Source organism: Bos indicus x Bos taurus, chromosome 6, assembly GCF_003369695.1.
Source record: "Bos indicus x Bos taurus breed Angus x Brahman F1 hybrid chromosome 6, Bos_hybrid_MaternalHap_v2.0, whole genome shotgun sequence".
Lineage (NCBI taxonomy): Eukaryota > Metazoa > Chordata > Mammalia > Artiodactyla > Bovidae > Bos > Bos indicus x Bos taurus.
The window spans coordinates 4,401,516-4,525,168 of NC_040081.1; the positions used below are offsets into that span (position 1 = coordinate 4,401,516).

Below are 123,653 nucleotides of genomic sequence, written 5' to 3' on the forward strand. Positions count from 1 at the left end.
GTAGCACACCAGGCCTCGCTGTCCATCACCAACTCCTGGAGCCTACTCAAACTCATGTCCCTCGAGTAAGTGATGCCATCCAACCATCTCATCCTCTATCGTTCCCTTCTCCTCCTTCTGCCTTCAATCTTTCCCAGCATCAGGGTCTTTTCTAGTGAGTCAGTTCTTCGCATCAGGTGGCCAAAGTATTGGAGTTTCAGCTTCAACATCAGTCCTTCAAGTGAATATTCAGGACTGATTTCCTTTAGGATAGATTGGTTGGATCTCCTTGCAGTCCAAGGGACTCTCAAGAGTCTTCTCCAACACCACAGTTCAAAAGCATCAGTTCTTCGGTGCTCAGCTTTCTTTATAGTCCAACTCAGGGGCTTAGTACAAGAAAAAAATCCAGATCATATCCAAGTCTAACATTTCAAACCTTTAAGTAAATTTGTATCTAAACACTCAGAACACTAAGTAATGTATGATATAGTGCCTCTGACAAAAATGAATAATTTGTAGACTTCTCATTTCTCAAACTACCCAAATTTGCTTCTCTGTCAGTCTTCTGTCTCAGTAAAGAGGAACTGCTAATACCATCTCTGCTAGATTGCTGACTAGCTTTCTTAGTCTCCATGCATTTATCCTTGCCTCCCTGCAGGCAACTCTAAACCCAGCAACCAATGATCTTTCCAAAATATAAGTCACATCCTATTACTCCTTTGCTCAAAATCCTCATATCCTCGGACTAAAAGTCGAGGTTTTGTTCATACCCACAGACCTCCACGAGCTGGCTGTCTTTTACTGCTAGTATTATTGACTGCCACTCCCCCTTCAAGCTCCCTCTACTCCAGGCATGCCTTCCTCCTTGGTGTTCATTGTACACCCAGGCAAGCTCTAGCCTCAGAGTTTTGGCACTAGTTACCTCAATAGAGAATGAAATATTGCTTTCCAAGCAAACCACATCATGGCTCACTCTTGTACTTCCTGCAAGGCTTGCTCAAATGTCGCCTTCTCAATAACTCCTGCCTTTGATCACTCTATATAAAGCTGCAATTCCTACCTCCCCAGGCCAACACTCCATAGTTCTGACCCCACTTACCTTGATTTGTATTATTTTCTATAAGACCTCTTGCTGTTAAAATGATGACTAGACAAAGAAATACTGCAAATGGGAAAGTGAAAAGATACCCACAAAGAAAAGTCAGTCAAGAACCAAAACTAACAATTAAGAAGAGAACAAGCAAATAAAAAGAAATATATTGAAATACGATCAACATCATTGGTAGTTAGGAAAATACAAATTAAAATAACAATGGAACACTCATTGTTGGCAAAGATATTAATATATCTAGAGCCAACGTCAGTAGTAGGAAAATAAGAGTTCTTATATGTAGCTCATAGAAATGAAAATTGCTGCAACCAATTTGGAAGTAATCTAGAAGCATTATTAGAAGTTTATACTTTTATACCCTTTGACTCATCAACCTAACTTTGATAAGTCTATCCTGTGTAAATAAAGTACCAGTGTGTAAGAATATATCTAGACAAGTATTTCTTTTACTGCACTGATTATTGTGACACTTAAAAGAAAAAATCATTAGAAACAACTTGATATTCCAACATAGAGAAACAAATAAATTTGGCCCATTTATAATTTTCAATATTATTTGGCTATAAAAATATGTATGAACCTGGAGAAATGTTCAGAAAAATACAAAATAACCAAATAATCGACAGAGTGATGTCTGACTATATTTTTATTTTTTTTTAAAGGGAAAGAAATATCATTATGTATAATTATAATTAGCAAATAATTAAACTAATCAAATATAATTAAATAAAGGTCATACTAGCATACACATATTTACATGAGCATAGAGAAAAATGTGAAATATTGGTGCTAATACTAATTATCACAGTAAAGTGGAACTGAGGGAAGAGTAAGATTATTATTTTTAAATCTTCTCTTTAACAAGTTGTTGGCTTGTTAAAGTGAATAAACTTTTACAGTGTGAAAATATCCAATAAAGAAAAAATAAAATGGGCTATTATTTGAAAATACATAGGCTAATACTTTGATAAATGCAGAATAAGTGTATGTACCATATCAGAGAACCTAGATTTTTATCACAGTTCACCAAAAAAGTGACATTTAAAATTAACTCTATGATCCCAATGCTGAATTGATCTAGGGTAGTTCCTTTAATTTACATATGAAGAAAATTAGATTATCATGCACAAGGTAGGTTCACAGTATAAGGCCACTGAATAAATGAATAGATGCATTAATCACTAGACAAAGCTAAAAGTACTTGCCTAAATCCCAGCTAGTTAAGGGCAGAGGTGCATCTAGAATACAGATCTTCAGATTCCAGTTGCAGGGCTCTTTCCCTTGGGACATAGACTTGGGAAAGCATCTTGAGAAAGCTGTGTGTGTATTGCCTAGGGCAGTGATAAACTCTGGCTTTAAGTTTGCCTAAGGCAAAAATCATAGTAATAGTAAAGATCCATGACTATCTTTTCCTCTTAGAAAGCTTATTACTCTTTGTTTAAGGCTTTTTGTTTCTACTTTTGTGTTTTGCTCTTTGAAGCATATGAACAATGCTTTAGAAACTCATTTTAAACACAGGAGACACGAAACAACGCCTGTCAGCCAGATGCCCTGCTCTGGGGCCTGCCGCTCTGTGAGGAGCAGGCCAGCAGAACGGCCTCGTGGTTTCTGTGCTGAGTCCTCCTTGATTCCCTCCAAGCACTAAATAAAGCATCAGTGTGGCTACCCAGTTGTTCCCTTTTGTGGAACATTTGATTAGCGTGTTTTCTGGACTTTCCTCCCACCCCAAAACTTCCTCTCTTGCCCTCTATTCATTCAAGCTCATCAGAAGTGTCCACTGACGTGGCTTAGAGTCCATTCATAAATTAACCCTAGTTATTGCAGCCACCAAATTTCCCCCTTGACCTTCAACTCCTACTCTTTTCCCCAACACATAGTTCTGCTTTTACTAACATTCAGAGCCTCTTACCAAAAAGTGACCTTTACTTTCACTCTCACCTAGCAGATCCAAAGAACCAGTTTCACTTTGTATTACTTCCCTCTGGGTTTAGTTCCACCTAAAGGTACGTTATTTTCCAGCAGTTTTGTTTTGTTTTGTTTTGTTTCTCTAAATGGAATCTGAGCAGAGGTCTTAAAATGGCCAGCTGGGCAGGGCGTTCCAGAAATTTTCTGGATGAAAAGGAACAAAAGGCTCTCCGAGGGAATAGAAGCAGAAACAAACAAATGCAAATCTGTTGAGAGAAAAAAAGATAGACAACAGGCTTGTTCACTGGCAGTAATTCCCTGATCATTAAATCAACCACACAGTCAGTGTCAGCCACAGCTCTCTTTGAACTGGATTGTTCAGTCATAGGAAAAGGATGTTTTTTAATCAGCAGTTGGTGGTGGTTACTACAGCACCACAGGAGCTGGGAGCTTGCTGGTCAGGGCATGTGTGTTCAGGGATCCCCTCTGGCATCCAGAGACTGCCAGTGATCCAATAGCTGCCAACTGCCAGAACTTTGTGTAAAGATGAAAAACGTTGCTCAGAAGTCTGGAAACCCCCCTGAGCCTAGCAAGTTCTAACTAGGTACAGTTTTGAGAAATTGGGTCTAAATAAAGACAGTTGAGGCCCCTACTGTGAAGTTTTTGAGAAATCTTGGACTCTAAAGTGTCCTCTTCTTAATTTGAGATTATGCAAAGGGAATTCATAATTTGTATAGTGTCCCCTTCATCAAAACCCTTTTCTGCTGTTGTCCCAGTAAACCAATTGTTTAATACTCTCAGGTGTGGTTCTTGTTGCTGTTGTTTAGTCGCTCAGCTGTGTTCAATTCTTTGCCACCCCGTGGACTGCAGCACGCCAGGCCTCCCTGTCCTTCACTATCTCCCAGAGCTTGCTCAAACCCATCTCCATTGAATCGGTGATGACATCCAACCATCTCATCCTCTGTCGTCCCCTTTTCCCGCCTTCAATCTTTCCCAGCGTCACGGCCTTTTCCAATGAGTCGGCTCTTCACATCAGGAGGCCAAAGGACTGGAGCTTCAGCTTCAGCATCAGTCCTTCCAATGAATATTCAGGGTTGATTTCCTTTAGGATGGGCTGGTGTGATCTCCTTGTTGTCCAAGGTGTCACCTATTTGGGTGAGAACAAAGGCAAGAGGAGTCTCCTTTAGTGTGCCTGTCCATTTGGGGGCAGTAAAGGAACTGATTCCAAGTGGTTGCCATGTCTCAACACACAGACAGAAGAAATGCCAAATGCCACCCCAACTGCCAGGTTAAGAGATTGGCCTGTGACGATGGTTTAAGAGGAGACAGGGTTAGCAGGGCACCGCTAGCCCAGAGACTGCCTCTGTGTGACTGAGAAACAGGGGTTCGTTCTTCTGGGTATGTGCAGCCCCACACAGGGGTGCCCAGCTTGGCAGGAGGAGGACGGGTCCTCACCCCAGCCCTCCCAGGGCCTGCCAGGTGCCCTGACACAGCCACCCACGCAGCTTCTGTCACTGAGCTGCTCTGCAAGGTACCCGCTCTATCACCTCAAAAGAATGAAGCAAGCTTCCTGTCTCATCTGAGGGTGGCACGCTGTGACTTGGGTTAACATGATCCGTTCCTCTTCCCCAGCCACTGCAGCTTGGTACACACAAGGAGTTCCAGTTCAGCGTAGGGGAATTTGGAAGATAAAAATCAGTTCAGTTATTAGTTTAGTCTCACATCTCTCAGCTTGTCATGGTTGAAATCTTCAATCAGTGGTTCCCAGTTGCCACTTCCTTTTCTAATCCATTGACCTTGACTTGTGGCCAGGGCACCTGGAGTCCTTGTTTTCCTTGCCCACTTACTTCTACCAGGCAGGGGTATTTCCAAGCTACACAAATATCACCACTCCTTTCTTGTAGGCCCCATGCCTGACTTCTTTTACTTTTCAGTGGAAACTGCTGTCAAAGTAACAGTGAGCTTTATCTATGTATCTTTGAGCTCAGTATCCTACCAATGTTACAAATATTTTATTAAACTTTTCCTGGCTTTTGTATTCATCACTTACTGGGTCCTTAAGTTTGTGCCATGTCCATCTCCCTGATTGTGTCTCGGGTTTCCTTTTCTCTGGATTGCCTCTAGATTTTCTTCTCCTTTTTTTGTTGTTTTGAGTTTGAACTCTCTCCTCTCCCTGTTCCTTGCACAGTGCTCTCAACTGGGCCTGTTGTGTGGCATCTGGATTCCCTCAAGATTTTGTTTTCCAATTTCACTGAACTTTCTAATTTTCTTCCAACTTTGTATCTCCAGCCATCATCGAAGATCTACACCCTTTTCAAAAGACCTCTTTAAAAATGTTACATGTTAAAGATAATCTCTTTCTTAGTATACTCCATAATTCTTTTTTTTTTTTATTTCAATACCTCAGATGTGTAAGAGTTCTTTTACAAGGAAAAACTCTAGGATCACAGCTGATGTCACTTTTGAGAGGATGGGTTCTTCTCATAACATATTCCACGATTTTGTTAACACTCTTTCTGGACCTGCTCATGTTTTTTAAGCAGATATAGTGGTAGTGGTTTAGTCACTAGGTTGTGTCTGACTCTTGCGGGCCCATGGACTGTAGCCCACCAGATTCCTTTGTCCATGGGATTTTCTAGGCAAGAATACTGGAGTGGGTTGCCATTTCCTTCTCCAGGAGATCCTCCCAATCCAGGGATCTAACCTCAGTCTCCTTCACTGCAGGCAGATTCTTTACCAACTGAGGTACCAGCTGCTGCTGCTGCTGCTAAGTCGCTTCAGTCGTGTCCGACTCTGTGTAACCCCATAGACGGCAGCCCACCAGGCTCCCCCGTCCCTGGGATTCTCCAGGCAAGAACACTGAAGCGGGTTGCCATTTCCTTCTCCAATGCTTGAAAGTGAAAAGTGAAAGTGAAGGCGCTCAGTCGTGTCCGACTCTTAGCGACCCCATGGACTGCAGCCCACCAGGCTCCTCCGTCCATGGGATTTTCCAGGCAAGAGTACTGGAGTGGGGTGCCATTGCCTTCTTCACTGAGGTACCAGGGAAGCCCCCCAAACTCATGTTTTTTAAGCAGGTATACTGGACTCTTGATAATCTTAAGGCAATTAATCTTCTTGATCAGCATATTTGGCCCTCACTGGGTCTTCTAAGCCATGTTTATTAATGAACTTAACAGCAAATTCTCTACAGTTTGTTTGGAGGCAGGAAAAGTTGCTGTTTTAAAGAAATCCTAGAATGTAAGCTCCACACATGTGGGCTTTTTTTTTTTTTTTTCTCTTCTGCTCCTTTATATCCTGTGCCAACCACTAGAAAGAATGTCTGGCATATAACAGATGTTCAATAGTTATTTGTTGAATGGATAAATGATAAAATCGGGTCATTTTTTAGTTCACTATTTTACCTCTGTAGCACTGTAAGGATGATTTCATAGGCAAAAAATCTTCAATGCTCTTGATGCCATGTAAACCTCTTTGTAACTAAAAATTTAGGCCCCTGATATCAAATTCTCAGGGCTTCCCTGGTGGCTCAGATGGTAAAGAATCTTTCTGTAATGCAGGAGACCAAGGTTCTATCCCTGGGTTGGGAATCCCTAGAGAAGGGAATGGTTACCCACTCCAGTATTCTCGCCTGGAAAATTCCATGGACAGAGGAGCCTGGTGGCCTACAGTCCATGGGGTCACGAAGAGTCGGACATGACTGAGCAATTAACATATACACAGATCAAATTCCTATGTTTTGGGTTATAGTTTCTCTGATTGTGATTCTCTACAATGTAGGTGATATACTACTTTTCAGCCTATTCCCTTAAATTTATGTATCTTTCCCATAGTCCATTCCTTTTGTTTTAGCTTTTTGGTTTGAAAAGGCTCCTGTACTATCATTGTTATTGTTTATCTTTTCTTTCCTGTAGTTTACAAGAAAACCAAAATGAAATCTTTCCTAGCCCAGATCCTAAGAGAAACCAGATCCCTATGCTTACCCAGAATGTCTATAATCTTACATCCTTTAGTTCTTTTCTAGAATCTATTTTTTAAAACATGACAAAAAATTTTTACATGTACTCAATTTTTAAAATTGCCTTTGCATATAATCTTAGTGAAGAGATTTTATGTGTGTATTTAATCAATCAAGCAAGATCTGTCCTTACAGAAACTTTTCTTTCCACAGCTTGTTACTTTCATGTTATTAAAACTATATTATAAATTATACTACTCACTGACAAGGTCTTTGAAATTCTTATATGGCTATTATTAATTAAAATAGTATTAGCAATCCTTGTGTCTCTGGTGGCTAACATATATTGAGGAAAAGCCCTAAATTTGTCCCATATTCTGTCAGAATTCTTGGGTGAGTCCCACTATCATAGCTAGGCTTAAAATAGACCCTCTGTGTACTTAAGCTTGGACCTAGATGTTAAGGAAGACTCAAAACCTTTAACAGTTAAGCCAAAAATCAAGTTTCTTAACTCTGAACAGCCATCCACTTGATGAGGACAACTTTTACTTTTATCACACATCAGGACAATGTCCTGATAGCCTCACTGCTTTCTGTTTTTTTCCAGTCTTTGATGTCCTTTAAATGCATAGTATTTTATTAAAGTTCATTAAACCTAATACTTTGAGCCAAGTCCGTTCATGTTTGTTCTTGAATGTTTTACACTGAATTTCTATTCTACTCATGGATCTCTTACTAAAGGAAAGGTCTTTAATATTCTGACTAGAAAAAATAAAGTACTTTATATACCCCTAGTCCCAATTTACAAAAATATACATGTGCATATAAAGGAAAAGGGTAAATTTACTGAGATTTTATCCTAAATTTTCTATATTAAAGCTGTGTTAGTATTATAACAATTATAAAAACACTTATTACAGAAAATTTTCCTAGATATGCATACTTATATTTGATATGAATGAATATTTAAGCAATTATTAATGACTAATTTTAATACTATTATTAATTTTTCCATCTTCAGAACTAAATACTGCCTATTTATAATCCCATTTTTAAAAAATAAGTCTGACCAATGCTTTAGTTTTTCAAATTTCACTGGCATTCTGAACTTAATTGTGTTATGATCTCCATTACACTGGCAAGCACACACAATTACTTCCTGAACTCATTCCTAATTTTTAGCTTTTAAAAACTGAACATTGTTCATGGTACTTTTTCTCTTACTTTTTTAAAAGTCCTTATTAAAGAAAAAAGAAGTGAAGTGAAGTCATTCAGTCGTATCCGACTCTTTGCGGCCCCATGGACTGTAGCCCACCATGTTCCTCGGTCCATGGGATTTTCCAGGCAAGAGTACTGCAGTGGGTTGCCATTTCCTTTTCCAGAGGATCTTCCCAACCCAGGGATCAAACCTGGGTCTCCCGCATTATAGGCAGACGCTTTACCATCTGAGCCACCAGGGAAGTCTTAAAGAAAAAAGAACTACTTATTAAAAAGATCTGTCTCTTCCAGGATTAGAACAGTTGATATGTTCTAATTCTTTACTTTTGGCCATCTACACAAAAGCTCTGCTCAAAGAAGTGCAATGAGAAGAACTTGCCTTGAGCAAGTTACCTCATCTCTGTGAACCTCAGTTTTCTCACCTGAAAGACAGCAGAGGCACTTCCTAACTCAAGGAGGCTTTCTATGAGGTGAATGGAATCACGCATCTGCCGCACTTAGTCCAGTGCTGGGCTCAGTAGATACTGCCATCACTCTCAGGGGACTGCGTGCTTGTACAGATTTCAGCAAGTCAGCCGAGCAAGGGTGAATGTCATTTTTTAGTAGCATGCCACTGTTTCCATCTACTCTGTCATCACGCCTAAGAACAATGTCACCTCACCCACCTGCTGGTCTTATTTTCACTGAAGAATGCTACCTGGCCTTTAGAGATGATTTTTTTGTTTTTCACTTGATCCTGGAAATGCCAGTTAAATGTGAGATTTGCTTCTTCTGTCAGATATTCCAACTTACCCAGTTTTTAGAATTCCTCCTCTAGTTTTTGTATGGTTGCATTTATACAAGCACCTGAGTTATTTTTATGTCAACCCTGTAAAGACTTTTGAAGAACAAAAAACAATTTTATACCAAATAACTGTTTCACTTTACTGGTTTCTCACATTATCATGACCCTTGATAATTTCCACTGAATACAGTGGTTTGATGTTTTGTAACAAAGAGAACCAGTGTTTCTTTTTCCCATTTCACTCAAGGATAAAGGATCCATTCTCTATAATCAGAAATAGACAAGGTCAACAGTAGCATTATTTTATAGGTTTTGTATCTAAAAATAATGCTGTGATAAAAGTCCATTTTAAATCCCTGTGATATTCTTCAATGCTCAGAGTCATATCATTGTGTTTTAAAAATGTAGTTAATAAAAGAATAAAAATCTTTTATGCACATTTCTTTCTTTTGGAATCTCATTCAAAATCATGAGGACATAGGCTTTTGAAAGTTAATGGACTTTACTACATAAAGAAATTTTAAAGAAATAATTGTTGACTTAAATGAGAAAAAAGCCTTTCTGAGTTTGAGTTTTTGTTCTATTGTGCATAGTATGCGTGCATGTTCAGTCATGTTCAACTCTTTGCAGCCCTATGAACTGTAGCCCACCAGGCTCCTCTGTCCATGGGATTTCCCAGGCAAGAATACTGGAGGAGGTTGGCATTTCCTCCTCTAGGGGATCTCCCCGACCCAGGGACTGAACTGCATCTCCTGCATTGGCAGGCGAATTCTTTATCACTGGTAATCAATTTTGGTACTAACCTACGTCTCCAAAAGCAGTCTTCTACAATCTGAGTATTTGAACAATTTTCAATAAATTTACTATGAGAAGTCCACAGGGATATGAAATGTCAGATATTACAGAGTAAAGATGAAGACATTCAAGACTTGGGGATTCTGTTAGCTTATGCTGTGTATTTTCCTATCTGGGCTTTAAATATTATAATGAAAATAGCTCATTTAATTTTTGGAATCCTTGGGCTAGAAGAGAATATCAAAATCATTTGATTCACACAAACTCTCTTCCACATTCTTTTAGAAAAGCAAAGCAAAACACTAAATCATCTTTGCTCTGTTCTGGTTCGCACTAATTTTGCAAATCTCAGAGAAGATTTATTGGCCTGTGTCTTGGTTTCTGTACCATAATGAAATGCTAATTTCATTTTCATAAGATGATTTCTGTATTGAATATAAGATAACTTGTGTCAAATCAGATTTTTTAGGTTTAATGTTTATGTATTTTTACTTTAATTTCAAACTCTCAAAAATTTCTAAATATAACAACATTTTATATTTTTAGTGAATTACTCAGAAATAAATTACTACTAGATTGTTAAGTGTGCATCTCCTACAACCAAGGACATTCTCCCATGTAAGCGCAAGAAAGAAAAAACTGTCTTTACCCTCTCAGGGTCACTGTCAGGGGGCCTGCTGATTTAGCTGACAAAGACTAACAGAAGAAAAGGAATACACACATTAATATTTTTATTTGCATGAGAGTTCACAGAAAAGAAATGAAATTCAAAGAAACAGACTCAGGAAGTTCTGTACCCTTCTTAGCAAATAACGTAAGGTTTGGCTTCAGGGGGCAGTAAATTGTAGGCCAGTAACTAGGAGATGAATGGAGTATTTTATATAAGGTTTATTTACGCAGACTCATTGTGCCTGCTAATGCTTCATCTCCAGAGACGAGTTGTTCTTCTCATCCTGGTACAGAAAAAAGACCAAATTTATGCTACCTTCACAAAAGGAAATTGATACCCTGCTTTCAGGGAGATCATAACAATCCTCGTATCAAAGTAGTGTGTTTTTAGGGTGGTGTATTCTGATCCCCTTCACATCAAAATCAGAAAATGAACACTGCTAAAATACTACCATATAATACTAAATTCAATGTTTTGCCAATTATTCTGTTCGTGTCCTTCCTAGAAAAAAGAAGGATAGAACCCAGGATCAGAGACTGCATGTAGTCTTTCATGAGTTTTAGCCTCTTTCAATCTGGAACAGCTCCCCAGTCTTTGCTTAATTTTCTTGACCTGACAGTTTACACATTTTCAGCAGGAATACCACAATGTGAAGTTGTGTTCCTGAAGGCATCTTATCAGATGTCTGGATTCTTCTCACTACAGGTGATTTTAATCTTAATCATTTCATTCAGGTGGAATCTGCCAAGATTCTCCAATGTAAAGTTATTCTTCAGTATTTCTTTTAGTATTCACTAAGCACTGGGGGAGGGAGATCCTGTGAAATTATGTAAAGATCCCATTCCTCATCAAAATTTCAGGCACGAGTTTTAGCATCCATTGAGATTTCTATTTAAATTATACTGTGCTGGCTGCCAAATAGTGATTTTTTAATACCATAATTTCTTCTACATTTATTAGTCACTATTCTAATGTAAAGAAAAGATTTCTTCTGTCCCTATTTATGTCTATTTCTAAATTTTTATCAGTATATGTTAACCAATCCTATTTTATTTAATGAGTTACAGTGCATTTTATTATTACTTACTTTGATGCTGAAATTGTCCCAAATCTAACCAGTTCTTTAATATTTCCTAATTCTGACACAAAAAGAAATTCTAGGCTCATCATTTTCACCTGCATATGAACATTGTGAAAGAAAGAAAGAAATACAGGAAGGAAGGAAGGAATATAGATCATTGCAATCTTTAACAAAACTTATGTACCACTATAGGAGGAAAGCTACTTGGTGTAAGTCTATTATATAAATGTTAAACAATGACTGCAAAGTTTAAAAACATATTAAAAAATAATTAAAAATTATTTTTAAGTTTTAAATTCAGTAAAAAAAAAAAAAAAGGAAGCAAACTACAATTGGTACAAATGTGCACACCACACATTTCTCTCTCCTGAACTCAAAATTCAAAGTCAATATCAACAGAAAATGTGGGCAACGTCAGAAAACTATAGTTTCTACCTGAACTGAATGCAGACTGCCCTCTAGAGGCACCATTTAATCAATACAATCCAATGTTTCCAGCTGCAAGTGAACCTATCTGTATCTCCGTGTAAAGTTTTCAGAAGCAGTTCTCTTTAAATATGTAGGCTTTACTCTGCACATGAGCTTCCCTGGTGGCTCAGTGGTTAAAGAACTCACCTGTCAATACAGGTGAGTTCCATGAGTTCTGTGGGTCGGGTTCAATCTGTGGGTCGGGAAGATCCCCTGGAGAAGGAAATGGCAACCCACTCCAGTAATCTTGCCTGGGAAATCTCATGGACAGAGGACCCCGGCAGACTGGAATTCATAGAGTCAGAAAGGAATCAGACACAACTTAGCCACTAAACAACTGTACACATACTAATAACTCATCATGATTTCCATGTATTGTGTGCCACCTCTAACAAAACTAATGCAAGCAATCCAACAAAAAAAGTGGCTTCCATTTTATCAGCTAAACAAAAGAATTGGGACATGTGATCACAAGACAAAACATCAAATTATCATATGTTAGTTTGTGACTTTTGGTAAAGCTGTTAGCAAATTCAAAATCTCCCCAAAATTTCATGCAGAAGAAATGCCTCCATAATTTATCCCATTATTTCCTCACCATCTATAGATGAATCCATTGTGGATTCAGCTTGGAAGCTGCCTCACTGGGAGGTCTCCACTTGGCTCTGAACCTTCATATGTGCTGCCGCAAACTTCAAAACTGCTGGTGGATTAAAATCAAGAACTGTAGTCACGTCTTGAAACTCCAACACAGGTGTAAAAAATCCACATTTAAACTGATAGAGTTTAAATAAATATTACTTAATGAGCAATCAAATAGAAAGGTAAACTATTTCTCTTATCATAAAAATTTTATATAGCTCTCAATAATATGGTGTCTAAAGTATTCAATACTTCAGATATAGTTATTAGAAGTATCACTTTCTCACCTCCTTTGCAATAATTTAAAATAATTTGAATAAAGTCTTTTTTGCCAATGGCTGTTCCTTAAGAAAAAAGTCCTTTCAAATATTTGTCCCAATGAAATTCAACTTTAACAATATAGATTTTAGAGAATAATTTTAAGATCATATTGTTTTATTTGATGATATTTTTACCTAAATCCACACAGTCAATATTAAATAGCAATGTGATACTGAGGAAACTATTATAATTATTGGACATGACCTAAAATTTAGTCTTCCAATCCTCCTAGCTGCTAAGTTGCTTCAGTTGTGTCCGACTCTGTGCGACCCCATAGACGGCAGCCCACCAGGCTCCCCCGTCCCTGGGATTCTCCAGGCAAGAACACTGGAGTGGGTTGCCATTTCCTTCTCCAATGCATGAAAGTGAAAAGTGAAAGGGAAGTCGCTCAGTCGTGTCCGACTCTTAGTGACCCCATGTACTACAGCCTACCAGGCTCCCCCATCCATGGGATTTTCCAGGCAAGAGTACTGGAGTGGGGTGCCATTGCCTTCTCCGAATCTTCCTAGAGAATGTCATAACTTGGTATTATGTACAGATCTGAGCAATACATTTTGATAAATTAAAGGAAAATTATAGTTGACACCAAAATGTGGTTATATTCATATGAATATAACCTGCTCTAATTTTCTACTTTGCTTTTTTGATATAGACACAATTATAAAATATATAATGTTCCTGCTGAAATGCTTATTTCCAAGAACAGTGTAGAGGAGGAAAATTTTTGTCTGGGCTCTGTAAGAAAAAACAGCTTAATAGGAGACAAGCTCACAAATTTTCTGTGACATGGGAGCCCTCTTGGGAAATGAAGACCTGAAGAAGTGGCAAAATCTAAATACTTTTGTACTAAACTGATCAGAGAAAGACAATTGTGGAAAAGTAACTGTAACTTATGAAGAGGCTAAAGGAAGATAAGAATTATTTTAATGAAGTCTGTTCATATGGATTCCTCTTCTTAATTTCCCATCCTTGATCATAAACATGCTTCTTTCTTCCTAGTATAGGGAGGGCATCTTTCACAAGCTAATTTTATCTCCTGTTTGCAGGAAGAAAGGGGGGAGATCAGAATGATTTTTTGTATCTGCTGTTTTTCAAGTATCTTTTGTTCAAAATAATCGTTATGCTGAAGTGACATATTTTGGGGTGGCATATTCTGCCATTGTTCCACATTCACAATAAAATTTATAATTTTGCTCTGCATGTTCAATTTTGTTTTCAATAAATCAATATGAGCATATTTCCTCTGCAGACAGTGTACCAAAGCATTAACCACATGATACAAATGTTAGAGTAAGTGCCAAGGTTTTCTTGACATAAAAACAGAGGTTTAACTTATTTACAATGCTGGTTGAGAATTATGTTTCCTATCACCTGAATCTTTAATAAGAGTATTCACTTTTTATACTCTCTGCTTCTTCAAAAGAATGGAATTTTATATAAATAAAAAACAATCTTGATGGTAATATGCCATATTGAAACAACAATAATAACAAAACACCACAGAATCTACTCCTATTGACCCATAAAATTCTCAAGCTACCTCCTTCCTGTAGCCCGGTTAGAGGGTGTTATTTTGTGTATTTTCAACCCTGTAATAAATGGTAGCATAGCAATATTTGGATGACTTCTTTGCTCTTCTGCTGTCCCTATAGAGAAAGTCACATCGTAACAAACTCTGGTATTCCAATGTCAGCCTATCCAGCAGATCTAATGTCTAAAAACGGGGTCATTTTTCTCTTAAAAACTCAGAGCTTGTTAGGAGAGGAGAGAATCATGCTTACTACTTGCTCTTGGGCAAGATTTTATCCTTATTTATACTTCTCAAGCATCTACCTGACTACAGCTTGATTCCAGGGAACGGACCCCTCAGCTCTGAAGTCCCTCCAGGACCCTGTTTGCTGGGGCTTCCCAGGTGGCACTGTGTATGTGTTAGTCGTGCCCCACTCTGTGCAACCCCACAGACTGTAGCCCTCCAGACTCCGCTGTCCATGGGATTCTCCAGGCAAGAATGCTGGAGTGGGTTGCCATTCCCTTCTCCAGGGGATCTTCTCAACCCAGGGATTAAGCCAGAGTCTCCCTTTTTTCAGGTGGCTTTACCGTCTGAGCCACCAGGGAAGCCAAAAAGAACCCATCTGCCAGTGCAGGAGATGTAAGACATGGGTTTGATCCCTGGGTTGGAAAGATCCCCTGGAGGAGGGCATGGCAACCACTCCAGTATTCTTGCCTGGAGCATCCCATGGACAGAGGAGCCTGGCAGGCTACAGTCCCTAGGGTGGCAAAGAGTTGAACACGACTGAAGCATGTTAGCACGCATGCACCCTGCTTGCTGATGCCTAAAGCTCTATGGCTTGCAGCAGAAAGGTCTCCTCTTACAGTCTTCATAGCTGTTAGGACTTCCTCAGCTCCTTCTCCCACAGGCAGAAGTACTGAGATGAGGAGGGAAGAAATCACATGGACTCCATGGAGAGAAGGCATCTAGAGAGAACTGATGAGCAACCTACCCATGACGTTGTACTCCAACCTACTCCATGACGTTGTACCCTGCCTTCAGGATTCCTTGGTATCCTTGTTGACCTCAGTCCTAGTTGTTCCTGACTACTTGTTCTCTTGTCAAACATTTAATGATCATTGTGAGGCTCTGGAGGCACAGTGATATCAGCAAGCTAAACGCATGCCTGCCTTCAGGGTTTCTAATCTAAAAGAGCAAACGCGCAATTACAATCAAGTATAATTAGCAGCCTAATGTAGCAAATGCAGGTTGCTATGGAAATACATAGTTAGAACATTTTATGTCACCCTCCCATACTTAAGGTGAGAACTGCACCATGGCTAACATTTAGCCAGAAAAAAAAATGCCAAGGCTTGCATGTATCACAGTATCTCTTATCGAAACAGTGTATAGTCATCGATGCTGTATCCTGTCTCCAGGCAAGAATGCTGGAGTGGGTTGCCATTCCCTTCTCCAGGGGATCTTCTCAACCCAGGGATTAAGCCAGAGTCTCCCTTTTTTCAGGTGGCTTTACCGTCTGAGCCACCAGGGAAGCCAAAAAGAACCCATCTGCCAGTGCAGGAGATGTAAGACATGGGTTTGATCCCTGGGTTGGAAAGATCCCCTGGAGGAGGGCATGGCAACCACTCCAGTATTCTTGCCTGGAGCATCCCATGGACAGAGGAGCCTGGCAGGCTACAGTCCCTAGGGTGGCAAAGAGTTGAACACGACTGAAGCATGTTAGCACGCATGCACCCTGCTTGCTGATGCCTAAAGCTCTATGGCTTGCAGCAGAAAGGTCTCCTCTTACAGTCTTCATAGCTGTTAGGACTTCCTCAGCTCCTTCTCCCACAGGCAGAAGTACTGAGATGAGGAGGGAAGAAATCACATGGACTCCATGGAGAGAAGGCATCTAGAGAGAACTGATGAGCAACCTACCCATGACGTTGTACTCCAACCTACTCCATGACGTTGTACCCTGCCTTCAGGATTCCTTGGTATCCTTGTTGACCTCAGTCCTAGTTGTTCCTGACTACTTGTTCTCTTGTCAAACATTTAATGATCATTGTGAGGCTCTGGAGGCACAGTGATATCAGCAAGCTAAACGCATGCCTGCCTTCAGGGTTTCTAATCTAAAAGAGCAAACGCGCAATTACAATCAAGTATAATTAGCAGCCTAATGTAGCAAATGCAGGTTGCTATGGAAATACATAGTTAGAACATTTTATGTCACCCTCCCATACTTAAGGTGAGAACTGCACCATGGCTAACATTTAGCCAGAAAAAAAAATGCCAAGGCTTGCATGTATCACAGTATCTCTTATCGAAACAGTGTATAGTCATCGATGCTGTATCCTGTCTCAACCTGTCATTCTGCCCTTGTGAACGAGAATGTTTCACTTGCTCAGAGCAGTCCCAGTAAGAAGGCCAAACCTCATCGCCGCAGGATAGTTGAAAGAGGATGTGGTTTCTCCAGAACTGTGCTCACCTGTAACCTTTCGTGGTCTGAACAGCACCTGCAGCCGCACTTTATCTTGGTCCAATCTGGCTCCCCTGCCCGCGCGCTCCCCCAGAGCACCGCCGCAAGAGTTTTGGCAGAGGGCTGTGGCATCAGCTCAGCGACTTGGCACATCACAAAAGCAGCGGTGCAATAGACAGGTATGCAGGCTGAGGGCAGTCACAGAGTTCATGTGTAAGCAATATCGCCATTCTCTAGGCTCTCTTTTCAGACATGCGAAAACCACATTTAGACACTTTTAAAAATTATTAAGCTACATAACCTTGGGTTAAACTCTTGAAATATTCATTCTTGCCTAAGGCCAATGCTACTTTGAAAATTTTGTGAGCAAACCTTTTCTCTTCTATTACCTCCTTAAGCCACACAACTGTTAGAGCTCCCAATTACTAAAATAATTCAGATACCATGCCTTCTGGATCTAAAACACATTTATACCGAGTAATTTCTTTATTGAGTAATTTCTTCCTCCCACCAATAGCCAGGAGCATGCTCAGACTACTAATCACAGTAACAAAAAGTAAAACCTAAAAGTCATGGCTTGATTGTAGTATTTCAGACAACACTGCTCATTCTGTGTCTCTAGAGGTTGCAGTCCCGGTTTTTGAACATATGGAAACTTTTCCATGATAGAAGAACATGCTATTGATTGATCCTTGTCTTATATTTGAAAATATGCTTTGTTCTTCAGAATCTTCCTTAAAAAGACTTGGCTTATGATTTAACATCAAAGCATAACATGCGACCTTGGTGGCAGGCTGGGAGGAAATGTGGACATTTGAGGAAAAAGAAACACTAGTCTCCTTAATTCTTGCCTTGGCGTTGCTATCTGCCACTTAACCCCTCTGAGTCTCATTTCTCTGTCTTCCAAATGCAAGAGAGAAATTAAATAATCTTCAGGTTATTCCCAAGATTGTGGCTTCTGTTTTCTCTGCTGAGTGTACTTGTTTTCCTTAGGAGTTTATACTTCTTGCATGTACTAATGAGGCAACTATAGCATGTAACCATAAAAACCAAGTCTGGGGCTTTGGGGCTGTGTGCTCCCCAGCAGTCACTTTCAGTGACTGGACATTCCATGGTTTAAAGTATAGATATCCAGCGTTGCTAATATACAGGCACAAAGAGTTAAAACCACGACTGTTCTACAATATAAAATGAACATATGTCCACAGTTTTAATTCAGCTCATTAATGAGGTTTCCATTCAAAGAACATTTGAAGAGTTGGGGATTTACAGGCAATTTAATAAAGGAATGTTAGAATAAGATGCTAGACTAGATACAAAAATGGTAATGCCCTAAGAGGCAGTAAGCCATAAACTTGAGATTCTTTTCTATCAGAGAGGATTCTACAAATTAACAATGTCTTGGCTCTAATCAAATAGTAGAATTTAAATAATTAAATTATCCTTAAATGAGCCTATTAAACAATGGCATAAAAAGACTTCACTTTATCGGATAATTTTTTGGGGAGGCGTTTGCACTGAAGACCCTTGAATGTGTAATAAAAGTCTGAGGGCTCCAAATATACTTTCTCTGATACACCTCTTTCTCTGATTCCTCCAATTGCTGGGTTACTGGGCAGATTGTTACCTCTCAGTGGTAGTCTAGGGGAAAAAGAGTTCAGAAATCATACGTAAATTAGGGAAAACTATTTGTAAAATAAGCTTCATAGTCACATTGGCCTAACCTACTATCCTATAGGTAAAAAATAATTCATATTAATATCATTTCTATTAGCTTTCTAGGCTGATTTATTCTTTGAGTGATGGGTAAGAAGGAACAACAGTAACACAGGAAGTTTATATCCATGTAAGTTTAAAGCAAGCAATGAGTAAGCAAAGGGTCTAACAGGGACTTACTAGACTTCTTTGTCACAATCAACTTGGAAAACTCTTAGTCCAAGAATACTGCCTCTATAATTCTCTGTTCACTTGAAATGTCACAAGGAGGCCACCTCAAATAAAGATTTACTTAATAGTATTTAATTCAAGGGGTCATTTTTTAAAATTTTCATAGTTTTTCCATGGTAAAAAAAAAAAATACATTTTTTTAAATCAAAGTGTACTCTTAGACAAAGAAAGCCACAGTAAGATTTGAATTTAAACTGGCCGCTCATGGCGATAACTTAAGATGGGTCAGTGATTATTACCTTTTTCAGTTCAATTCAGTTCAGTCACTCAGTCGTGTCCGACTCTGCGACCCCATGAACCGCAGAATGCCAGGCCTCCCTGTCCATCAAAAACTCCCTGAGTTTACCCAAACCCATGTCCGTTGAGTTGGTGATGCCATCCAACCATCTCATCCTCTGTTGTCCCCTTCTCCCCCTGCCCTCAATCTTTCCCAGCATCAAGGTCTTTTCAAATGAGTCAGCTCTTTGCATCAGGTGGCCAAAGTACTGGAGTTTCAGCTTCAACATCAGTCCCTCCAATGAACACCCAGGGCTTATCTCCTTTAGGATGGACTGGTTGGATCTCCTGGCAGTCCAAGGGACTCTCAAGAGTCTTCTTCAACAGCACAGTTCAAAAGCATCAGTTCTTCAGTGCTCATCTTTCTTTATAGTTCAACTCTTATAACCTATACATGACTACTGGAAAAACCTTAGCCTTGACTAGATGGACCTTTGTTGACAAAGTGATGTCTCTGCTTTTTAATATACTGTCTAGGTTGGTCATAGTTTTTCTTTCAAGGAGCAAGTGTCTTTTAATTTCATGGCTGTAGTCACCATCTGTAGTGATTTTGGAGCCCAAAAAAGTAAAGTCTCTCCCTGTTTCCATTGTTTCCCCATCTATTTGCCATGAAGTGATGAGACCGGATGCCATTATCTTAGTTTTATGAATGTTGAGTTTTAAGCCAACTTTTTCACTCTCCTCTTTCACGTTCATCAAGAGGTTCTTTAGTTCTTCTTCACTTTCTGCCATAAGAGTGGTGTCATCTGCATATATAAAGTTATTGATATTTCTCCCGGCAATCTTGATTCCAGCTTGTGCTTCCTCCAGCCCATCATTTATCATGATGTACTCTGCATATAAGTTAAATAAGCAGGGTGACAATATACAGCTTTGATGTACTCCTTTTCCTATTTGGAACCAGTCTGTTGTTCCATGTCCAGTTCTAACTGTTGCTTCTTGACCTACATACAGATTTCTCAGGAAGCAAGTCAAGTGGTCTGGTATCCACATTTCTTGAAGAATTTTCCACAATTTGTTGTGATCTACACAGTCAAAGGCTTCGGCATAGTCAATAAAGCAGAAATATGTTTTTCTGGAACTCTCTTGCTTTTTCCATGATCCAGCGGATGTTGGCAATTTGATCTCTGGTTCCTCTGCCTTTTCTAAAACCAGCTTGAACCTCAGGAAGTTCACGGTTTACATATTGCTGAAGCCTGGCTTGGAGAATTTTGAGCATTACTTTACTAGGGTGTGAGATGAGTGCAATTGTGCAGTAGTTTGAGCATTCTTTGACATTTTTAGGAAGGTCAAAAAGATTTTGACCCTCTCTTCAGAAAGAGACATTGAACATATAACAGATATAATATAGTTTTGTACTTAATTTGACTTGGGGTAACTCATGGACCCCTGCCTCTCATCCTGGCTCCTGATCTATAGTTCCCAACTGAGAAAAACAAGGAGCCACCTAAAAGGCCATTGGTGAAGCACGTGGTCCTCATAGCTTGTCTCCCAAGCCTCTCCTGATATCTGACTCTGTAACTCAGCTGACTTTCAGTGTGGACAATGATAGGTTGTTTTCTTTGGAACTAAAGCAGAAATGCCCCTCACAGTGGAAAACCTGAGCCCAGTTATTTGGGAATAAAATAGTCCTCTATAGTCCTGCTGTAGTGACAATTCACTAGCAACTCAAAAGTAGATTAAAAAGTCATGGGTCTCAGAACACATTCTTATCCTGCCCCTTATAAGTCAAGTGACCTTAAGAAAAGGTATTTAACTTCACTAAGGCTCAAGTTTAATTGAAAAATCAGGATGATTAAGGGGTAGGGCCCTGAGCAAAGACATCTGGAGCCATACTCCTGACCTAATCAGCTAAGTATTACAGAATCAGTGAACAGATCCCGGGTGAGGATAATACATACCCAGTGAAACTAATGCAAAGTTTCGAAGGCTTTGTTCTGTTTGTGTTTAAACGTTTGGTAGTGATGGCCTTTTAGGTGGCTTCTTCTTTTTACTCTACTCCAAACCTTGGGTCATAATGTCATATTAGACTATAACTTTGTTGCATGCAATTATTTAGTGAACTAGAGAGGAAAGCAGAGTTTTAGAGCCTCTGTTAATGCTTCCTTTGTGTCCCAACTTTATCAGTTCTTTGAGGTTATTTGCATACATTTTAAATAAGCATCTAATTTACTGTTAGATTTGAGTTAATGTTTTGAATTAAACTTCATCACACAGTCATATTTATTCAACAACAAATATTTATGGAGAGAGGTCATACTATGTGCCAAGAAACAGGGCAACAAATAAAAGCAGACAAATGCCCTTCTTTCATGGGACATATATGAAGCCTGTATGGGGTCTGGGGAGAACAGTAAACAAATAAGAAATCAAGATCATAAAAAATTATAAGGAGAAAATTAGAATTAAAGGCCAGTAGTAATGGGTATGAAAAGCCATTTTAAATAAGTTCATCAGCAGAGGTTTTCTTAATAAAGTAACATTTGAGACAGACTCTGAAGGGCGTGGGGGAAGCAAGACGCATGGAGGAAAGTGCAGACACTGAGCTCCTGTGTGGGAAGCACACTGGCGTGTTCTGTGATGGGCTAAGTGCGCCTGGAAAGGCAAGGCGGAGGGGAGTGGATGATACGAGCTCAGAAACAGAGCACAGGAGCTGGTCATTTGGGGTTTTGGAGGTCACAGAGGGTCGTATCAAAATGATCCCCTCTGGGGTTTGGGCTCAATAACATGTTTGTCACAACGGAATGTAACACCAGAAAGAGTTGTGACCTCTTGGCAGGCAAGTCTGGTTCAGAATAGGTCAGGAAAGCTGCCTCAGAGGCTTAACAATCAGTCTAGTCCAATTCCATTGGACTAATTAATTAATTGGTAATGTAATTAGCCTGAAGGATTTGGGGCACTTATTAAAGGAATTTTGAGACTCAGAGGATTGCAGGAAACGCTGGGCATAGGCTAACAAACTTGATACTACATGTATATAAGCTTTGGGGCCATGAAGGGTTACACCCAGTAGTTCTATATGGTGACATCGCATGTGGGCCATGAGGCACAGATATACCACAGCCTGAGGAAAGTATAAATAGAAATATGAGGGTTCAGGTGTATTATTCAGAGGGTTTTTTCCTAGTACCAATAACAGACACCAAAAAGCTAGCTTAAGAAAAGACAAATAATTCATTATAAAAGATATGGGGTAATTAGCAGAATATAGGGTAGGAAGGTAGTCATGGCTTAGGGTTGATTCAAGACTAGAAAATTGCGAAGACTTTCCATCTCACAGCTCTGCATTTCCCTACCCAGCTGCTTCGTTCTTAGCTCCCTCTGCACACAGAAGAGAATCTCACTGGCCAGGCTGGAATTGGTTATTTACTCTTGGTCCAATCAGCTATAACCAAGGAAATGAGGTCAAGTAGTATCAACAAGCATGGCTGTCAAAGCCTCTGCCTGGGACCCACTCTCAAAGAAGGTAGAGGGTTGGACAGACAGCCCAAGTAACCTCTGCCACATCATGTGATTAGATCATCCACCTATTTATTTTACTTGGAAACAACTTTGAGAAGTATTCCTGAAAAAAATCCCTACCCCAATTCAAGGGGTTGTTTTCAGGGGATGAAAAATGATGAGGAAGACAAAACAAATGTAAAGAAAAATAACATAACGAATACATTTTTCTCTTGAATTCTGTTTTTAATGAGACGATTTCTCCATCATGTCAGCATGATACAACCGAAAGAAAAATGGACTAGAGTCAGAAAATCTGATTTAAATTTTTACATTATCAGTTAATAGTCATGGGAATGTAAGCAATTCATTCTGGTTCTCAGATAAATGTTGCAGGTTGGACTAGCTTCTTTTTAAGGTAACTTCCAGATACCCTTTGACTCTGATATGATATTTCTATTTGGTGGCAAATAATCCTAGGGATTTGTTGTCAGTTCATTGAAGACATAGAGCAAAAATGGCCAAGAGACAAGCTATAGAATCCTACACATCTGAGTGTGATCTTGGCCCTGCCACTGTTTTGGAGTTTGACTTCGCATAAATCAGTAAGTTAGTTACTAAATCCAAGTTTGCTCATCCGTAAAATGCAGGTAAATGCTGACTACTGTAATGAATTGTACCCACTGAATAAGAAAATGAATGTAAAGCACCTGCCTTCCTGGGAGTGTTTAGTTCTGGTCATTGTTATCAGCCTGTGAAAAATCCCTCAACTTGTTTGTATCTTACTAGATTACTTAGAATAAATGTGCGGGTAAGTGAAACTTAAACTCCAATACTCTTTAAAGTTCTCTAACAGCAGCAACTAATGAATATGAGATTAGAGACCTGGAAATTCTAGGGGTGGGGGGCATCATACATAAATAACACCTCCATGTCACTCACGAACATAATAATTTTTAATTACCTTTGTAAAATGTGGCTTTCCCATGTCCCCCGGGGGCAGGTGTGAAAGCATGGAGCTGGATAATAAAATCCTCAGTCTGATTGAGAGGAATACTTCTGATCCCAGAGGGGTCAGCCTGGGGGCCACGTCGAGTCATAGAAGTCCCTGTTCTGTGAAGGTAAGGAAAACCTTCTGCTTTTTCTCAATATACCCTTCAGCAGTGTGGTCACTGAGAAGAACGCACGGGGAGAGTCCCTGAATCATTTCCAGTAAGGCACTTCCTTGATGACTGAGAGGACAAAGTGAGCCCGTGCAAACTTCTCTTACACAGTCACTTCCTGTTACTAAAAAAACCCTCCACAGAAGCTCCTTCCAGTTTAAAGTGTGATATCAAGGGACCGTCATTACAGGAAAGGGAGGTGGAGCTCACGCTATTAGAAAGAGTGCTTAATGCAGCAACAACTCTTTTATTGGGAGGAGCTAACCTAATGTATGCAAACTCACTTACATTGGGTTACTAAAATCCACACAATTCATGCCCATTTTTTAAAGGAAAAAAAACAAGATTTTCCTGATTAGATAAGTTCTTTGAATTTTCTCTTGTTTCAGGATATTTATCTATGGTGCTTTATGTAACAAATAGAATTCAAGGGTAAGCTCAAGCTAGGAATTTTGCAGATACCTTTCTAGAAATACATCATGAATGACATCACAAACTCTTAAGCTCTGCAGTCCTTCCAATTAGAAACTGTCTCTAATGATCACTTCAAAATAAATCTAAATTAAGTAAATTAGAGAATGTGGCTGACCTTAAAAATATTTACATAACTTCTGCTTTGGTTTCTTAGTTCTAAAATGATCCAGGCTCGTTGTGGAAAAGCTACACTAAGCATAGAGAAAACTATAGAAATCATGTATAGAGAAATTTATTGTGGAGCTAATGGAGTTTGCAGTCCCCTAAACAAACATTGTCTTTCATAATTAATTTGTGAGGTTGCCTCAGGCCTCACCAAACGTGGATCAGCCTCTGAAATCCCCTCCATGCCCACTGCTCCTAGAGAGCCTTGCTTAGCATTGAGATCTGTGTGTCTCCTTCTGGCCCTCTCTCTCTCTCTGACACACACACACACACACTCACATTCACACTGATACACATACTCTGTCTCACACATACACACTTACATTCACACTCTCTCTCTGACACACACACACACTCACATTCACACTCTCTCTCTGACACACATACACACTCACATTCACACTCTTTCTGACACACATACTCACACACACACTCACATTCACACTGACACACATACCCTCTCACACACACACACTCACATTCACACTCTTTCTGACACACATACTCACACACACACTCACATTCACACTGACACACATACTCTCTCACACACACACTCACATTCATACTGACACACATACTCTCTGACACATGAACATTCACACTCTCTGACACACATACTCTCACACACACACACTCACATTCTCTCTGACACAGATACACACACACTCACATTCACACTGACACACATACTCTCTCACACACACACTCACATTCTCTCTGACACAGATACACACACACACTCACATTCACACTGACACACATACTCTCTAACACACGAACATTCACACTCTCTCTGACACACATACTCTCACACACACACTCACATTCACACTGACACACATACTCTCACACACACACACACTCACATTCATACTCTCTCTCTCTGACACACATACTCACACACACTCACATTCACACTGACACACATACGCACACACACACATTCATACTCTCTCTGACACACATACTCACACATGCACACTGTTCTGTCAAACACTTTTCTCACTTAGTAATTCGTTATGGATCCTCCTATACCTCTTTCATTCACTTAATGAACAAATAGTATTGTGTACGTTCTTTCCACTTCTCCCTGAAAAAGAAGCATTTGTTTTCAAAGTGAGAAATGCCTTTCTGCTAATGATGAGGGGCCAAAAAGGCTTTTCTCTCCGCTTCCTTCCTTCTCTTTTCATCCCCACCCCCACTCTCATACACATGCCTCTAACTCCCAGTTAAGACTTCCTTCCTTCATGGAAATGCTTTTTTGTAGTGGCCATCTACTTTAGCACCAAAAAGAAATTTAATGATGAGAATTTGAATCCCCTCCAGAAGCCTGATCCTCTTATTCTCTATTTATCAACCCCTAAGACTCTTTCGCTCATGACTGGCTTCCCTGCACGTTCTGCTCACTTGTTCTCTGGATCCCTCCTTGTATGGCAAAAACCTCACAGCCCTATTGCCACCCTCTTGGCAACTAGTTCCCTGTCTTCTGGGGACTTGACTGGAACTTCTCTGTCTCTTTAAGATACTGTTTCCCCTATCTCTTCCTTGATGAAACTTGCTCATCATCCTATACATTTCCAGGCAAAGGAGAGCAGGCATCTGGCTGGTTCTTGTTTTGTCTTGTTTGCTTTGTGAAATGTAAGGTGAAGTCATCTACAGAGAAAGAGAGAGTAAAGGTGAAGTCCAGTGGTTAAAACAGGGAAGATACCCACGTGGCTCTAGCGGTAGAGAATCTGCCTGCAATTCAAGAGATGGGGGTTTGATCCATCGGGCGGGAAGATCCATTGGAGAAGGAAACGGCAACCCACTCCAGTATTCTTGCCTGGAAAAATTCTATGAGCAGAGGAGCCTGCCAGGCTACAGTCTGTGGGGTGACAGAGAGTCAGACACAACTGAGTGCCTGAGCACACACACACATGAAATGGCCACTGAGAGACAGAGACAGGAGAGAGGGGCAAAGCTAAAAAGAGTTCCTGGGGCACAGTGAGGACCACTGTATAAGACCAGTCACTAACGAGCATTTGGGCTCCTAAATCTTCAGTCTCCCCATCACTTCTTACCGGCTTAATTCTCCTCAACTTTTAAATATTGAGACTTCATACTATTTTATGGGTAATGTTCTTTGTTCACCATTAAGTATGATTTTATTTTATTTATTAACTTTTATTGAAGTGTACTTGTTGTGTTAGTTCCAGGTGTACAGCAGAGTTATATGTCTATATTCTTTTCAGGTTCTTTTCCATTATAGGTAATTACAAGATATTGAATATAGTTCCAAGTGCTGTATTGTAGGTCCTTCTTGTTTATCCATTTTATATATAGCATTGTGTATCTATAAATCCCAAAGTCTTAATTAATCCCTCCCTCCCTCCTCGCACATTATAAGCAATGTTCTAATTCACTCTTTCACATCCTAGCCAACGTTGATCATGACATCCAAGTTTTTCCAACCACTTGTCATACCACTCACAAGCTCTACCTTGATAAACCCATGGATTCACAAGCTCCACCTTGATAAATCCATGGCCATTTTGCATCTGGTTTTTCACTTGTCCTTTCATTTGCATTTGATACTATTCACTAACTTTCTTAAAATGTCTCTCTCCGTTGACATCTATAAAAGTGTCCTTCAACACCCTCCCTTTCCCTCCGCTCTTTCCGTCTCGCTTGCCGTCACCAGTCTCTCTTGTATCACCTGTCTGTGTGACAGTAGTGTCACCCAGGGATCGGTACGTCGTGGTTGGTTCACTAAACTTCAAAACACGTGCCGATGGCTTCTGACACATACACTTACTAAACATGTAGTTCTTTTCTAGATTCATATCGACTTCACTCAGCATATTCAAAGATGCGCTCAGTATCTTTCCTGTTACGACTGTTGTTGCTCCGCTCTCCATTTCCCACTTCCCAAGACGCACCCTGTCCCGCCACCCCACCGTCCTTTACCAGACCGTGCAGTTCCATGTGCTGTGCTTTCTCACATGCTGTTTATTCTTCATGGAAACCTTGCCTCCATGCCCCTTGGATGCACTGTGTTTCCAACTGTGTTTTCATGTGAATTGTGAAATCATAGTATCTCCCTCTTTAGTCTCACAGAGTTCTCTGGTCCCCTTTTGCTCTGTCCTAAACTATGAGAAAAGTAGACTTATAATCACCTTATCTCTAAGAATCCTTCACAAATAATCTCAAAGTCTACAGGAGGGATATTGAATATACACTTAAAAGCTCAGTTTCTCATCCTAAAGCTTTTGACTGTCAGTGATTGTCAGATGCCCACCTATCACTGCTGCTCCCAGATGTTAGCTATACCACTCCCGGGGCACTTTGTGGTACCACTCATGGTGACAAGTAAGCCTATTATGCGGCTATGCTCTCCAGAGCCCAAACAGAGCTAAACACTATGGTTCTCTCCATTTCAATGGAGAGACCTTTCTTTCTCAACTTTAGCTACACAGGCCCCCAGTACTACTTTACACATCCAGTGTTTGCCAAAAATACGTGTGGCCGTCTTTTTGATTTTCATGCTTCTGCAAATGGGGAAACTGAGGTTCAGTGAAGCTAAGTACATTTCTCGTGGATTCTACTATAGCTGTAGGAATTGCATTCTGGACCTAAACCCAAATCTGTCTGGGTTGCTCTATACATCCTGCTTTTAATGACCTCTTCCTCAAATAAGAATCATTTGAAGTGACTGGGCCTGAACTCAAGCCGTTACCAGGAACGACGCTGGTGTCAGAGCAACCCCTGCTTTCCTGTGTGTGGCATCACCCTTGCATCAAGCTGCAGCTCCTCTACTCTCTCTCTCTCTGAGGATAAGGTCTCCCAGGAAAAATCCCCAGAAGTGTCTCTTCATCTCCCAGACTTCTGGCATCTCCTTCTCAATTGTCATCTGAAGTATCTTCAAATATTTGATTCCTTAAGTACACACAATTTCCAGCTGAAATCTCTGCCGAATTACTATTTACAATAGCACTCGCGAAAGGAAATCCTACATTCAAAACAAAAATTTTTTCCATTCTCACTGATATATTGATGAAACTGAAAAAAAGGATAAGAAAAATTCTTTTGGAGTAAGACGAGGGTGGGTCAATGACAAACTTTGGAAGGCATCTCTCATTTTCCCACTGGATGGAGCAAGCGTAAGAACAGTCAGGGAGATTCCCTTTCCAGGAAGAAACATATTTCATTACGGCTTTAGGAGATGGGTAAAATGCTTCAAATGGTTCAGAGAGTATAATCTTTTAAAAGATTAAGTAAGTTTCCAATCATAAAGAAATATGATTTAATGAAAAGTCCTGAGACATAAGTCGTGTTCCCTTTATTGTCTGCCTTTGCCAAAAGTAAGAGGGAGAATTACTATAGAGAAAATGGGAAGAAGTGAAATGAAGCTGCTCAGTCGTGTCCGACTCTTTAGGACCCCATGGACCGTAGCCTACCAGGCTCCTCCATCCATGGGATTTTCCAGGCAAGAGTACTGGCGTGGTTTGCCATTTCCTTCTCCAGGGGATCTTCCTGACCCAGGGATAGAACCCAGGTCTCCCACATTGTAGGCAGGCGCTTTACCGTCTGAGCCACCAGGGAAGCCCATAGAAATGAGAAAACTAACTCATTGCTTTGAGGAAACAGAAAAACATTATTGATGAATATGAGGAATATTAATATGAAGTGGGTTTTAATATTCTGTTAACACTGAAAAACATTGTTGATGAATATGATGCATATTAATATGAAAGCGGGTTTTAATATTCTGAGACAGTTGAAAGTAGAAAGTTGGTGAACAGAAGACATTGAAAGTCTTGCAGGCAAAGAACAAATCATTTTCTAAGTGAGAATAATACTCAATTCCAAAGTGGACATTAAATGGAACTTACATTAAACTAATACAGTGACAAAATTAATATATGAATCTTAATTTATTACCCTGTAATTGTGTGTCTTCAAATATGAAAGGAAATGATAGAAGACTTGAGATGTTTTCTTGAACAAACAAATATATCCCAGTAATGCCTAAAAACAAGGGTTCAACCTGGGATGGGAAGGAAAAGTGTTTGAATTTTAAGATCTACCAAAACCGAATTTGCTTAAGAGTGTTGTCATGTGTTTAGATTCTATTTTGCTTTTCTTATTTTAACTAAGACACAGCACTAAGAATTGACTTTTAATAACTTTGGTACCAGTTGAGGAGCGATTTCCCAGTAATTGGAGACAAATTCTAGCTCTGGACATTCTTCCTAAGGCTAAAAGTCTTGGTAAAATGCTTTGAATGGCTCAGAGAGTATAATCTTTTAAAGTATCCCAGTATGAACTTGGGGCTTCCCTGGTTAAAGCATCTCGGTTAAAGCATCTCCCTGCAATGTGGGAGACCTGGGTTCGATCCCTGGGTTGGGAAGATCCCCTGGAGGAGGAAATGGTAACCCACTCCAGTATTCTTGCCTGGAGAATCCCATGGAGGGAGGAGTCTGGTAGGCTACGGTCCACGGGGTTGCAAAGAGTCGGACATGACTGAGCTACTTCACTTTCACTTTCAATATGAACTTATGACACTTTAAAAGATTATAAGAGAAAAACTTCTTGGAAACTACAGTAAGTTGACAAACGTTTTCTGTAACCACATTTGTTAGGAAAAAACATTAATTTCCCTTTCCTTGTTTCCTTTTTTCAAAAGTTAAGCTATTTCATTATCAAAATCTTTTTTTCTCATCTCTAAACTGGGATGTGATAAGAATAAACTGAGTGAAAATGTGAAAGCATTTTCTAAATATAGAGGGCTAAATTGCTTGCATACATACGTGCCTAGTGGTGTCCAGCTGTTTGTGACCTCAAGGATTGTGGTCCACCAAGCTCCTCTGTCCATGGAATTTTATAGGCAAGAATACTGGAGTGGGTTGCCATTTCCTCCTCTAGGGCATCTTCCTGACTCAGGGATCAAACCCACATCTCCTGCATCTCCTATATTTGCAGGCAGATTCTTTACCACTGAGCTTCCTGGGAAGCCCAAAAGGGTAAAACACAATTCTTATGATCATGATGGTAGTGAGATTAGCTTGAGCCTCAAAGCCTTCTTATTTTTTCTCATACAATTACTAGCTTACTCTTTGAATCCCATTATTTAATTTTGAGTCGTGGTAACTGTGGAATGTTTTGATCTTTTTTTTTTTTTTTCCTGTTAGGAAAAATAAGCAGCATTGTTGTATGAGCAGCTGTTTACTATTCCCTGGGAAATGTCTGAATAGCTGGCTAGGAAAACAGCAAGTTCTTAGGCAACAAGAAGTTGAGAAGAAGCTGTCTCAACTCAGCTGCTGTACTTTGTGGTGTTTGAAGCTCATAGTAGGCAACCTGGGTGAAGTCATTTAAATGAGCTAGGTATCTTTCTCTTAGCTCTAAGTTCAGCTAGTAGTTTTTAGCTTTATAATTCTAAAAGTATAATCAAATCTCGAAACTAAACAGGTTAGGTCGACAGACAGACCAAGCTGTGTTTCCCAAGCTATTACCATGCCTAATATATGACATATGACTCCTTCCATTCATTTTGAAGGTTTTAAAAGCTTCCACTATACATAAATATCAGGTATATGTCCAGACAAGAAGATCTTGCTGTGTATGTTCACCTTGAACTCTATTTTTGTAATAAGATATAATACCAGAAACTGCAGGAAAACAAGATCAAATTTTAAGACACAAGAATTAAAACTCTTATACAAGAAGAGGGACGAAAATTTCCTCCCATTTGAGAGGCATCCATTTGTTGCAAAGATGGCTATCTATAGGAAAGGAGAAATGGGGCAGTAAACTCAGGCTCCTCTTGTTTGATAAGTAAGAGATACTTTTGAATAGGACACTTTCTTTCTTTTTTTTTTTTAATTTAATTTTATTTTTAAACTTTACATAATTGTATTAGTTTTGCCAAATATCAAAATGAATCTGCCACAGGTATACATGTGTTCCCCATCCTGAACCCTCCTCCCTCCTCCCTCCCCATACCATCCCTCTGGGTCGTCCCAGTGCACTAGCCCCAAGCATCCAGTATCGTGCATCGAACCTGGACTGGCAACTCGTTTCTTACATGATATTTTACATGTTTCAATGTCATTCTCCCAAATCTTCCCACCCTCTCCCTCTCCCACAGAGTCCATAAGACTGTTCTATACATCAGTGTCTCTTTTGCTGTCTCGTATACCGGGTTATTGTTACCATCTTTCTAAATTCCATATATATGCGTTAGTATACTGTATTTATGTTTTTCCTTCTGGCTTACTTCACTCTGTATAATAGGCTTCAGTTTCATCCACCTCATTAGAACTGATTCAAATGTATTCTTTTTAATGGCTGAGTAATACTCCATTGTGTATATGTACCATAGCTTTCTTATCCATTCATCTGCTGATGGACATCTAGGTTGCTTCCATGTCCTGGCTATTATAAACAGTGCTGTGATGAACATTGGGGTACACGTGTCTCTTTCCCTTCTGCCTTCCTCAGTGTGTATGCCCAGCAGTGGGATTGCTGCTCAAAAGTTTTCTCTTCCATCGCTGGGAGGATTTGCCCAAGGTTCCACAAGAGATGGGGTTAGAGAACACTGGAAGATGCAGGGTGTCCTTTGGAAAATATGAGTGATAGGTGCAAAAGGATTCCTTCTGCCTCCGTGAAAGTAATAATCCTAGAAGCTCCAATCCAGGCCACTTTGGCGGCCCCAGGAGGAGTGCAACAACCCCAGAGGGTGTTGGTAAAGGAGGGCACCAAGCCTGGAAGGGAAGGGCGACATCTGGATGGAAATTAGAATAGATTTTATCACTTTAACATTAAAAAAACATAAGGCATCCAGGAGCCTGCAAAGAGAAGAAAAAGAATTCAGAGTCTCAGGGTTTCCACTGAACAGACTTCTGGAGCTAAAGGTATTATCTTCACCTTTGGAATCATTGTCTTCTCCTAGATTTAAATGACTTCAGCAATCACATTTGAAAAAAAAAAAAAAGAAGATGTCTCTCTTGTTATGCAAAAGGAAGAATAACATCAGCCTCCTGATTCAGAAATTTGTAACTTTGTGACACTACTAAAGGAAGCAAAATTCTTGGCTTGGAAGATTACCATGAATAAACACATTAATTTAAGAGTTGTTTAGCAGATTATGTATTCTTTATGTTCTAGATCTGTTCATTGGGTTGGCCAAAAAGGTTGTGCAGGGGGTTTTTTTGTGTGTGTTTTTTTTTGTTTTTTTTTTTTTAACAAGATCTTATGGAAACTCACATTTTGGCCAACCCAACAGCTTTCTGACGGAATTTGGGTCTCTCTTAGGGACTTCCAAACCTAACCTGGGTTTGGGAATCCAATGCCTCAAAAGTCCTTTTTTTTTTTAAATTTTATTTCACTTTTAAACTTTACAACATTGCATTGGTTCTGCCATACACCGAAATGATCACTAAAGATCAGTTAGCAAATATCTGCAATTTTTTCAGGCTATCATATTGAAAGACTGTCTTTGAGTCAAGCTCATTTTCAGACAAAACAGTCCTGATATACACTATTTGATCACTTATGTTTCCAGAAGTCATCACCATAGTCTCCCATTATTCCTACATCATCTTCATATGTACATCCCCTTTCTTAATTATTATATGTAACTATGGTTTTTGCTATTTAAAAGCAGTATCAAAATCTATGACTTATTGAAATGTATTGTCTCAGGAAGAAAGTGATATCTTTCACCTGAGGTCTCCAGGCTAATCACTTGGTGATTATCAAGTGATGCAGAAAGGATTTCATCATTAATGGAATGGTCCCTCTAATCTTCAGATTTTATGTTCAAAAACCAGAAAATACATGAAAGACATGTCTGTTTTGATTTTCTAGTACTTAACATATACCCAGTTCACAGTCTATAACCTGTAAATATTTAAGAATGAGTACATGAATGAAGGTGAAGTCAACACATGTATGTTAAGTACAAGAAAAAAGTGATTTGCAAGCAGAGTACATCATGAGAAACGCTGGACTGGAAGAAACACAAGCTGAAATCAACATTGCCGGGAGAAATATCAATAACCTCAGATATGCAGATGACACCACCCTTATGGCAGAAAGTGAAGAGGAACTAAAAAGCCTCTTGATGAAAGTGAAAGTGGAGAGTGAAAAGGTTGGCTTAAAGCTCAACATTCAGAAAACGAAGATCATGGCATCTGGTCCCATCACTTCATGGCAAATAGATGGGGAAACAGTGGAAACAGTGGCAGACTTTATTTTTCTGGGCTCCAGAGTCACAGCAGATGGTGACTGCAGCCATGAAATTAAAAGACGCTTACTCCTTGGAAGGAAAGTTATGACCAACCTAGATAGCATATTCAAAAGCAGAGACATCACTTTGCCAACAAAGGTTCATCTAGTCAAGGCTATGGTTTTTCCTGTGGTCATGTATGGATGTGAGAGTTGGACTGTGAAGAATGCTGAGAGCTGAAGAATTGATGCTTTTGAACTGTGGTGTTGGAGAAGACTCTTGAGAGTCCCTTGGACTCCAAGGAGATCCAACCAGTTCATTCTGAAGGAGATCAGCCCTGGGATTTCTTTGGAAGGAATGATGCTAAAGCTGAAACTCCAGTACTTTGGCCACCTCATGCGAAGAGTTGACTCATTGGAAAAGACTCTGATGCTGGGAGGGATTGGGGGCAGGAAGAGAAGGTTCGACAGAGGACGAGATGGCTGGATGACATCACTGACTCGATGGACGTGAGTCTCAGTGAACTCCAGGAGTTGGTGATGGACAGGGAGGCCTGGTGTGCTGCGATTCATGGGGTTGCAAAGAGTCAGACATGACTGAGCGACTGATCTGATCTGAGTGATCATGGATTAAAGTCCTTGCAGAACAGAGAACATTTTTTAAAAATTCAATTGCAGGCTTACAATATTCTAAGGCTAAAATTCTCTTTTCTGACTACCATTCATTGGCAATAGAAATTACTTTCTAAGCAAGTAGTGATAGAAAGTAGTAAGACTTTGTTTGGATATGATCTTAAAGGTCAATCTGGTTTGTATATACCCCACAAGAAAGTTCAATTCCCTCAAAAGTTTTCTGAATTATATTTCTTAATGGCTCAGGCTCCTGCATCAAACAAAGTAAATTATGTTTTGTCCAGTGATTTTTTAGCCATGTTATTCATGTCTCCTCACATAGGTAAAATGCTCTTTGTTGGGATTAAGCCAGCAGGGCTGAGTTTTGGTATGGGTTCAGCCACCCTCTCATCATATCTCTGAACTTCAATTTAATCCTTCTTAACTTCAAAGAAGCTCAGGCTTCCCTGGTGGCTCAGATAGTAAAGAATCTGCCTGCAGTGCAGAAGACCCAAGTTCAATCCCTGGGTCAGGAAGATCCCCTGGAGAAGGGAAGGGCAACCCACTCCAGTATTCTTGCCTGGAGAATTCCATGGAAGTAGAGCTAGACGAGCTTTAGTCCATGGTATCGCAAAGAGTCGGACATGACTGAGCAACTAGTACTTCATTTCACTAATATCAAAGATGCCTCTTCTGACAGCCTTATAGAACTATTATGAAGTTCAAATTGAAGCAGATAAAATACTGCAATCCACAGAACTCACATGTGCAAAATTGTAATTTTCTTTATTTTTTAAACTGTTTTGTTTCAATCTGGGACCCCCATCCCACCTTTTGGAGAATAATTTTAGTTGACTGCAGAAAATCTCAGCCACTTTGGTATTTGCTCAGACAGTTTCTATTTTCAGTGTAGTCTTACGAAGGAATTCTCTCCTCTGTCTTCTTGCCATAGCAGCACCTACAATCTGTGAAGCAGATTTGTGAAGAAATCCAGCTGGAGTAGAGTTGCCAGATGTGGTAAATAAAAATACAGAATGTCTGCATGCATGCTAAACCGTTTCAGTCACGTCCAACTCTCTGTGACCCCATGGACTGTAGCCCACCTGGGATTCTCCTCTGTCCCTGGGATTCTCTAGACAAGAACACTGGAGTGGGTTACCATGCCCTCCTCCAGGGGATCTTCCCAACCCAGGCATCAAACCCAGGTCTCTTACGTCTCCTTCATTGACAGGTGGGTTCTTTATCACTAGCGCCACCTGGGATGCCTGTAGGATGTCTGCTGCTGCTGCTGCTAAGTCGCTTCAGTCGTGTCCGACCCTGTGCCACCCCATAGATGGCACCCCACCAGGCTCCACTATCCCTGGGATTCTCCAGGCAAAGAACACTGGAGTGGGTTGCCATTTCCTTCTCCAATGCATGAAAGTGAAAAGTGAAAGTGAAGTCACTCAGTCGTGTCTGACTCTTCACGACACCATAGACTGCAGCCCACCAGGCTCCTCCATCCATGGGATTTTCCAGGCAACAGTACCAGAGTGGGGTGCCATTGCCTTCTCCACATAGGATGTCTAGTTAATTTAAATTTCATAAAAACAACAAAACATTTCATGGGAAAAACTTTTTTAAAAACTACTCTGCATCTAAAACTCCTTTATCTGGATGTCTTATGCTGTTTTGGCAACTTTAGGAGGAAAGCATCAAGTTGCAATAATCCATCATCTTACACTGCCATTAACAGCAGTATAATCTAATCCTTCTGGTCTTTTCATTGGCTTACATCTTCACTGGCAATCACTGAAGCTGCTAGGTCCCTCTTCTCATCTCTTGTCCCCAGATTCATGTGATAAATACTGTGTTTTCCTCAATCTGACAGCCAAGCATTCTTAAATCCACAGAACCCAAGTTAACCATTTTTATATCATTCTCAGGAATGCAGGAAATTTCTGACTGTGCTTTCACAACACTCTGGGGTTGAGGTGTCTGTCCAAGGACCCCCCTACCTAGACAAAGTCCCAGCTGTGTGCCTTGAGGCTCTGCAGAAATTCTCTTCAAGACTTGCCCCTTCCCCAGGTTTAACTCAGGGGGTAAGGCCTCTCGGCCCTATGATGTTCAGTCTGGGCAGTTTGATAGATGAGGGGTGAGTTCCTAGAAGAGTTGGGCTCAGTTTCCCCAAGAGAAGGCACAACATTCAGGTTTTCCCTGATCCCTTCCCCATTCTTCCTCAGGGCCTTTATCTATTATGACCTACTTTTATCTACCATTCCCTGGGTGGGGGTGGGAGTGGGGAGTGTGGAAGAGGTAAAGGAATAGGTTTATATCATCTTTTCATCTTCCCTCTTTATCATTTATGGTATAAGATTTTATGCCCTGATTCTGTTTTTTTTCTCAAACATTTTGTTATGAAAACTTCAAATATATAGCCAAGTTGAAAAGATTTTGTGATGTACACCCATAGATTTCACCATTAAAAATCTCACTCTACTTGTATATCATGTATCTATCCATCTACCTACTGCTCATTTCATCCATCAATCCATGTTGCTTTTTGAGACATTTCAAAATAAATTACACAAAAGGAATTAATCTTAAATTTTTAAAAATATATTGCTAGAAATACTAGCCTTGCAATTCAAAGCTTCAGTTTCCAGGATGGCCTCTATTGAAGAGTCTGTTTTGAAATCCAAAGGCTGAACAGGGACTGTTTTTCCTTTTGCATTCAATGACAAACTTGTTCAGCCCTGAGACAAAAGGTTATTTCTCACTGAGCAAAAAAGGATTAGTTACATGAAACAAAGAACCATGTATGTTTGGGGGAATCACCAGTTAATATTTCAGGACATTAACTTATATAATAAAGCACTATACAAATGTAGGAAATATTATTGAAAACCACACTTATACCTTTAAAAAATCCCTCATAGCATGTATAATCATTGATACTTTGTATTTATTAAATATTAACTATGATTAGGAGAAAAAAATTTAAGGGGTTTGTATGGAGAAAGTTAATGTTGATCATTTAAACAAAATAAAGGTGAAATATTTACCTATAAAATAAACAAAAAAAAAATACATTCAAACAGAACAGCTTTTTAAAAATGGGTAGATACTCCTCCTTGATCCTTTATTTGGAGACAAAATATATATCTTTGTTTATTTCTGTGGTATTTCTCCTCTGGACTGTGTTTTAAGAAGTAGCAGTGTACTATGATTTCCTACTAAATAAAGATTTATACATAAACAGATTTTTTTAAAATGTATATATCACTAGCCTGTGCTCTAAAGATACTATGTTAGTTCCCAAGGCTAAAATGATATTGACTCTACCTTCAAGAAGGTTACAGCCTTGAGAGAGAAAGGTACATAAAATAACGGTTTTATGATAAGTGCAGAAATTTGATGCCTCACACAGCAACCTGGGATCACAAAGGAGGAGGTAACTAACTCCTCTGGCAAACCAGAGAAGGCTTCAAAGGGGCTGGTGGTCAGACTGGATCAGATGGGTTACTGCTTTGGGCAGTGTTGAGAAACCTTTAGACTGGAAGTTTCACAAAGTCTTCAGTTTCATAAAGACTAGAGAATAGTTGGCAAAGTCCAGTTTGCCCTAGGATGTAACTGAGATGCACTAAAATCTAGACGTGTGCAGTGGAAATAGACATATATGTACTGCATGGAAGAAGAGCTTTAAACTCCAAGCTGGAGGAAAACAAGCCTGTCTCCCCCAAGAGGATGTGGAATTTGGGACATGCCTCTCAGGGGACTCATCTAGTCCAAGCCCAGATCTGGGGGATGAAACCAAGGTCATATATTAGTTTGGACTCCAAGAAGTTGACGTTCCTGATCCTGAGATCTTTTTTAAACTCTTGAGTAGGTACCCACTTCATCAGCATTGCAGATTTAATTGGGATGGGGAGAAGGCTTTACATGTGTCTGAGCACTGCTTGGACTTGCACGGGTACTGAAATAGTTGGCACCATTTTAGGTTTAAGAAACACGGAATAAACACAGCAGAAGACAATAAAAACATATAATGTTTGACATACAGTGCTATGGGAAAAATAAAGCAGGAAAGGGCTGAGATGGGGAGCAATTTTCAATAGGAGGCCAGGTAAGATCTCAATGAAGAGATGACATTGAAGTAATTACCCACTGGAGGGGAGGGGATGAGCCATGGGGTTATCTAGGAGAAAGATGGTTCTGAGCAGACAGAACAGGATGTGTACATGACAGGTTCATGGACCAGTGGTGTAGCCAGGGCAGGGTGGAGTAAACAAACAGGAGGATACTGAGAAAGAGGTCAAGGGAGCACAGGCAAGAGCAGGGAGGACCTTGCGGGCCACTGTAACCATAAAGTGTTCTGCTTTCACTCTGAGTGAAACAGGAAGCCACTGAGAGGTTCTGAGCAGAGGAGCGACATGAAATGACATATTGTAAAGACTTGCAGTGGCTACTGGACTGAGAAAAGATGTGAAAGGAGCAAGAGTGGAAGCAAGGAAGCTGTTACATTACAGCAGTGATGCAGGTCAGGTAGCTAGTACAGGGTGGACTCGGATTTGATGCAGGGACAGGCATCAGTCACTACTTGATGCTCTTTTAAGAGTTTTCATGTGAACAAAATCAGGAAGCAATTACTGACATTTCCATCTTGGAAATTTATAAAAAGGCATGTTTATTTCATTCTTTCCTTAAACTGGGAAAACTCTTGGCTTTTGTGGCAACGTGTTGCTTTCCTTTCTGGATGTATTTTCAGAGACCCTAAAAAATATCCAGATGAATTGGGTAAAGCTGTGAGGAAAAAGATAACTCAAGGATGACTCCAAGATTCTTAGTCAAGGGCATGAAAGTTGTCACTGATTGTGATGGGGAAGACAAGTTTTGTCGGAGAAGATAAGGAAATAGCTTTCATACAAGTGGTGAAGGAGGTATCTATTAAGCATCCAAACAAGGATGATGAGCAGGCAATTAATATAGGTGTTTGGAGTTCAGAGTTGCGGTTAATTCTACATGCCCCAGATGAACTGATTATTAAGTACTTTGATTACCATGAATTGTTAAATATTTTGGATATTATTTTTGATAATATTTATTAAGTGGTATTAGAGTTGTCAATCTAATCCATTTGATACATAATGTGCCTATCCAGGTTTATTTTTACTAAAAAGCCACTTTGATTATGTAATTCCTTTGCTCAGAGGTCTTCAGTAGTGCCCCATGGTCTATGTAATAAAGTTAAAATTTCTTAGTCTAAAATTAAAAGCTTTTTCCAATTTGATACAAATCAACTTTAGGCAGAGCACATGAGCCCCTCTCTAGTTACACTGGGCCTGTAAGAATCCTTCATACTTAGGCTTGTCCATCTCTGTTTCCTTTAAATTGCTCCCCTTAACGGTAATAAAGCTCAGTTCTTACCATCTATGAACATTCGATCCATCCTTCAAGGCCCAGCAAAAATTCCAACTCCTGCAATAACTATGAAAGCTCAGAATGAGCTCTCACTGAATTTTTACAAGCATGCTCATATATATATATGTTTCATTGAAAGTAGGAACTTTTATTTTTCCTTTTGAACCCACTTAGTGCCATGTGCATAGTAAGTGATATGTAAATGGCTGATGGGCCCTATTCTTAAGGCCATATTATTATTAATATCTAAGCTCTTATATGTGTTATTATGAACAGCAACCCTAGGAAGAGGACACCTTTACTATCCCTAGTTTAGTGAGATTTGAGACTTAAGGGCCTTAAGCATCATTCCCAAATTTATAAGCAGTGAATGGTAGAGCTTAAATATGAATCCAGATGACTGCTTTCTAAGGGCAGATGTTTTAGTCACCACCAGATACTCTGTCTCCTACTTAGACAGCTTAGAGTAGGTAAGTACTCCTGCTTAGAGTGGGTGGCCTATCCCTTCTCCAGTGGATCTTCCCAACCCAGGAATAGAACTGGGGTCTCTTGCATTGCAGGTGGATTCTTTACCAACTGTGCTATCCAGGAAGCCCACTTAGATAGCACATTCACTTAAAATCCATGCAAATAGATCCAGAAAGCAAAGGAAGTTTTACAACGCCCATTCTAAAACGATATTGAAAAAAAATCCATGTTTATTTCACCTACCAAAGAATCTCTCCAAGCATGTATAGAAATGTGATGATTTCTCTCAGACTAATTTTGAGGGAGTTATCATCAACTGGAATACTGTTCCTGACCACTGACTGGTAGCTCCTTGGTCCTTCACTTCACTGTATTTCCGTATGTTTGTTATTTTCCTCTAGATATTAATATTATTTTAGTCACTTGAGAAGTGAGAAATCCTCAAGCTTGCTTTAGAAACATGGAGTGACATGTCCATTTCTCTGAAAGTTATTGCAGATACTAAGGCTTCTCACAGAGAAGGCAATGGCACCCCACTCCAGTACTCTTGCCTGGAAAATCCCATGGATGGAGGAACCTGGTAGACCGAAGTCCATGGGGTCGCTAGGAGTCGGACACGACTATATAACTTTCAAGTGGACAACCTGAGCGACTTCACTTTCACTTTTCACTTTCATGCATTGGAGAAGGAAATGGCAAGCCACTCCAGTGTTCTTGCCTGGAGAATCCCAGGGACGGGGGAGCCTGGTGGGCTGCTGTCTCTGGGGTCACACAGAGTCGGACACAACTGAAGCGACTTAGCAAGGCTTCTCAGGGAACAGAGTTTGGCTAAAAGTCAGACGCTGAAAGTATACAGCATACGTGAGGCAGTGGAGGTGAGGCAAAGAGAGCAGGTATAACAGAAAATATCCAGTGTATTCCTAGGACTGTACTAATGCACATTCCTTTTTTTCTCCCACTAAACTTGGGGCACTCCAGAAGAGTTATTAATTTATTCATAAATCACCACATGGCTCTCTGAATCTAATAGAAAATCCATTTGTTGTTAAACTGCCATGGCAGGAGAGGCAAAAAATAATATAGTGAAAATGCAAAAATACTGAATTTCCATTCAATAGAATCACTCACACCCTGATGGGCTACAAACAACGAATGTTCAACAGGATACCCATACAGACAGGGCCTACAGACAGCAATGCCTGGCAAGCAAGTGTTTTTTCTAACCACTTCTTTAGGTCAGTGCCACCAGATCCACTGGGTTATTCTTACTAAAAATGCAGATAAGGCTGAAGGGAACTTTGACCGTATATAGCTATGCTTTGAGTATGTGTGTATTTGGGAGGAGGGGTTGGGAGAGAAAAGAATACATTTTTATGTTATTGCCTTTTTTTTCCTGATGAGCGGATTTGACAGTTAATGAAGTGTCAGTCTCCAGGAAACCCCTGCTTATATTCCCTAAAATCAAATCACACGTGACTCGTTTTACCTTAAGAACTCTGAACAATTTGTTTCCCACTTGTACTTTTGGATATTGCCTTAAGGAAATATTATTCTATTTCACTCAAGTGTACCCCCTAAACAGACCAAGAAACCAACAGAAAGCACACACACACACACACACACACACACACATTCCAGATGGAGAGAGCCACAGATATCAGGGGCGTGGCCAGTTCAGGAAGCAGAGGGAATTTAGTGTGGCAGGAACACAAGAAGCAGAGATGGAGAGCTAAAGATGAAGAGCTAAAACAGACAAAGGAAAGTCAAATCCTAGCCACCCATTCATTCCCTTTTAAAGAGTTTGAATTTCAGGAGTTTTAGGATTTATCCTACATATATGTTGATATTAAATAGAGAGGTCTAAAGAAAAATGTAAACTAAGTAACTAACTTCTTTTCTCCTTTCAGCCACACATTCTTTCCTTTCTATATTCTTGCCTCTCCCGTTGTTCCTTTTCATCCAAGTCAAGAATGAGGTCTTCTGCTCCATCACGGCCCCTGTGTGTAGCTCAGAGCACCTGCTTTCCTTGCTTTTAACTGCCCTACCTATCAAGTGCTCCATTATCTCAGTGCCCCATAAAACTACAAGCCAACTCATTAAAGCTGAATGTCAGTGAAAAAAAAAAAAGATTTTACTTCCCTAGAGTTATGGAGAAAATGTGGACCAACTACAGAAAAAACAGTCTTGAGACTTTACACTTGAGAACCAAGTTTAAACTTCCTGCCAATATAGATGATGAATTTTACAAACAATACCCAGTAACTTTGTAATGAATTATTTTCTTTTGTAGTTCCATAAGAATTAGTAGCACTTACAGAATTATGCATGACATTAAATTTCACACAGTTAAGCTGATACACATAAGACATTGCCAGAAAATCCGGCCCTTAGGGAAGCAAGTACCCCGAGTTGTCAAAAAGTCATCAGTTACTTAATTGATCTGGGAAATACAGTGAAGTTATGGCTACTGAGGAAAGACTTGGTGTGCCTAGGCTAGTCTGTGGTAACTTCCTCCTCCAGTGAGAGAAACTGCCAGTAAAGGAAGAAAGGAAATTTACATACCATAGCAAGCCTATCTGCCTCGTGTGTTACTCACAGCCTGCCAGCTTGAGACATCCTGGGAAGCCCCTAGCTGGAAGAGAAGAAAAGTTATCGTCACAGTTGCTTTTAGCCTTATTCTGTGTAATTCACATACAAAGTCACTTCTGTACATTTTCAGTGAAATATTGCTACTGTTGTTTTCTGTCACGAGTTAACTATTTTTTAAATTACATATATTTTGCTCTCACTTTAAAACACAACATTTTCTTCTTTTTATCTTTCTGCTCTCCAAGCCTCCAGGAAAAACAGCTTCTGTGGCACATTTCTTACAGAGCACAGCTAGAATGAGTGGTGCAGAAAGTTCTACGGATCATGCAGAGGTAAGAACACATTTCTGGGAGATGTATTGACCATATGTAGCATCAACAGCATCGCTAATGGCTAATTATGCAATGACTAATAAGAACAGAAATGGCTAGTTTGCTTTATCTTTAGCTAAGATAGGCTCTACATATTTCAACAATGTTATTCAATAAAGAAAAAATATCTAGGTGACTGGTTGCATTTTCTTTGGCACCTCTGAGCTACATTTCTTCATTTCTTTCTTCTTTTTTTTTTTTTTTACAAAGTGAGAAATAAAAGCCTGCCCTTTCAGCTTTTCAGTTCTATGTTTCACATTTCGCTCTTGACTTAAAAAGGAATTTGGTTTAATGTAAATTTTAAGAGAATATTATATTGGTATGCTTAGAAATAAAATCTATTATAGCAATAGAGTACCTGTGGTAAAATACTTATATACATGCAATTAATATCACATTCTTTGATCTGTTACTGTTTACTGCAACAGATACTAATTGAAAGTGTTTTCTTAAAGTATTTTTTAATGATAACTAAGATATAATAGGAAACAGACTCTTTTGTCCATTCAGGTATTTAATTTAGCAGTCCCAGAACTTGAATCTCTTAAAAGCTGATCTGGGCATTAGGGTAAATGAGAAAGCAAGGTCTGAATAATTTGCACATAGATGTACATTTTACTGGGAGTAATTTTTCTTTAAATGAGCCCTTAGAAGGACCAGTGACCTAAAAATCTTTCTATGCCTTTATTAGCAAATAAGAAGCACAGCAAAAACAAGTGAAAAGTTTCTCCAAAACTTTGTATTTGACTGTTTTGTTTCATTTTAATACACATCTATGTCATATGAATGGTGGTAAAATGTTGATTAATCTCCACAGAAATTCTTAATGATATATCTATGACTTGTAAATTATACCTATTGCTATGCTTTATCTGTCTTGCAGATTTAATATATTTACTAAATCATTTTATAAAAATTTTATAAAAGTGAAGTGAAGTCGCTCAGTCGTATCCGACTCTTTGCGACCCCATGGACTGTAGCCTATCAGGCTCCTCCGTCCATGGGATTTTCCAGGCAAGAGTGCTGGAGTGGGGTGCCATTTCCTTCTCCAGGGGATCTTCCCGACCCAGGAATCGAACCTGGGTCTCCTGCATTGCGGGCAGACGCTTTACCATTTGAGCTACCAGGGAAGCCCTCCAAAATAAAATTTATAGAGATAAATTTAAATAAATTTAAATTTATTTAAATTAATTTTATTTATTAATTAAATTTATTTAAATTAAATAAAAAAATAAAATTTAAATAACTTTTAAAAGAAAATCAAGGGTCAAAATACTTCACAATTTTTCAGAGAAAATTGTATATGGAAAAAATGCAAACTATCTGATTACTCTCAATCTAAATTCCCAGAAGGCAGGGTCATACAAATGTCTGTTGGTCACAGAATTTTTTTGTCTTTGTCATAAATAGAAAAAAGACTTTTTGAGAACCCCAAATTCAAATTCTGAACCATGATGTGGAATGGAGGAACCTTGAACTTTAATATGAATCATGAAAATCAGTGGTATTTATTAAAAATAGAGGTGGAATGAATAGGTGGAGCAGAGAGAATTTTAAGACAGTTCTATAAGACATTCTACAGGATCTTATAATGATAGATACATGTCATTATCTATTCATCTACAGCCACAGAATGCACAACAGCAAGAAGGGATCGTAATGTAAACTGTGGATTTGGGTGATAATGCTGTGTCAATGCAGGCTCATCTATTAACAAACATACCACTCTGGTAGAGGATGCTGTTTGGAGAAGGCAGTGGCACCCCACTCCAGTACTCTTGCCTGGAAAATCCCATGGACGGAGGAGCCTGGTAGACTGCAGTCCATGGGGTCGCGAAGAGTCAGACATGACTGAGCGACTTCACTTTCACTTTTCACCTTCATGCATTGGAGAAGGAAATGGCAACCCACTCCAGTGTTCTTGCCTGGAGAATCCCAGGGACGGGGGAGCCTGGTGGGCTGCCGTCTATGGGGTCTCACAGAGTCGGACACGACTGAAGCGACTTAGCAGCAGCAGCAGCAGCAGCAGCAGAGGATGCTGACAGTGGGGAAATCTACCCATGTGTTGGGGCAATAGCTATATGGGAAATCCCTATACTCCCCACTCAGTTTTGCTGTGAACCTAAACTGCTCTAAAAAGTAAAGTCTATTAAAAAGAAGATAGAGTGCTATAGCTACCTTTCAGAAATTCTGATCAGTGTTCTGGGTGCCCTATGTTTATCAAGCCCCCAGGTGAACGCACCCTAGTGGTGAGAGAAACGCTAGTCTAGAATCCAGTCTTTCTGCATCTCTGCTTCGCCAAGCCCAGCACACATTAAGTAGGGTTGCTTCGCAGCATTTTCCAAATCAGCTATGACTAATTTTTAGTCTGCTCTGATCCAGAATAAGTTCTGTCCCTTAGAAGTCTTCCTAAAAACCAGAAATCTCAATTGCAGGACCCAACATACTTCTCCCCTGGAAACCGATATCACTTCTGGCACTGGGTCAAACCAGTTTGAGGTCAAGAAGCAGGTATAGTCATCCTGATTTTTGTTGACCTGCAGAAGAATGCCTCTTTTTAAACGCAGTCTTAGTTACACCTGTGTCTGAACAGGAAGTAACTAAGAAAACTAAGAACAGCGTCTATAGAGGTGTAAAACACCATGGAACCCGAAACACTGAGACAAGAGTTAGCAAAGATAGAAAAATAATTGTATAAATCACTTCTAATGAAAAAAGTCCTTGAAATTCCATGAAGATTACAAAACAGCATTTCTTGTAACATTTCTGGCAAAGGCCAACATGTTTTGAAAATATTTCTTATTGTTGATGAATACCCTTAAGCAATTTCTCAGTCCACAATAATTATTGAGCCTGAGACTAAATGGCAGATTTCCAGACTACCCTCACCATCCAATTCATTTCATTACTTTATGATTCAGCCATGCAATGGTTTTAAGACTATTGAGTTAGAACGAGAAAACAGTACTTTAGGGAACTTTGCTGGTGATCACTTTAGACAGATGGTAGGCAGTTTCCAGAATTTTTGTGCTTTCTTTAAATGAATAATATTTTCTTAAAATTAAAAAAGTGATTAATTTTTCACCATGCCAATGATTTATTATTAATCTAAGTTTGTCACCTAGCAGCTTTATACATAGGGCTGGTTAAAATTACACAACACGAGATAACCTAGGCCCACCTCTCTAAGATAATCATATGATGGTCACTGAAGTAGTTAATGTATTATTATTGCTTCAGAATCAGTTTGTCTCCATGTAACATACTGTGTTAGTCTCCTTTTCTTGGTTCTATCATTCCTCTGACTTTTAGGGCCACTCCAAATCATGGGCATGTCTATGTAAATTTTTTAAAATTTTACCAAGTACATACCTAACATTTATCTATGAAACTTACCTGATTTCTATATACATTATATTCTGTATTTTCATTTTAGGGGGAAAATGATTGAAATCCAAATTCATAAAATTCTAATTTCTTGCTTACCTCTTATATAGATACATTTGTAATTTATTCAATAATTATCTAGGTAGTTAATTCATATAAAAGAGTTTCTAAAATATAAAGCTTTTTCATCAACAGCTCTCTATGAAGGAGATAATATTTTAGCAAAATTTTTATAAAGTACAACATGAGAGCTTGTGAAAGGCAGCATTTCTCCTGTTTACTTGATAGACTATTCTGCTTTGCTCTTTTTTTTTAAAGTGTGCTCAATCGTCAAGAAGAAAGAACTTAAATTCTCTTGAACAAAAGATAAGATGTCTGGAAAAGCAGAGAAAAGAGGTAATTTTGCAATATGAATTGGAGCCACATGGGCCATGAATGAATGCTGAGAATAAGAGGCACCTAGTGCCTTTTGTTTTTGTTGTTGGCTGCAGTATGTGTCTTCAGGGTAACAGACTGCACTGTACTGAGGGCAAATGCTTCTTTCTTACTCACCTACACGTCTCTTACTCGGTCTCTCAGTGCTTGTGCAAATGAATAAAAATGACAAACCCATAAATTCAATAATTATAATTTAATTTTTTTAATTAGATGTTTCTTCCACATGGGCCAGATGAGTTTATCATCTGGGCTGTTAATGCTCTGCAACTTGACACACCTTGAAACTCAAACTGTCTAAGGCTTTATTGTATAGCTGACTTGGGTACCATGACATTATGAGTTGGCATCTGACCAACAGGGATTAAGGAGCATTATCACAAAAGAAGTTTGTTTTAAAACGTCATTGGGTATGTAATGGATATTATTTTGAGTCCTGTTTTTCTGAGTTTAATGAATATTAGAACTTCTTTATTCTCCTTGACAGAGGAAGAGGTACAAAACTAACAATTCTGGCACCGCGTTGTCAATCTGGTACTTCCTTTTCTAAGTCATTTTCTATATTACAGCCTTTCTGTCTTCTTCTTCGGTGTCCTCCACCCTTCTTTGATACTGCGTAAAATAGTGTGCTCTTCTGAGGAAGTACTGAACTTCAGCAAAGTAATATTGCCAGAGCACAGAAATGTTAGTCCCTAAAATGACAGCAGCTCGGGGATCTTTATAAAATAGTATTATATAGTCTTATACTAAATATAAGAAATAAATAGAAATAAATATGACTTTAAAAAGTGAATGTATTATATAGTCTTATACTAAAAAGTCATATTTATTTCTAGCATCAGAGTTACCTAGCTACCTAGCTATTTCTATATTTATTTATAGAAATAAATATGACTTTTTAGTATTATATAGTCTTATACTAAAAAGTCATATTTATTTCTAGCATCAGAGTTACCTAGCTATTGCCACTCTGGATGAGATATTTTGTTTTGTAACTAAGAGAAAGTTTTGTTACCTTTTTAGTCATTATATCTATCTTCTCCATGTCTCTCCTATATTTATAGTTGTTGGAATTTTAAAGTAGAAAGCTGTAGACTTCCCTGACTAGAAAACAAAAAAGAGGTCATAGTGTTTTTCCTTTCATCTATTTAGCACATAGTTTTGAAGTTTGAAACAAAGTTTCAAATTGTTTGCAGCCTAAGTTGCTTTTAAAATTGTCTTATGACAAAACTATTATTCCTCGAATAATCTAAGCTTTCAAAAAAGTGATATTATCTATTAGTTGAGTATATTATACAAATCATGTACTGATTTTTTAAAAAAATAAACACATTATTGCAAGCAAATGATTATCAGTTAATGAGACTTGGAATTTTTAATGTAAATTCTGCCTTTAAAAGCTATAAGAAATATTACATTATAATAGTCAAGGTAAGCACATAGAAAAATATGGAAAGATTTGAAAAAAGACTTCAAAGATGAATAAATATTACAGAAAACCATTAATGCAATTTGTATCAAGTTCTAGTTGGATTGAACAAAGAAGATGAAAATTCAAATAAGTATGCAAAGTTAAAAGTTTCTAATAAATTGATTGGCTGACTAGTCAAGATGTACTAGTTTTTCATATGTGAGCCAATTATGAAAAGTGAATGTGTTAACTCATCCCAGATCTACCAGAATTTGGTGGAAAGAATACTGTCTTCACCAATGACTTCCAAAATCTTACCTCAAAAAGTGATTTCATTTTGACTAAATTTCCAACTGGGTAGAATCCTTTGTTAATTTACCAAATTCTAATAATTTCAGCTCCTGGAAGTTAACCAGCAATGGGATCAGCAATTTAGAAGCATGAAAGAGTTATATGAAAGAAAGGTAAACACCTCTCTTTTTGGTATTTGCTTTAAATCAATAATCTGAGTGAGCCAAGTATGTGAAGATTTTCATTGATTTCAACTACAGGAGATTTGTGAATAGCCAGCCATCTGTTGAAAAATGATAAGGGGGAGGGTGCTGAGTGTATTACTGGCCTCTTGGTACTGAAGATTAATGAAGGAAGCAAAGGTGTCAGTGAATTGTCTGGAGAATGTAAAAATAAAGATACTAAAAATAGCCTCCAGCAATATCTCGAAGTTCTTACGCACATTTATCATAGCTCACAGAGCATCCTGGCTCTGTTACTAGCAGCCATAAAAGCACAAAGTTATATGTGAGGTGAGAGATGGCTTAAAGTTCATACTGTTTTATACAAGGCTGGTTCTCTAATTCTTTATAGCATAAGCTGTTTCCCACAGATAAGGAAAGAATGCCAACAGTGAGTGAGGGAAAATGGGGCAAAACCCTCTTCTCTCTAAAGCATGTTCTCAGACAAGAAACTTTTGTTTTGGTGAGAAATAATCTTTTTTTTTTTTTTTTGGAAAAAAATATATTTAAAGAGGAAAAGTCAATTTATTATTTAAAATCATTTCATGTTTCAAAAAGAGAGAGAAGAGAAAGTAAATTCCCTAAATAATTCAAAATTAAGAAATTTGACCACACGTGAGAAATACAGCAGAATTGCTCTTTTCTTCCCCATTTTGATACTCAAAGTATTACATTTAGAAAAAGCAGGATAGTTTTCACTACACCAGGCCATGGCCAAGCCACCTTATATAATAATATTCAGAGGGGCAGCTTTTGAGTCTCCAAATTTTAAATCACATGATCCCAGAGAAAACATTTAGTTACCTTCCCAAAGGGCTTGCAGCTGCGTGAAGACCCAGGGTTAAAAATGGTCACACTCCCCATCTTTGATGAAGTGCTTGATCCTAAGGCTTCTCTCGCTGGACCCCTGTCACCCAGACACCTCATTTGGAATTTAATAGCAGGTCAAGAGGCTTAGCACGCACCGCACAGCAGGTCAAGTGCTGTAGGTTACTGAGGAGCAAAGGCCATATCTGTTGTTCTGCAATGTAAGCACGTTCACTGATCTCCATCCTTCACTGCCCTCTTCAGATCAGGCAAGGCACACCTTGCCAGTTGAAAATAGAATGACAAGGCTCGATGGCTCCCGTAAGGTCTAAGGGGTTATTCCCTCCAAAGGGGTGTAGTCTGGAGAAAGGGGCCTACAATTTGTTTTGGTGTTTGCTTTTTCCTCTTGTAGAGGAAGCATTTTTTAAAACAGCAAAAGACCTGATCTTGGTTTGGGACAGTGGGAAGAAGAGCCCCTCCCTAGGGGATGCCCAGGAGTGAGCCAGTTCTGTCCCCGGGTGTTAGGTTGGGGAAAAATACAGGGGTTGGTGGGCTTCGGACTAGGTGTCTGCAGCTGTCTGTGAACCACTCCTGCAGGTCGCAGAGCTGAAATCGAAACTGGATTCCGCAGAAAGATTCCTGAGAACACTGGAGAAGGAGCGGCTGCAGAGCCCGAGGGAGAGCTTCCCGCCGCACTGCAGGACCAGTGAGCCGCTGCGGCGTGCGGAGGTGGGCAGGGCTCGGGAGCGAATCCCCGCCCCCAGGAGGGCGGGGCCCCTGCCACCGACTGGCCAGGGTGTACTGGTTTCGCAAGGGCCCAAACCAGGGGCCAGGTCTCTAGAATCAGAAGGATTCGCTTCCTCCTTTGCCGTTCAGCAGGCTCCATCCGCAGGGAGAACCAAGCCACAGATTTGGGGGTGTTTTTCTAGGGTATTGCAGCCTAGGAAAAAATTCATTTTGCTTTTTTGCTTTTACTCATACTGATTTATTTTTACTGCTATTGTTGATAATTTGACAAATCTTTGTACAGCTGCTTTTCACCTTACAAGAAGCTTTACAAATAAGTATGACTTTTGTCACCCTAAAAAGATAACATTTTTGAAAAATGCCTCATCCTCCTCATCTCATTTAACATTCTTTGCCCATCTGTGAGCAAAATATTACCTTTGTCATTTTAGAGATGAGAAGGCTGAGGTGTAGAGTTTAGACGGCTTGTCAATGTCTATAAGTAACACATGGGAAAATGGGACTTGACCCCAGTCTCCAGATTGGAACGGTCCTTTAGTCCTCCTGAGAACTAGAAAGTGGCATTGAGATGATGCCTTTTCTTAATGTGGACTGCTGGTTTTACTTTTAGTTATGGGACTTTATAGTTATGGGACTATGAACAAAGCTAGTAAAGATGATGGAATTCCAGTTAAGCTGTTTCAAATCCTAAAAGATGATGATGTGAAAGTGCTGCACTCAATATACCAGCAAATTTGGAAAATGCAGCAGTGGCCACAGGACTGGAAAAGGTCAATTTTCATTCCAATTCCAAAGAGGCAATGCCAAAGAATGCTCAAACTACCACACAATTGCACTCATCTCACACGCTACTAAAGTAATGCTCAGAATTCTCCAAGCCAGGCTTCAGCAATACGTAAACTGTGAACTTCCAGATGTTCAAGCTGGTTTTAGAAAAGGCAGAGGAACCAGAGATCAAATTGCCAACATCCACTGGGTCATCAAAAAAGCAAGAGAGTCCCAGAAAAACATCTATTTCTGCTTTATTGACTATGCCGAAGCCTTTGACTGTGTGGATCACAACAAACTGTGGAAAATTCTTCAAGAGATGGGAGCACCAGATCACCTGATCTGCCCCCTGAGAGACCCATATGCAGGTCAAGAAGCATCAGTTAGAACTGGACATGGAACAACAGACTGGTTCCAAATTGGGTAAAGGAGTATTTCAAGGCTGTCAGGCTGCTTATTTAACTTACACGCAGAGTACATCATGCAAAATGCCAGGCTGGATGAAGCACAAGCTGGAATCAAGATAACTTCAGATACACAGATGACACCATCCTTATGGCAGAACGCAAAGAAAAACTAAAGAGTCTCTTGATGAAAGTGAAAGAGGAGAGTGAAAATTTTGGATTTAAACTCAACATTCGGAAAACTAAGATCATGGCATCCAGTCTATCACTTCATGGCAAATAGATGGGGAAACAATGGAAACAGTGACAGACTTTATTTTGGGGGACTCCAAAATCACTGCAGATGGTGACTGCAGCCATGAAATTAAAACACACTTGCTCCTTGGAAGAAAAGCTATGACCAACCTAGACAGCATATTAAAGAGCAGACATATATCCTCCCCTTTGAAGCTCCCTCCCATCTCCCTCCCCATCCCACCCCTCTGATTAATGTTGAGGTTTGACAGAAAACAGCAAAATTCTGTAAAGAATTATCCTTCAATAAAAAAATAAATTAAATTAAAAAAAAAAAAAAAAGCAGAGACATTACTTTGCTGACAAAGGTCAGTCTAGTCAAAGTTTTTCCAGTAGTCATGTATGGATGTAAGAGTAGGACTTTAAAGAAAGCTGAACATCAAAGAATTGAAGCCTTTGAACTGTAGTGTTGGAGAAGACTCTTGAGAGTCCCTTGGACTGCAAGGAGATCCAACCAGTCAATCCTAAAGAAAATTAGTCCTGAATATTCATTGGAAGGACTGATGCTGAAGCTGAAGCTCCAATACTTTGGCCACCTGATGCGAAGAACTGACTCATTTGAAAAGACCCTGATGCTGGGGAAAACTGAAGGCAGAAGGAGAGGGGGACCACAGAGGATAAGATGGTTGGATGGCATCACCGACTCAATGGACATGAGTTTGAGCAAGCTCCGGGAGATGATGATGGACAGGGAGGCCTGACGTGCTGCAGTCCATGGGGTCGCAAAGAGTCAGACACGACTGAGCAACTGAATTTCACTGAACTGATGGGACTTCATGGATATTGTAGGAACAGGGCAGAGGCCTTTGAGCTCTAACGGCCTCTCATTTTTTCAGACAGGAAAAAGAAGAATAAGGCTAATTTTCTCAGGTGAAGTCTTGTGACTGATATTGTGATGAAGTGGTTGTGTTTTACAACATGTACCAGTCTTAAGGCAGTTTCACAAATTAGTACATGACAACGTTTTTTCAGATTTCCCACCTTGCTAAGAATATCTTTGACAGTGTCCAAAAAAAGCGAAGTTTAGCAATTCCCTTTCTGCCATGTAAAAGTTCCTTTCTGTTCCATCTATACCCAGCACAGGAATCATGGTTATTTTCTTCCCTATGCCATTTGGATCATTTTCTAGTTGAAATAATTTTCTCTTAAGCTATGCTAAATTAGAAAAAGATTGGTGAATTTTCTAGGTGTACATATAGATCTAGTCTGGTTAAACAAAGGCAAATAGAAATGTTTTCACTTTTAAAGAAAACAACTCACCTAAAGTTGATTTCTTAAATCATTGTTTTGGGAAATAATAGCTATTAAAACAATATATTTCAACATATAGATTTACCTAAATTCTGGAATATTTATTTTATTAGGTTAAAATTTTCTTCTCATTAAGAATCCAATTCACTCAACAAAAAGTTTACTGCCCAGAATATAAAATTAAGAGATAGGAGACAGCTGTTGTCTGAATCCAGAACCTGTGTCTAAGCCACCAGCCTTGCTTCAGGTACTTAAAACACTGGATTGCTTGAAGGTGTTCTGAGAAGTGGAGGAGTGATGGCAGTTGGACCAGCCCATTTGTACATTTTAAAAGTAATCATCACAAAAATACAGCACTCTGAGTAATTATCTGTGGTGTAGGGTCTTATTGTCTGAGGTTTTATCCTTTATCCTCTTCTGTCTCTCTCCAGGCCAGAATGAAACAGGGCTTTGAGATATTGGTATTTTTTGTTCCAATAACACTTTTTGCATTTTAAAACTTTCAATTATTTTTCAGTGAATCAGTCTTTCATCGCATAGGGAATAGCTTATTCTGCAGACTTATTTGATCCTTAGAAGTGAGGAGTGGGGATTTTGACATATTGTTCTGGGGCCACAAAACTTAGTAGCAGTAAGGATAATACAAAGATTTTTTCTATCCTCATCCTGACTTCCACCCAGAGTTGTTGTTGTTTAGTTGCTAACTCACATCCGACCGTTTTAAGATCCCACAGACTGTATCCTGCTAGGCTCCTCTGTCCATGGGATTTTCCAGGCAAGAATACTGAAGTAGGTTGCCATTTCCTTCTTTGGTGATCAAACCCACATCACCTGAACATCCAGGGATCAAACCCACATCACCTGCATTCACAGGCAGGTTCTTTACAGATGAACCATGAGGGAAGCCCACCCAGAGAATATTACTCAAGTGGGATGTTAAGTGAAAATCTAGTAGGTCTTGTTTTGTTGTTTTAATTTCAGTAGTAGTCCTACAAAATCATCTCATCTGAATGTTATTGATTTGGAATTTGTTTTCTTGCTTTCTATTTCAGAAGGAAAAGGAGAGCCTAAATGGAGAATTACATGAATTGAAGATAGAGAATAACCTTTTGAAGGAAAAAAATGCCCTCATGAACCACAAGAAGCAACATTATGAATGTGAAATAAAACGCCTCAATAAGGTATCAAGCCAGGTGAAGTTGGAGAGGTCAAATGTGAGGTTTCTGTATAAAGAGTACATTCTGGGTTGAAACTCACAGCAAAATCCACTCACGCTGCAATGCAGCTCACAGGCTTTGGGGGCTTGCACAAAAGGTCTCTGTAATTTTATAAATCTCTCCTATATTCCTCGTTCAGCTATACTTGGCTAAGGATTTTTTGGTGAATTCGTGTCCCTGCAAAGACTGTCATGAAAAAGATAAGGAGATATTATAAAAGAGAGTAAGAATTTCTTTTTTGGTAGTTCAAAGAACCGAATAAAACAAGTGGGTGGTTGCGAAGAGTAGTGTATGTCTTGGTCAACCACAAAGTTTCCTGAGGAAACAGACTGCACTTTAAAGTCATCACTGTGGAGCTGCTAGGTGTGAAGCAGACTATATGGAAGCAGGCTAAATGCCAAATCCAAGAATGACGGCCTTTCCGAGAAAAAGCCTTTTAGGGGGGAGAGTGGGGATAGCTCGATTAAGAAAATGCCGGTGATTTTAATGCCTTCGCTCCAACTTAACTATTCAAAGGAGCCACCTTTGAATTGCTGCAAAAGAATGACTTGTGAGTGTGTGTGTCTGTGTGTTGTTTCATGGACTAAACCTTAATTTTCTGTGGAAAGGGACTGCTGACTTGTTCAGAGGAAAAAAACTAAACCCTTTGCTGTTGACTTTTTCATACATGGACATAGAAATACCTGTAGGAGTTGAAATGTTCATCTCTCAAGCTAGGTATTTCTTGGCCAAAGTAACAGAAATTGTCTGCTAAAGTGAGCAGGTGATTGGCCTTAAACACGTGCTCAGGGCTTGCATTTTGGACTGTGTGACATCTTGTAGTTGAGGAGTTTCCAGAGGTGTAACTTAAAGATTCCCAGAGTGTTAACGATGTGCCTGTACAGCTAATGGGATGCTTTACAAATGTGATGCTGTATTTGATCTGTTTATGAGGCAAGCTAATATTCAGGATAAAGTGAGAAATTGGAGGTTGACTTCATAAACAGTGTACTTCTCTATCCTTTAAGAGAGAAAATCAATGTTCAGAGATACAGATTCAGGGCAAGTGGATTTTCTCTCTTATTCTCTGCTGGAAATTCTCTGCAAATGAATGAGAGGAACTGACATTAATTGAGATTATACTTGAAATTTCTCCCACTTTTGGTATGTCATCGCTTATTAGTTCTCTTCTCTGTTTCTCTAAATGTGGACATAAGGATATAAAGCCTGTATAAATTATAACAGTCAAGAACTCTGTTTTTAACTCAAGAAGCTCATATATAACCTTAATTTCTGTGTATCTGCTTTTATAGTCAACAAAATAAAAACTTTTAATACGTAAACACTTAATAGCTCATGATTATAATCCTGAAATCTCAATAAGAAAAATTAATTTGAGTAAAATTCAGAGTTTGATACAAATGTCATCTTCTCAAAGAGGATTTTTCTGGTTATCCTAACTAAAATTATATACTACACCTCTAAAATTTCCTGTTTTAGTTTTTCCTTGGAATTCATTGCTATTTAATACATGCAAAATATCTCATGTTTATTATCATATTTGCTTGCTATCTCCCAGTCTTGATTGTAAGCGCCATGTGGGCAGGATTTTTGCAGGGCAGACATCTCTGCTAGGCATGGTAGACCCAATGTTGAGTACTCACAATACTTTTAGTGGCCCATTGAGATGCTTACTTTCTCTTAAGGTCAGAGGGGAAAAAACTGAAAGTTTTAGGTCGAAAAAACATTTCGTATTAATATTAACATATTCATCTTTGTAAGAATGCAATTATATAACTTTACTATCAATACCTATTGTTTGAAGGAGGAGACACACAAGGACAGTAGTCATAAGGGGGCCCTGAGTGTCTCTCTTTTGTTCACTGCTGTATTCAAAGTGCCTAGAACAGGGCCTGGCTCATAATATGTTCTTAAATATTTGTTGAGTGGATGAATTAACTAACTAATGTAATTTACTGATAACGTAATATGTTCAATAGCCAATTGTGATCCTGACATTTATGCTTTAATAGGCATAATGCTTTACTCTTATTTATGAGTAGTAAGAAAACATAAAAGTGTACTTCAAACAAGAAGAGATTTCATCTCCCACATCTATACCTTCAACTGTCACTTTTAAACACAGATAAAAAGTGATGAGCCATAAAAAGAATTTTTTCTCTTTTTTTTCATTTAGTACAAAGAGATTTTTTTCTCATTTAGTGTCTAATGAAATGTAAGAAATTATTCTGTTTTATACTGTAGATTTTTCTTTTCTCTTTTACCACTGTAATAAATAGAAGTTACTCAAAAATGATGATTTGGGTAGCTAATTGTGCACACCATTCATCACAGGATGGAATTTGGGGCCCACCCTGCTTGCTCAAACTTACTGCCTGCTAACCCAGTCTCTCAGCAGAAATGCATAGCATGTCAGCTTAGCAATTAGCAGATGGTTTTCAGAAGTTCACACAGCTACATGTACTCAGTTCTACTTTTTTGCTTTGAAGGAGATACCTAAAGGTATTGTTTTCATGAAGTCTGGACAAGAGAATCCAAATGTTTAATCTAAGTGAGAAAAATTACCTGGGGCTAGTCAACCAGTCAGAGAAGGCAATGGCACCCCACTCTAGTACTCTTGCCTGGAAAATCCCATGGACGGAGGAGCCTGGTAGGCTGCAGTCCGTGGGGTAGCTAAGAGTGAGACACGACTGAGCAACTTCACTTTCACTTTTCACTTTCATTCATTGGAGAAGGAAATGGCAACCCACTCCGATGTTCTTGCCTGGAGAATCCCAGGGATGGGGGAGCCTGGTGGACTGCCGTCTATGGGGTCACACAGAGTCGGACACGACTGAAGCGACTTAGCAGCAGCAGTAGCAGTCAACCAGTGCCACCCATGGGCAGAAGTGACGTGTCTGCCATCTCACCATCAATGTGTTTAGTATATCTTATCTGTACTGATGGTAAACTGCTGTTCTAGAATAAGTTACAGGTATTTGTTCAGGGAAGTTGGAAAACCCCAAGATGAAATAAATATCTGCTAAACTCACCTTTCATTTATGATTCATTTGCAAAATTTCTAGAAGTCTGAATAGGTAGATCAGGAAATTCAAATATTACAAGACCCACAAAAAGTCTATTTATAGCTGTAGAATAAGGAGCCAGCATACTTGATTACCTTGACTCACTTCATTCACCCCACCTAGACTCTGATGCTACTAACACTTTTTTTTTTTAAATATAGCTATCATGATAATTCCTAGAACTATGTAGATTAGCAATACATTCTAACAAAACACAAATTATTACACAACTTCTGTTGTTTTAAGAATTCCTGGAGGAAGAAAAAAGTTCTTGTTTTTCTTACAACCTCCTGAAAAATGGTATTTAATCAGAAGTATAGCTATCATGATAATTCCTAGAACTATGTAGATTAGCAATACATTCTAACAAAACACAAATTATTAAACAACTTCCGTTGTTTTAAGAATTCCTGGAGGAAGAAAAAAGTTCTTGTTTTTCTTTCAACCTCCTGAAAAATGGTATTTATATCAGTCTAGACAGCATCCATCACCCCACTCCAGTCCTCTTGCCTGGAAAATCCCATGGACAGAGGAGCCTGGAAGGCTGCAGTCCATGGGATTGCTAAGAGTCGGGTACGACAGAGCGACTTCACTTTCACTTTTCACTTTCATTCATTGGAGAAAGAAATGGCAACCCACTCCAGTGTTCTTGCCTGGAGAATCCCAGGGACGGGGGGAATCTGGTGGGCTGCCATCTATGGGGTTGCACAGAGTCGGATACGACTGAAGCAACTTAGCAGCAGCAGCAGCAGACAGCATCCATAGACTAGATGACATCCTATTAGGAAGTTTCTAGTCTTAATTATATACACATTTAACACCATAAACTTACTTTACTTTTCTAACCTTACAACCATATTACATAGTAATGCAGGGAAGTGAGTTACTAGTAGAATCATCAAATGAACATCACTGAAGCAACGAACGAGATACAGAGGAAGTACAGTCTTGTAGCGTTGGAAGTGAACTTGTCCTATCTGTATAGAGGACTCATTCGATAAGGAGCAAGCAGTCGTATTGTGTGTGGGCTTTGATATCACAACAAGATGAGATATGTTCTGTCACCATTTTTGGCAGCCATTTTATTTAACTCATCACAAGGCAAAGGTCTTCAGAATAGAGAGAGTATCTTTTATATAATCTGACAAAGTGTAGTATATGTAAGAGTACCATGGATTTATGAGTAAGGATGATGATCTGGTTGGCAAATCTAAGAGTCTCTTATTTCTTCCACTTCCTCACGCCATGGTGAAAGCACCAAATTGTACTGAATGTCAAGAAAGCAGAGCACTCTCTCCACCTTGTGGACTTCCCTGGTGGCTCAGTGGTAAAGAATCCACCTGGCCAGTGCAGGAGACGTGGGTTTGATCCCTGGTTCAGGGAGATCCTCTGGAGAAGCAAATGGCAACCAACCCCAGTATTCTTGCCCAGGAAATCCCGTGGGTGAGAAACTTGGCAGGCTACAGTGCATGGAGTCACAAAGAGTCAGACATGTCTTAGCGACTAAACAACAACACTCTACCCTGTGGTGGGTTAATGGATGTTTTATTGGAGAATAAATGTAACTGTAGCTAGGCCAGGGCATGGTATGCTGAACAAGTACAGAGCAGAACAGTACCACAGATCTAATGGTAACGAATCTGCATGGATTCCCACCTCTCCTGTAAGGGACATGGTTATATAGCAGAAATATATTACTCAGAATGTCATCCAAGATCATCAGCTGCAGCTTTTGAAAAATGCAGATTTTCAGTTCCAACCCCCACATATACTGATTCAGGATCCTTGGAACAATGCCCAGAGATGGGCATATATGCTGCCTCTCCAGGTGATTCTGACACTTCCTAAAGTTTGAGCTTTATTGATGGAGCATATATTTGACTGAAGCAGAGCCATGATTAGTCAGGTGGGAGGGAGGGTCTGTAATATCAAAAACCTTCTTAGGTAACAATGAGAATTGAATAACATAAACACCATCATGGAAAAAAGACAGAGATTCTGGAAAAAATGCATATATGCTAGAAAATCAGAATAATGTTATTTAGTGAGGCCTTTAAAAATGAACTTCTACCTTGTGAGTGCATTTGAAATGATTGTAATAATTGCAGAGAAATACATATGTGGCAACTCTTAGGTCAACAGTGTGCTTATCTTATAACACAGGCTCTGCAGGATGCCTTGAAAGTGGATTGTTCTTCATCTCCTGAGGACCGTTTGGGGAAGTCTGAAATGGAGTGCAGCCGTGAGGAGATGCGAACAGAAATGGAAGTTCTCAAACAGCAGGTGAGAAGTTGAAAGTGGAGCAATCTTGAGGAGAACTTAGGGCCTGTTGTTCATGTGCTGCTTTAGACATTTCTAGAAATCCTGCTTTTCACATTGTGTCAAAGGTTTTTGCATGTATTTAATTATAATTACCTAATTTTAAAGCTTTATGGGAAAATTTAGATCAACTAGTCCAACTCTCACACTTTATAAAAGACAAAATTGAATTTCAGATGGGTTGAGTGGCTTGCCCAAGAGCACACAACTTAAAAGAAGGGCATGCTAATTAACCTTTCACTGAAATTCTATTAGTGCTGGTTTCAGAGATTTTCACGCAGACACAATTTATTTCGAAGACACTATTAACCCAAACTCTGGACCTTTTCAGAAAATGGTAGCAGCTGGGGTGCTCCTCCATAGCCGCAGACCTTCCAGGCTTTGGAACAATGAGGGCAGTTTTAAAGGGAATACTCTGCACTGATCACAGAGGAGGCACATCTGTTTATCTACTCCCACATATGGATGGCACTGCCTGGGAATTTACTGACGAGTTATGGCTTCCTCCTTTCCACCCACCCTGCTTCACTCACTGTTGCCAAGTACACAGCAAGAGTCAAGGATGCTCTAATAAGCTCCTGCATGCATCAGGGGCACAGGGCTATGGCACATAGCACTGCCTAAACTACCGGAGCCTAGATTCAGTTCATCTAGCTGGAACTGGGGAGGAGGCAATGGCACCCCACTCCAGTACTCTCGCCTGGAAAATCCCATGGACGGAGGAGCCTGGTAGGCTGGAGTCCATGGGGTCGCTGAGGGTCGGACATGACTGAGCAACTTCACTTTCACTTTTCACTTTCCTACATTGAAGAAGGAAATGGCAACCCACTCCAGTGTTCCTGCCTGGAGAATCCCAGGGACGGGGGAGCCTGGTGGGCTGCTGTCTATGGGGTCGCACAGAGTCAGACACAACTGAAGCGACTTAGCAGCAGCAGCTGGAACTGGCTTAGCCACGGGGCCACTCAAGCATATCACATCTCTTTTCCTATGAGAGGTAAAATGAACTAATATAGGTAAAAGGCTGGAACAGTTCAAGGTGATATTGATAAATACAGGAATTCCAATCCTCGAAGCACACATTGTTGGTGATATATTAACAATGGCAGGTTGCAGGGCAGGATGTCATAGAATGAAGAGTGGATATGTATGATTTTCTGCTGTCCCTGGGAGTAACTTTTTGGCTGTTTTTCTCTGAGCAAGTGCCAATTACAAGGAAATCTTGATGCAATACATAGAGAAATTGAGCAACTGTGATATTGTTATTCACGTTACTCTTATTACTTCACAGAATGTAACCTATTTATAAATCTAAACTATCCAGAGCATTTGACGTAAAACTGGATCTTTTTCTTCTATCAACTCCATTTGAATAATCTGCTTCATTACATTCAGGATCAAATACACAGCTTAAAAATAAACCCATGGAGAGAATAAGGGTACAGTCAGAGTGTTAAACTCTGCTAGATTCTCAACCCCTGAAGTATCATTGGCACAAGCCAGGATTCCTCTGAATAAAGGACTGCTTATGTTCAGACACTCGAGTCATCTTCATTGCTCTCACATAATGTAAATTTCACGCAGGAGAGTTGCTCTTACGTGCAGTGTTTACAGCAATGGTTTAGTTTGTATTTGATAGAGACAGTGGCAAGTATTCTTTTTTCATAACCCCCAAGAGTAGACCAGAATTAATCTCCTTCATTTTTGGCCCTTTTGATAGCTTTCTGCGTTCATATTTTAACTGTGCACATTTCTAACTGGATACCTACCATCATTATACCACCAAGTGCTGCATGAAACTCCAGAGGATTTAAATTCACAAAGAAACTGAGCTTGAATTGGCCACCTAAGTGATGACATCACTATAAGTGTGTTCTGGTCTAATCAATGGGCTTCTCCCACTTTAGTTGCCTCTGGTAATTGTTTATTAATTATACATTGATTAAACTGTATCTGTGCCTAAGACTGCTACTCTCAACAAAAAAAAGCCAACACCAGAAAACAAAATGTCAGCTTGACTGCGTGTAGTTCTTTTGCAATGCTTCTGATGAAAAAAGGCTTGAAATTAAATATGTATATCTGCATATAGAGCTATATAAAATGTTTCATTTTTTCCTCTCTTGCCTATTACTCTTTGTTCTATTATTATTAACATAAAATTGATAACACTCTAGTTAAAATTTGTTGCACTGTTGGTGATGATGGTGCAATGTGGTTTAACGTTAATAGACAAACATCTAACTGGTAGGTTCTCATGTAAGTTATAATTTAAATCTAGTTTTAGAGGAATTCCTTTGCTTCACTCCTTAAGCTTCATTTGTTTTCATAACTCCACATTCTAGTCTTCAAGCCACCAATCAACACCATGCCAATTAAAACAAACAATAATTAAATCTGTTCTGGGGCAGGGTTGTTTTGATTACTTTTCTACAATATTTGGAGTACCTCTCAAGAGGCATTCCACTAAAATATTCCTCTTTTTTTATGATATGTGCCCACAGTTACTTATAAAGGGCAACTCTGGTGAATGTCCTTTAACAAACATCCCTTGCTTTCCCACATACATGAGCCTTTCATTTTTAACTTGTGCTCAACTTATAATTTCTGTTTAGAAACTTTGACATGTCAGTATTCAGTGGCTTCGCTTAGCTATTGTCAGTAAACTGACTGAAGAACTTCAAGCAATATTTATATGTCAAAGCCTTGTTTTAGAGATGAATGATTTGTTCCAAAACAGTGACACTTAACATTGATGGAGTCGGGGCGGGGGGGGGGGGGGGGGGGTCAAGGTTTCCTCACAGTCACGTAATATGCAATAGAAATATTGGTGAAAGGATTTTTTTCAAAATATCCATGAATTTACTTATGAATTACTGCTCAATGAGAAAAAAGTTGAGGAAGTGCCATTCTAAACAAACTAAAAGACAAAATTATAGTCACAGGTATCAAGATGGAGTCCCACCATAAAGAAATATTCATGAAAAGAGGACATCCATGTCAGATTGGACAAACCCAGACAGCATCTCTTCTGAACTCATTTAAATGGCTTAAGAGAAAAGGAAGCTAGCAGTAACAGCATGTTAATATTTCCTAGGTGCAAATATATGAAGAAGACTTCAAAAAGGAGCGATCAGACCGAGAAAGACTTAAGCAAGAAAAAGAGGAGCTACAGCAAATTATTCAGACTTCTCAATCCCAGTTGAACAGGCTGAATTCTCAGGTATAAGTTCAAATAACCTTTGCCAGCATATATGTATTTTATATTTATTTTCTCATTAAAAAATCAAGATATTTCGGCTTCTGTTAATGGCCATTTTTTTTTTTTTTTTGAGAAATTAGCATCTGGGATGAAATCATTTGTAAACAATTTTGTAAAGAGATGAAAATGACTGGCGATTCCTTTGAACTTAAGTATATTAAAGAGTTATCCAAGAAATTGGATTCCAAAGTCTTTTACAAAATCCAATTCTTTTGATCTTTTTTCTCATAATATTTATCTTGGTAGAATGAGAGTTGGAACTAAATAACACTTAAATTCAAAGACGAAATACTCCAATACATTAAAGTTGTTTCTAAATTCTTACCATTTTTCTTTGAAGGACTACATTGGAATGTTCCTATCTTCCAAAAACATGCATAATGAATGTCGTTTATATATCTAGTGAGACCAAGAATTTTGTTCAGTGGGTTCCCAGATTTAATGTAACTGGAGCGCTCTCAAGGAAGCCAGATAATATAAGCCACTTTATTAGAACAGAATATTAACTGTAAGCATGCTAAAATTAAGTGCAATAGAATTTATTAAACACAGACTCAAGAAGTTGCCATAATGGGTAAATATTGATGTTAATGAGGGAAATATAGCTAACACAATTTAGGCTTAAGATAAGAAAAGAGAAGTCGCTCAGTCGTGTCCGACTCCTAGCAACCGCATGGACTGCAGCCTACCAGGCTCCTCCATCCATGGGATTCTCCAGGCAAGAGTACTGGAGTGGGGTGCCATTGCCTTCTCCGTAAGATAATAAAAGGAACCACTAAATTTTTAATTTGCAAAATTGTGTAATGTGTTTCAATAGATAGGAAATTGTTGTGAGACATGCTGTGACAGCTCTGTAAGTTCAAAATTCTTAGTCTCAGAGGAGATTTTAAACTTTTTGTCATACTCTTCTTCCTAATACAAAATAGATTGTGAATTAAATTCTTTGTTTCTTCTTTGACATCTTTTTTAAGGATTAACTTTAAATTCCTAATTTCACATGGAAAATTATTTGGAACAACCATTTCCTTTCTAAGAAATTGGAAGGAATAAAATAATGGTAAAAACATAATAAAATGCTTTTTCTAAAAGTAATTCATGCAACCTACTTTTATAACAGTGGGTGAGAAATGTTCTGATTATTCTTAGAAAATTGCTCTCAATTTTTATGTCTTACATGCAGTACTGTCTTAATTTCTTTGAACTTGTCACTGCACAAATCATTTTACTACCTGACATATTTTAATTTTATTCATTCTACTACATTAAATCAGATTGATGATAAGTATTTACCTAGATTGGCAATGTTCTTCCCATTATAGAAACTCTAGTACAGCTAGAAACACACAATCATCTATTTGTGTTATAGACTATAATCCACAGTAACTTTCTGTGTCATCTGTAATTTTTGTTTGATATCAACAAAATGAATGTGTTGTTTAATCACAGTGCTGTATAACTGTGCTTATGAACTAAAGGAGGATGTTAGTAATATGTTAAAACTATCAAAATTTTCTTTATAATGATAGTACAAGCATTTATTCTTCAAAAGTCTCATTTACTGAGGTAAAAGTATGATAGAATTCACAAAATGTAATAGATGATGTAACAATCTGTGTTAAATGTATTAACAGCAGATTAAATGCCATTATGGCATTATATTATATAATAGAGTACTTATTTGAGTAGTATATTACCTGTGGTCCAAATGGACCACTTGACCAAAGGAATTTTTAGGTCAAATCCATCTGTTTTGACCTAGTTGCTTACATACCAGAGTGTATTCCTCCTATCTCTGAGGATGGTGATTCCTCCTATCAACTCCTATTGAAAGGTTGTTGTTGAATCACACAAAGACACAGGGATTCTTGGCCCCCGGAGGAGAAGAATTCAATCTGGGACCAGAGATGAGGCTTGATCGCTCAGAGCTTTTGTATAATAAAGTTTTATTAAAGTATAAAGGAGATAGAGAAAGCTTCTGACATAGGCATCAGAAGGGGGCAGAAAGAGTACCTGCTTGCTAGTGTTAACAATGAAGTTATATAATCCAAAGAATGTCTGGAGGTTGTAAAGACCTCATCAGACCTACTCCCATAATTTACATTTTAAGATAACAGAATTAGCCAGAAGGTTTAATCCAGAGACTGTCCTCAGGCAGGATACATTATTGTTATATAATCCTAGGGAATGTGGAGAAAGAAAAAAAGTTTGTCCTTTCTTCCTCCTTGAGAATTCCAGACCCCTCTCTCCTTGGGAACCCCTAGACTCCTTATCAACCTACCTAGGAACTGACTCTCTCACTATCACTGCCTCCTATCATTTAAGGCAATGACTGGTAAAAATAGTGTGGCAAAGTGAAAGATGCTTAGGAGAAATCTAAGGATAAAAAAGTCTGATGTTCATGCCTGCTTTAACAGTTGGTGAGGACCTTGAGTAAATATTGAACTTTTTCCTGTACTTCCTTTTCTTCATCTGTAAAATGACAAAATTGAATTAGATGATCTCTAAAGTGTTTCATGTAATTCCAAAACTTCTGTCTCTAAAATAAGTTGGTTAACTTCTCTCACCATATGCGTGCTAAGTCGCTTCACTTGTGTCCAATTTTTTGTGCCCCTCTGGACTGTAGCCCTCCAGGCTCCTCTGTCCATGTCTTCTCGAGGCAAGAATACTAGAGTGGATTGCCACGATTTCCTCCAGGGAATCTTCCCAACCCAAAGATCAAACCCGAGTCTCTTAAGCCTCCTGCATACGCAGGCAGGTTCTTTACCACCACCATGCTGCTGCTGCTGCTAAGTCACTTCAGTCGTGTCCGACTCTGTATGACCCCATAGATGGCAGCCCACCAGGCCCCGCCGTCCCTGGGATTCTCCAGGCAAGAACACTGAAATGGATTGCCATTTCCTCCTCCAATGCCTGAAAGTGAAAAGTGAAAGTGAAGTCGCTCACCACCACCATACTCACCTGTAAAATATAATGATACTTGCCTCATGACTTCACAAGGTTATTCTCAGGATTAAGTGAAAAAAACAAAATCTATTCAAAAACATCCAGCCCAAGTCATGGCTCACAGGTATTTCATAAATAGTTTATTGGAAGGGAGAATTTATAATAGTTTCATTTAGTTTTATAATTAGCCTGCCACATTCAGCACCTCGTGATATCTAATTTTGATGCTTTCTTTCTGCAAGACATTTTGCTATATGCTTTGAAGGAACTAAAAAATAATCCACGCTACGAAAAGGCCCACAGTATAGTGAGGGGAACCTGTATAATCTATCCTCGTTGTTTGCAGGTTCCAATTTTGTGAATTCACCTACTCGCTAAAATATATTTGTCACCCCCAAAATCAATTCTTGGACCACATTTAAGTTCATTTGTGAACTTGCGCAGAGCAGCAAAATACTTGACCTCCTAACACACTTATTCCCAGTGGAAGTCCAAAAGGTGACGCTGCCTTCTTCTTTCAGCTCTCGTTCTATAAAAAGTATTCTTTTCATGGTCTATTTAGTGCCACATTTTTCACATTTTTGAGCTTTTTGTTGGGGATCTCATTTTTTAATGGCCCTCAAGCTAGTGCTGAAGTGCTATCCAGTGTTCCTAAGGGCAGGAAGGCTGCAAACTGCCTACTGGAGAAAAGATATGTGTCAGATAAGCTTCATTCAGGGATGAATATAGCGCTATTGTTTACGGATCTATAGTACTTACTAAACTTCATGGCAAATAGATGGGGAAACAATGGAAACAGTGACAGACTTTATTTTCTTCACCTCCAAAATCACTCTGGATGGTGACTGCAGCCATGAAATTCAAAGACACTTGCTCCTTGGAAGAAAAGCAATGACAAACCTAGACAGCATATTAAAAAGCAGAGACATTATTTTGCCTACAAAGGTCCATATAGTCAAAGCCATGGTTTTTCCAGTAGTCATGTACAGATGTGAGAGCTGGACAATAAAAAAGTCTGAGTGCCAAAGAACTGATGCCTTTGAACTGTGATGCTGGGAAGACTCTTGAGAATCCCTTGGACAGCAAGTATTGACAGTGGTCAATACTGAAGGAAATCAACCCTGAATATTCATTGGAAGGACTGATGCCGAAGCTGAAGCCCCAATACTTCAGCCACCTGATGTGAAGAGTTGGCTCATTGGAAAAGGGCTCTGATGCTGGGAAAGATAGAAGGCAGAAGGAAAAGGGGATGACAGAGGATGATATGGTTGGATGGCATCACTGACTCAATGATATGAGTTTGAGCAAGCTCCAGGAGATGGTGAAGGGCAGGGAAGCCTGGTGTGCTGCAGTCCATGAGGTCACAAAGAGTCAGACACTACTGAGTGACTGAACACCAAATAAGGTATCTTTAACAGAAACACACATAAAACAAGATTATGTATTGATTGATTAACAAAAATGGCATGACCAGTGGCTGGTAGGAACCTAAGCCTGCATTTCCCTGGGAGCAGTGATTCAGTATTTGCTACTTCAGTGTTCATGCTTACTTTATAGAATATAACTACTGTGAATCAGGAGAATTGACTGAACATAGTGCACACTGGAGTACAAAAAGTACATGTAATAAATGTGAGACCCTATATGGGAGGACCAAAGGAGAGAATCCTTAATTCAGTTTTCTGTTGATGAGCAGGGCTGTGGATTAAAGATTTACTGAGCATGGCCCTGCCCATCAGAACAAGACCCAGGTTCCCCCTCAGTCAGTCTCTCCCATCAGGAAGCTTCCATAAGCCTCTTATCCTTCTCCATCAGAGGGCAGACAGACTTAAAACCACAATCACAGAAAACTAACCAATCTGATCACATGGACCACAGCCTTGTCTAACTCAATGAAACTATGAGCCATGCCATGTAGGGCCACCCAAGACGGGCGGGTCATGGTGGAGAGGGCTGACAAAATGTGGTCCACTGGAGAAGGGAATGGCAAACCACTTCAGTATTCTTGCCTTGAGAACCCCATGAACAGTATGAAAAGGCAAAGAGATAGGACACTGAAAGATGAACTCCCCAGGTTGGTAGATGCCCAATATGCTACTGGAGATCAGTGGAGAAATAACTCCAGAAAGAATGAAGGGATGGAGCCAAAGCAAAAACAACACCCAGTTGTGGACATGACTGGTGATGGAAGTAAAGTCCGACGCTGTAGAAAGCAATATTGCATAGGAACCTGGAATGTTAGGTCCATAAATTAAGGCAAATTAGAAGTGGTCAAACAGGAGATGACAAGAGTGAACATCAACATTTTAGAAATCAGCAAACTAAAATGGAATGGAATGAGTAAATTTAACTCAGATGACCATTATATCTACTACTGTGGGCAAGAATCCCTTAGAAGAAATGGAGTATCCATCATAGTCAACAAAAGAGTCCAAAATGCAGTACTTGGATGCAATCTCAAAAATGACAGAATGATCTCTGTTCATTTTCAAGGCAAATTATTCAATATCACAGTAATCCAAGTCTATGCCCTGACCAGTAATGCTGAAGAAGCTGAAGTTGAATGGTTCTATGATGACCTACAAGACCTTCTAGAATTAATACCCCCCCAAAAATGTCCTTTTCATTATAGGGGACTGGAATGCAAAGGTAGGAAGTCAAGAAACACCTGGAGTAACAGGCAAATTTGGCCTTGGAGTAGAGAATGAAGCAGGGCAAAGGCTAATAGAGTTTTGCCAAGAGAACACACTGGTCATAGCAAACACCCTCTTCCAACAACACAAGAGAAGACTCTACACATGGGCATCACCAGATTGTCAATACTGAAATCGGATTGATTATATTCTTTGCAGCTAAAGATGGAGAAGCTCAATACAGTCAGCAAAAACAAGACTGGGAGCTGACTGTGGTTCAGATCATGTACTCCTTATTGCCAAATTCAGACTTGAAGAAAGTAGGGAAAACCACTAGACCATTCAGGTATGACCTAAATCAAATCCCTTACGATTATACAGTGGAAGTGAGAAATAGAATCAAGGGACTAGATCTGATAGAGTGCCTGATGAACTATGGACGGAGGTTCGTGACATTGTACAGGAGCCAGGGATCAAGACCATCCCCAAGAAAAAGAAATGCAAAAAGGCAAAATGGTTGTCTGAGGAGGCCTTACAAATAGCTGAGAAAAGAGAAGTGAAAGGCAAAGGAGAAGAGGAAAGATATGCCCATTTGAATGCAGAGTTCCAAAGAAAAACAAGAGTGAAGAAAGCCTTCCTCAGTGATCAATGCAAAGAAAGAGAGGAAAACAATAGAATGGGGAAAACTAGAGATCTCTTCAAGAAAATTAGAGATACAAAGGGAACATTTCATGCAAAATGGGGACAATAAAGGGCAGAAATGTTATGGATCTAACAGAAGCAGAAGATATTAAGAGGTGGCAAGAATATACAGAAGAACTATACAAAAAAGATCTTCACAACCCAGATAATCACAATGGTGTGATCACTCACCTAGAGCCAGACATCCTGGAATGCAAAGTCAAGTGGGCCTTAGAAACCATCACTATGAACAAAGCTAGCAGAGGTGATGGAATCCAGTTGAGCTATTTCAAATCCTAAAAGATGATGTTGTGAAAGTGCTGCACTCAATATGCCAGCAAATTTGGAAAACACAACAGTGGCCACAGGACTGGAAAAGGGCAGCTTCCATTCCAATCCCCAAAAAAGGCAATACCAAAGAAATTCAAACTACCAAACAACTGCACAGATCTCACACGCTAGCAAAGTAATACTCAAAATTCTCCAAGCCAGGCTTCAACAGTACATGAACCAAGAACTTCCAGATGTTCAAGCTGGATTTAGAAGAGGCAGAGGAACCAGAGATCAAATTGCCAACATCCACTGGATCATAGACAAAGCAAGAGAGTTCCAGAAAAACATCTATTTCTGCTTTATTGACTATGCCAAAGCCTTTGACTATGTGGATCACAATAAACTGTGGAAAATTCTGAAAAACGTGGGAATACCAGGCCACCTGACCTGCTTCCTGAGAAATCTGTATGCACGTCAAGAAGCAACAATTAGACCTGGACATGGAACAACAGACTGGTTCCAAATAGGAAAAGGAGTACATCAAGGCTGTATATTGTCACCCTGCTTATTTAACTGATATGCAGAGTACATCATGAGAAACACTGGGCTGGATGAAGCACAAGCTGGAATGAAGATTGCTGGGAGAAATATCAATATCCTCAGATATGCAGATGACACCACCCTTATGGCAGAAAGCAAAGAAGAACTAAAGAGTCTCTTGATGAAAGTGAAAGAGGAGAGTGAAAAATTTGGATTTAAACTCAACATTCAGAAAAATAAGATCATGGCATCTGGTCCCATCACTTCATGGCAAACAGATGGGGAAACAATGGAAACGGTGACAGACTTTATTTTGGGGGGATCCAAAATCATTGTGGATGGTGACTGCAGCCATGAAATTTAAAGACGCTTGATCCTTGGAAGAAAAGCTATGACCAACCTAGAGAGCATATTAAAAAGCAGAGACGTTACTTTGCCGACAAAGTCCACCTAGTCAAAGCTATGGTTTTTCCAGTAGTCATGTATGGATGTGAGAGTTGGACTATAAAGAAAGCTGAGCACCAACGTATAGATGCTTTTGTACTATGGTGTTGGAGAAGACTCTTGAGAGTCCCTTGGACTGCAAAGAGATCCAACCAGTCCATCCTAAAGATCAGTCCTGGGTATTCATTGGAAGGACTGATGTTGAAGCTGAAACCAATACTTTGGCCACCTGATATGAAGAACTGACTCATTTGAAAAGACCCTGATGTTGGGAAAGATTGAAGGTGGGAGGAGAAGGGGATGACAGAGGATGAGATGGTTGGATGGCATCATTGACTCAACGGACATGAGTTTGAGTAAACTCCAGGAGTTGGTGATGGACAGGGAGGCCTGGAATGCTGCAGTCCATGGGATTGCAAAGAGTCGGACATGACTGAGAGACTGAACTGAACTGAAAGGAGAGAATAATTCCATAGGTGGGACTTGGAAAGGATTCATATGGCTCAGATGGTGAAGAATCCATCTGCAATGCAGGAGACCTGGGTTCAGTCCCTGGGTTTGGAAGATCCTCTCAAGAAGGGAATGGCTACCCATTCCAGTATTCTTTCCTGGAAAATTCCAGGGATAGAGGAGCCTGGTGGGCTTTAGTCCATGAAATCACAAAGAATTGGACATAACTGAGTGGCTAACACTTTCACTTTCACTTCAGGGATGACAACAGCATGACTAAAGAGTGCAAGAAAAACCAGCTTTCCTTAGATGCGTCAGATGTTGGGGGAACTCAGGGGAGATGACTCCGCCAGATGAAGTATACCAGTGTGACTTTGAACAAGTTACTCAGCATCTCATACCTCAGTGACCTCTTCTGCAAAATAGGAATATAAATTTTAAGTACCATTTAGAGGTATTGGAGGCTTGAATGTGAGTTATTAAGTATAAAGCACTTAGATCAGTGTCTGGCATGTATTAAGTGCATGTGCAACTTCTAAAATTTATTGTGGAAACTTTTGACTATACAATTGACTGTACAATTACATTCAATAAGCAGTAGAAGCTATTTATATACCCACATCTATGTCTATATCTACATTCACACCTAGATCCAAATACATCAACCTAAAACAGAATTGCAGTGGTCACAATAATTTGGAATAACAATTTTAAAATACCCAACTTTGCAAACTTCATTTGAAAATTTCACAATAGAACCAATTTATGCCTGGAAAATCCAAAACTCAACTATTTTTATTGGTATTATTGTTAGGGCTTCACCCCTTGGATTTCTGAGCAGATCCCTGCCAACTGGGCCAGGAGTTGCTGTTTCTGATACACAAATGCTTTTGTCTTGTCCACAGATAAAAGCCTGTCAGATGGAGAAAGAAAAACTAGAGAGGCAATTAAAACAGGTATGTTGATCCTTACTCACAACTTCTTGTCATGTTAGAAGGGCCGACTCTGAGTTTTACTCACATTTATTCCCAAATGCAGCAGTTTCTCGTGGTCCCAATTAAAGGCAAATTCAAGTTCTGCTACAGAGGGCCTAGGACAACTCATGCTTTTCATTATCAATTAAAATGTCAGTGGAGAGATAATACTTAGGTACCAAGGCCTCTCGACCCCAACACTCAAGAAAAGCACGTGCTTTACAGAATAGGTTTCAACAGGAGCACACGTCTTAGTGTGTGTTCATGCAGGTAGAAATTTCTTCATAGAGTACAAATACCTGAGAAATATATTTCCTTGATAGTTCATACAGTTGCTTACAAAACAGTTGAAAACAACATCAAAGATGTCTTCTGCCTTCTTTTGAGAAAGAATATCTTCTTGGGCATTAGAGCATTCCATTCCATTGGTTCTCTAGTAGACTTAGGAATGAATATTATTTCTCTTAATTCCTCATTTCCTCTCTGGACATTAGTTATATTGGAGTCTCTGGCTGCAGTTTAAGAAAATTTGTTTTATGACTTAAAGATTGGTTCTTCTTAAGTGAGGACTCTGTGAAGATAACTCAGAAACATAAAGTTAACTCTATATACGTTTTCAGGTATTTTTAGTATCTTCAACATGGAAAAACAACTATAGTTTCACTTTGAATAAAATTTGGCCTATGGCTTCATCTGTCTCAGTATCTGCATTGACAGACCTCCTATCTTGAATTTAGATTATGCCAGATTTAGGCTAAACCTTAAGATTTCAACCAAACCTCGGGGTTTTATAAAGCAAGGGTCAGTGTGACTCCCCAGTTGCACCTGCTTTCGGTAAACTAACAGCATTCTTCTCCTCAGATGTGTTTCCCAACCTGTAACTGCGGCTGGAATTTCCACCTGAGGGATCCATACCTACTGATGGACCCTGGGGCTGTGCAGAACCTACAGAAGCACCCAGTAAGTAAAAGCCTCCATTCCAACCATCAAGTTCTATGTCTCTGCTGCTAAGTTGCTGCTAAGTCGCTTCAGTCGTGTCCAACTCTGTGCGACCCCATAGACGGCAGCCCACCAGGCTCCCCCGTCCCTGGGATTCTCCAGGCAAGAACACTGGCGTGGGTTGCCATTTCCTCCAATGCATGAAAGTGAAAGTGAAGTCACTCAGTCACGTCCAACTCTTCGCGACCCCATGGACTGCAGCCCACCAGGCTCCTCCGTCCAAGGGACTTTCCAGGCAAAAGCACTGGAGTGGGGCGCCATTGCCTTCTCCGACTAATACTCTCTTTTGATAGAAATGATGTCTGTCTCTGGGATACTGGCACATATTATTTTCTACAAAAAGAGCCTCTATTTATCTTAGCCTCTGATTTGCAGAGTTACAGTGGTCAATGTACACTCTAAGTATCTTTGAAACTCTGCATATACAGGACATATAGATATGAATACATTCACTGAAAGGTATCAAATTGAGCTAAAATTCCATGAACAAACATACCATTTGATATGGGTCATTTTTAATGACACACCTGACTCTACCAAAGAAGACATTTCTGTGTATAAAGAAAAGCAAAGTGAACACAATAAAACAGTCTGGGAGATGCCTTTTTCAGTTGTAAATTTATATTCAACTACTGTGAATATGGTTACATCTGTGCAAAATAGTCTTTGACATTTTCCAATTGAAAGGGTATTCTTAAAGGATTCAAGAAAAAGTGACCCACTTAAGTTGCTTTCTATGGCTGTGTCTACCCAGGCAAAATGAAGTGAACAGTGAAGCAATTATTTGTGAGTGGAATTGATTTGAACAGTCAACCTGAATAAGTCAGACCCAAAACACCCTCCCTTTCCTTCTCAATGGCAGTATTCCACCCACCCTCCCCCATGGTCTGGAAATTTGTCTCTATTCTCTATTTCGCCTACATAGACAGAATCATTATGCAGGAAATAAATCATGCGTTTTTCTTCATTTTGGATTAGCTCAGACAATCTCTTTTCCCTTAATTATTATTAACCATATTTCTGATTATGCAAAGAATCTGAAATTTTAACTGGGCTTTTCCTAGGAGAACAGTAAAGGAGTTCAGAGTTGCCTGAAACTTCTCACACTTTTTGTATTTGAGGCTTTTGACTCAAAAGCCCTTTTCCAAATCAGGAGATAATTACTGTTTGGGTGGTGGAAGGATGTCAGAATTTAATGAGCATCTCTTATTTGACCCTGGTGTGACACAGTGCACAGATGAGAATTTGGTTCTTTTTGTGTTGCTGATGATCGCTGCTTCTGTCTGCTCTCCCCCCTCCATTTTTTTTTTTCTTTACCTGTTTACTTACTTTTTTCTTTTCATTAGAAACATTTCTGGGAATCTCCAAACACAACTATCATTCTAATTTTTTTTTTCAGAATATAGAAGGAAATTAATATTGTGGGAAACATAAAGAGATAAAAATTTACTAAGGAGTTTAGTTGTCTACAGGTTAGGGAATTGGGGGGAAATGCTCTTGTGGAAGGTTAACTAGAAAACCAATGAGTCATTCAAATTTTCCTGGAAGTAAAAATGACTGTATACTTCAAATCTTCAAGAAGACAGAAATTCACCTACTACAAAAGCACATGAGTCTTTTCCTATCAATTACAAGCAATAAGGCAGTCCAGATCACATAAAATCATCACAAAATAAAGGTCTGTATTTGAAACCAGATTCCAAGTCATGTAATGGCTACATTTTCAAGCAGTATTCAGTTAAACAAAATCTCAGTATAAGGATAAAAATTACAGAAACTCATAGAGTTCATTTAAAAATAATATTTCATGTTTCATGCTTATTTCTAAGCCTGAATTAAAGCCCATGCAATAGTGTTTGTAAAATTATGATATATTCACCTTCTTTTGGCAGCTGCCCTGGAATATAAAACTGAGGCTCACGTCACTTATCCAGTGTTATTTGAGACATTTAAAAATAAATGAGGAGATGAAAAACAGAGATGATCTCATATCCTCTCTTAGTTTTTTCATGGACCAAGAGGAGCCAAGAGCCTAGGTGTCTGAGTGAGGGTAAAGTGGAGTCAGACTGCACCAGATCCAGTATTTCTTAGCATCTTGTCAGGGTGCTTGTCAGGAACTGAAATTTTAGGCTACTTTCAGTGGTCTGGCAGCCCTGTAAAATACTCCCTATTGGCTGGTTGTTAGAGAAAATGTTCCTGAGTTATTTTCAGGTGGTAATTGAATAATAGAACAAAAGCTTTGTGTTCACTGTGTCTTGGGGAGAGAGGTAGAGGAAGCAGGGACCAGCATCTGGAGCAGGAAGACAGACCAACCTCCTGGGTAAAGCTGAGACTACTCTTTTCTAAGTGGGTAAATACAATATTCTGGCCTTGGACCTATATTTTGAAATTCAGGTCTATCGTTTATATTTTGTTTGTCTGTGTTCAGTCGTGTCCGACCTTTGCAACCCCATGGGTTGTAGCCACCAGGTTCCTCTGTCCATGGAATTTTCCCAGCAAGAACACTGGAGTGGGCTGTCATGTCCTCCTCCAGGGGATCTTCCCAACCCAGGGATCAAACCCACATCCTGAACTGGCAGGCAGATTCTTTACTACTTGATCCACCTGGAAAGCCCATCAGTTCAGTTCAGTTGCTCAGTCGTGTCCGACTCTTTGCGACCCCATGAATCGCAGCACGCCAGGCCTCCCTGTCCATCACCAACTCCCGGAGTTCACTCAGAGTCACGTCCATCGAGTCAGTGATGCCATCCAGCCATCTCATCCTCTGCGTCCCCTTCTCCTCCTGCCTTCAATCTTTCCCAGCATCAGGGTCTTTTCAAATGAATCAGGTCTTCACATCAGGTGGCCAAAGTATTGGAGCTTCAGCTTCAACATCAGGCCTTCCAATGAACACCCAGGACTGCCCATAGTTTATATTTATTTCACTGCAATTCATTTGACAGGTTTCCTGAGGTTCAATATCTAGCTGTTCTTAATTGGCGTACATCTAGGAGAAATTCCAAGAGAAGAATCCCAGTGCGCCCTGTCTTCTCACTGCCTCTCTAGTCTAAACTATGTAAGCAATTTAGAACAGTTTCTGCAGAGGAACATACCAAAGGAAAGTTTTTCCCTGCTTTCCCATCCTGAGCCTCCATAAGCCATGCCCTCATGGCTGAGATTTCTTCCTTGAACCAGTGGAAAACATTCAACTTGGACATTTTTGTCTTTTGGTCTTCCTGTTACCTCCTGTGTGAGGGTTTTAAAAAAGAGCATTTGTTGATGATAAATTCTTTTATTTATGGGCTATAGTACGTTTTTACAAATGTGTTTATACTTCTGCACATATTCAAAACACATCTGTTTCAAAAAAAAAAAGTCAGAATCCCAAATTCTGACCAAACACTTAGTGGATGTAGGAGGGGGGTGGGTCAGGAGATGATAACAGTGATCAGGGAGATAAGGGAGCAACAGGTTTGGGTAGCAACTACTTTTGTGTTGCCTGGGTAATAAAGCCACATAGAACAGCTATATTTTTAACAGGCCACCGTGTTTGCCTTGCAGCGCATATTGCTATAATAATGGTTTATTGTTCCACACAGCCAGACGACCAGTGGTATGCTCCTGACCAGTTTCCGCCAGATGTGCAGCACAAGGCAAGTGGTAAGACCACAGCTGGATTGAGAATTCTTTCATGTTTACATTTCAATAGGATCTTTGGGGGGGATGTTTACTCGACATGCATTCACTTGGACTTGGGGAGGACCCACTATAAAGTTGTGTTGCATACGCAACTCTAACATGATGCGCCTGGAGTTAAATCAAACTCCTTTAGAAAAAGAAAATGCTTGAGTGCAGAAATGCATGGATCTCAGTTCTGACTTCTATTCCTATTCCGTCTCAGAGTCAGTATTCCAGCTGGGGTTAGAGATTCCAGCAGAGCTCTGTTATACCAATAACAGCACAAAGTTCTGTGATTCTACTACAAAGTGCAGATGCGCATCACTCTTTCAGGCTGAGGTTGCTAGACACATACTTCAAATGTCACTGGCAGACAGACAGACAGACGAAACCAAAAGCTTAGGGCCGTGTTCCCTAATGACTAAATGTCAGACTCCAAGTTTAGGCCAGAGTTGCCCACAACACCCACTCTTAAGTGTGCTTGAAAACAGTAAAAAGTCACTTACAAAGTACTCACAAATAAGAATACTCTTTTGTCTTATTTTTCTCTGGTTTATCACGCTCCTCTTTCTTTTCAGAACCTGCTAGACATTCTGCTTCTTGCTTCTCTGCTCTCAGGAGGCCACCCAGAAGTGGGCTGAATAAACTGGGCTATAATCATAATCCCATTTCTGTTCTCATCACACGCAATCAAAACTCAGCAATGTCTGCTACATGCTTAAAAATTGCAACGTGACCCACACCTGGAACTCTTTAAGTAGTTAGTATCCAGATACTGGAATCCATCTAGAAAAGCTGAAAACGAGCCATAGTCCAGTTTCAGGCCATGCTTGAAATGTTTTCTCCTTTAGTTCATATCTGAGGGCACAGAATTCTAGTTTCCAGTACAAGGAGTCCAGTAGGGAGTGGAAGTACGGGCCAGGGATACCATATGTAGTTTCTCCGGTTGGGAACTTCACAAGTCCAGGGGCTTTTCATGGTAGTCTGCATAAACAGAGCTCCCTACAGTTGTGCAGTACACAACCTTGACAGCTGCACACAGAAGCAGTGGGAGTGGCAAAGGCCATAACTAACAGTAGCATTATGTAGAAGAAAGGTAAAGAGTGAGAACTCTGTAATAAAATGTCTATATATTTATCAGAAAACTGTAGTACTTTCTTTTTTCTTTTCTACTACTAATATAACCATTGTCTTTAATGAGGTTCTTGGGTTCAAGTCTTAATAGAGAACTTTTAATTGAAAAGCATGCTATTAACCATAATGGTCGTTGCATAATGTCTATGTTTTTGAAATCCATTATTATACAATAGCTGAGTTGCCACCCAATTATAATTTCCCATTTTATATGATATTGATCTGGAATGAATATTAAACATGTTTTCTCCTGCTGCTGCTGCTGCTGCTAAGTCGCTTCAGCTGTGTCCGACCCTGTGTGACCCCATAGACGGCAGCCCACCAGGCTCCCCTGTCCCTGGGATTCTCCAGGCAAGAACACTGGAGTGGGTTGCCATTTCCTTCTCCAATACATGAAAGTGAAAAGTGAAAGTGAAGTCGCTCAGTCGTGCCCAACTCTTCGCAACTCCATGGATTGCAGCCCACCAGGCTCCTCCATCCATGGGATTTTCCAGGCAAGAGTACTGGAATGGGGTGCCATTGCCTTCTCCATTTTCTCCTGAGTTGGAGTTTAATCACTAGACAAAAAATTATACAGTAGAAAATTCAATAATATCATGAAGCCATTTATATATCACTATTATATTCATCTTGGACAAATATCCTAGAACCTAATAACTATATAAAACAGGAATGAATTGTGATGACCTTCAGAAACTAAATAATATGCAAATATATAATTTTATAGTCAGTGTGTGAGACCAACTGATTTTTGTCTATTTGGTAAGAAATATAGAGCTTTGTGATGTAAAACATGTTGTGTGACATGGTCTACAGATGTAAAATTACAATGAAAAATTAGCCTTTATTATGTAGCAACCTGAGTACTTTTAAAACATTGTTTTAATCTTCACAACAATGCTATAAAGTGACCATTTTACAGATGAGGAAACTGATTAGGAAGATTTAGCCCTGGAATTAGATTTCAGGTACATTAAGACTTCCAAACCTGTGTTTTGAATCACATCCTATAGTGCCCTTGAAAACCTACCTCTCTCGCTATATTAAGCATTTTCTAAAATGATAGATATAAAAATGACAATTGGGGTCTTATCGTGGATAGTTATGGGACTAGTACCTAACCCTCAATAATTTCCTCTTCCTAGGAAGTCATAGCGTGCATTATCTGTGCTTCTCATTCGACATTTAGACTCTCACAGGTAAAAGACACAGTGCTATGTAAGAATGTGCTTAGTCGCTCAGTTGTGTTCAACTCTTTGCAATCCCATGGACTTTAGCCCACCAGGCTTCTCTGCCCATGGGATTCTCCAGGCAAGAATACTGGAGTGGGTTGCCGTGCCCTCCTCCAGGGGATCCTCGAAGCCCAGGGATCAAACCCAGGTCTCTCACATTGTAGGCGGATTCTTTCCTGACTGAGCCACCAGGGAAGCCCACTTAAGAATAAGTGCATAATAAATGTGTCATAAGATAAAAATCTTGCTTGAGCAGTCCTGGCAGAAACTGAAGGGATATTACCATTTGAAACCTGACCTCCATACCAACACAGCTCTGCAGCTATCTGTGGCTTGTCTATAGCAGGGAAAGGGTTGATCATGACCAGAGGACCATCATAGAGAGAAACTCCTTACTTAAAAATCTACCTGCTCCTCTTCTAGTTTCCAAAGCTGATGCTATTTCCAAGGTCAAGCCAGGTCTTGAGACTTGGCAGAAGCTCTGAAATCACCCTGTCACAGACATTGCATGTACCATTAATTAATTTCAGTAATGATTCTTGTTAGTTTTTGTTTCATTTAATTGGAAAGCTCCTTTTGCTTTGTAGAACCAATGCAGTTGCTCAGAATGCTTGAAAATAATTTTGTGGTATTGTTTAAAATATATAGGTTTTAAAATCTTTTTATTATAAAGATATTTCTATTGTCTCATTATATGACTAATATATTTATTCTCCACTATTCAAGAATATAGTGCTAGTCAATATGGCCTGTGTTTGGGGCCAGAAATACCAAAATTCAAGCTGTAGGAAGAAAATTGAGTAGAAAAATGAGACTCTTTTTGATAATCTATAAACAGAAACTATTTCTGAAAATTGCTCTAAGTTTTACTCATATAATAAATACTTTAAATATTTTGTTTAAATAAAAAGGATCCTTTTAAAAATATGGATATTTAAATTAATGTTAATTAGTACATGTGCTTTATAGATTGTCCTAGTTCTTGGTTTTTATTAATTTCTTATGCTCATGACAGATCTATTTTTCTGACCCCAATATATTTAGGATATTTTTATCTTAGCATCTTCCTTTGTGATTCCTCTTATTATAATTTAACCTTAAATAGTGACTCTGATTTTTACACATGGAGCCTTCTGATTTTTCAAAGGTATAGTGGGTGCAAAAGAAAGTGAAATTGAAGTCACTCAGTCATGTCCAACTCTTTGTGACCCATGGACTGTAGTCGGCCAGTCTCCTCCATCCTTGGGATTTTCCAGGCTAGAATACTGGAGTGGGTTGCCATGCCCTCCTCCAGGGGATCTTCCTGACCCAGGGGTCGAACCCAGGTCGCCCACATTACAGGCAGACTCTACCATCTGAGCCACCAAGGAATCCCAAAATATGTCGATCTTCCTATTAATAAATGAAGCTGGAAGGCCAGTATCAACTTTAGAACCCTGAGATTTCAGTCAGCTCTGTGCCAGAACACAGTGGCATGGAATGATCTGGGCAGTGCCCCCACCCGTGCCCTTTCACCCTCCCCCTGGGAGGGGTCTGGAGTGTGACTTTGAGAACAGCCCAGCGGGCATATCCCAACTTCATCCATATACCCCTCACTTAACAGAAGAGGACCACATGGAGCCTGGAAGCAGACCCAGGGTCGCCTGGCAGAGAACCTGTGGGTCTGCCTGCAGGTGCTGGGGCTTGTTCTAAAGGGAGGCAGGCTCCCTTAGTGAAGGGGAGTCTGGCTGGAGGAGGGCCAGAGCTGGGTCCTCTGAAGACGGGAGGAGACACAGGAAAGGGCTCCCTGGCTGAGCAGTAAGGTCAGCAGGTATTTAGTATACATGGGACAGTCGTCGGCTCAGCCTTGCTCTCAGTTACAGCCGTGGTTATTTTAGAGTGCTTTGGGGACACACTGAAAAGCAAATCTTTTAGAGCTAAAGATTTAAATAAAGGTTTCAAATCTTTGAGAGTTTCCTGGCTTTTTCTCTGCATAGGATTAAGTAATGGCATTTTTCTACTTTGAAGTCCACAGATGTTAATGGGTTACAGTTTCTGTTTAAATGTGTGATTTTACAAAGAATATTTCAATCTCATTTTATCCATTATCAGAATGGAATGCAAAATGATTTCCATGTTTCCAAAACAATTATGGCACAGTAGAGTTACTATAGCCTTGAAAACACATTGCTGCCTCCTTTCTGAAATGTTAGAAGGCTATGGTTTTTGACTGTATTTTATGCTGATCACTTCTGTACCTTCCAAAATTCTCATATGGTGTAGAGTTAAAGTTTGTCTAATAAGCTGTTCAGTCCTTACATATTTGGAACGCGTGAACATAGGCATGCAAGATTGTGTTGTAAGCAAACATCATTATTTCTTTATAATACAGAAGATCAAAGCCCAACCATTCTAACTGGCCTTTACCAATGTCAAGTAATAAGTAATTAATAGAATAATGGCTGAATTCGTTTCCTAGGACGACCACAACAAAATACCACAAACTAGGTGTCTTATTGCATCAAAAATTTGTGCTCTCACATAATTTATTCTCAGAAGTAGAAGTCCGAAATTTACGTGTTGACAAGAGTCAAGCTCCCTTTAGAGCCTGCAGGGAGGGGAGGGTCCTTCCTTGCGTCTTTCAGCTTTTAGTCATCCCAGATGTTCCCTGGTTGGGACAGCATAATCTGAATCTGTGTCTATTTTCTTCATGTGGCTATCTTCCCTTTGTGTCTGTGTCTCGATTTTCCCCTTCTTATATATATAAGGACACCAGTCATATTGGATTAGGCTAATCCAGTATAGCCTTATGTTAATCTGCAAAGCCCCTATTCCCAAATAAGGACATGTTTACAGGGTAAGGACTTAAACATATCTTTTAAAGAGGGCACAGTTCACCCTATAACACTGACTATACGCCAGAAACTATTTTAGGTGCTTTATGTTTATTATCTCATCAAAACCTTATAGCAACTGTGTGAAATGAGGACTGTCGTTGTCCTGTTTTGCAAACGTGGAGACTGAGGAGCAGAAAGATCATGTAACTTGTCGAACCCCACTTGGCTGGAACGCAGACACGCCCGCACAGTCGAGCTCCAAAGCCCACATTGTAACCGCTAAGCCATATCAAGTAAAATGTAGTAGTACCATACTTTGCACTATTGTATTTAAATAAATTCTGATGGTCTGTCCTGAAAGTCAGAATCTATATTTCTCAGTTTGTGTCTTTAATAGCTGTTTTTATATTTAAAAGTTACAGGTGATTTTACATTGGTAAATGGATTGGATTAGTTGGACTTTTACAGTTCCCAGTTGTATAAAGAGATAACAGACCAGTGTAAATAGCAAAAACTACTCAAGAAATGTAAGAAACAGCAGAAACTTAGAGACTATGCATTGTACAATTTTCAATACCAATGGACAAAACAATATTTTTCTTTTATAAAATATTTTACTTTCTTAGTGAATAGAGAAGAATTAATTGAAATTTAGAGACGGATAACTTTATGCCTGTTTCTAGAGTGTTAGAAAAGAGTTATAGGAGAAATGCCACCTCATCTTTAATACTCCAAAGGTCAACCTATCAGTAAACTAAGTGATTTTGCTACAAGAATACTAAATAGAATGCAAAGGTACATTTACATGTGCAGGAACATATGAAAATGCAAGTAGTAAATACATTCCTGCTGCTGCTGCTGCTAAGTCGCTTCAGTCATGTCCAACTCTGTGTGACTCAATAGACAGCCGCCCACCAGGCTCCCCCACCCCTGGGATTCTCCAGGCAAGAACACTGGAGTGGGTTGCCATTTCCTTCTCCAATGCATGAAAGTGAAAAATGAAAGGGAAGTCGCTCAGTCACATCCAAATCTTCGCGACCCCACAGACTGCAGCCCACCAGGCTCCTCCGTCCATGGGATTTTCCAGGCAAGAGTACTGGAGTGGGATGCCATCGCCTTCTCCGAAATACATTCCTAGACAAACACTAATCTTTATAAGCAATGGACTTTGGGATACATATATTGCTTTGAATTAGTGCTTTTGTTTTCTTTGGCTATACACCCAGGAGTAGAATTGCTAGATCATATGGTAGTTCAATTTTTCATTTTTTTGAGGAGTTTCTATGTCATTTTCCGGAGAAGACAATGGCACCCCACTCCAGTACTCTTGCCTGGAAAATCTCATGGACGGAGGAGCCTGGTAGGCTGCAGTCCATGGGGTCACACAGAGTCGGACACGACTGAACGACTTGACTTTCACTTTTCACTGTCATGCATTGGAGAAGGAAATGGCAACCCACTCCAGTGTTCTTTCCTGGAGAATCCCAGGGACGGGGGAGCCTGGTGGGCTGCCATCTATGGGGTTGCACAGAGTCAGACACGACTGAAGCGACTTAGCAGCTGTGTCATTTTCCACGGTGGCTATACCAACTAACATTCCCACCAACAGTGCCCAAGGTTTACCATTTCTCCACTTCCTTGCCAACACTGGTTATCTGTGGTCTTTTTGATGACAGTCATTTGGGCGGGTGTGAGCTGATTTCTCATTGTGGTTTTGATTTTCATTTCTTTGATGATTAATGATGTGAGCATCTTTTCATGTGCCTATGGGTCAAATGTCTATCTTCTTTGGAAAAATGTCTATTCAGGTCTTGTGTCCATTTTCAATTGTTTTTTGTTAATATTGAGTTATATGAGCTATTTATATATGTTAGCTTTAAACCCATGTTATTCAAATCATTTGCAAGTATTTTCCTCCCATTCAGTAGCTTGTCTTTTCATTTTGTTGATGGTTTCCTTTGCTGCGCAAATGCTTTCCAGTTTAATTATGTCCCATTTGTTTAGTTTTGCTTTTGTTCCTTTGCCTTAGACAGATCAAAAAAAAATATTGCTATGATTTATGTCAAAGAAGTTCTGCCTATGTTTTCTTCTATAAGATTTGTGGTTTCCAGTGGATATTTTTTTATATAATGACCACAGTTCTCAGAAAAATATTTCTTAAACATGGAAAAAGTAACTTTTCATCTTCCTGTTACTAAAATGTTAGTTTAGCATATATTTGAAATGCCAAATGCAGGGCAGCAAATATAAAACATTTAGCATACTAAATCGTTATCATCAATCAAGAAAACTCCATTTCTTGGCATTCATATGATTTTTTAATTCTGTTGCCATGAGTAAACTTCTTTATCTTCCCTATGGCAATCGTTTGTGGCATTTTTTCCTGCTCCTACTAAAATTCCAAATTTTTCATATTGGTTTTCATGATACGCATTTACATCTTACCAACTCTGATCTTTTCTATGGCCTTGGCAATAATGCACCCAGTATCATATTTTTAAAGTAGTATATTTGGCAATTATCTCTCTGTGGATTGAGTACTGAACCTAATAGTAACATATATAACTCACTTTCATAAGCAAATGCCAGAGCCACAAAAATGCTAGCAAGAATGAGGAGTAGTCCAGAGCATTCCTCCTCAGGCATGATCAGAACTAGGCCACAAGTGATTTCAGGAAATAGTACGCATATGTCAATGTTGAAAATAATAACCCTCCATTTGCCACCTCTTGATTTCGCAGTGTAAACTTGTGAGGGCTCATGAATAAAGTATTTCTTTTCTTGCCAGCCTCAAAGTTTATGTTAGCCCTAAGCCAGAAGAAAAGAAATGAATCTTTAATTTTCAATCTGAAGCATTTTCCCTTTGGTTTCCATAGGTCTCCCCTCAGAAAAGAAAGCCAGTCAGTAGACGCACACACCGGCGGAGGAGCACACGGGCCGGGGACAGCTTCGGGGAGGGCCCTCCGCCCGGTGCTTGCTGGGGCTCGTGACTGCCACCGCTGCACACCCCGCCTTCACTACGGATGCCCAGGAATGGCTCCCCTTGGCAGGAATGGAGGACGAGGCTGAGACAGCTGAGATCCTGATCGAGTCCAAGGAGCCAGAATTTACAGCCTATCACAGCTTCCAGTTTGCTGGAAATGAGATTTGGCTGATGAATTATGGGTGATGCCTCGAAACTCTCTTCAGCATATTGCTGTTGGACTTTCAGGAATGATTTCATGATTTTTCAGCTCCATTTGTGATGCAGTGATATTGTGTGTTGATTTAAATGTGTTCCCTGGGGGAAAAGTTTCTGCAGATATAAAATTTTAACATTGTTCCCATTATTTTTGTAGAGGCTTAGGTCTTTAGCCAGTTTATCTAGATGCTATGTTCATGACTGTTCACCTCAGTGAACCTAGAAACAGAATTGAAGAGGTGTATATACTTTCTTAAATGGATTCAACCTAAAGAAAATAGTAAACTTGAAACTATAAACAAATCATTTAAGATGAGAAATTGTGAGCCTACTTCAGTTTTAGGTGGACTAGATTATGAAGGATAAAATCCTAATGTGATGGTGATGGCTTTGCTGTGTACATATGTATTTAGAGAAGTAGTTCAAAAATACATGAATTTGCAGTTAAATCTGTTTTCTTCCTGTGTATTTACATAATTACTAACAAAAAGCATAACTCTGTCTTCTCAAACTAATTAAAATGGAAAACAGATGTATCCAAATTTTATTGCAGTTAAATTATACAGTTACATGACAGATGTCTAAAGATTGTGCTAAGTCTGATAGCCTGCCAGACTCATCTGTCCATGGGATTCTCCAGGCAAGAATACTGGAGTAGGTTGCCATTTCCTCCTCCAGGGGATCTTTCCAACCCAGGGATTGAACCAGCATCTCTTACATCTCCTGCATTGGCAGGTGGGTTCTTTACCTCTAATGCCACCTGGGAAGCCCCGAATTCAATCCTTTGAGAACTTTTCAGCAAACACAGATCAACAATATTTACAGGTATGCTGTGCTGTGCTGTGCTCTGCTTAGTGATTCAGTCATGTCTGACTCTTTGCGACCCCAAGGACTGTAGCCCACCAGGCTTCTCTGTCCATGGAGATTCTCCAACAAGAAAACTGGAGTGGGCTGCCATGCCCTCCTCCAGGAGATCTTCTCAACCTAGGAATTGAAACCAGGTCTCCTGCATTTCAAGAGGATTCTTTACCATCTGAACCACCAGGGAAGCCTCCCTAAAGATTAAAGAGATTTAAAAATACTAAGTTCATCCATTTAATAATGATTCTGTTAGGACCAACTGGAGATCCTCTTTGTGAGGAGGTGTAAAGCAAGAGTGTGAGATTCATGAATATCTGTATTTCTCTAAATATCTAAAGAACACCAGGAGCATCAGTTGAAGCTGCAGTCAAATAAATAATCCAGAGATACACGTGGGAGTATCTAGCTCCAACTTCCAGATGTTATTCTGCTTAATTCCAGCTCAATGTTTTCTACTTAAACTTCTGAAAATACTTGAAGCTTTGTATAATAGGAAGATTAAAGGGTCTTATGAAGTAAAATACTTTCAACCTCAGTCTTTGGTTGCTTAATTCTTAATGATTCTTGAGAAAGAATTATCCTTTCCTTACTAAAGCTTTGTTTTACTAAAGCTTTGTTTTTTCTACTACTTGTTAAAGAGACAAATCATTCCTGGCCAATACTTGAGTGTAAGTGAATCAGAAAAACAACAGTTGCTTCCTAACATTTTGCTATATTTTTGTAAATTCCCATTTCCTTGAATTAGTTAAAAAGTCATTGTAATCCAACTTCTAGTACTGGATTATGTTTGCTAACTGAGGTGTTCCGACCAGAATAAAAATTGAACCTATATACAAGAAGTACTCCTTGATTGGCTTGTTATAGGTCAATTCAGCAGCAATAATACATGATTAAATTTAGTGAAGATATCCTATTACTAATTAGCAAGTGGCCAAACATTGGCAAGATTTTACAAATGCTAATGTACATGGAGAAAATCCAGTTTAGGTGAGACCTAATTTCTTTTGAACTCCCAGTGGGTGACGGCAAAAGTACAAAGAGGACCCTTGCTCAGAGTACTACTGCAAATCCGAGACGGACTTCCACACCCCTCATCTGCAAGCCAGCCAGCCCCTCCTGTCCCTCTCCCTGAATCATGAGGGGACTGCTTGTGAGGGTCATACCCCTAGGCTATGCACTTGCCTCTTTATCACACACAACGTTAGAAACTCTATGGGGAATAGCCTTGTTCCTTCGAAAGCAGAGGAAGTCACAGCTCACAGTCTCAATCTCCCTTGCTTTGGAAAAGTAAAACCAGGCATATTTTAGATTTTCAGTGATCACAGAGAATTTGATCTTTGACTTGAAGGTATCACATTAAAAGAAAAGCATATTCACTTTGTCATGGTTGTAGGGTGATGTCAGAAGACCTTCCTTGGAGCCTAGTTGGGTCTGGGAGTGGGGCCAGCTTCTAATGCTCACTCACGGGCTCAGAGGTTTTTAACTTCACTTTCCTTATCTGCAGAAAAGACTATTTCAGACTAAATTTCTAATATTATTAAGCATGGGCTAGCTTCCAGATGATTTTCCTTAGTTCATTTACTGAGCTCCATCACCAAGCAGAAGAGGCATAATGATCCTCTTGCTACAGGTGATTGATCAAAATGTGGCAAGAAAATGACAGAGCCAGGATTCAAATCTTCTCCAGGGCTGCCCGGTTCTGTGCATGCTCTAATCCTGCTTCTAAATTATTCCAGCAAGTTCCACTTGTTTTACAGTTCTTTTGGTCTTCATCAAGTTGCAGTACGAGAGCATATTTCTTAGGAGAAAATATTTTTATAAAAATGCTACATATTGTATAGAATTTATGCTACCCCCTGAGTAAAGAGAATTATCTCATTTAAGCTCCTACATAGAAAAAAAAAATAAACGTTTAATGTTAAAATGCATTAAAGGTACAAGTATGGGCCTTGTAGGTTGCTTTCACACACTGACACTTTTTCACATACCTCAGTCACTGGTAGAATTGAATCTAAAAGACATATATCTCCCAATTCCACCATTAAATTTAACGATTATTCTTTAAATACCCACTTGTTTTAAGCAATGTCCAGGCAGCTCAACATATCTCACGCTTCTTTCTCTCTGCACTAATTTTGATTGAGTCCATATCTGAAGGGAGGACAGACTCATTTAGCAGCCATTATTCTCCCCAGTGTAAGATCTCTTTGTCTTGTCTCATCTCTCACTTTTGTATTGATCTTCCTGATCACCTGCATGATATTACATCCTGGGAAGATATAAAATCAGTTGCATTGCTGCTGCAACTCTACTGTGATCTGGCTTAAGCTTCAAGTACAAGCTCAAAAGAAAAGAAAAATACTTGCTATAATCCTAACTTTTACTTTTCAATAATTTTAGAAATGATTTCTCTTGCCTACTTTCTTTTTTGTATATATACCTCTTCACTTTCGTCAGTCTCCTCTCCAAGGGAGAATGGTATTATGAGGAAACAGTTACACCTCCAGCCTTTGTGGTTCCATAAAAAAAGGAAAGTTCTGCTAATACACACATGCCATACACACACCCACAGACACTACAGGCACGTGTGCACGTGTGCACACACACACACACACACACACACACACACACACACACACACCCCACCTCTGCCTCCCCATCCTTCCAGGCAACACTGTGGGCCTCCGGTTTCTCTGTCTGTGGTTGGGTAGATAGATTCAAATGGAAAATTTTCCATAATAAAGCTATTTATTTCCCTTTGCCTCAAATGCTTGCATGTGTATAATATATTTCCAGGACTATTGACAAACTCTATCTTATGCTTCCTACAGGAAGTGATAACATTGAGGTCTAAAACCAATTAACTTGCCAGTAATTGCAAGTTATATGAGGGGAATTTAATGTTTGTGGAAAGGTGTGAGTCTCACTAATTTGTGTCCTGAACTCAGAAGTTAAAATAATTTCTCTCTGCTCTTCTTCCACTTTATTCCATTCCAATATCCAAAAGAAGAGCCCAATTTATGAGGTTCACGAAGTAACGACTTGGGTAAACTAAACCCAACCCATAGGGCTTCCCAATGCCCTTAATTTATTACTGAGAATTAATTGGCTGGGAGAATCCCTCCTGTGAACCGACTTTCTGGAATCTGCCCTTGACTGGGGGGGGAGTGTGCTGGGGTGGCCTGGTGAGCCTGTTTGCACATCTGCAGGGAAGCCTCTCAGCTCCCTTCTTGCTCCTCTGCAGCCCCTGGATGACAGCCCACATCGGCCAACACAGACGCACAGGCAGCTGGCAAGCATGAGGCCCCCTCCGCTGAGACACCCCTCTGCAGGCAGGAGGGTGGGCTTCCTGCTGGTGAAGCTACTCAGTGGGTCCCTTCACATGCCTTTGCCATGCTCAGTCCTTATCGTCCACCTGCCCTGGAAGGGGGGCTGAGAACACGTGTGCGAGTTCTCAGGGTCCACCTACGCTGAGACTGCATTTCTAGCAAGGGGATACGGCATTAAACAGGTTCAGGATGGGGAACACATGTATACCTGTGATGGATTCATTTTGATATTTGGCAAAACTAATACAATTATGTAAAGTTTAAAAATAAAATAAAAAAAAAAGAATCTAGCATGTAAAGGAGGAGAAGGTGATGGCACCCCACTCCAGTACTCTTGCCTGGAAAATCCCATGGACGGAGGAGCCTGGTGGGCTGCAGTCCATGGGGTCGCGAAGAGTCAGACACGACTGAGCGACTTCACTTTCACTTTTCACTTTCATGTATTGGAGAAGGAAATGGCAACCCACTCCAGTGTTCTTGCCTGGAGAATCCCAGGGACGGGGGAGCCTGGTGGGCTGCTGTCTATGGGATCGCACAGAGTCAGACACAACTGAAGCGACTTAGCAGAAGCAGCAGCAGCAGCATGTAAAGGTTGAGACTTATGCCTTCTCTCCTCCTTTGATTCTGTTTAACTTCCATGGGTTCTTTCTCTCTGTCCTGGGTGGAGGCTCTAATGTCTTCCTGTTTTCTGACTGCTTCTGAATGACTTAAATCAAAAACATGTCTTTCCCTTCAGTGTCCTCTACTTCTTTTTTCATACTCATTTCACGTTCCTTTTAAGTAACTGAAGTTTGAAAGAGGCAAGATGGATGCTAGCCTGCATGTCAACAGTATGATCTCAAGTTCTCTCTTATATGGGGGGTCTCTAGATTCCTATTTCTCAATCCAGATCCCTCTCCTGGTTCCTAATTAAGAGCCTAACACTTTGCAAACTGTGAGGAATGACATCTTCCCTTCTAAACCCACTCTGTCTTCTATACCTGATTTTCATCTACAGAATTGCCATTCATCTGGTCCCACAAACCAGAGGCCTCTGAAATAGCAGCGCTTCTCCCCTCTGCCTCCTCTAGCTGCCCATTTCACTGCCCCCATGTCTCTCAAATCTCTCTGCTCCTCTCCAGATCCTTCACTCTCAACATCTGTTCATACTTGCATCAGCTCTCACCTACGCTACCCCTGTAGTTCAAATGTCAGCCGGAGACCTAACCCTGCATCCCTCCTAACCTCTCCAGGAGCAGCTTACTTTTTTTTCTTTTGGCAACACTGGGCCCTGAGCTTCTGCTTCTGATAAATGAGATAGATCAGTCTTGTGGATCATCCCAATCCTGCTCCAACTGAGCTACCCTCCCCGTCCAGCCGGGGTACCTGACTTCTTTTCTCTGACATCCCTCACATGCACATGAGTGCACAATAAGAGACTTGGGGAGATCAGTGAAGACACTATTAGATAAGGGGGTCTTCTAGACCTAGGGATCGAACCCGCGTCTCTTACATCTCCTACATTGGCTTGAGGGTTCTTTACCACTAGTGCCACTGGGGAAGCCCATTATGTACTAAAGATTATTTTTTGTCACCATTTTCTGAAATTGCTTCGGGAATAGAATTCATGTTGGTGAAAAATAAATCTGTATGCAACTCACGTACACTCACAGAGAACAGAAGGGGAGGGAAAAAGTGGAAATAATAGATTTCAAATAATGAATCAGATAGCTTGTATTTCACTCTTTGCTACTGCTGCTGCTAAGTCACTTCAGTCGTGTCCGACTCTGTACAACCCCATAGATGGCGGCCCACCAGGCTCCCATGTCCCTGGGACTGGCAGCCCAGTAAAAGTGGTAGGGCTCTGGTATTTTGAAATTGTGGTCATGAAGTCCCCTGGCACAATCCTAAGAGCCACCACTAGGAACAATAGAAAGACTAGTTAGTACTCAGGGCCAGGGACCCTCTACCTGATCCAGAGAGAAGTTCCAAAGCCTTCTGATAGACATGGAAACAGAGCCTTCTTTAAGAGCTCGGTTGTCGTTCAGTCACTCAGTCGTGTCTGACTGTTTGTGACCCCATAAAGTGCAACACACCAGGGCTTCCCTGTCCTTCACCATCTCCTGGAGCTTGCTCAAACTCATGTCCATTGAGTCAGTGATGCAATCCAACTATTTCATCCCCTGTAATCCCCTTCTCCTCCTGTCTTCAATCTTTCCTAGCATTAGGGTCTTTTCAAATGAGCCAGTTCTTCACATCAGGGGGCCAAAGTATTGGGGTTTCAGCTTCAGCATCAGTCCTCCAATGAATATTCAGGACTGAATTCCTTTAGGATTAACTGGTTTGATCTCCTTGCAGTCCAAGGGACTCTCAAGAGTCTTCTACAACACCACAGTTCAAAAGCATCAATTCTTCTGTGCTCAGCCTTCTTTACAGTCCAAATCTCACATCCATACATGGCTACTGGAAAAACCATAGCTTTGACTACAGGGACCTTTGTTGGCAAAGTAATGTCTCTACTTTTTAACACTCTATCCAGGTTTTTCTTAACTGTTCTTCCAAGGAGCAAGGGTCTTTTAATGCTTGCCTAATTAAAAGATGCTTACTCCTTGGAAGCAAAGTTATGACCAACCTAGATAGCATATTAAAACGCAGAGACATTACTTTGTCCACAAAGGTCCCTCTAGTCAAGGCTTTGGTTTTTCCAGTAGTCATGTATGGATGTGAGAGTTGGACTGTGAAGAAGGCTGAGCACCGAAGAATTGATGCTTTTGAACTGTGGTGTTGGAGAAGACTCTTGAGAGTCCCTTGGACTGCAAGGAGATCCAACCAGTCCATCCTAAAGGAGATCAGCCCTGGGATTTCTTTGGAAGGAATGATGCTAAAGCTGAAACTCCAGTACTTTGGCCACCTCATGCGAGGACTTGACCCATTGGAAAAGACCCTGATGCTAGGAAAGATTGAAGACAGGAGGAGAAGGGGATTACAGGGAATGAAATAGTTGGATTGCATCACTGACTCAATGGACATGAGTTTGAGCAAGCTCCAGGAGATGGTGAAGGACAGGGAAGCCCTGGTGTGTTGCACTTTATGGGGTCACAAACAGTCAGACACGACTGAGTGACTGAACGACAACCGAGCTCTTAAAGAAGGCTCTGTTTCCATGTCTATCAGAAGGCTTTGGAACTTCTCTCTGGATCAGGTAGAGGGTCCCTGGCCCTGAGCACTAACTAGTCTTTCTATTGTTCCTAGTGGTGGCTCTTAGGATTGTGCCAGGGGACTTCATGACCACAATTTCAAAATACCAGAGCTACTGACACACACATCTTTTAATTAAGAGCTCTATCTTTTGTTATTTGATTAAAGGTGTGCACTATTTGCTGTGAAAGTGCTGCACTCAGTATGCCAGCAAATTTGGAAAACTCAGCAGTGGCCACAAGACTGGAAAAGGTCAGTTTTCATTCCAATCCCAAAGAAAGGCAATGCCAAAGAATGCTCAAACTACCACACTGCTGCTGCTGCTGCTGCTGCTAAGTCGCTTCAGTCATATCCCACTCTGTGTGACCCTATGGACAGCAGCCCACCAGGCTCCTCTGTCCCAGGGATTCTCCAGGCAAGAATACTGGAGTGGGTTGCCATTTCCTTCTCCAACACAATTGCACTCATTTCACACTCTAGTAAAGTAATGCGCAAAATTCTCCAAGCCAGGCTTCAGTAATACATGAACCGTGAACTTCCAGATGTTCAAGCTGGATTTAGAAAAAGCAGAGGAACCAGAGATCAAATTGCCAACATCTGCTGGATCATCAAAAAAGCAAGAGAGTTCCATAAAAACATCTATTTCTGCTTTATTGACTATGCCAAAACCTTTGACTGTGTGGATCACAATAAACTGTGGAAAATTCTGAAAGAAGGGAATACCAGACCACCTGACCTGCCTCTTGAGAAATATATATGCAGGTCATGAAGCAACAGTTAGAACTGGACATGGAACAACATGGAATAAAAACTGACCTTTTCCAGTCCTGTGGCCACAGCTAAGTTTTCCAAATAGGAAAAGGAGTATGTCAAGGCTGTATATTGTCACCCTGCTTATTTAACTTGTATGTAGAGTACATCATGAGAAATGCTGGGCTGGATGAAGCACAAGCTGGAATCAAGATTGCCGGGAGAAATACCAATAACCTCAGATGTGCAGATGACACGACCCTTATGGCAGAAAGTGAAGAGGAACTAAAAATCCTCTTGATGAAAGTGAAAGAGGAGAGTGAAAAAGCTGGCTTAAAGCTCAACATTCAAAAGACTAAGATCATGGCATCTGGTCCCATCACTTCATGGCAAATAGATGGGGAAACAGTGGAAACAGTGTCAGACTTTATTTTTGGGGGCTTCAAAATCACTGCAGATGGTGACTGCAGCCATGAAATTAAAAGACACTTGGTCCTTGGAAGAAAAGTTATGACCAGCCGAGACAACAGAGACATTACTTTGCCGATAAAGGTCCATCTGGTCAAGGCTATGGTTTTTCCAGTAGTCATGTATGGATGTGAGAGTTGGACTATAAAGAAAGCTGAGCACCGAAGACTTGATGCTTTTGAACTGTGGTGTTGGAGAAGACTCTTGAGAGTCCCTTGGACTGCAAGGAGATCCAACCAGTCCATCCTAAAGGAGATCAGTCCTGGGTGTTCATTGGAAGGACTGATGCTGAAGCTGAAACTCCAATACTTTGGACACCTGATGGGAAGAGCTGACTCATTTGAAAAGACCCTGATGCTGGGAAAGATTGAAGATGGGAAGAGAAGGGGACAACAGAGGATGAGATGGCCAGATGGCATCACCAACTCAATGGACGTGGTTTTGGGTAAACTCCAGGAGTTGGTAGTGAACAGGGAGGCCCGGCGTGCTGCAGTCCATGGGGTCGCAAAGAGGTAAACATGACTGAGTGACTGAACTGAATTGATTTTAAAATGCTTAAAAAAAAAAAAAAAATGGCCTGTAGTATAGCACAGAAATCCTCATTATGGCTTCCAAGACAATTCACACCCAAACAATTCTTCTTGGAGCATCCTCCCACTGCCAACCATCAGTGGCCCCCTTCCTGCTCTCACAGAGCCTCCCTTAGAGAAGTCTGCCACTGGTCTTGCTCATTTCCTCTTCTATGACCCCACCCACACCTGCTTCATGCATTAGACTAGTAACAGTCTTTTATAAACTACTGTTTATGTGTCTGTCTCCCTTGCTCCTAGAGAGAGGTATCATGGTTATTTTTAAACCTCTGACGCACAGCATAGTAACTCTGAGTTTGACCAAAACACTCAGCTTCTGTGAACTTCATAACCCTCTGTGATGACTCTATTTTGCCGTCTCTGTTTTACCAGCTCACAGTGACCTCCAAGCCTCATGTCACTCTGTATGTAAGCCTGGATATGAAATTTCGAACCTCTCGCAGGATCCACAAGTAATCTGATCCCTGCCATGAGTTTCCCATGGTTTGCACAGTCTGTTCTGAACATTTGTTGGGTCACAGGGATTGAGTTCATAGCATCCCACTACAGGTTCCTATCCAGTACTTAGGTACCCTGCCTTGCCCTCTACTATAGCTTTTTGCCTTATTATTTTTATTTTACTTTCTCTTCTGCCTTTTTGCACTTAGTATTCAGTCTCTGTCCTTGATTTCCAAACAAATTTTCCATTTTGTTTTTGGAATACTGCATTAATATCATTTAGGAAAATTTTTTTTTTCTCCACTAGACCCAGTTTGATCGAAAGTGTCCTGTCCTGTCCTAGACAAGGAACAACCTTGTGATCCAAACCAGGCCAGTTGCACTCTCCTTTGCTGGAATTTGATCTTCAAGCCAGCAGAGTGCCTTGAGGAGGCAGTAGCTGCTCTATTGGCCCCTTAAGATTGACCACGCTCTACAACTTCCCTGTTATTCATGTCAGCAACCCATATCTCTCCAATCAGTTCTTTAAGTCAGCCAGAGTTAGTTTCTCTGGTTTGAAACAAAAGAATCTTAACCACAGATGCGGAAGATAAAGCTCAGAGTTTAAGTCCATGGTCCTGTGAAGAATATATGTACATATCCAATTGCTTTTTCTTTATTATATTTTAGAAAATCAAAAGTAGCATTGGTGGTAGCCTTAATATAATGAGATGAGTTAATTCAAATGTTATGCTTCCAAGTCTGACAAAATATTACCTAGGACGATTGCACAGTACATTTTAATATATTTTAAAGTGGAAAACACTGTAATACAAATAAAATACAATTATTCATTTGAATTTCCTCCAAAATCTGACAAAGTCCCTTAAGAAAATACTTTAATGAAGCAACTTTGGGAAAAGTTCCAATGAAAGAAAACCACCAAAGCCCATTCTAATTTCCTTATTTCTTTCAATGAAGTACCTGCTTGTATATAACTGATAATTACATTTTAATAGGTTGTTAATAAATAAATTATAGGAAATAGTATTCCTTTGTGAAAGCACTATACTGAATGGGTTCTGCTTTAAAAATCAGTGACATGATGGTGCTACATTCCAGCAAAGTTAAACTCTAGCATTGTAAGCTTTGAGTTATTCTGTAGCAAAACATTAATTCAAATACAGTGCAGCTCCTCAATGAGAAAGTAAGGTAAAATTCCCGATGGTTTCAAAATTTTCTGTCATCAACACATTTTTTGACATTTGGCCAGTTCTACACATACCCTAACTCACATCTTGATAATTATCTATTTTGAATGCTATTATTTATCAGTGTCATTTTACTGAAAATTTCTTTTGTTTGCATAAAACTGTACTGTGTGTGGCATGATGGGAGGGTAATATCAACCCGAGGCAGTTCCTGTTGTTTCTGAGGTCTAAGGAAAAATATTCTAGCAGCTGTGGGGAGAATACATTGAAGCCAGGGGAGACTAAATCTCCTTTTAATTTCCAACCTATTCCTTGGCCCTTCAATGTCTCTAGAAGGTATAAATATTCTCTTCCTTCCGTAAATCACAGGAGACAGTCAAAATTTGGCAAATTAAATTGAGCAAACTATAATGATGTTCAAATATGCTAGTAAAATTTTGTAAGATTTTTGTCAAAATGTATTATTTCAATAATTAGCAATGTAGACCTGTTTTCCCCAAAAGGATAACTAGGTTTTAATTTATTTTTATAGTATTCTTAGTTTAATAGGGCTCTAACAAACAGTATGGTGTGTGTATATTTCTCATAAAACATTAAAGTTGACCCCAGGATATGGATTAGTCACTAAGATAATTTACAAAGTTAAAATGAATTTTTATCTATGAGGAAGTGACAGTTCAATGTTTCTGATATAAATTTTATTTATATTCATACATTTAATTTTTCCAGGTTTATCATATGTTTTTCAAAAGAAATTATCACTAACATTATTTAGCAAATTTTTAATTTACCTTTAGACACTAATTCTTGCTTTGTTACCAAATAATTCAGCATCTATTTCCTTCGCCCTCCACCGATTGCTTTCCAGTAAAATGAAAAAAAAATCAGGTAAAAATAAGTTTTCTTCCCAATAGGAATAGTTGAGATAGTTTACAAGCTTTTATCTGAGGTCTTGTAAGAGATTCACTTTTATCAAGTAAGAATGTAACGAGTGAGCAGATTTTGTAGAAAGAGCACTGAACTTGGTGGGCTTTTTTTTCTCCTGATAACTTTCTGAAAGTTCTTTTGCACCAATAAACATGCCACCTGAGTGTACTGCAAATTCTTTATAAGCAATGATTGTAAGGATGTTACACGGCAGCTTGTAAAAGTTAGCGACAGCCATGCCAGTGTGGCATTTACACATCCTGGGACTGAGAATTGCTGGACTAAGAAGCAGAACTCAGAGTGTGCTAAGCCTTAAAACACTGTTCTCCCATTCTGATCTAAACTGACCTCTTCACAATCTTCTGATTTTACTAGACTTCGACAAGGGGAAGGAGGCAGTTAGCAGAAAGAGGGTTTATTAGTGAAATGGAGAAAGGATGACCTCAAAGAACATCCATCCTCTGACACTGCAGGAGCAAAACCAATCACCTTCCCTTCACCGGGAACTCCAGGAACATTACAGCCAGAAGTTCCTTATTCTCAAGTGTCACTGTCTGAAGCATTCAGGTCCTCTTTGTAAATTAGCAGCCCATACATAACTATGTCATAATCATCAACCAAGCCAGCAGGGAACGCTTTTCTGAGAAAGGTCATCTGGGATGGCTCTTTATGGGATAACGGTCATCAAGTACTTTTTCAAAGTTTCTGTCTTAGCGCACATTTCACGGCCTAAGATGCTTCTCTGTGCTCCTTACTAGCATTTTATTAGCCCTGAAAGTCCACACAGAAAGGGGCTCCCTCTGCTCTGATTCTTCACTTGAAATCACTGGGCTTTCTTTTTCCACTCTTTTCAAGCTTTCTTAAGAAAAAAAGCTTCTCTTCTTTCTTCAATTTTTCATCCACTTGAAATTACTGTCTTTGGTGTTTTGAAGATATTTCTTGGCTAAGAACCTGCCTCAACCGACCCAGCAACCGCAGTGTTGGACCACGTGGTCTTCCCTGACAGGGTCAGGCCTCTAATCCTAAACCTTCCACACGGCTGAGAGCAGCTCTCTGAGCCAGACTGGCTCCCAGCAGTCAAAAAGGATCCTCACGTTGTGAAGAGACAATGGTGAGAACCGATGTAGCTGCTGAAATCTTATACCACTGCAGATGCTCATGTGTGTACAGCTACAGCATCTATATAATATCCATATAGCTACGGCATATCTTTAAAACATGTTTTGCAAGTTACATTGTAGCTGAAGAATATATTCTAGATGAATTGAGAGGTAAAAACCTTAAAAGTGATATTGAACATAATAGAAGAAAGGAACAACTAAAAACATCCATAGATTTGGTCTACAAATGCAATCATAATCATGTGGACACCACAATATCATATGTGGTATTAACATGTAATATATTTAAATGTTTTTAAATAGCATAAATATGTAAACTTAAACTAGGAAAACACATACACATCAAATATGGTGAACAACTGGCTCATATGTTTAATATTTATTTAATAAATTTTTAATTTGTAAGCTATTTTGTCACTATCAAAAAGGTTTACAAAACTTTAACATGATAAGAAAATATAATAATAATATAACTTTTTAATTTTTTATAATATAACGTAAGTAAAGAAAAAAGTGCCTTTTCAGCAATATGGTAGCAGCTAATTTGCACATTTCTGAGCCTGGCTTGGCTATTTGCTATCGTAATGATCCTTACATATTTTCAGTTCTTATTTTTGCCAACCTCAGTCTATGATTTCATTTTAAAGGATCATTTGGAAATTTTGAAGTGATCTATTGTTAGGCCATATCTAAGTTCTTTTGCTTTCTGATAGCGAAGTAGAACACATCTATGATCCCCCAAATCTGGATTAGTCAGTCAGTTCACTCACTCAGTCGTGTTCGACTCTTTGCGACCCCATGAATCTCAGCACAACAGGCCTCCCTGTCCATCACCAACTCCCAGCGTTTACTCGAACTCATGTGTATCGAGTCGGTGATGCCATCCAGCCATCTCATCCTCCGTTGTCCCCTTCTCCTGCCCCCAATCCCTCCCAGCATCAGGGTCTTTTCCAGTGAGTCAACTCGTCGCATGAGGTAGTCAAAGTATTGGAGTTTCAGCTTCAGCATCAGCCCTTCCAATGAATATTCAGGACTGATTTCCTTTAACATGGACTGGTTGGATCTCCTTGCAGTCCAAGGGACTCTCAAGAGTCTTCTCCAACACCACAGTTCAAAAGCATCAATTCTTCGGTGCTCAGCTTTCTTCACAGTCCAACACTCACATCTATACATGACCACTGGAAAAACCAAAGCCTTGACTAAACAGACCTTTGTTGGCCAAGTAATGTCTCTGCTTTTTAATATGCTATCTAGGTTGGTCATAACTTTCCTTCCAAGGAATAAGCGTCTTTTAATTTCATGGCTGTAATCACCATCTGCAGTGATTTTGGAGCTCAAAAAAATAAAGTCTGACACTGTTTCCACTGTTTCCCCATCCATTTCCCATGAAGTGCTGGGACCAGATGCCATGATCTTAAGTTTTCTGAATGTTGAGCTTTAAGCCAAGTTTTTCACTCTCCTCTTTCACTTTCATCAAGAGGATTTTTAGTTCCTCTTCACTTTCTGCCATAAGGGTGGTGTCATCTGCACATCTGAGGTTATTGGTATTTCTCCCGGCAATCTTGATTCCAGCTTGTGTTTCTTCCAGCCCAGCATTTCTCATGATGTATTCTGCATGTAAGTTAAATAAACAGGGTGACAACATATAGCCTTGACATACTTCTTTTCCTATTTGGAACCAGTCTGTTGTTTCATGTCCAGTTCTAACTGTTGCTTCCTGACCTGCATATAGGTTTCTCAAGAGGCAGGTCGGGTGGTCTGGTATCTCCATCTCTTTCAGAATTTTCCACAGTTTGTTGTGATCCACACAGTCAAAGGCTTTAGCATAGTCAATAAAGCAGAAATAGATGTTTTTCTGGAGCTCTCTTGCTTTTTCCATGATCCAGCAGATGTTGGCAATTTGATCTCTGCTTCCTCTGCCTTTTCTAAAACCAGCTTGAACATCTGGAAGTTCACAGTTCATATATTGCTGAAGCCTGGCTTGGAGAATTTTGAGCATTACTTTACTAGCATGTGAGATGAGTGCAATTGTGCAGTAGTTTGAGCATTCTTTGGCATTGCCTTTCTTTGGGACTAAAATGAAAACTGACCTTTTTCAGTCCTGTGGCCACTGCCGAGTTTTCCAAATTTGCTGGCATATTGAGTGAAGCACTTTCACAGCATCATCTTTCAGGATTTGAAATAGGTCAACTGCAATTCCATCACCTCCACTAGCTTTGTTCGTAGTGATGCTTTCGAAGGCCCACTTGACTTCATATTCAAGGATGTCTGGCTCTAGGTGAGTGATCACACCATCGTGATTTGCAAATCAAGTAATATAGTTATTGGTAGTCTTATTTTAAAACTATTTTTTGAACTTAAAAATTTGGCCTAAATTTGAGCGTCCTTCATTTTATGGATTAGATGTATTTCATAATGCAGACTGTGCTATAATGTTAATGTTGGTGATTTATTAACTGTCTTACATAGTAAAATTAAAGATATATGCATAACCAAAAATTCCTCCAGGAAGAATTGAAGTTTAAATCTTCCAGCAAAAAGAAGACATGCTTGGTATTGGAATCACTAATGTCATTCAGAGCCCTTTAAGGACTTGAAAATTTTCTCCTATGAAAGATTTCTATTCTAGCACTGCTACCAATTTTCAGTGATTCTAAGGTTATAGAAATTCTCATACTTCCCAGATTCTTTGGACCCAAAATCACAAGTTTGTGATTCCCCAAATTGAATTTTTTTTGCTACTTTGATTGGGTATATGCAATACAAATGGGGATCCTGTGGTAAGTTCAGATGGAAAGAATGAAAAATAAGAGTCTGGAACTCTTTCTTTCATGAACTTGTCTAGACCCAGAGCTACAACATGGTTTTCTCATGTTTCATACAAAGGGAATGAGCTAGATCCAATATTTCTAAAAGTTTTCCACTGAAGAACCTCTAGTTGCAAATGAGAATGAACGTGTTTGGAACAGAAACACTGTTAGAAAATTTCCATCATAGATTTTTTTTTTTAAATAGGCTTACTGTGCATCCTATGTCACAATATGTATTTATTTTCATATAAAAATGTTGAATAAAATTGAGATGTCGGAAAGCTGTTCCATGCATATTATGTAACTACTTATACTCCAGACATACTCTATTTCTCCAGGAAGATGCATTCTGTAATTCAAAGAACCTGACAAAACGATTCTTCCTGTACTAAAGTCTTCAGAATTTCTGAGGCCAGACGGCAATATCGTATGTTGTCAGTAGGTGCCGCCACTTCCCATAATTTACTAGAAGGTGAGAATACCTTCGTTCACTGTCCATCAGCTAATTAGTACATTTTAAAATTAGTGCCATTAATGTAGAAGATACAGAAAGCAGCTTTGCTTAAAATTGGGATATTTTCCACTAGAAGTCTAGGAAAAAATTTCTATAGATGAATGCCGTGCAGAGTCAACGGAGGAGAACGGTGGCATCCTTCGGAAAGGCGTCCATTGTTTTCCTAGAGTTTGGGGTACCGAACATACTTTTATGATAGATTATGTTCCTTTTCTGACTTGCAAAACTTTAAAATAAAAAAAATTTTGTCAAATATATTAAAATAATTTTCCTTCATTTTAAAGAAAAACTCCAAAATAACAACACAGTGTTGTGGAAACTCATGGAATTTGGAGTCAGACAGATCTCAGTTTGAACCCATCTCTTCTGCTTACTACCTGGACAGTTGGAAGGAATTAACTTGGGCTGTTTTTGTTTTCTGGGTTTTTTTGCCAGTCCCTATTTCTTAATTCCAAGGTTTACACACTTAATAGAGCTTTTAGATGATTAAAAATGTATGTAAATCCCCTGGCATATAGTAGGCATTAAAAAAGTAGTAGTTATTAGCAGTAGTCAGTCATGTTTCAGCAAAGCCTCAGAAACTGTATTACTTCCATTGCATTAAATGTGGTAATATTGACCATTAGTATTAATAGTAGAATATTAAAGTTAACTTTCATTTGTTCGAATGCACTGTAACCACTGATGTTCTTGCCTGGGAAATCCCAGGGACAGAGAAGCCTGGTGGGATACGGTCCATGGGGTTGCAAGACAGCTGGACACGACTTAGCAACTAAACAACAAACACACGACAGAGCTAACATTTAAGAAGTAAATATATTTCCTTACCAAATCAGATTCCATTTAACCTTGAGTCTGATCTGAAATCCGGCCTCTGAGTTGAACTCAGTTGTAATAAGCACACTGTCTGCAGGCCACACAGTAGGAACACACTGGAGGGACCAGCTCATTCTCCACGTGCTGCTGCTGCTGCTAAGTCACTTCAGTCATGTCCGACTCTGTGCGACCCCATAGACCGCAGCCCACCAGGCTCCCCATCCCTGGGATTCTCCAGGCAAGAACACTGGAGTGGGTTGCCATTTCCTCCTCCAATGTATGAACGTGAAAAGTGAAAGTGAAGTCGCTCAGTCATGTCCGACTCTTAGCGACCCCGTGGACTGCAGCCCACCAGGCTCCTCCATCCATGGGATTTTCCAGGCAAGAGCACTGGAGTGGGGTGCCATTGCCTTCTCCGATTCTCCATGTGGGGGAAGTCCAAATACTCAAAAGCACTGAGGACAGAAGCGTGGTAAGCGCTTCGTAAGTGCTTTAAAGAACAGGAGATGCTTGACTGAAGTGGGTTAGAGTGAATTTTTGCTGATCAGCCCATCTGGGATTTACTGTTACCTAGTGGCAGGAGAAGTAGGAGGCAACAGAGGCTGAGATAGTTGGATGGCATCATCGACCCAATGGACATAAGTTTGAGCGAGTTCTGGGAGACAGTGAAGGACAGGGAAGCCTGGTATGCTGCTGCCATGGGGTCACAAAGAGTCAGACACAACTGAGTGACTGAACAACCAGCTCTACCCCACGGGCAGAGTAGAGAATGGCAACCATCATATTACTTAAATCATGGGGAGAGGTCTAATTAGAAGCCTCTGTGTGCACAAGTTAAAACAACACTCTTTATTGGTCTTGACATTTTGCATATACAGGGACACATTCAAGACACTCACACAACACAAGCAAAGTGTGTAACTAGGAAGGGAACTCATGTTTTCCCAGAATAACAGCCATAACTAAAGGCACGGGGAGGGCTCTGTCACACTGATCTCAGCTAGTCTTTATTTCACCATCTGGCTTCCTCTCCAGGGCTCCCTCCAAAGGGATGTCCTTAACAAACCCACCAGGGCCTTCTCTCCTATACATCAGTCCATGTAGAAGAAACAAAGGAAGCCGATTGTGATGATTTTCTCTGTAAGGCTTCACACCAGGCTTGTTAGCAGAAGCGTCCTCCTTCACCCAGTCTGGCTGGCCTCCCCTTCACAGTCAGGAGTCTTCATTCAAGTCTCCTTTAATGAGAGAAGCTGAGAGCGAACTCCGTAGTCCCAACCTTCCTCTTAAAGGAACGGAACTCCACCCTCTCGTCACAGCTACTTCCAGCAGCATTCCTAATAAGGCCCGGGCATGTTTTCCTGCAATAGTTATTCAGTGCCCACACAGTTTTATTTTGGAGTCACCATTGCTGTTGGTTCACCAGTTTGAGCTTACTCCATCCTAGTTCTGAACCATTTATCATTATGTTGGGTGGAATCTGTTTACTGAAGAGATGAGTCCTGAATCAAATAAAGGACAGTGTGCAAAAGCTCTTCCTGCTTCCAATTATTTCAGTGATTCCTTTGGGGCCAAATAAGGCACTTAATCTAGGCATGCTTAAATAATGCATAGGTGAGCTATAACCCATCTCAGTGGTGGCTCTTTTGATTTCCAGGCTCCCAGACCTTCTTGTGGACGTCACCACAGTCCATAGCGTCACACAGAGTCAGACACGACTGAAGCGACTTAACATGGCACAAAATTGTTTCTGTTTTATGTCCTGGTTTTTTTGGCTGCAAGGCATGTGGGATCTTGGCTCCCCAACTGGGGATCAAGCCCACACCCCCTGCACTGGAAGTCAGAGTCAACCGCTGGACTGCCAGGGAAGTCCCCGAGATGCTGTCTTAAAACTTCAGGCATTTAGGCATTGATTTGTTGCTTGTAAGAAGTGATATTATTACTGTTTCCAAACAGTGGCTCTCAAAATGTGGCCCCCAGACTAGCTACATCAGCATCAGCTGGGACCTTGTTAGAAATGCAAGCTTTCAGGGCATACCCAGGAAGGTGAATCAGATGCTCCAGAGGGTGTCAGAACAATCATCCCAGGGCCTTGATGCCTGCTGAGCTTTCACGTGTGGGATCCTGGGCAGACAGCAGATTCTACCTTCACAGTAACTAGATAACACAGAGCAGAATCTCTCTCGTGCTGAGAGAAGTCTGAACAAAGCAGGCTGTGGAGGACCTTAAATACATCTTTCTGAAGCCTTTTGCCTCTACTACAGAAAGGTTGACATTTCAATATTTTCTTGTTCTCACCCCAATCTATTGTATCACATGAATCTTATTCCCTGAAACCAAGTCCTGTTGAAAAGAAGCAGGTGAATAATTCCAGGCAGTGGAAGCGCTCTAGATACGTAAGTGAGTGTGGTTCCCACACAGTAACCAGCAGGCTGTGCTTCTTTTAAGTATTTAAAAAGCCCTCCTCTGTAGGTTATTTGGGCTTCTCGGTGTCTGTTCTCTCTCTTCTTTACTAAGCTAGATCTCTTAAGATGTTGTTTTGTCCAAGGACTCTAGCCTTGTCTTAATAGGCTTTCTTCTCAGGCAGCATTTTGCTAATCCTCTCAGGTCAGTTCCAAATGCAGCCACTCTGATCATCTTTTCTGTTGCTGTTTCTTGACTTGACATGTGAGTAATCTCCTTCCTCTTTTCTCATTAGTCACCAGGCTCATACCTTGAGCCCTGATGTTCTCGGTAATCGTCAGGCTTCTTGTTCCTGTGCAGTCCATCCATTCACCCTCTTCAGCCCAAACCATTATTTTGTTAGTTTCCTTTGATCAGTCCTTTGAGTCCCTCATCTCTGCCTTTCTCTGGCATCTATTTAGCATCTGATAGCGTCACCTGGCGGAGAAGACAATGGCACCCACTCCAGTACTCTTGCCTGGGAAATCCCATGGATGGAGGAGCCTGGTGGGCTGCAGTCCATGGGGTCGCTAAGAGTCGGACACGACTGAGCGACTTCACTTTCACTTTTCACTTTCACGCATTGGAGGAGGAAATGGCAACCCACTCCAGTGTTCTTGCCTGAAGAATCCCAGGGACAGGGGGAGCCTGGTGGGCTGCCATCTCTGGGGTCGCACAGAGTCGGACACGACTGAAGTGACTAAGCAGCAGCAGCAGCAGCGTCACCTGGCCTAAATGTAGGCAAGCTGAGGGGCTGTCCACAGTGACAGGATGGACCCAAGAAAGGCTGAGAGGCAGACAATCTCCTTGTGGGTGGAATAGCTGACCCCAGAATCCATCTGTGTGTGGAAAAGGATGGAGACGTTTGCATGACATAGACCACAGCGGAAGTCAGGAGCCATGGCCTCGTCTCGCTGCTCCGTTCTGGGCGCGCTGAGCCGCGTCCACTTCCCTCTCACATGCCCTGCTTTGCGTGTTGCTTCCAGCCTTTGATTTACCCCTGCCTTTGTGTAAGTTGCAAAAAAAGTGGTCCCTCTGAGCAGACACACCCACAGGGCAGACATTTAACAAAGGGCCCTTCTGGGAGGACAAAATACAGACAGGTGGCCCTTCCCTTATGTCTACATGGCCCTAGGGGCTTAACCAGTGCGATTGGGGCTGGATTTCAAGCTCACTGCCACCCCACGACCCATGCTGCTGCCTTTGTTTCATGCTAACGTTGCAAAACCCGAGAGTTGGCACTGCTTATCTTTTCCCCATTTCTTATTGCTCTGCCTAAATCAGTGGTTCTCAAAGTACAATTCTTGGATCAATAGCATCATCACCTAGAAATGTACGCTGCAGACCTGCCTTAGCAAGCAGCCATCTGCGTTTAACCAAGCCCTCCGGATGATTCTAATGTACACTAAGGTTTGGAAACACTGCAAAAATACCTGACACATAACAGGTAAATGTTTGTTGGCTGAATGAGTGAAAGAATGTCTCTCTCAAAATCAAACTCAAGCATCATTCTCCTGAGCCTCGCTGAGCCTCCATCTCCTCTGGCTACCCCCACTCTCTGCTCTCAGCCAAGCCTGCATCCCTGCATTGCAGGGAGATTAAACACCCTGCAGGAAACCACTGGACCACTTGGCTCTTCACATGACTTAACTCCTTCAAAAGGAGGATTGGGTAGGAACTGTGTTTACTGAACTCCAATTTTGTAGCAACTCAACATAGTACTTTGTCTGCAGTAGGGACTCATTTCACATAGAACGAAGCAAAGGAGGAAGATTCAAACAAACCAGCAGGCAGAGAATAAAGTAGTCACCAGGCTAGGAACTGGTAACTCCCCAAAGGACCAGGGGCTAGAAGCTTTCTTTCTATGAAATTCCAGTCATGACTTCCCTGGGGGTCCAGGGGCTAAAACGTCCCCTTCCAATGCAGGGGGTACAGGTTCAATCCCTGGTGGGGGGCCAAGATCCCACATGCCTTAGACCAAAAAGCCAAAACATAAAAGACAAAAGGAGTATTGTAACAAATTCAATAAAGACTTTTAAAATGGTCCACATCAAAAATGTCTTTAAAAAAATTCCAATCAATTAAAAACCCGTTCAAAAAGATCTTTGAATCTTTGAAAAACTAATATGCTGTTTTTCCTTGTTCAGTTGTTTTGCATACTTTTAGTTTAATAATAAAATTGGTTTTGTCAGGTATTTAAGCCGCTTGTGGCTAGGGCAGCGTTTGCTTCCGTTTCTGGGTATGCATGGGAACAGGGTCAGAGGATGAAGATGGCTGGGTCCTGAGGATGCTCACCCCGTCAGCCGCAGGAGCACAGGGACACGGGGAGCTGGCCTCACAGGGGTGGATCTCTGGCTGAGAGAATGTGTGACAACTGTAGAAGATGCTCCTCACAACTTCCTGTCTAGACAACTGCTCCTCAAGTCACCCCAAAGGCAATGTTTATCAGGGTTGTTCCCCTTCACTTCCCCTTTAGTCTTCTTCAGCACAGCCTGTGAAGGGTGAGGGGCTTCCCACGTGGCGCTAGAGGTAAAGAACCCACCTGCCAGTACAGGAGACATAAGAGATGCAAGTTCGATCCCTGGGCGGAAGGTTCAATCCCTGGGCTGGGAAGATGCCCTGGAGAAGGAAATGCAACCCACTCCACTATTCTTACCTGGAGAATCCCATGGACAGAGGAGACTGGTGGGTTTCAGTCCAGAGGGTCACAAAGGGTCAAACATGACTGAAGCAACTTAGCACACATGCGTGAAAAATTAGTGCCTATAAAACTATTCTACCATAGAAAAGAATACCTCGAGAAACACATTTTGTACTTGTTTTAGTTTGCTAGGGCTGCCACTGCAAAACCCCACAGACTGGGGGGCTTAACCATCAGAGAGCTGCTTTCTCACAGTTCCAGAGGCTGGAAGCCCAGCAGAATGTGTCAGCAAACTTGATTTCTGGGCTTGCAGATGGCAAGCTGTCCTCACGTGGTCTTTCCCCGAAAGGCGAGCATCCTGGAGTCTCTTGTGTGTCCAAATTTCCTCTTATTAGAAAGACACCAGTCAGATTGGATTAGAGCCCACTAGAATGGCCTCAATGGCAACCCTTTCCAGTACTCTTGCCTGGAAAATCCCGTGGGCAGAGGAGCCTGGTAGGCTGCCGTCTATGGGGTCGCTATGAGTCGGACATGACTGAGTGACTTCACTTTCACTTTTCATTTCATGCATTGGAGAAGGAAATGGCAACCCACTCCAGTGTTCTTGCCTGGAGAATCCCAGGGATAGGGGAGCCTGGTGGGCTGCCGTCTATGGGGTCGCACAGAGTCGGACACAACTGAAGAGACTTAGCAGCAGCAGCAGCAGCAGAATGGCCTCATTTTAACTTAATAAGCTCTTTAAAGGTCTTAACTTTAAATATAGACACATTCTAAGGTACTGGGCATTACTGACTTAATATATAATTTGGGGGGAGGATATAATTGAGCCTATAACATATGGGAAAGCAAAACATGTCTCCTGTTCCCGGCTCGATTTGGGAGCAAGTCCATCCTTCACCAGGCTTTTGGGCAAATAAATGCACTTTCTCAGGTAGGTTATGTGCAGTTTGTCTGTCCTCTTTCCCTTGATGATCTGTACCCAGACTGGGCTGAACCCCTGAATCCCAAATGTGTCCCGAAATGTTCAGGATCTGTCCTCTGACTTTTCTGGATGTACCAGCTAGCATTTTAACCATTTCTAAGTGTTCAACTCAGTACCATTAAATACATTCATGGTGTTGTATAACAACCATCACTATCTATTTCCAGAATTTTTCCTCACCCCACACTGTACTCACTGAATAGTCAACCATTTTAGTCTTTTGAAATAAGAAATCCACTGACACCGAGCAATCTGTAGGCTAGGTTTCAAGTTCTTGAGAACAGGATAACAGGAACAAGAACTGTGACTTCAGACCTCCTTTATTCCAAGTGGTTAGAGGTATACTCTGTAGGCCTCCAATCTTATAGACATACTGTGATTAGAAGTAAGACTCTGCCAAATCAGTAAAAAAAAAAAAAAAGAAAGAAAGAAAGAATCCAGCCACATTAATGTCTTAGAATCATCCAGATGATTAATATTTAAACGAAATATCTGACTAGACTGGCCTTCTTACTACTGTATTGCAAATGAGAGCCATTGTCAGAGGTTACCTTTGCACATTGCCTATCGATCACTTCAGATGGGCTCCGATATTGCTAGGAAGCCCCTTCTGTGCTATGGGACAAAAGCAATTGTCAGTATCAGAAATGCCAGGAACTGAACAGCAAACATTTGACCTTGAAGGCCAATAAATATTGTTGTTGAAATGAATGCATGCGTGCTAAGTCGCTTCAGTCACGTCCAACTTTGTGGGACACCATGGCCAGGCTCCTCTGTCCATGAGCTTCTCCAGGCAAGAATACTGGAGTGGGTTGCCATGCCCTCCTCCAGGGGATCTTCCCAACCCAGGGAATGAACCGGCATCTCTTACTCTCCTGCATTGGAAGGCGGATTCTTTACCACTAGCCACCTGGAAAACCACTTTGAAAATGAATAAATGAATGATTTCTATTACTCTGTATTTTTGGAAACACGTACCAGATTTTTAAAAATTCAAGTTTGTAGTTTGTTTCTTATCATAGTCATTCCAGTGTTACCTAGTTTGGCTCTCTGCACTGATTAAATTATCTTTCTTTTTCTTTTTTTTTTTCCAAACTTCTAGTGTGTCAAGCATAGGAAAAGTGTTTTATTTAAAAGCAGATATTTTTGTTTTCTAGCTTAATTATTTGGTTTCTACTTTGTTACTCTTGAATTTAGTATTTTAAACAAATTATTTCTGCTATTATCCTTATTATTTTCCTTTAACGCTGATTTCATTCAAGAAAAAAAAACCTAATTTTTGGAATTGAAGCTTTGTTTCTAAGTTAATGTCCACTAGATGGAACTATTGCTTCAAAAGAAGAGCCTGATGTCTTGTAAAGGATCCATTTCTAGAGCTTTCCCACTGAACTCCTAAAAACTGGTAGATGATAGACAATGCCATTTCTTTCTTTCTTTTTTAACTAACTCTTCTCTTTTTTTTTTAAATAAATGACATTATCATTTAAAGCACATGCCACTTGAAGACATATTTTGAAGCTTTGCATCTCTAAGACTTTATTTATTTAAGCTGTCTTGATGCAGAGTTCTCTTTTTAAAACTTTTTTTTTCTATATATTTCACCAAGTTTAATGCAACAAATAAAAGTATCTTAGCTGTAAATGTGCCTTAAAAACAGAGGGAACTTGCTTAATGGGTCAAAAATTTTAAAATAAAATTCATAAAGGTGTAAATACAGTGCTTAACAAAAAGATAATAAAGCCTCAAGTGTGAAAACACATACAAAAAGATTAAATGTAAGTGATTATTCTATGTTTCTCAAGTTTCCAAAAAAAGATATGACTGTATTCACACGTATTTTAATATTTGCTAATGCAAATAGCATAGTAAAATTGTAGATTACTTTCCTTTCCTTTTTGCATTTGCTGACATGAATATAAAAATTCTCTTTGTAAACTGAAATTTGTCATGATTTACCCTTAGTTTAGCTTAAGCTTATAAAGCAGTTTATTCATTTTCCTACTATAATGTTTATCAGTAATATTTTAAAAGTATTTACTTAATGTTTTATGGCATATTACGTTTTATAATTAAACATGGCTTTGGAATTAACTATTAACTTATTACTTGTAGGAGCTACAGTTCTAAGAAAGAGAAGTTATGATCCAATTTAAAAGCATTTTAGTTCAAACCTTCAACATGATGATAAGTTTCCTCTCATGTTATCCCACAAGTATAAGTTTTAAACAATTGATAAAGAGAAATCAATCAACTCCTTGGCAAATTCTTTGAGGAAGTGATTGGAGATATCAAAGTGCATATTTCATAAAGCAAATCTGAGTCACCATGATGTCATTGAAAATACTATGATTCCTTTTTTTTTCTCTATTACAACTTAGGGGGAATTTTTATCATTATTATGTAAGTTTCAGGTGTACAGCATCACAATTCAACATCTGCATATGCTACAAAGGGATCATTACCATAAGTCCAGTTACCATGCATCCCCATACAGGTGATCCTAAGGGGACTTTTTAAAATTGAAATAGTCATACTTTATTACTTGTTCAAATCTCTCACGATTAAAAAATGCTTTTAAAGTTTTGAGAGTAAATGCTCTTCCCTACATAACTTACTTAATTGTAAAATTTAGCAAATAAATCGAGGTACACACTGGCAGCGGTTACATAGCAAGGAGCGCGTGTGCTCAGTTGCCACCGACTCTTTGCAACTCCATGGACTGCAACCTGCCAGCCTCCTCTGTCCATGGAATTCTCTAGGCAAGGATACAGGAGCGAGTTGCCATTTCCTGCTCCAGGGGATCTTCCCAACCCAGGGATGGAACCCACGACTCCTGCATTGGCAGGCGGATTCTCTACCTCAGAGTCAACCTGAGAAGTGGTTTTATAGACTTCTCCTTAATCATTTGTCAAAATAAAATTTTAAATATTAGGGCTTTTCCAGTTTATAGAGAAATAATTGACATAGATCACTGCATAAGTTTAAGGCATACAGCGCGATGGCTTGATTTACATATATTGTGAAATGACCACTATATATTCAGCTAACGTCCGTTTTCTCATATAGATACGATAAACAGAAAAGAAGAAATGAAAAAAAATTCTCCTTGTGATGAAAACTCTTAAGATTTACTCTCTTAACAGCCTTCCTGTATATCACACATCAGCATTAGCTATGGTTATCATATAGTACATTGCATCCTTAGTATTTATATCTCTAATAACTGGAGGTTTGTATCTTTTGATTTCCTTCCTCCAACTCCTCCTCACCCTGACCTCCCACCTCTGGGTAATCACAAGTCAGATCTGTTTTTCTATGATTTTTTAAAAATATATTCCACAGATAAGTAAGATCATATAGTATTTGTCTTTGTTTGTTGATTTATTTCACTTAGCATAATGCCTGCAAAGTCAATCCATGTTGTTAGACATGGTAGGATTTCTTTGTATTTTACAGCTGAATAATATTCCATTATATATATAAATATCCCATTATATATGTGAGTATATATACATATATATGTATATAATATAACTTCTTTATCCATTCTTCCATCAGTGAACACTTAGGGTGTGGGTCGTTTCCATGTCATGGCTCTTGTAAATAACGTGGCTATGAACACTGGAGTGCAGATATCTTTTCAAGTTAGTGTTTTGTTCCTTTGGATATATTCTCTGAAATGGAATTGCTGGATCATATGGTGGCTCTATTTTTACTTTTTCAGGGAACATCTGCACTCCCAGCAACGGTGCCCAAGGGTTCCTTTTCCTCCACATCCACACCAGCATTTATTATCTCTTATCTTTTTGATAATGGCATTCTAATAGGTAAGATCTCACTGTGGTTTTAATTTGCATTTCTCTAATTAGTGATATTGAGCATCTTTCCAAGTTCTGTTGGCCTTTCATATATATTCTTTGAAGAAATGTCTATTTGGGCCTTTGCCCATTTTTAAATTGCATTATTTGTTTTTTTGCTATTGAATTCTTTATCTATTTTGAATAGTAACCCCTTATCAGATACATGGTTTGCAAACATTTCTTCTCATTCTTAATGTTGTCTTTTCACTTTGCTGATGGTTTCTTTTTCTCTGCAGAAGATTTTTAGTTTGATATAATCCCACTTGTTTACTTTTTTACATTTTATTACCTGTGCTTTAGGTGTTATATCCAGAAAACCATTACCAAGGACCGTGTTAAGGAACTTTATGTCTTTATTGTCCAAGAGTTTTATGGTTTCAAGTCTTAGATTTAAATCAACACATTTTGAGTTAATTTTTTTGAGTATAAGATATGGGTCTAGTTTCATTCTTTTTCATGTGAATATACAATTATCCCAGCACTACTTATTATATTCTTGGCTCCCTTGTCAACTATTGCCCCTCTATGCATGGATTTATTTCTGGGCTTTTGATTTTGTTCCATTAAAATATTTGTCTGTTTTTACTCCAATAATATTGTTTTCATGACTATAGCTTTATATCATGAATGGTGTTGAATTTTGTCAAAAGGCTTTTTCTGTATCTATTGAAGTTATTGTATGATTCTTATCATTCATTATATTAATGTGCTATATTGATTTGTATATATTGAACCATCCTTATAGCCCAGGGATATCATACATTAGGTTTTGATTTAATCTTATATGTACAAAAGCAGTTCACATACTATGTATTTCACTTATAAAATAGAAACTCATTTTCCAGTTCTAAAACTAGACTAAAATTAATTAATCTAAATTAAATTAAACTAAATTAATCTACTGTGAGATGGTGGGCCAGTGTGTCATATATTGATAAGTGACAACACTGTTGATGTTTGGCATAAACGGGAGAGATCAAACCAAAGTCAGCCCCTACACATAACTTCAGTGGGAAATTCAAGACAGTGTGAGCCCTTGACTCCAATGTTTGAATGGTTACATGGTCTTTATTTGTTCAGCCATGCAATTGCCCCTCTACTCGTTAATCAATATTTATCAAATTCCTAATATACCTTTTTTAGTACCTGATGTTTCCCAAGTCTTTATTTTCATACACTGTCATGCCTTTCTAATTTGATTCCCAAATGTTCCACTTTTTAAACAGAAAGAAATTCCATAATTTCCCACTGCCTACAGACAACAAATTCAATTCCAAACTCCTTGGTCTGACGTGGTAGCTTTCCTCAATGCAGCTCCACCTTTTGAGGTTTATCACCTATCATTCCACCTATTTGACATTTCACTCAGATCTTCTGTGGTCTCCATTCCCTAAATATCACCTTCACTTCCCTTGCTTAAACTACTCTCCTGTAATGTAATGGCCTATGCCTCTGAGTTCCCACATACTTCCAGGTTTATCTCAGATTTTAACTCTTTTATGAGAGTCCACTCCATCCCAAGTCAGAAATAGCCTTTCCATTCAGTAAGCTACCATTTTTTGCCTTTTATTTCTAACTCTCTCGTGTCATCTATCACTTTCTACTTAATAGCAGAATTACTAGCATATGTTTTATCTCCCTCTTTCAAACCAAGGGAGGGCTGAGGTCCTGACATGTTCGTCTTGGGGTCTTGAAGGCTCCTATCACACTGCCTCTCAGTACCCAGCCTGAGACAGGCTGGGCCAGCACCCCTGCATGCCCCTGATCTTCAGAGGGCCTGCCTCTCCCTGGTGAAGGCCAATGCTTCCACCAGAATCTGATACCTCACCCCCTCCTTCCCACCCACTCACTAGTCTCTTTTCCTTCTTTACTGAATTCTTCCCATCTGCATATAAACATGCTTAAGTCTCTTGCAAAACCTGTTCAACCCAATTCAGTTTCAACTAGCATCCTATTCCTCTTCTTGCTCACCAGTCACACTTCGCGAAGCTCGCTCTTCACATGCTGTCACCATGTCCACAATTTCCACTCATTTCTGAGCCCAGTGTGATCTGACTTTCAACCCCTTCACTCAAGTGAGACTGTTATCACAAGGCACACTGATGACCTTCTGGTTGCTAAATCCAATGGGTACATCTCAGAACTTCTGGGAGGGGAGTATTCTCCACATCACCTAATACTATGGACCATTCAGTACTCTTTCGAGTGCCTCTTCCCTTGAGTTTCTGTAACCTGGATTTCTTCCTGAGTTTCAGCCATCTCTTAATATGTGGATTTTGATCCGTGCTCTGGCCTTGGCCTTCCTCTCAGATTCTAAGTCTATACACTTCCCTGAATGGCCATCTAATCCACAGCTTCAGATGCCTTTAGACTAGTGACTTTTGTATTTCTCTTTTATCTCCAGCCTAGACTTCTCTTCTAAACTTCTAAACTTCTCTTCTAAACTACCTACATAAAGCCTTCTATTTGGCAGCAGGAGTTCTGGGTTCTGCCATTCTCCTTGGACTTGGAGAGAGTTGGTTGATATCGCAAAGCATTACTTTAGCATTCTGTGTGTTTCAGTAGTGTTTATTTTTTTAACCACAATCAAGCATTGAATAATTACTACAACAAGATAATATTGTAATTCAGAGCTCATCCAAAATGATAGAAAATTGAGAGTAAGAGGGTCTCATGCTTTCTTGCCTTGTCATCATACATGCATTCATTCAACAATTTAAAAATTGTTTATTTATTTATTTTTGGTACTATTTTCCCTCGAGGGGCTTTGGTCACCAGCATCTCAGTTAGTGATCCTGCAACTTACAAACCTGTCCTAGCGGAGCCAACAGACAGATTTTCTATTAATATAATTTATGTTACAAACACCAGCTAATCCTTACAACATTCGCACATTCCAGTTGCCTTGTTTTGCTTTCTTCCCATTCATAACTCCTGCTGCTGCTGCTAAGTCATTTCAGTCATGTCCGACTCTGTGCGGCCCCATAGACGGCAGCCCACCGGGCTCCCCCGTCCCTGGGATTCTCCAGGCAAGAACACTGGAGTGGGTTGCCATTTCCTCCTCCAATGCATGAACGTGAAAAGTGAAAGTGAAGTCGCTCAGTCGTGTCTGACTCTTAGCGACCCCATGGACTGCAGCCTACCAGGCTCCTCCGTCCATGGGATTTTCCAGGCAAGAGTACTGGAGTGGGGTGCCATTTCATAACTCCTAGCCTACTCCATATTTCAGCTCCTAGTAATTGCTCAATGTTTATTTCACCCTTGCTCTCTCATGAATGAAGACATGTCTAACTCACCTGAAGATTAAGTTTGCTTGTTCCTTTAAACCCTTATGGCATTGGCTCAGGCCTCTTATGATACTTAGATACTTACGATACTTAGATTCATCACTTTTGTCCTTTTCACAGTACTGGTCTCCTCTCTGCCCCATCATCCACTCCTCTCCACACCCCACAGAAAGCTGTTTCTGAGACACCAGCTTTCTTACTTACCTATGTGTCCATCGGACAAACTAGCCCAATGCTTTTAAAAATTGAACAGGCTTTGGGAAAGATAAACTGAAGACAAATCCTTGCCTTTTAATTTTTTAAATTAATGTGTTGGTTAGGTAACTTCTATGCATCTCAATTTCCCCATCTGCAAAATGGGGAGAATACCTGTTTATAATCTTTTGGTTAAGATTGCATATAATACCTGAGAAGGAAATGGCAACCTACTCCAGTATTCTTGCCTGGAGAATCCCGTGGACAGAGGAGCCTGGTGGGCTGCCATCTATGGGGTCGCACAGAGTCGGATATGACTGAAGCGACTTGGCAGCAAAAGTAGCATATAATGCCATATGGGTCCTCAGCCCTGGGCTAGTCGAGGAATATGTGAATTAATTCATATGGCATAGCTTTGGTCCACAGGTCTCTGAGGCTGCAATGAAAGTCTTTCCACCAAGTGTACAAACGTTACAGGTGTAGATACCCAGGCCAGTACTTGACCTGTAAACTCTGTCTTGTTTAGGCCCATTGTCTTTCTACCTAATCTGTTTTGCAGTCCTGAGCACACATAAGGCAAGAATACTGGAGTGGGTAGCCATTCCCTTTTCCACAAGATCGCCCCAACTCAGGGATCAAATCTGGGTCTCAGGCATTGCAGGCAAAGTCTTTATCATCTGAGCCACCAGAGAAGCCCACATATAAGGCAGTGCAACATAATGGAAAAAACTACTTGGAGCAAGAAAACCTTGTTTTTAGCCTAAGCTTTAATTGTTTATATGATACTGAGGAAATCAGACATTTATATCCTCAGGTTTTCAGGCATAAAATGAGAAAAACCCTGCCATTTTGCCTCACAGGCTTTCAGTGAGAAGTATAGAGAATTTCAGAAGTGAGAGCTCTTTGAAAACTGTAAAGGGAAATACAAATATAAATTAAACATTTAATTGGCTTCTTAAAACTTTTGGATAGTTATTATATAAACTTTGTACACCATTTTAAAAATACGAGTGGGTAGACAGTGAAAGGCAAGTCTTTCTCCCCCTCCTGTCCCCCAGCCATGCAGCTTTCCACAGTGGGAGCACAGATGTTATCATTTTTGTTTATCTTTCCAATGTAGTCATATGCAATATATTATGTAACTTTCTATTAAACTCTCTAACAGCCCCTGTACTTTCTTCCAGCTTAAGGTTCAACTTTACACTTTTAAAGCCGGCAGCGCCCAGAGCTGACGCTTATGGTTGCCCAACTTGCACTGCTGACTGTATTCACTATTAAGAGGTACTTAGTCACAGAGATGGAGAAGGAAATGGCAACCCACTCCAGTATTCTTGCCTGGAGAATCCCAGAGACGGAGGAGCCTGGTGGGCTGCCGTCTGTGGGGTCGCACAGAGTCGGACAGGACTCAAGCGACTTAGCAGCAGCAGCAGTCACCGAGAATAAGTCTAAGCCTGAAAAAGCCGTCGTTCTCAGCACACAATCCCCTGCAGGGAGCAGAAGGCACGGTGAAGTCCAAAGTTGCTCTGTCTTCTGCTCAGAACCACAGTAACTAAAGGGTCGCTCTTTTCGCACATCCCATCTGAAGCCCCAAGCCATTGAGAATCAATTTATTTTCTTTTATCTCCTACATGCCTTTGCTCAACTTGGATACATATGAAATGACTTATTTGGATTTCCCCCTATATTTTCTTGAAATAGTTGTGTGTATACTTGAAACAATCTTAATCTTTGACTGACTTTTACACGATATTTACATCCTATCCCATCCACAAAATTACCGTGAAGATTAACTAAAAGTGTCATTGTTATCAAACTCTTCCACATTTTTAGGTGAAAAATCTGCTTATCTTATGTATGTGGCTTTAATACTAGACAACTTCTTTAATATTAAACTATTTCAAATGAGGGTTGTAAACCCTGAAACTTAAACATTGTATTGTTTAAAGTCTTCTGGTAGGTACATCCTGAATTTTGACGATCACACTTAAAGTTATCAAGATTAAAGTTTTAACTGATCATTTGTGTTACTTTTCCATCACTCATTCAGTCAGGGTCCAATCAGAAGACAGAAACTCTGTCTGCTCTTTACATCGAGAGTACTTACTATAACCATGAATCAGAGAACTGAAAGGGCAAGCTAGGAGCAAAAAGGGAATCTGGAGGTCTCCCAGAGGCAGCAACTGAGAAGGCAGAGGTTCCTGCTGAGCACAGAAGTGGCACTGTGAAAACCTGCGAGCCTGGGGCCAGAAGCATAAAGGACCCAGTGCAGTTGGAGCTCAGACCCCTGTGCATGAGAGGCACACTTGCGCTGCCGTGTTAGACCTATGACCTGTGACCTGGACCTGTGAGGTCAGGACACCGGTATCCGTGATCGGCTGTGTTGAGGCTGGCTCTACAGGCTGGGAAACCGCGAAGGGGCATCCATTGCTGCTACTGCAAAATACCACCACGGCCAAGTGGTGAAGACTGGCTCCTGAAGGCGAAGCTGCAGGGGGGGTGAAACAGGAAACGCTCAGGAAGGAGGTGCTCCTTCTCCCTCCTCCAGCCTTGCACTCTCGCCATCATCCATGCAGGGCGAAGCCCGAAGCTGATAGCAAGCCCAACCTCGACACCACAAAGTGGAGAAGAGGAAGAAGGTGGGCGATGGAACGGAGTGAAAAGAGCTTAGTATCAGGCATGCTGTGCTGTGCTTAGTTGCTCTGTCGTGTCCGACTCTTCGCGACCCCATGGACTGTAGCCCCGCCAGGCTCCTCTGTCCCTGAGATTCTCCAGGCAAGAGTACGGAGTGGGTTGCCATGCTCTCCTCCAGAGGATCTTCCCGACCTAGGGGTTGAACCTGCGTCTCTTAGGTCTCCTGCATTGGCAGGCGTGTTCTTTACTGCTAGTGCCACCTGCAAAACCCAGTATCAGGCACAAGATGTTATCTATTCAGAGGGGAACCTCATACAAGACAAGACTTCGAAAAGAGAATCATTCCCAAACCCTAGGAATGAGGTGAAAACTGAAAAGTCCCTCATCATTTTTAGGAAGACCTGTGAACTTTCTACAGCTTCTCAAACATTGGTTAGTAGAATTTATAAATTATTCTCTTCTATGTTTTTGAGATAACAAAAATCTATTAAACAAGTCTGATAAAACACCATAATATTACTCTTAGTTAAGTATGAATTAGGTGGACTGTAAATCCTCTCTCCATCTCCACTCTGAAGCAGACTATTCCTCTACCCTAAATGAATATCTGTCTCTTGAGATACCCAAATTAGGTGTTTCACCCATTGAGGGATAGCATACAAAAATAAGTCATTTTGTGTTTACTTTTGCTTAAATAAATTGTTGGCCTTTAATTTAGTTCTTCCCATTCATATTATAAAACTGATTTTCTAGTCCACTTGAACAAAGATAGTGCAAGAAACCAATAATAGACCTGGAGGTGTGTGTGTGTTTCTGTGTGTGTGTACGATCTACAATAATTGGCATCCCAAAATAAAAGTGAGAGTTGAATAAAACTGTGGCTATATTCTTCTCTTACCTGACCTAATTTGGTAAAACTTAGCCCCAAATATTTTATAGCTTCAAAAGAACACAAAAATAACATTCCAAATTAATATCACTCTTTTGAATTATGCTGATGATTCTCTTTTGAGTTTTTAAGCCTATGATTATGTGAGTTGAGGTAGATGAAAAATGGCCACAAATGCTTTACAGATTCTTCCATCAAGAAGTGGAGTCTACTTATTTGCCTCTTGACTCTGGGCTAGCTTGCGAGTGGCTTTGATCAAAAGAATGAGGCAGAAGTAGCTCTGTGTGACCTCCATGACAGATCTCAAGGGGCTATTTTCTCCTCTCTGCCCCCTTTCTTTCAGGCCTTGGGAGCTCACTGCCCATTGCTCTCCTATATTGCCTGCCTTGTTAGGGTCTTCCAAGGAGATCCAACCAGTCCATCCTAAAGGAAATGAGTCCTGAATATTCATTGGAAGGATTGATGCTGAAGCTGAAGCTCCATTATTCTGGCCACCTGATGCAAAGAACTGACTCATTTGAAAAGACCCTGATGCTGGGAAAGATTGAAGGCGGGATGAGGAGAAGGGGATGACAACAGAGGATGAGATGGTTGGATGGCATCACCAACCTGATGGATGTGAGTTTGAACAAGCTCTGGGAGTTGGTGATGGACAGGGAAGCCTGGCGTCCATGGGGTCACAAAGAGTAGGACACAACTGAGCAACTGAACTGAGCAACTGAACTGAACTGAATTAGGGTCTTTCAGGAGCTTCCCACTGGTGTAGATCAGACAAGAGTCCCTCCTGCTTTCCCCTAGACTAGGCTATCTCACTTTTCAAGCACGCAAAGCAGGAATGGCATGAGATATTATTTTAAGTGGTTCCATAGCAATTATTTTATTTATTTTAATGTGTATGAGAAAAAAAAAACATAACTAGCATGTGAAACAGATATTACTGTTTAGGTTGTCAAGGTTCTTTTTAAATAAGCTATTTTGTAAAAACAAAAACAAACAAACAAAAAGGACTACAGTTTAAACAAATCCAGTAAGTAATAGTAAAGACTGTGTTGAAGTATGGTAAACTTTTGAGAAATTCTGGTTTAAGGCATATTGGCTCAAATTCCACTTGGTGTAAATACACAATCCAATTTACTTTTTCTCCTTTTACCAAGACGACCCCTTTAATTTCAAAGTCTTCCTCACTTCAGGTTTCCATCATCCTTCCTTTCACTCAAATTGTCCATGAACATCAAGCAACTCTTGGAAGCTTTTCTCACTGGTAGTGAGATGGAAATTCTTGAAAGGTGTTACTCTGCCTCCCAGTAAATGTTGTTATACCTTGTTATTTTCTCATTACATGAATATGACTTTGTGATGTTACTCTGGACTGGGGGCTAATCATACCCCATCCCGTATCTTTTGGGCTTCTCAGCTCCTCTGACACACTTGCTCCTCTCTAATTCCTGCCTCATTCTTGTCTCAAATCCTCTGTCTGCATGCCCACTACTGACTATCCTTAACCCTAATGATCTTACTACCTGTCTTTATTTTCCCATCGATCTTTAATTTTTTAACTACTATCCCTTCTTCTCTTCACTCTTTTCTCTCCCATTTATCCCTATCTCCCATTGCCTTTACTCTTCATTTTTTTTCTTCCCTGACATGTGTTTCACTAGACTTGCCTTGAAACACAGAGGAAGAAAAAGTGGGGAGTTTGGAAATATGTAAAGATGAAGAGAATCAGACTTTTTAGAACTTCTAAAGTGTGTTTTTTTTTTTTTGCACTTGGATCCTGCTTGATTTGTATCACCTATTCCCTTAAGAACATTCTCATTCAAAATAAACTACAAAAATTCTGGTCTAGAATTGATCAGATGTAAGATTATCTTTAGTTCTTGAATGAGACTTTGTGTTCAACACAAATTACATATTCCTCATAGGTGGGTGTGAAATTCCCCACATAGATAAGGTCTTCAAAAAGTTCTTTCAAAATCAGAATAATTTTTCTGTTTTGACAGAAGTACGAATGAATTCTTTGGAGTTTAGTGTTTCAGATGACCACTGAGTTTCCAACCAGTTTGAATTTTCATGATGTTTGTCTCTTCAAATTGCAGAAAAATGTCCAACCCCTAAGTTTTCACTCCCTCCCTCTGAGAATTCCCTTAGATTTTGACTGAGAAGTTTGAGGTTTGGGGATTGGAAGTGATATGATACCAGTATGATTATCACATTAATAGAAATTTATGGGCTTGGAAATATAGATAGTTACTGATAAAATGCTTGGAAAGCAAAAGAGAAAAATTCAAGGTTGTAAAGTGGTAATATTTTATGCTGAGAATATGTCATATAAGGATTAATCTGAAGAAATGAAGTTGATTTAGACTAGATAATCTAAATTTACATTAGTTAAAATCAAATTTTTCTTTTATAACACCTAGAGTTTTCAAAGTCATATCAGAATCTATCAGAATAAAAGTCGTTTTCCCAAAGTAATTTCAGTGGTTCATTTACAATTTGTTATCTAGAAAAATGGCTTTACTCCTTTCAAATGACTCGAAATACCACAATTTTTTCCCTCAGTTGAACATATGAGAGCTGAGCAGTTATGCTCAGGACATAAGCACCAATGCTGTTTATCATTACCTTGAACATATAGATTTTGAATTTTTTGGGTAATGATTCATATTTGATTTAGCTTTATAATAGAGTCTGATTTGGCACAATGCAGTACATATTAATACATGTGTTTCCTAGATGTGGTATTTAAAAGTAGAAATGTGACAAAATTTTCATTTGTTAAGTGGTCTAATCCAATAAAGAATTTAATATGTTTGAGTTTGTTAATGCACACCAAGAAACCTAACAGAACTTTGACATAGTGCTATTCTATTCAAGAAAAGTTTTATTTTTTCAAAGGAAAGATTTTAATAAGCCACACTACTTTGTTTTTTAGTTGCCAAGTCATGTCAAGAAATAGTTAAAATGGGTCTTGATGTGGCTGGACTTGGTTTATTCTTAAATTCTTCAGTTCATTCTCCACATTTGTGAGGGAACTACATTGAATCCATCCTAAAAGGCGTGTCATAACCCAAAGCACTGCCTGGGTTCTCATTTATTCTTGGCAAGAAATAGGACAAGCTCTGACAGTCTCAGCAGCCTCCTCTCTGAAACGGGCATCACGTTGAAACCTACTAAGAATGGCTCTTGGGGACTAGTAAGCAGTGACAATAGCAGGCACACGGAGACCACCCAGTTAATAACGGGACTGCTACTGTCAAAAGCTTAATGCAGAACGTCCTTTATCTTTAAGCAATAGAATTCTAGGGTAACAAGTTCCTTGTAAGGGAAGCTGGTTGAATCAAAGGTGCATATAATCATCCGTGTGCTTTCTATGAGCTGCACATGTGAAGGTTCTGAAAAATCATGTCAGCCTTCCTAGCCACGCTGTTTTTCACGGGCAAGCCATTGTCAAGGACCATTAGGAAGGACCCATACTGTGTCAACTGGATGGAGCGTAAATGGTTTTCAAGGAAGAGACTCAGGCGGCTAAAGGAGGTTGGACCATGCTACTTCCCTCTGGTGTAATCTTCCAGACTTGTGACTGGAGAAGTCTGTGGCTGGAACTGATGAACTGGTACACTTTGTAAAAACAGAACTTGTGGTTAAACTTGCTCTTATAGAGTGCCGAGGAGCCACCAATTCAAATTCTGTGGTAAAATCTTTTTTTATAATTATTATTGCCTATTAACATGACAGAAACAAAAAGAGAAATGAATATGTGAAAATAGTTGTTTGAAAGGTTCCACGTAACGTACCTGGACAGTCAGAGGAGCTGGTTAAAGAGCAGAGGCTTCAGGGTCAGACAGAGCGAGGTACAGGTCACTTGTGTCCCTAAACTTCAGTGTCCTCATGTGTGAACTGTGGAAAATCATGTTTTTCAGTCTTTGTTTTAAGGAATAAACTAGGTAAAATTTGTAAAGGGAAGAGTACCATATATAGCACATTTTATAAACCTGAAATTGTTCATTTTGTTCATCCTAATAACCAGGTTCTGGATGATTCCATTCATTTCTCTCTCTTTTTTTTTTTCTCACTTATAAATGGCTTTCTGATTAGGCCAGGGCAAATATTTTATGCATGTTAAGGCAAGATGAATCCAGGGAATAAGAAAGGGCAATTATATAGTGCCTATTTATGTATCTAGCACTTGACCTACTCAAAACAGTGTAATTCTGGCAATAAAATTCCTCTCGGGAAAATTTTATTATTCCCATTTTACAGATGATAAAACAGAGCTTGAGAGAGATTAAACAACTTCTCAAGTCACACAGTCTCCAAGTTGTTAAGGGGCAATGTAGGAAACTGCACAAGACCTCTGATTCAGAAGCCTGTCTTCTTTCCACTCTGTCTGATGCCACTCGGCTTCACAACATTTAAAAAGTAACCTCTGCCACACAGAGGGTGGGGTAGGGAAAGGATTGAAACTGAGCCAGCTAACAGAAGAATGCCTGGCACTGGTTCAGTAGAATGCCCAGGCATGATACTGTTTTACCCAAACTTCAAGATTTATGTGACTGTTTCCACCAGTTCATTGGTTCCAGTCGCCAGTGTAGAAATGTCTACTGCAGCACTTACTGAGTTTAGGATACAAATTTGTTGTTGTTGTTGTTCAGTGGCTAAGTCATGTCTGACTCTTTTGCAGCCTCATGGACTGTAACCTGCCAGGCTCCTCTGTCCATGGGATTTCCCAGGCAAGAATACTGGAGTAGATTGCCATTTCTGCCTCTAGGGGATCTTCCTGACCCTGGATCCAACTCACGTCTCCTGTCATTGGCAGGCAGATTCTTTACCATTTTATGTTTGTGTTAAGTAGAAATACGTTGGACAAATAAATGCACGTGAGGTGGTGGGCA

General features: G+C 39.9%; 1 protein-coding gene across 1 annotated transcript; it reads left to right on the forward strand.

Annotated features, from left to right (window-relative positions):
* The first annotated feature begins 23,535 nt into the window (after positions 1–23,535).
* Positions 23,536–85,292, forward strand: TNIP3 (TNFAIP3 interacting protein 3). Its single transcript, XM_027543701.1, has 12 exons — positions 23,536–23,682; positions 42,888–42,974; positions 46,719–46,796; positions 48,645–48,710; positions 50,163–50,294; positions 54,082–54,210; positions 59,475–59,594; positions 62,722–62,847; positions 71,756–71,806; positions 72,686–72,784; positions 76,402–76,462; positions 84,539–85,292. Exons 1-12 carry the CDS (start codon positions 23,548–23,550, stop codon positions 84,568–84,570), a joined length of 1,116 nt encoding a protein of 371 aa, XP_027399502.1. The 5' UTR covers positions 23,536–23,547; the 3' UTR covers positions 84,571–85,292.
* Positions 85,293–123,653: the final 38,361 nt, after the last annotated feature.

Coding starts and splice junctions, on each gene's coding strand:
- TNIP3 (XM_027543701.1), top strand. CDS start 23,548: ATGTCCCCCGGGGGCAGGTGTGAAAGCATGGAGCTGGATAATAAAATC. Junction 48,711..50,162: donor AAGAGTTATATGAAAGAAAG/GTAAACACCTCT, acceptor CCACTCCTGCAG/GTCGCAGAGCTGAAATCGAA. Junction 54,211..59,474: donor AAATAAAACGCCTCAATAAG/GTATCAAGCCAG, acceptor CTTATAACACAG/GCTCTGCAGGATGCCTTGAA.